This window comes from Biomphalaria glabrata, chromosome 4 (assembly GCF_947242115.1).
Source record: "Biomphalaria glabrata chromosome 4, xgBioGlab47.1, whole genome shotgun sequence".
Taxonomy (NCBI): Eukaryota; Metazoa; Mollusca; class Gastropoda; family Planorbidae; genus Biomphalaria; species Biomphalaria glabrata.
This window is the reverse complement of record NC_074714.1, coordinates 22,551,174-22,677,344: the sequence shown is the minus strand read 5'-3', so window position 1 is coordinate 22,677,344 and position 126,171 is coordinate 22,551,174. Positions and strand designations below refer to the sequence as shown.

At 34.2% G+C, this 126,171-nt stretch overlaps 5 protein-coding genes and 1 long non-coding RNA gene across 11 annotated transcripts; all 6 read right to left on the bottom strand.

Annotated features, from left to right (window-relative positions):
• Positions 1–20,755: 20,755 nt before the first annotated feature.
• Positions 20,756–28,959, bottom strand: LOC106052412 (uncharacterized). Of its 3 annotated transcripts, XR_008777563.1 has the most exons (5): positions 28,269–28,959; positions 28,071–28,178; positions 26,901–27,011; positions 23,089–23,258; positions 20,756–21,835 (listed from the first exon to the last, which is right to left on the bottom strand). XR_008777563.1 is itself a non-coding variant. In XM_056026827.1 (4 exons), exons 1-4 carry the CDS (start codon positions 28,309–28,311, stop codon positions 21,801–21,803), a joined length of 297 nt encoding a protein of 98 aa, XP_055882802.1. In that variant the 5' UTR covers positions 28,312–28,937; the 3' UTR covers positions 20,760–21,800. The 3 variants fall into 3 exon arrangements, 2 of the variants coding, with proteins under 2 accessions (XP_055882802.1, XP_055882801.1); XM_056026827.1 differs by lacking the exon at positions 23,089–23,258 and having other exon boundaries at positions 20,760–21,835; positions 28,269–28,937; XM_056026826.1 differs by lacking the exons at positions 20,756–21,835; positions 23,089–23,258 and adding an exon at positions 23,698–23,883 and having other exon boundaries at positions 28,269–28,938.
• A 14,795-nt stretch (positions 28,960–43,754) lies between these two features.
• LOC106052408 (uro-adherence factor A-like) lies at positions 43,755–49,301 on the bottom strand. The gene is made up of 2 exons (XM_056026825.1): positions 49,240–49,301; positions 43,755–48,313 (listed from the first exon to the last, which is right to left on the bottom strand). The coding sequence occupies exon 2, from the start codon at positions 47,875–47,877 to the stop codon at positions 44,344–44,346; it is 3,534 nt and encodes a 1,177-aa protein (XP_055882800.1). The 5' UTR covers positions 47,878–48,313; positions 49,240–49,301; the 3' UTR covers positions 43,755–44,343.
• A 7,084-nt stretch (positions 49,302–56,385) lies between these two features.
• LOC129925629 (uncharacterized) lies at positions 56,386–62,533 on the bottom strand. Its single transcript, XR_008777316.1, has 3 exons — positions 62,280–62,533; positions 58,963–59,022; positions 56,386–58,663 (listed from the first exon to the last, which is right to left on the bottom strand). It is a non-coding gene; the product is annotated as an uncharacterized LOC129925629 (long non-coding RNA).
• Positions 62,534–69,052: 6,519 nt separating this feature from the next.
• Positions 69,053–81,985, bottom strand: LOC106052414 (death-associated inhibitor of apoptosis 2-like). Of its 3 annotated transcripts, XM_056027455.1 has the most exons (8): positions 81,659–81,975; positions 76,465–77,862; positions 75,906–76,081; positions 75,531–75,579; positions 72,389–72,496; positions 71,901–72,014; positions 71,301–71,537; positions 69,053–70,596 (listed from the first exon to the last, which is right to left on the bottom strand). In XM_056027455.1, the coding sequence occupies exons 2-7, from the start codon at positions 77,381–77,383 to the stop codon at positions 71,338–71,340; spliced, it is 1,566 nt and encodes a 521-aa protein (XP_055883430.1). In that variant the 5' UTR covers positions 77,384–77,862; positions 81,659–81,975; the 3' UTR covers positions 69,053–70,596; positions 71,301–71,337. The 3 variants fall into 3 exon arrangements, with proteins under 3 accessions (XP_055883430.1, XP_055883428.1, XP_055883431.1); XM_056027453.1 differs by having other exon boundaries at positions 69,053–71,537; XM_056027456.1 differs by lacking the exons at positions 75,531–75,579; positions 75,906–76,081 and having other exon boundaries at positions 69,053–71,537; positions 81,659–81,985.
• An 865-nt stretch (positions 81,986–82,850) lies between these two features.
• Positions 82,851–88,124, bottom strand: LOC129925926 (E3 ubiquitin-protein ligase RNF34-like). The gene is made up of 3 exons (XM_056027517.1): positions 88,034–88,124; positions 87,075–87,803; positions 82,851–86,033 (listed from the first exon to the last, which is right to left on the bottom strand). Exons 1-3 carry the CDS (start codon positions 88,122–88,124, stop codon positions 85,837–85,839), a joined length of 1,017 nt encoding a protein of 338 aa, XP_055883492.1. The 3' UTR covers positions 82,851–85,836.
• An 8,150-nt stretch (positions 88,125–96,274) lies between these two features.
• On the bottom strand, positions 96,275–107,813 carry LOC106052413 (uncharacterized). Of its 2 annotated transcripts, XM_013207785.2 has the most exons (5): positions 107,656–107,807; positions 101,993–102,021; positions 99,683–101,450; positions 99,001–99,081; positions 96,275–97,970 (listed from the first exon to the last, which is right to left on the bottom strand). In XM_013207785.2, exons 3-5 carry the CDS (start codon positions 101,346–101,348, stop codon positions 97,894–97,896), a joined length of 1,824 nt encoding a protein of 607 aa, XP_013063239.2. In that variant the 5' UTR covers positions 101,349–101,450; positions 101,993–102,021; positions 107,656–107,807; the 3' UTR covers positions 96,275–97,893. The 2 variants fall into 2 exon arrangements, with proteins under 2 accessions (XP_013063239.2, XP_055883185.1); XM_056027210.1 differs by lacking the exon at positions 101,993–102,021 and having other exon boundaries at positions 107,656–107,813.
• Positions 107,814–126,171: the final 18,358 nt, after the last annotated feature.

Sequence of the window (126,171 nt, the reverse complement as noted above, 5' to 3'; positions counted from 1 at the left end):
TACAAAGTTTTCAATGGTTATGGTTTTGTCGCAGCAAAAAAAAAAACACCCAGTGTCACGTGGTTTTAACTCTTCTTGTGCATATTGATTTGATCGATAAAATGAAGTTTCTCCGGGGCGAACAGAAATGTGCAAAAGGGGTTGTGGGTGGGTAAGAGATACTAAAACTAACGTAACTTTTTAAATTGTATGACATAATATAACATATTTCTATTTCAAAGGAAAATTAATTGGCTACAAAAGTTAAATGAATATATCAATTATTAAAGTTTTTTTTTTTAAATAAACTGAGCAGGGGAAAAAAAAAGAAATATATAAAAAAATTCATAACAAAATAGATATGCTGATAGATTTAATCTTTTCATTCTACATTCAATCCAGATTTAGAGAAACCAAATCATAAAACTAAACACATTTGCTATAAAGACTGGTCTCGGTTTAAAACCGAAATATAGAACCATCACCCTCAATACGTAGAATAAACAAAAAGGAGAGAAATAAAAAAGTAAAACATTTTAAATGTTATTTCAATAAATATTACATACCAAGCTACTTGCTAAGAGTTAAAGATAGTGTTTTTGTTTGTTTCACAGAGGGGGAGCAGATATCCATGTTCAAGAAATGTAATTGTTTTTACATATTTTGTAATTTCTTAAATATTTCAAATAACTATACAAAAAAATTCTTTCCCTTTTTTTTAAGGAATGGGCCTTTGGAAAATTAACTCAAAGCATAATAATAAATGATGGGGTCTCGGTGGCTGAGTGGTTAGACGCTTGGCTTTCGAACCTGGGGTCCTGGGTTCGAATCTCGGTGAAGTCTGGGATTTTGAATTTCAGGATTTTATGGCACCTCAGAGTACTAATAAGGAAAGTAAAGGCCTCTTGGTCACATGACAACCTGCCCATTAAAAGATTATCTTAACATAGATCGCAAGGTCTGAAAGTGGGAGCTATGATAAATAATGATAATTTCATTGTTTCAACCCATCTACAACTCTCTATAATATATAGCCATTTACCTTTGTGAATGTTTGGAGATAATCTATGTACCTTCTAGTGCGATGTTATCATTGATAAAACACTAAGGATGTAACGATAGAGAGAAAACCAAAATATGTTGGACATATCTTACAATGTGACATCAATGAGTTTGGGTTAAATACATTTTCAGTTTGGATTTTAGAACCTCATAGGCCGCATGTAAAACATTGATTTATTTACAACATATATTGTCAAATTATTGTTTAAACAATTACTCACATATTTATACATGCAAAAAATATTTAAAAAAAAAATTAGATTTATTGAATTTTTTCTCTATCGAATTGTTGAAAACATTATATCAAAAAAAAAAAAAAAGATCTATTTGAATGTCAATAAGTTGGAAAACAATGCTAAAAAATATTTTAATGGGTACTCAAATTGGTCATACTGTTTTCCACTTATTATTATTTTTTAGATAAATAGGAAATTGGAGGATGCACTTTTTTTTCATGTTTTTATTTGTATTATATTTTTTATTTGAGTGCATGGACATTATAAAATAATGATCTTGTGATCAATGAAAAGCGTCCCCTCCCCTTATGGAAACAAACGTGCTGAGAAAGAACCAGCGTGAAGGTCATATAGGGGCCTCCAATAGCGGGTCATCAGGTTTAAAAATAGCTCTATTCCCTAGTCTCTGATCTTCCCGTTGAACATAACATGTCAAAGGACAAATTCAAACCTGTCAACTCTGACCTTTAACTGAACTTTGTTGTCTAGATATAAAGTATAAGCAAAAGGTCGCAAATTGCATCTACCCCCCCCCCCCTTCAGGTAAAAATCCTGCGGGCGCCACTGACTTAAAGAGTTAAAAACATGTGACACTGTTTTGTGGTGCGACAAAACATTAAACATTTGAAGATAAAAGTAGCTTTTAAAAGACAATACCTCCATTATATATATATATATGACACGATTAAAAGGAAATAGATATTTGTTTCGGGAATAAGGGGAAAGTTTTTTTACTTAGCGATGATGACGAAGAACGCTCTAAGAGACGCTAAAAACAAGACGCTTTTTATCATTGTAGGAATAATAGTAGATGACATTCGACGGTTCCCTTCTTAAGTATTTAAAGTGTTTGTTGTTCAACACTAGCGTCGACTAACTCTATTGATTGTTTCGGCTTTTCGCCGGTGTTACTGAATTACTGTACAGTATTACCTCCGCGGAAGAGTCGTAACAATATAAATAATTTTTGATTCCAACTGGGTATCGAACTGATGATTTTGAAACCGTCAGCTGCGAGACCGTAGGACGATACCAATTCGGCCAGCGGGCAATACATACTGGAGCAATTACTTATTGGTATTTTCATTATATGGACATTTAGATCTAACACTAGCCCTAGACATCTGTATAGAACGCTTCTTTTAGATATAGAATCTAAAATCTGGTAGTAATCTATGGTATTAATTTTATACTAGATTGAAGTAAAAAAAATATACGTAGAGCCTAGATAGTCTTTCAATAAACTTGAAGCAATTTTAAATGTACTTAGTTATCGGTACCATAGACTTATATATTATATCTAGACTGGAAACCGGAAATAAATTCTTATCCGCGACTGATCGATTCACAGACCTATATATATATATATATATATGGATTTTTATGTACGTAAACGTTTTTAAGCGTTAAGGGGAGTCACCTCAAATAAATCTTAGAAAAGTAATGATCTTTAGTTTTCAAAGTTTAGAAATAATGCAAAATCATTTCTCGGATATTCACGCAAATATATGAAACAAAGCCATTTCCTGTTTGTTTCCATTGAGATAATGTTTCAAAAATCCTACATCGAAATAATTCATGTTGATTGTAATCTTCTTATGTACATTTAAATAGATTGATTACCTAGATCTTTCCAGATTATGTATCTAAAAATTGCAAAAAAAAAATAATTATGAGACGAGAGTACTCTTATTTTTTTGATGATCAATTACTAGACCTAGATCGAAAAATTAAATTATATGTTACATAGGTTAGGATTGAAAAAAGAGACTACTTCTTTTAACTACTTTATAAAACAACGCCTTGATCCAACTTTCTAAAACATTTCACGACATTTTTTGTAGTGTTAAAAAGTCATTAAAAGTGCATTACATTCGTAAATTCCCGAGCACGAAAGTCCTTTCAAGAACGCGATTGTCCTTTTAAAAACCAATGTTGCCTCTAGATGTATTGTCTAGTACTCAAGCCAAATTTACATTTGTTTATTTTTTACTTTGAAAAATTATAACGGTCAGATCAGTTATCCCCAGGTGGCCAATGAGATAGTAATTCTTTTTTCAGCGATATACGTTAAATTTCTAGGAATATCGTTAGAGCCGTTTTCGAAATAGAGGTATAAAAAAAGATCTAAAAATTGCGTTAATAACTTTCATTGCTTTTCATTTCATTATCAACACCCGTTCCTCTCCACACCCCACCGTGGGAGCTTACAGCGTTCCTCATCCTCCTCCACTGGCTAATGTGGACAAATATACAATTTTGCTAATTTAAGAGGGGCGCCACCGTTAAAAGTTTGAGAAACTATGTGTCACGGTCATTTAGATGTTAATGAAGAGGGATCTTGAATAAGCTTTGCCTCTTTGGTGGATGGTGCTGAGATCTCACAACCGTGATGCCGAGGATTCTCTACTTGAAGTTGTCAGCTGATAAGATGATCTAAATATTTACTAGTAGATTGAATGAATAAGATCCTTTCAATGCAAATACAGAAAACTTTAATAATCAACTTGAAATAGCAAATGTACAGTATTTACATGAATAAACTGTATTAGAACAAAACATTCAAATATCGCTACTGGATTCTAAATGAAACATGCGACTACACTTATTGAGACTCAGGAATTAATACAGTATGAGATCTGCTAAACGACTGAGGATTAATTAGTTTTTGTGTTCAACCCATAGCGTCACCCCTCCCACATCCGGTGGCGTTTCCAATCAAACTTTAGCTTATCGACACGTTGAGAAGCACGTCTTTTGTTTGAGTGACGCGTGTCACAACGTCACTGGGAAAACCAGCGACCTTTAACCCCGACCTAAGTCCATTTGAAATAATTAAATACATTATTAATAAAAAAAATATTGACAATGATACGTGACACTATGATATAGTAGTAGTCTTGACTAAACTTCATTCAATCATTAAACTAATACATGGATCAATGGATTCAGGATTTTCTGATAGGGAGAGAAGAAAGTTTAAATATAAATGGCTCTAAATGAACAGCGATAACAGTAAACTCAGGTGTACCTCAAGGAACAGTCTTGGGTCCACTACTATTTTTAATTTACATAAATGATTTAACAAATTGCATTACTTCAGGAAAAAAGTCAGATTATTTGCATATGACTTCTTAATATATAGATCTAGAACAATACAAAGCACAACAATGTTAGCAGGTCAGGAGGCTAGGCTTTGGCTCCAGGTCAGGTCTGCTAACAAGAATTTTTATCACAAGTGGGCCCAATCTGTACACCTCAGTCTGAGACCGAGTGGCTAGAGCCTCCTAAGTAACCAGACAGCACAACTAAACTAATCTAATAAGAATAAAGCAATCAGCTTAATTTATACAACAAACATATACTTTATTAGAAAATAAACAAAATAAAATCAATAGTAACCTAAACCACAATAAACCACCAAAATACCCTACCAGACCTAAGCTATTGTAAACCTAACTTCATCGAATCTAAACCTAACAACAAATCATAAACAGCAGGTCAAAAACAGCAGCAGTAACACTTACTGCAGCAACAGTAACAGTACTGCGGCAGCATTTAAAGCAGCAGTTTTATTGCGATAGCAGGAATTATGGTCTGCAAAGTATACAAATACCATAAACATAAGGACAAATATAAAAGCATGATTTAATAGATCTTACACTAGGTCTAGTAAAAGTCTAAGCCACACACACATGTTGGGCTAGCACACAAACCAAAAAAAAATATTTTTTTTGCATCTAGTTTTACAAGCAGCCATTATGGCAAGGCAGGTTGGGTGCAGCCATCTTTTAAATACAAAATTTGGAAAGCAAACTGCCGACTACTTTGCTAGATATCCAACATAAAGATCAAGTGTATAACTAAATTGAAATATGAAATATATTTACACAATGTTTATTACAGAAGATTAATAAAAGGATTAAAATTTAACAATAAGAAAAGCAAAGGCTTGGGGAACTTCCGGTTTCATGACATTAGACAACGGCTAATTAATTAGCCGGTGATGCGACGGCACTAATCCGTCTACGTCTAAACTATAAAAACGAACATAGAAGCAATCATAATAATTACATAAAGGTAAAATACAAATACAAATTTTCAAACAACTTACAGGCAATCCACGCAGAGATTTACAACACACAAAAACTTTAAGTCACTGCCTGGTCACACGGCTACAGCTGACCACCCACAGACCAGTGGTACGCACAGGAAAAAATGCCAGGAACTGCAGCATCCATTCTATTTATAGAGCCCGGTCATGACCGAAATAAACTAACCTAGAGATAGGCGATAGAAATAGATAAAAAAAAATAGCTCAGGGAGCGCCAGCTCACAAGAAAATACAGAAATTTTACAAAGAGAATTAGATGAATTACAGAAATGGTAATCAAATTGGAACATGTCTTTCCACCCTGAAAAATGTCAGTTATTAAGAGTAACGAAAACGCTAACGCAAATTAATTCCACTTATCTTATTCATGGTAAACCAGTAACATAGTCTAAAAACACAAAATACCTAGGTGTTATAATGAATGAAAAACTGTCATGGAATCCCCATATTGATGAAACTATCAAAAAATGGTTATGGTTTATTAAAAGTTTTTTTCACAAAATCAAAAATAAGAACATAAAACGAAAATATTATTTAACCTTGGTTAGGTCAATAATAGATTATACATCTTCTTTGTCCTCTCAACTGAAGGACACATTTAGAAATTTGAACAGACAAAAAAATAGAGCAGTGAGATTAATGACAAACGAATATTCACATTTGACTAGAGAAACAACTTTAGTAAAAACACTAAATTTAGAAACTTCTCATCATAAAAGACTAAAAGTCAAGTAGCAATTATACATAAAACACAGAACCAAAATCTTCAAATAGCAAAACAAAACCCAATAAAATACTCAGAAAGATAAAAAGATAAAGGCATTTTCTTTGTTCTCTATACAACTACACATTTGTACAAGTGCTCCTTCTCCCCTAGAGCATTGAATGGCAGAAGTTAAGTTATTGATTAACAAGCATGATTAGATTGATCTAAGAACTCGCGTAGGATGTAATCATTTTCTTCTTTGAAATAGCTTCTGTATTTATAAGATAAGAAGATAGTTTGCAAATTAGCTTCATCTGTTCTAGATTCATTTGGTCTTCTAACGATAGTTTGCAAACTAGCTTCATCTGTTCTAGATTCATTTGGTCTTCTAACGATAGTTTGCAAACTAGCTTCATCTGTTCTAGATTCATTTGGTCTTCTAACGATAGTTTGCAAACTAGCTTCATCTGTTCTAGATTCATTTGGTCTTCTAACGATAGTTTGCAAACTAGCTTCATCTGTTCTAGATTCATTTGGTCTTCTAACGATAGTTTGCAAACTAGCTTCATCTGTTCTAGATTCATTTGGTCTACTAGAGATAATCGCTTCATCTGTTCTAGATTCATTTGGTCTTCTACAGATAGTTTGCAAATTAGCTCTTTCTGATAAAAGCCCAATTGACCCTGTAGTGAAAGTTTGTAATTTAGATTTGACTATTTTAGTGTCATTTAATCTTCTTGTAAAGATTTGTGTATTAGATTTATCATGGGCGTAGCCAGGGGGGGTTCTTGGGGTTCAAACCCCCCCCGAAATGAAATACCCCCCCCCCCCCCGCAGGGGGGACGGAATTAAGTGACTGATTTTTGCTTTCATTTTGTTTATTTTAGGTGAGATTTTAATACTAAATCATCACTTACCACAGCACAGCCGAGGCAGTTTTGAGTTGAAAACCCTCTACCAGGGGGTTTTGAGTTTAAATCCCCCTACCAGGGGGTTTTGAGATTTAAAAAACCCCTATCAAGGGGTTTTGAGATACAAATCCCTCTACCAGGGGGCTTTGAGTTTAAAACCCCCTACAGGGGGTTTTGAATTTTAAACCCCCTACCAGAGGTTTTGCAGTTAAATCCCCCTCTTCTATAAAACAAAAAAAAATGCAAACAACAATCCCCAAATTCCAACAACACAGTTGAGGAAGATTTTGATTTTAAAACCCCATCCAAAATTTACGATAAACTCCATCTTCAATATAAAAAAGCAAATTACACACTCAAAATTCTATGAGCGTAGCCAAAGGGGTTATGAGTTTACCCCCCCCCCTTCCTTTCCAGTTGGGGTTTGAAGCTAAAAAGTATCTCTTCAATATAAAAAAAAGCAAATTACACACTATAAAATCTATGAGCGTAGCCAAAGAGGTTTTGAGTTTAAATCCCCCTCCTCCAGATGGCTTTTTCTTTAAAGTTTAAAACCCCTCCAGATGGTTTTGAGTTTAAAATTCCCCTACAGAGCGTTTAGAGTTGAAAACTTCTCTCTTTAATATTAGGCCTACTTTAAAACAAACTACGGTCACCAAATTCTATGATCGTAGCTAAATGGGGTTTTGAATTAAAAACAAAACAAAAAAAAACCCCCAGAGATTTTTTAGTTTAAAACCCCTCAACAGATGATTTGACGAAAAAACTTTCCTTTTCGATATAAAATCTAAAGCGAAGTACAGGCATGTAATTCCAAGAGCGTAGTCAAGAAAGGTTACAAATTTCTACCAGTGGCTTGGGCTCCATTAATTAAGTGTGAATAGTCTTCTGCCGAAATTGAAAATCATTAAATGTGTCTCAACAAAGATGGCTAAGACAGATTTTAGGAGTCAGTCATAGAGATCGGGTCTAAATCAAAGAAATCATATGCCAAACTGGGAGTGGAATCCTTAGTAAGGTTGTGACAGAGCGTCGCATGAGGTTTTGCGGGACACGTTTTCCGACAAAATGAATTACGCAAAATAAGAGTTGCGGAAACAGCTTGCCGGAAAATGCGCCGAACGGCGCGAGAGGGTCTAAGTCAGTAAGAATAGCACATTAGGTTTTTGAAATAAAACTTTTAATAGCAAGATAATGCACTGTAGATACCTCAGAATATGCATTTTGTTGGCTTTCAATACCAGAAATAGTGCTCGGCGGCGGGGCTTCGCTCTGCGAACTCCCCCAGACCTCCTTGCTAGCAAGGGCGGGGAGTCTACAATATACAATAAACGTATTCCGAAAGGGTCAGAATGTAATAAAGATTAATTATGTACACACACACACACATATATATATAAATAATTTGTTTCCGCTGGGGGGGGGGGAGGTCGGGGGGGGGAATCCCCCCCAAAACCGTCCCCGAAAAAAAATCCTGGCTACGCCCATGAGATTTATCCATTCTAGATTCTTTTGATTTTCTACTGATAGGCTGCCAATTAGATCCATATCTACTACACGTATTTGTTCTTGTAGTGATAAGGGGCACATTAAGTTCAACTGTTCTGAACCTATTTATTTTAGTATAAGCTTGATCTGTAAAGGAGCTAGTTAATTTTCTAGTAGCATGATGCAAATTTGCTCCATTTGTAATTGTGTTATTTGTTTTTGAAGTAATTTGTGGAAGAATAGCTTCATCTGTTTTAGACTTTCTTCTTGCTGTGATTGGTGCCAATGCTAATTCTCCTGAACTATACCGCAGAGATATATAGTGGATATAGTTAATTTTTATACAAGAACTACATCGCATATTAACTGGGACTCTTTGAGATCTTTTCATGGTATGGGAATTCTGTAGCCACATTGATTGTCCTGTTGAGTTATTGGACAAAACATTCTCCGTTACACTTCTCTTATTTGTGGTAGCGACTCTTAGTTTTCTTAAAGCATTTTTTCTAAGGACATTTCTGCTTTTCAAAATTCTTTGTTTTGTATGCTTTAATGTTGTAAAGTTGTTTTGTCCACTATGGAGTGCTTCAGTCAGAACTGATAAAGATTGAGCTGGTGCTGTCCACTCTATATTATTACAGTCTATTCCAGTGACCAAAGGACAGTTAGGAGAAAGTGAAGAATGCATATGTTCAACTTGGTCATCGACCTTCCAATTGTCTTTACAAACTTTACAAAAGTAACAAATTACTTTGTCGTTTTTGCCATTTCCTATGTACACAAACCCGCTAGCAGCCAGTAAAGTCGCTGACTTCGAAGATTCCAGAGGGCAATGTACGAATGTTTGCAATCTATACATTTCATGATTTAAAACACTTGGAGAACTATAGTGAAATCTTTTGATTGTACGTTGTAAATGAAGCATTTTTCACTTATTTCTTTGGTTGCTGTTCTGATTTCTTAGATTTCTGTATTTTGCAACAACTTGAAATTCCTGGTCTTTAGTGTACACAAAATGAATTTTCATACAATGATGACTTGATTTTTACAGCTTATGATGGTTTTTAATTATATTTGGGGTCAAGTTGTTGGTACGACTCCTCTCAACTCAAATGAGTACCTGTTATTGGTAAGGGAAAGTGGAGGCGGTTGGTCGTTGTATTGGTTACATGAAACACTCGCTCACCGTTGAACTTTAATAATACATGTTCCCTAAATTCGAACTAAGTATCATTGAAATCAGAAGAGCTGAAATCGAATCTGTTGTAAGTTACTTGAAAATTATCGCGAGAAGACAAGCATCTAGGAAATGAAAGATGAAAAGACGACATAAGACCTAAAGACTAAATCCTATCATGAAACGGTTCTTGTACACCTTGAGTTGTCTACACCAGCTAACAGTAAAGTGAAACAATCGAACATTTGTTTTGTATCTAGCAAGTCGCAAAAATTAGAAGTCATATTTCTATAGGAAATAATTCGCTGTACATCTTTTATATTAAAATTCAATGATTATTCATCAAAAATATAAATTTTAAATGCAATTATTTGGTCTTAATCAATGAATCATATTGTTTTTAAAAGATGCAAACCTATTATCACTGTCCTACTGTGTACTGATAATCGGAATGACAGAATCAACCTACACTTGAGGAGAGTTTTTTTTTTAAAGTTTAGGACATTACACTATCAGCGTAGATAATTTATTTTTATTATTATTATATTACATACATACATACATACATACATACATATATATATATATATATATATATATTGTTACGTATCTCCTACTATCCAGGCTCTCTTCAAACTGCACCACACGACACAACGAACTTAAAGAACCTCACAACTCGGGGCTCCAAAGTATCAGTCAGTTTAATTTCAAATGCATCGCAATTAGCAACACTGTCTTTACAAAAACCTAGTCTTGTTCCGCCTGACTTCACACATCGTGCTGGTTCTTGCCTCGTACTGGTCACATTGCGAGGTAACGTGAAGTGAAGTCTTGAGTCATAACACACTGGCTCTTTGATAGGGTCTCTACTGGCCTTCTTGAACCGGATGGAATGTTGCTTGACCACTCGCTTGATTACATTCGCCGTGACTTACGTGCGTGATATTTACAACACAGGTCTTTGCCGAACTGGCATGTACTGTCACTGATCACGATTTACCACTCGACTAGCGCTGGACTGGGGCGATTTGCGTAGGCTAAAAACACACACAGCCTACGACCATCTGTGTCACCACCAGGTTTATAACAATATATATATATATATATATAAAAGGTGGAATGATATTTAAAACTATTCTTTAAACATGTTATCACACCCTTAATCAATCTATAATAAAGTGTGCGCAGTTATGCTACAAATAAAGGAGAATAAAGGAGCTATTAGTAGTTTATAAAATGGAAGGAGGTGGGGTGAAAAATACTTTAGCGTGTCTTTGACATTCCGCTCCCTGCCATTAACAAAATGTATATTGTAAAAGCACTGGCATATATAAATGCTAGGGGCAATCACCACCAACCCTACCACTCTTAGGACTGTTCCTGGGGTATGGTACAAAGTGTGTGAATGATCTAGCTAATGTACATTACTTCTTGACATTTCTCTTTATGGCCTTACCATACCCGAAACCAAGAAGTAAAGGAAAGTTCACTATTTTACTTCTGCAAGTGAGACTAGAGTTATCCCACGTTACTTTAGCGGCGAACAAAAAAGAGGGGTGTGGGGGAACATTTAGTATTCACCCGTCACTAAATAGCAGGGCCGGACTTATTCATTGTGGGTCCCTATGTGAAACGGATTTCGCGGGGCCATGTTTGGGTAGGGATACGGATATAAGTAAAAATTAAGAGTTTGTATTATAAAAAAAAATTCTTCTTTGCATTTTATTCATTTTTTACTACGTACAGAATAACTTTACGAGCCTTGTGTGTAGCGAAGTCATACAGTTTTTCATAAAAAAATATGTTCCCTACATAGATCACGCTCAATAGCAATATTTACCAAAAGTTTGAATCTATCTTTGAGAATTGTTGACTTCAAGTAAATCTTCATTAGTTTCAGGCGCGAGAAGCCTCTTTCACCAGATTCCACAATTATTGCATAATGACGTGTTTTTTTTTATCGCGCATAGGATTGGCGTTTTCCATATTAAATGACACCCCAAAAAGACAATTTTTTGTCTATACATTTTAGGAGATTTTTATGAGTTTTCAAAAGATTTTAATAATTTGCGGAGATTTCCAGGACTTTTTCATGTATTTTGCATTTCAGGAGATTTTGAGAAGCTCCTGGTAAATCAGGAGGCTGCTGGAAATCTGTTATAAGTTATAAAATGGTTTACTTTAATAATTTACACCTAGAATTAGCGCGGGTCCTATGAAATTGCGGGAATTACTGCGGTCGCATAGGCTGCAGTGACCTAAAGCGGGCCCTGCAAAATAGCAGCGTATGCTACAGAAGAAACTTCTGAAGCGTGAATACCCAACCACTTAGCCTTAAAACATTTTATATGTGAATTCAAAATATCAAGGTCTTCCTTGATTCCCACAGTTTCAATAAAACTTGTCAGATACATGAAGAACTGAAGTTTGGCCAAAGCGAAAAGCTCGAAAAAACTTTTATTGTCAGATGATCACGGCCTGTGGTACACAACCTTTTTATCACTGGGAGCTAAGTCAATGTCCTGGCCACGGCCTGTGGTACACAACCTTTTTATGACTGGGAGCTAAGTCAATGTCCTGGCCACGGCCTGTGGTACACAACCTTTTTATGACTGGGAGCTAAGTCAATGTCCTGGCCACGGCCTGTGGTACACAACCTTTTTATGACTGGGAGCTAAGTCAATGTCCTGGCCACGGCCTGTGGTACACAACCTTTTTATGACTGGGAGCTAAGTCAATGTCCTGGCCACGGCCTGTGGTACACAACCTTTTTATGACTGGGAGCTAAGTCAATGTCCTGGCCACGGCCTGTGGTACACAACCTTTTTATGACTGGGAGCTAAGTCAATGTCCTGGCCACGGCCTGTGGTACACAACCTTTTTATGACTGGGAGCTAAGTCAATGTCCTGGCCACGGCCTGTGGTACACAACCTTTTTATGACTGGGAGCTAAGTCAATGTCCTGGCCACGGCCTGTGGTACACAACCTTTTTATGACTGGGAGCTAAGTCAATGTCCTGGCCACGGCCTGTGGTACACAACCTTTTTATGACTGGGAGCTAAGTCAATGTCCTGGCCACGGCCTGTGGTACACAACCTTTTTATGACTGGGAGCTAAGTCAATGTCCTGGCCACGGCCTGTGGTACACAACCTTTTTATGACTGGGAGCTAAGTCAATGTCCTGGCCACGGCCTGTGGTACACAACCTTTTTATGACTGGGAGCTAAGTCAATGTCCTGGCCACGGCCTGTGGTACACAACCTTTTTATGACTGGGAGCTAAGTCAATGTCCTGGCCACGGCCTGTGGTACACAACCTTTTTATGACTGGGAGCTAAGTCAATGTCCTGGCCACGGCCTGTGGTACACAACCTTTTTATGACTGGGAGCTAAGTCAATGTCCTGGCCACGGCCTGTGGTACACAACCTTTTTATGACTGGGAGCTAAGTCAATGTCCTGGCCACGGCCTGTGGTACACAACCTTTTTATGACTGGGAGCTAAGTCAATGTCCTGGCCACGGCCTGTGGTACACAACCTTTTTATGACTGGGAGCTAAGTCAATGTCCTGGCCACGGCCTGTGGTACACAACCTTTTTATGACTGGGAGCTAAGTCAATGTCCTGGCCACGGCCTGTGGTACACAACCTTTTTATGACTGGGAGCTAAGTCAATGTCCTGGCCACGGCCTGTGGTACACAACCTTTTTATGACTGGGAGCTAAGTCAATGTCCTGGCCACGGCCTGTGGTACACAACCTTTTTATGACTGGGAGCTAAGTCAATGTCCTGGCCACGGTACCATACAAATAGTTGAGGCCAATACAGCGTTCTGTGGCTTCATCATTCTCTGGGTCGGAGAACACTGCCTTAACATCACAGAATTACAGCGTTCTGTGGCTTCATCATTCTCTGGGTCGGAGAACACTGCCTTAACATCACAGAATTACAGCGTTCTGTGGCTTCATCATTCTCTGGGTCGGAGAACACTGCCTTAACATCACAGAATTACAGCGTTCTGTGGCTTCATCATTCTCTGGGTCGGAGAACACTGCCTTAACATCACAGAATTACAGCGTCTTAACGACCGAGTTTGTTTTGTTGACTTACAAACGTTACAAACAGTTTCTGTATCTCAGACTTGAAGTTTGTTTTGTTGACTTACAAACTTTACAAACAGTTTCTGTATCTCAGACTGAGTTTGTTTTGTTGACTTACAAACTTTACAAACAGTTTCTGTATCTCAGACTTGAAGTTGCAGGGGAAGACGCTGAATGAAACCATCCTGAATATTTCTGGAAGTTTCGTCTTGCAGTGTATTTGAATCTTGAGCCCCAGCTATGCGACTGTGTTAATAAAATAAAACTAGTTGAGTCAACTCGACCAGAAAGCTCAGTATCAACAATTTTTACCAGAAAAAGTTAACTATGACCCGAAGTAGCCTTATAAAGCCAAACTAGATCTAAATAAGAACAAGATGACAATCGATCTATTTTAAAAGATGACTTGCCAATAAAAAAAAAATCAATTGATCTTGTAATAGGTAATTTGTGTGTGTGTGTGTGTATGCTGTAATCTCATGCTTCAATATTCTATGTAGTCGACGAACCCAATTGGCAGACATAGGAGGTAATGAGGTAATCAATGGGCTGGAACATGGTCCAAAAGAAAAACACGTCACAATGTCAGGTCGGCAAGATCGTCATCTACCAATCAGACAAACAAGCAAATGATTACACCTCTCAATATACCCCTAGGGCCGGATTATAGTAGGTAGGGGCCCTGGGCTGGAATTTGTTGTAGAAGTCTCTTGATTAATGAATGCACTTTATATGATTAGTAAATGTATCTTAAAGCATGCCATATATTTTGTAAATAAAGAAACAGAATATTACTTTCATTTTCTTCTTTAGTTTGTTTGTTTAGTATTTCTTCCATGTAATGATTTGGACTTTGTGGAAGATTTTCTTATGAATGAGAAACTGAGGCCGAAACATTCAGGATCTATATCATATTGTAGTAAAAACATCAATTAAACTTTGAAACTTTGCATTTTTAACTTCAATGATATTGTCATATACAAATATTCGAACGATTAAAAGTAATTTTATATAAGCTGCTTTTACGTTCCCTTTTAACAAAAAAAAATCCATTTCTATTTCAATCGATGACAATTCCAACGGATTTTCTATTTCATACAAAGCAGATTTTTTTTCGTAACATTTTTTTTAACTTGATCATCGTTAAATATAATCCAAATATTAAGGTCAAAGTTCGGTCTGAATGTCTCGTAAAAACTACTGCATTCTTCTATAATCTTTGGAGCGGGGATGACACTAATGAAGGTTAAATTGTTTTTGTAAGGTTTGCTAGGACATTATCAATTATACTTATAGATATAGTCTGTCTAGTGTCTCGTGTGTCTCGTGTGTCTAGTGTCTCGTTTGTCTAGTGTCTCGTATGTCTCGTTTGTCTAGAGTCTCGTGTGTCTAGTGTTTCGTATGTCTACTGTGTCTCGTGTGTCTACTGTGACTAGTGTGTCTAGTGTCTCGTTTGTCTAGATCTAAATACAGAATTGGATATTTTCACCTATGACGAATAGCTATAAATAATTGCTAGCTATTTGGTGTGCCCAATGAACAGAAAATATAATTTATACGACATAAGATAGATGTTTTGCTTCTTTCAGAACTGTAAAATCAAATTTCAATTTCAAGCTATTTCGTTAGTAGCAAAAACTAATAAAAGCAGTTATTTACTTGGCTACACTAATTAGAGCAGTTATTTACTTGGCTACACTAATTAAGCAGTTACTTGTCTACACTAATTAAAGCAGTTATTTACTTGGCTACACTAATTAAAGCAGTTACTTGGCTACACTAATTAAAGCAGTTATTTACTTGGCTACACTAATTAAAGCAGTTATTTACTTGGTTACACTAATTAAAGCAGTTATTTACTTGGCTACACTAATTAAAGCAGTTATTTACTTGGCTACACTAATTAAAGCAGTTATTTACTTGGCTACACTAATTAAAGCAGTTATTTACTTGGCTACACTAATTAAAGCAGTTATTTACTTGGCTACACTAATTAAAGCAGTTATTTACTTGGCTACACTAATTAAGCAGTTACTTGTCTACACTAATTAAAGCAGTTATTTACTTGGCTACACTAATTAAAGCAGTTATTTACTTGGCTATACTAATTAAAGCAGTTATTTACTTGGCTACACTAATTAAAGCAGTTATTTACTTGGCTACACTAATTAAAGCAGTTATTTACTTGGCTACACTAATTAAAGCAGTTACTTGGCTACACTAATTAAAGCAGTTATTTACTTGGCTACACTAATTAAAGCAGTTATTTACTTGGCTACACTAATTAAAGCAGTTATTTACTTGGCTATACTAATTAAAGCAGTTATTTACTTGGCTACACTAATTAAAGCAGTTATTTACTTGGCTACACTAATTAAAGCAGTTATTTACTTGGCTACACTAATTAAAGCAGTTATTTACTTGGCTACACTAATTAAAGAAGTTATTTACTTGGCTACACTAATTAAAGCAGTTATTTACTTGGCTACACTAATTAAAGCAGTTATTTACTTGGCTACACTAATTAAAGCAGTTATTTACTTGGCTACACTGATCTCTAAATATAGCGTCCTAGACATAGTTTAGAATTTACATTTTATCTTGACAATCTCAATAGAGAGTACACAGTGCGCACTAAGAGTACACAACGCTAAATGACAATAGCGTTATAAAATATTGGCGTAATTATAGGTATACCCGTTCACTTCAGGAAGCATGCATTCCTTATGTCACTATCTTTAAGGATATAAAATACGTGGATTCAAACATATAGAAAGAATCACATAGCCCAGATCCAATATTTAGCCCAATTCTGTATTAATATTTCCCATTAAAATAAATAGTATGAACTGAGAGATGCATTATCAATATATATTTTCTTCGTTTAATGTTGATAAACAATCAACGACGACCTGTCCCCATAGAGGGGATTTAAATAAAAATCGCATTGTGAAGGCTGCTAGACTCATGCTTGAGGGCGAAAATTAAACTCATATCGAAAAAAAAAAGTTAAATTTGTCTGTAACGCATGTATCCAGAGTACCTTATTGTACAGCAGCGAACCTTGGAGCACATATGGGAAGCAAAAGATCAAATTGGACATGTTCCATTTGCAAATAATATATTGATTTTTTAAAAATCTTTGTTAGCGACCGACTCTTTTAAGAAGAAAAAGTACAATAAGTTTTTTGTCGTCTGTCCGTCGGTCTGTCATAAATGGATAAAAAAAAAAAGGAAAACTATTGAAAAGCTGATTTCTCCACAAGGCAAAAAAAAAAAAAAAATAAAAAAAAAAAATAATAAGTCAGAAATCTCATATCAATAATCAATTATTCAGTTTGTTTTCAAGTTAAAAAACAAAACCAAATGACTCAGAAATGGCTCGTCTGACTGAAATTATATTTAATTTTATTACCAAAAGGTCCAGAAGTCTTCTTTTTGATAATAGGTTGTATAGTTTGTTTTCAAGTGGAAAAAAATACTTAAAAAAAAACAAAGCTTATATTAAGCGTACTTATAACAATTAGTTTGGATCAGTCATGTACTTAAATGTGTAATCAGAGGCGTAGCTAGAGTGGTGGGAGGAAGGGGGGAGAATTTGAAAACACCCCGGCCCCCCACTTGAGGGGGGCTCTAAATGAGTGTTTTTTACACTCAATATTAAATATTAAGCGAAATTCAGGGGCCCCCAAAGAGGTTAATCCTCCGGGCCCCCAAATGATGGCGAATTCCTAGATACGCCACTGTTTGTAATAGATCTAGACTAAAAATTAAAAAAAAACATTTATAAAAATAAATTTGTAGAAAATAGTTCACTTTTCCTTGAGCTCTGTTAAAATGTAGTCAGATTTTTTAAAATTATATTATCAATATGGTCTCTTATAGAAGAAAGAGAGCTTTGGTCCCAGGGTGGAGTGTCATTGTGTTATTGTGTTGTTTCGTAAATTCAAGAGTTATTTTTTTCAAGTTGGTGTTTCTTTCTTTAGTGCCAGTTTTGTGGATTTTTAGTTTTGAGTGGGTTCCTGTTTAAGGTTTTCATTTTAGTGAATTAGAAAAGAATTTTTATTTCTCTTCTTTCATCCAGAGAGACCAGCGCAGCGGTTTCATCCACAGCTCTTGTGGGTGTTGTTTTGATTGCTCCTGTCCTTATCCTTAGACCAATATGTTTTGAACATTATCTATTTTTCTTTGGTTGGTTTGGGCTGCTGAGCCATACGCTGTGACACCAAGTCTTATGTATCTAGTATAGGTCTTTTTAAGAATGTTGTGATTAGCTCTCCCAGTCTGTACCAGCAATTTATTTCATAAGAGATTATCTCTGGATGCCTTTACTCTGTTTCTTCTATTTATATTTTCAGGTTCATCTCGGGTCTGAGGTGACTCCAATATATGTAGTACTGTCATTTGTTTTCTTTTTTATCTAATGTTTTTTTTATTGTTTGTTTTGATAGTGAGAAGATGATATATGTTGTATTTTTTGTGTTGATGGACATGCCCAATTCTTTGATCCATTTATTGAATTTATCAAAAGCATGTAGAGTTTTGAAAAACAAAGTTCCTCTACTAGATAACACTTTTTTCATAATCAAATGGGGGAAGGAAGATGGACAAAATATTGATATATCATGTCAAAAAATGAGTTCTTTACTTGAAGCCTAAATTTCGCAAGTATGGAAGTAAAGCAAAGTTGGTAGACCGTAGATGTAATAATGCCAATGAAGTGGCTTTGATTCTCTTACTGGCTAATTTGTTCCTTTTTTTTTCAATGATAAATTCTTCTTCTTCTTCGGTTCCAGCCAGCTTTTGGCTGCAGAGCTGTCAGCTCTTTTGCAGACTGTGCCAAGGAAAAATAGTGTGCTGTTTTCTTCAGTTGTAGCACTGCCGTATTGTTGGTTATGTTGGGCTGTAGTGGTAGTAGGGTCTGCTTAAGGTAGATTAGGAGAGGGCATTCAACCTTCAACGACAAATAAAATGTGAATGTTTAGTTAACTAAATTATTTCAACATAAAGTGAGAAATTTTTTTTTTTTACAAAGCATATATCAACTCACTCTGACTTTCTGACTGTCTGTCTGTCTTTCTGTCTGTCTGTCTGTCCTCTACAATTGTTGTACACGTTAATTTTCCACACCCAAGCTCAGAATGTCTCGGATTTAGTTGAAATTTCGCACCATTATTCCTTGAACCTGACAAAATAAGTCTTCATCCCACTTTCGGTTAGATAACTGATGCATATCGTTGGGTTAGATAACTGATGCATATCGTTGGGTTAGATAACTGATGCATATCGTTGGGTTAGATAACTGATGCATATCGTTGGGTTAGATAACTGATGCATATCGTTGGGTTAGATAACTGATGCATATCGTTGGGTTAGATAACTGATGCATATCGTTGGGTTAGATAACTGATGCATATCGTTGGGTTAGATAACTGATGCACATCGTTGATTAGATAACTGATGCATATCGTTGGGTTAGATAACTGATGCATATCGTTGGGTTAGATAACTGATGCATATCGTTGGGTTAGATAACTGATGCATATCGTTGGGTTAGATAACTGATGCATATCGTTGGGTTAGATAACTGATGCATATCGTTGGGTTAGATAACTGATGCATATCGTTGGGTTAGATAACTGATGCATATCGTTGGGTTAGATAACTGATGCATATCGTTGGGTTAGATAACTGATGCATATCGTTGGTTTAGATAACTGATGCATATCGTTGGGTTAGATAACTGATGCATATCGTTGGGTTAGATAACTGATGCATATCGTTGGGTTAGATAACTGATGCATATCGTTGGGTTAGATAACTGATGCATTTCGTTGGGTTAGATAACTGATGCATATCGTTGGGTTAGATAACTGATGCATATCGTTGGGTTAGATAACTGATGCATATCGTTGGGTTAGATAACTGATGCATATCGTTGGGTTAGATAACTGATGCATTTCGTTGGGTTAGATAACTGATGCATATCGTTGTATAGATAACTGATGCATATCGTTGGGTTAGATAACTGATGCATATCGTTGGGTTAGATAACTGATGCATATCGTTGGGTTAGATAACTGATGCATTTTGTTGGGTTAGATAACTGATGCATATCGTTGGGTTAGATAACTGATGCATATCGTTGGGTTAGATAACTGATGCATATCGTTGGGACAAGAATGACTAGCTCATTGGCCACACTTGGGAAACTTTAGTTTGATCGTTTTTAATTTTCTAACTATAAAAAGAAAGAAATCTAAATTTGTGTTGAGAACTAGAAAATATTTATCTTAAAAGGACTAAACGTCTTCAGGTTCTTCCACATGTAAGCTTTTTATTTGGCGAGAGTTTAATAAATTAATGTTCAGGAACTTTTGGCGTATCTTCTTCTAGGTTTAGATCTATTGGAATATTATAAAGTCTAGTAGATTTATACAGTCGCTCAAACCATGGTTTACTTCTCAGAAAGGGGAATGGGTAATGAAGCGAGGTAAACCGATGTTCCTTTTTTTAACTCTATAATTCCTTAAGTTATTGACAGCATAATGGTCGCTCTATAAGTGGTAGAGGTATTCATTGTTTTTTGTAAACAAGTATTTTATTATGTATTTCTTGTTAAGTAGTATTCAAGCTTAATTAAGTTTAGTCAATTCATAGTTTAATTATTTTTCATGTACTTAGGTAATGTAATTTCATCATTCTCTTTATTTCATAGAGAAGATACAAGTCAGAGATACAATGCAAAAAAAAAATAAAAAAAATGCAATAATTTGTATACCCTAGTAGGCAGACTCTGATATAAACACAGCGTGTGACGCTGGAGTGAAATTGTGGACTAAATGTACATTATTTTTGGTATCGTTCCAATGTTTTGTTATGTGTATTCTAACACATTTTTTGTAAGGATAACATTTTAAAAATATAATATTAATAATAAATAAATAAATAAATAATAGTTATATAATTAAAGTTATTATTATTACTTTACGTTACCATAGTAATTGAACACAGTTCGATGTTTTGAAATAGTTTTCTAAGGAAATTTTAATAATGAATTCCACATAGCGCAATATTGCCTGCATGTTTGATGTATGTTACTATTTTATTAAAAAGTTCTCTTGAAATTTTACTAATGCTCAAAGGTTATATCAGACGTCTCTGTGGTTGTTGTGACCTTGTGCGGTGAAATGTAATGGTTATTTTACCAAATCTTGTGACAATCTTCTGTCTTCTATCAGTCTTAACGATTGCATGTCAGCCATATTGACTACTAATGTAAAAACAAACGTTATGATAAAGTATCAAAAGTACAGTTTCGTATAAGAGTGCGTCATCTCAGCTTTTTATTAATAAATTTTAAAACATTTCTTGATGATTTTATGCTGTTTTAATATAATAGGACCAATGTCCGCGTTTAGCATTCTATTCAACTTCAAACCAAAACAATTTTGTGTGTGTGTTAATTGATGTTATTTTATTTTCTTTAAAATAATACAACACTATTATTTAGCACAATTTCCAAAAATGATTCATTATAATGGAGCAGCAATCTTTTAAAAATCAAAACAACATAGAAATAGGATATAAAGAAAGTAAGCTTTCAAATTCATTGACTGTAATAAACAGATAATATTTTAATATATGGATTAACAAAAGAATTAACCAATTAAGTAATCAATAGGTAATAATTAATACATTTTGTTTTGTAAAGAAAAAAGGAAGCTTATTCCTACAGCATTAGGATATATGGTAGTGATTTTGATGTTTTTCTCCTTAGATAAGTTTTGTTTTAATAAATAATTTAAAAATATTTTTAATTTTTTGTCTGTACTGTGTTTAGGTTTAAACTTTTCAGCATTATCTAGTCCATGAACGCTCTAACTATCCCCTTGACCTTTGTCCTACAAACCGGACAATCTATCATGGCAATGGCACATTCAGAACAAGACACTAAATGTCCACAAGGCAGAAACACTACGGCTACTTCTTGATCCAAGCAAATCTTGCAGACTGTCTGCTGGCCAAGTTAGTTGTTTCTTTCTTTGAGCTCACCAAGATGATCTGTCAGAATGAACATGGAAGATTTTCATCAATTTCCTTTTTTTAACAAAATTCAGTATACTATTTTTGTTGTTAAATACATTTTGATTTGAATAGAAACAAACCTCCACTTACAACCTCCACTTACAACCTCCACTTACAACCTCCACTTACAACCTCCACTTACAACCTCCACTTACAACCTCCACTTACAACCTCCACACTTACGAGTAGGAAATAAAAATGGGCTGTTTACACTTCCTTTATTCAGCTTGCAAATTCTTGATGGGAGGAAACAGGAATCAAAAACTTGCCTGGACCCGTTTCTCGAAAACGGCTTTAACGATTTTCCTACAAATTTTACCGTTTACGTAAATCTTTAGAAAAGTAATTAAAAGCTAATAGGCCACTCAGGAAAAACTCTTGTTTGATTTTATTTTTTTTAAAGTATAATAGTCTAATAGTTGAATTTGAACTAGAGGTCCTAATGATCTTTATATTCAATATAAATAGGCCTACGTCAGTGGGTATTTCCGCATGTAATCTTTAAAGAGTCTAAAAAAAAATTACTTTTTGCGTTCTCCTGTATCTCTAGATCTATACGACTATCATTAGAATTGTATATACTTTGGACCCAGATTTTTTTCCTGGGGGGGGGGGGGACGAAATGGGGCGGCGTAAAAAAAATCCTTTTTTTTTACATCTATCATTCATTAGTTATTTAGAGCATGAAGCTGTGAGTCTCAGAGTCACGAGATTTGAAGTAAGAAGAGTGGCCAGGAGGAAAGAGCGCCGAACGAACAAAAAGCTGAGAGAAGAAGCAGGCCTATCTGCAACTGACCAACCCCACCCATGTCACGTATGCGGCTGGCTTGTTAAAGCGAGGATTGGACTTAACAGTTATCTTCGAGTCCATAGAAAATGAGAAATGTGCTCAAATACATATATATAAGTTGTATAAAGAAGGCAATGTCTTAAAACATATTTTTTAGTTTTACGCTGATACAGAATTCGCAAAATATTTGGATTTAAAAAATGCGAAATTCAACTACACTACAATTGTAAGAGACTTCTTAATAAATTGTATCCGAAAATGATTAAAGCTATATCATGGGATAGAAAGTGAAATTCATTTTGGAAAACAATTAATAAAATGTATTCTATTCACTTGTGCCACATTTTTAAGCATCTAAGGTATGTGTGCTGAAAAAAATTATAACCTAGAATTATTTTTTTTACTATTTTTTTTACGATAGTAAATTTAGAGAATTTACCATGACACACAGCACAGGTTTCATTTACATTCAGCAACCCTTGCTAGTAACGTTAGCATTGACGGTATCCTCTTTTTAGAATACCTCCTCTATTCAGATCGCTTATTCGGAGTGAGCAAAAATTGAAACCTGGTTGCTCACGTTTCTTGAAAACAACTCTAACGATTGTCCTAGAAATTAGATAATTGATGTATATTGTTAGGAAAAGAATGACTAGCTCGGCTCCATTTAAAAACAATTAGTTTGACCGTTTTAATTTTAAAAGTATAAAAAGAAGTTTACATTTTTGCTTTAGGACTTGAAACTATTTAACTTGAAACTATTTAGCTGGAAACTATTTAACTTGAAACTATTTAACTTGAAACTATTTAGCTTGAAACTATTTAACTTGAAACTATTTAACTTGAAACTATTTAGCTTGAAACTATTTAACTTGAAACTATTTAACTTGAAACTATTTAACTTGAAACTATTTAACTTGAAACTATTTAACTTGAAACTATTTAGCTTGAAACTATTTAACTTGAAACTATTTAACTTGAAACTATTTAGCTTGAAACTATTTAACTTGAAACTATTTAACTTGAAACTATTTAACTTGAGACTATTTAACTTGAAACTATTTAACTTGAAACTATTTAACTTGAAACTATTTAACTTGAAACTATTTAACTTGAAACTATTTAACTTGAAACGGTTACCTCTTCGTGTATTTCCGCATGTAGGCCCTAGTCGTTGAAGAGTTTATTAAATAAATGTTACGAGAAGTTTTCGCAGCATCTTGTAAGTCTAGATCTTAAAAATATTATATAGATTATTAATATTAATATAGAATATTATGAAGTCTAGTAGATTGATACATTGTCTTAACCAGGATTTTATATCGGGAGTGGAAGGGGAGGGGGGTAATAGGACGAGGAAAAATGTTGCTATTATTTAAAATCTAAAATTTATTAGTTTTTTTTAAGAGCCAAAAAAAAAAAAATTAAAATAAAAAGGTTAAATAAGTTGTACGACGGTAGTATGTCTATACAAAAAAAATATTTTCTTGTTGATGTATGGAGAAAAACGACAATCATTATTTGTAACTTTGTAAATTTAATATAAATTGTATTTTAAAGTTACATTTGTTTTTATTTTTAGCCAGATGTTATATTGAATTGAAATGTACATTTAACAAAAGAGAAGCAAGAAAAGCAAAACTGCACTTCCTTTAAAAAGGTTTATTTGATTATAATGTTAGTTTGTATAACATAAAATGGTCTTTAAAAAAGGTACATAGCCTAATAGTAATAATTAGTCTAAGCTTTTCAAAGAAATAACATTTTGTATGCATTCAAGGAAACTTTTTATTGCTTTTATATAAATTATTAAATTCTTCAAACATTTTCATTTTCTTTATTTTCAAAGTACCCTTAATAATAACGATAATTTCATCAATACACTATTTGTGATAATGTTTCCAATTCAAATAGGAGATTGAAATGAAACTTAACAGATGAAGCAATCAAAATGCTATTGATAAATAAATAAATGAATCTTTAAGTTACTATATGACTATATGGATCGTATCATAGAAATGAGAAATGAGTCTCTGGACATTCACTGTGGTCAGAACGATGTTGTCCACAGAGCAGTTCCGCCTGTCCACTCGGTTGATGTTTCTAAAGGAGTGGCCAGTGTCAATACAGTCCTGGATCAGCGGAGTGGAAGTACTACTATGTACTGCAAGCTGCCTCATTGACTGCTGATTTTTCCTTAGGGTTGACTACCAAAGCCTTTCCCATATTTGGATACAACAGAGTTTTGAATTTATTCTTCTAGGTGTGTAGCCATCCAAGGCGGACAACCCGACCTAGCCAAAGCTTATTGGTGCCTGTTACTCGCCTTTCTCCTTTTAATAAAAACAGTTCCGCCAGACTCAATATCAGAGACATACGTGATGGCCAGAAGTTGGACTGGTTGTTAGAGGCTATTTGAAAAGCAAATCCTTAGAATAATTTTATAGATAGTGGACGTGCTTATAACCATCATCATGTCCGTTATTGACAACCCTTAGGAACCTCTGTTAGTATGCTAATGTAGATATTAAAGCAGTTAGTTTCGAATACAAATTAAACATGAACTTTACAGAATGTAAACAGCAAAATGAAAATAGCAGCAAAAGATTTTTAGATAACAGAATGGTAGCGTTAATACCGCTAGAAACTAATACCAGCGAAAGTTATACTCTGAGTATTTGCTTTAGTGTTAGAATTAGTAGGATTTGGACAGCTGGTGTATCTTTTAAGAAGTTAAAATTTAAAAGAAAAAAGTTTGCTAAAAAATTGGATGTTCATTACTGTTTACTACTTTTTAGCGGTCCCCGAAAGGGGAAAAGATGCTATAAGTTTTGTGTGGTATGTCTGTCCGTCCGACCGTCCCATTAACACCTCGTAAACTAGAAAAGATATTGAAAATCCGACAGACATTATGATATTTTAGACCTTTCAAAGTTCTGATGCAACGGTTACTTTTTTTTCTTTCTGAAAGCGAAAAATTTAATTTTTAAATGAATTATGCAGACAGTTTTTTTTTTCATAAAATGACACATATTTACTATTTATAGTAACAAACACAGGAGGCTACTTAGTAAGGGAGATGACTTTTTACCATGCTTTTAACACATTTATGCAAACGGTTTTAGATTTTTGTCAAAAATTTTTTACAAATGTATTGCTAAGTTAAGTAACTAATTACATTTACAAAAAAAAATATATATATATAAGTGAAACATAATTGAAAACAACAACTAATAAGTAGATTGTCATATTATCAGCGCAGTTATAAAATCGAAGGTAATTTAACTTAAGGAATTTCATTTCCCTTGACGTTATAAATAATTAACATAGGACACCAGTCACCAGTTAGGCCAGTGACACATCTAGCTTCACCTTCTCTTTCACCTAACCCCTGGATCTGCTGGACACAGGAGCTGTCAACCTTCTTTTTCCATTTTTCTAATTCATTTGCCTTTGATATAATTTCATTATGATATTCTTTCTGAAAATATTGAAACCTGTCTTTTTACCTGCCTGGGTGGACCACTTCAGGGGCCGATTGTGAGGTTGTGTTTCCACAGAAACTTTCTTTGTATCCTTGTTTTTTGTTGTTTTTAATCTTCATTTTACAATCTTGTCGCATTGAAACAATTATAGCTTTCTTTCTTTGATCAGGTAAAAAAAAAATCCCCCATCCAAAAATATTATTGATATAAAAATAGAAACTTATTATATTGTAATATTTATAATTGTGCGTCTTTTATCCTTCTATATAGTCATGGATAGTTCTTATTCCATCTCTTGTTTTGGTCACACAGAGTAGGATCATTTGGTAGCATGTTTTCTTTTTTACATTAGCATTTTAGCTCTAGGTCATTTTTTAATATTGTAGAAAACATTTCTACGCTAATCTTGTTTCACGCTATCATGACGATGTCAACAAACCAATTATAATTTCAATGATGGGCTGTTTGCACTTAAACTTTTATCATGACAGAATCCTTCATCTAAATACCTCTTCTTACACTTCAATTAAAAGTTATTATTTTTCTTTTCTATTTTCTGTATATGAGTTCTCTCTCTCTCCCTCTCTCTCTCTCTCTCTCTGTCTCTGTCTCTCTCTCTCTCTCTCTAGGGAAAGCAACATGCACCAATGAAAAAAGTTAAAAAGTGTTGAAGCAGAAATGGTTTCATCTAGTGTCAAGCAATATCTATTCAAGCTGAATACGCAATGCACACAAAGTTTTATAAACAAAGAAAACAATTTCAAACCTAGGTCTTTCTTAGTGACCAATGACTTTGTCTTAATACAATGTGGATTCACTGGACATTTCATTTCTTTACTCAATCTTTCAAGAAGCACATCAGAAGACAGAGGAACCGCTAAAAATAGTTACATTATTTATAGTGCATGGTATTATTGTCAATATCTATATATATTATTGAAAGTAAGGTGTATGAATGTATGTATGTATGTATGTATGTATGTATGTCATAGAAATCAAAACCGTTTGACCAAACTTGATAAAACTTGTCAGAAATGTTCCTTAGATTATAGCGGAGACCTTAATGTCTCTCCCACAACCAGCGCCCTAAAACTCGAAACTTTTTAACAAATCGGGTAAACCCAATTACTTAATTATACTTCATGTTCATGGCAAAATAAAAACATTTGAAGAAAACATTCTCAGCCTGGTATGGCAATCTGAACATTAAAAAAAATAATTTCATAGAATCCTTAAAGCTGCTACTAAAGTCATTGGCAAAAGACAAACCCCATTTGGGCAGCTGTTTGAGACAGATATCTATATAAAGCTGAAAAGATTCTAGAAATAACAAATTATGAGTGAGTCTGGTGTGGATGTACATTTTCTTTTTATTGTTATAATGTTTTGTTTGGTGTAATGCACAAATTGTAAGACAAATTTCATTACGGATAATAAAGATTATTATTATTATTATGTTAGAAATGAACGAGTAGTCATTCTCTGGCGCTGCCAGGGTCGAGTTTCGCTAAAGAGAAACAAAATTCATCGTAGTCCCTTTAACAGTTTCCACTGAGGAATTTTCTGGTGATGTGGCAGGTCTGCAGCAGTACCGCCTTCTGACAGGCAACGAAGATGTTCTTCTTATTATTATTATTATTATTATTATTATTATTATTGTTTTAGTATTATTTTTTTTGACATAGCACTAAATCCAATGTACTATATTAGCAGTAATTTCCTAGGGCCCGCGAGTCATATCTGGCTAGTTTATATATCAATAGAGAGAGAGAGAGAGAGAAAGATAGAGAGAGAGAGAGAAAGATATAGAGAGAAAGAGAGAAAGTAAAAAAAATGGCGAAATTTTGAATTTATTACTTGTGTATTACATCTTCAAGCAACATATTGAATACAATTTCAGGCTATTGCGAACATATCCTCACTACTATCAACTTACTTTCTTCTTTCAGTAATGTAGCTGTCTCGATGGCATCCTTTTCTGTATATCCCAATGTCAAGACAGCTTTTACAGCTGGGTCTCTTTTCAATGAGCTTTCAATGGTTTCTGTGCATAAAAAAATAATTGTTTACCAAATATATTAACTATTTCCAACTCTTTCTATTTGAACTATAATTTAATATCAGTCTTACTCACCAATGTAGACAGGGATCAAACATCTATCAGTGACCATCTTCATTGAAATCTTTGGTCCATTCAAGAATTTTAGGTGATTGTAAAAAAGACAAAATGAAAATGAAACGCTTACAGTTTTTTAAAAAACTAAATATTGTAAATACAATAAAATGAATCCACTCTTAGCTAATGTGTAAATAACAAATGAAATTATGGCTGTACAGTCTAAATACATTCAATAGAAATAAAACAATAAAATGGAATTCCAATCAATAGAGACACATCGAGATTTAGAGCAAATAGTCCAATAGAAGCCTAGGCTAATTGCTTTAATAATTTCATATAGTTCTTCGTAAAAAGAGTTCAATAAGTCAAGGGCTAATAACTTCCAGATGATTAAGCAAATAATTTATATTATTTAATAGACGTCTCGGTAAAATAATAATAACACAAATTATAAAACGCTGTTCACAAACATATTGTGGGCATAAAACTAGGAGTAATAAAAGCAAATACAACTCAATACGTTGTGCACAGTTAAGTTCTTCTTGAACTAGTAAAGCATGGGGTTTGTCCGAGCCAACCAAGAGCCTACATTTCATTCTTTAGTCCGTGCACTGAAATGGCCCGGAAACCGTTAATTAAATATTTAATGCGAAAAATATAAAATCTTAAAAAAAAAAAACCATAAAGGAAAGAACTCCGCAATTACAACTATATCTCTCAATAATATAGAAGTTATTTCCCTTTTACGATTTAAAACATTATTAATTAAAAATAATTGATTAATTTTTCAAATGTGTCAGGTTTTGTTTGTACAATAAATAATTGTTTCAAGTTTCTACTTGATCTGAGAATGGGTGTGGGAGAACTAGCGTGTTAATTTATCTAAGACACGAAATACTACATATTTAGCTATATCTGTAAATACTGAAGGATTAGTTTCCCTTGTTGGTAGCAGACAAAATATTAATTAACCAGTTATTAATTGACTGAATGGTTCATTTTTTTTTAAATTAATGTCTTGTCTATGTCAATAAATAATTGTACAAAGTTTCAGCTTGATACGAGAATGGGTGTGGGAGAAATAACTTGTATATACTTTCTACCAGACAGACAGAGTGATAAAAGGAATGTAATAAAAATCATCATAAACATTCATATACATCATAGTTTCTCTCATATGTTTTATGAATTGAATCCTCATTGTACGGGGCGCAACAACATACACATCTAAAAAATATTGAAAATATCGTAAGCTATCAATGGAACTTCCTATCTATTTTGTTTTACTGTTTTCTTTAATTTATTTTCTAGTTTGACGAATGTGTAAATATGAAAATATTCAATGTATTAACTAGGATATTTTTTTTATTGATTGTCCGTAACATCCAAATAAAATATTTTATTTATTGTTTATTATTATTTTGAAAAGCAAGGCTATGTTGAGGGCGTGAGACAACACATAGAACAGTACAATCTCAAATTACAATGTGGTGAGGGTGTGAGACAACACATAGAACAGTACAATCTCAAATTACAATGTGGTGAGGGCGTGAGACAATACGTAGAACAGTGCAATCTCAAATTACAATGTGGTGAGGGTGTGAGACAATACATAGAACAGTGCAATCTCAAATTACAATGTGGTGAGGGTGTGAGACAATACATAGAACAGTACAATCTCAAATTACAATGTGGTGAGGGTGTGAGACAACACGTAGAACAGTGCAATCTCAAATTACAATGTGGTGAGGGCGTGATACAATACATAAAACAGTGCAATCTCAAATTACAATGTGGTGAGGGCGTGAGACAACACATAGAACAGTAATACTACTTTATATGAGTATAAATCGTAGAACTTTTTTTAGTTGAATTCTTTACAGACGAAACGTTTACATCTCCTTATCACTGGCCTACATCAAATGTGCACCGACAAAGTAGAACAGATCAAAATAGGATCGAGTCATACGTGTCTCTAAAAATAGAATAGTCTTTTCTTTAACAATGAAAAATGAATCTACATTCTAGGTCATTCTAAGTTGTTTGTAAAGGAATGTGTAAGCATAGGATAGGAATTAAGCCTATTATTATACCGAAACGCACCAGATAGAAATAATAGATTTGTTTCTTTACACGTACAAACTGACCCACAACGTTTCAAACAATTCTTGACCTACTGTTTCACACGTTTTAAAAGTACGTACAAGTAAAACACTTTGAGATGAGTTCAAAACTCAGTTCGTCTTCAGTGAATGCGATCAAGAGAAGGAAAACATTAGAAATAATTTTATTAACACAAAAAAAGGCTTATGTCATGTGTACTTGTATCCATTAGTTTAGATCAGTCATGTAATTAAATTTGTAATACAATTAGACCAGTGATTCCCAAAGTGGTCTATATAGACCCCCAGGGGTCTACGAAGACTTCCAAGGGGTCTACAAAAGTGAAAAAATAAATTGGGGGTCTATGAGATGTCCATGGGGTCTACGATGATGGTTTTCATTTCATTTCATTTGAGACTTTAATTTTCACTCCCATTAATGTAATTATTTCCTACACTAATATATAATTTTTACCTTTAATCCTTTAAATATTTTTACTGCTATACAAACGAAAAATTGTTGCATTTAATTTCAATACTTATTTAAATATATATTAATTGTGTCTAGATGTAAGTTATGTTTAACAAAAAGAAATGTAGATTGTACATCGTTGATTTTTTAAAATTGGGATTCATTCCTTCCTTTTCAAACAAGCGGTTGCTTAAGTGCCTTTTTGTGACGATATGAAACTAATTACACTGGAGGATAATTTGATAAGAAGATAAAAGTTTGAAAAAGATGAAGTTCAGAATAGATCCACAAAATCTCTTTTTAACATCATAAAGAGAAGATGATGGTTTGTGAGAGTTTAAATTTAAGTTTTATCAATAACAATGACATCTGTATAACTTGAATTTAACTTCAAATGTCACTTTAAATTACTTTTTCACTCTTAGACTCACTACAGTTAGAAATTCGTTTTTAAAAATGTTGATGAATTTGCAAAAATGCAATACAAGTAAGCAGGGGTCTACGGAAAATCAGAAACCATGGCAAGAAGTCTACGAGAAAAAATGTTTGGGAACCACTGATCTAGACTAACAATAAAAAAGTATTTATAAAAATTAAAAAAAAAAAAAAAAAGAAACGACATTATTTTGAATTTGTGAACTAAATCCTCTCAGACTTCTCAAGCCAACGTGGATAAGCACTGTACTCTTTCGTAGAGGTTATAAACATGGAAGATTGTATAGTTGTCTAGTGTTTCTATTTCATGTTTGTGTTCAGTAAGCCTGAGACAGCAGCCTAATATAAAGTTAACTAATACAGCTTATACCACTACTTCAGCCAAGTACTATTTTATTCCCTTGTTTGAAATAACAAACAAAGTAGTTTATTACCAATAGCTAATTAATTAATTTGTTATTTTTTTTAAATTGATTCTTGTGTTTTCAGGTAAAAGAAATAATTGTGTAAAACTTCAGCTTGATCCGAGGTTGGGTGTTGGATAAACAACGTGTACAAACGTTTAGACAGACAGAGTGAGCTGATATATAAGCTTTGTCATAAGTACATAAGTTGTCACTAACAGAAGTGGAGAAACCAGTTAAACCCAATAGTCTAGCCCTAGCCAATCAACCATGGAGAAGTGGACTACTTTTTGAGAAAAAAAATATATTTACATGGCTCTAAAGTAAATACAAGGTACATGAACATTTTGGCGACGTTTCAACACTACGTCAACATGAACGAGAACAATGATTTCGCCTTATTTGGAAATATGTGTCGGCTCTGTATCGTTGGTGAAAGAGGGTATTGGGAGGAGTGTGTGGGACTGGGTGGGTCACGTGACTGTATACCTTTGGATGGCATTATGTTGGACTGACGAATCAAATAGATATTATTTTTGGAGTATCTGGTTAGACGAGTGGTTGAGAGACGCAGGGTCTAAGATTCATGTCCTGATCAAGACTATATATTTTTTTGTACTTTTTACTTTTCTTCTCTCATTTAAAATGTTCTATTTACTGCTGTCTGCATATATGCAACATGTAGGCATCATTGTATTGTTTCAGCACTAAGAACCATGTATTCTGGTCACACATTTAAACATTCACAGTCATGTACATTTTAAAAAGTGTCAGAAACAAGCTGAATATAAATAACTAGTCGACCGGCAACGTAGCATACGCCGCTATTTTGCAGGGCCGGCCTTAGGCCACTGCAACCTTTGCGACCGCATTGTACCCGCACTTTCATAGGACCCGCATGTTCACAGGACCCGCGCTCATTCAAGGTGTATAAATTATTAAATTAAACCATTTTATAACTTAAAACATATTTCCCGTGCCCTCCTGTCGATTTACCAGGAGCTCATGGAAATCTCCCAAAATTACAAAATATACGAAAAAGTCCAATATACGGAAATATGTAGACGAAAATTGTCATTTTGGGGTGTCATTCAATATGGAAAACGCCAATCCCACTCGCGGAATTATGCATCAGCCGTAATTGTGTAATCTGGTGAAAGAAGCTTCTCGCGCATCAAACTAATGAAGAATTACTTGAGGTCAACCATTCTCAAAGATAGATTGAAACATTTGGTAATTCTCGCTATTGAGCGGGATCTGTGTAGGAAACAGAATTATTATGATATACTGTATGACTTTGGAACGTAGTAAAAAATGAATACAATGCATAGACGAATTTATTTTCTAATACAAACTCTTAAATTTCACTTATTTTCCGCTTCCCTACCTAAACTTGGCCCCGCGAAATCCGTTTCGCACAGGGCCCCACAATAGTTAAGTCCGGCACTGCTATTTACATATATATATATATATATATATATATATATATATATATATATATATATATATATATATATATATATATATACATAGAAGATTAATCTCTTTCCATGACTTCTTGGTCACAATGGTTAAGTCCGGCCCTGCTATTTAATGTTTGTAAAATGTTTGTTTGTAAAATGTTTTACAATGCTTCGGATGTTCCTTTAGAGTTGAAGATAGTTTACTTCCTAGTCCAAACCTTCCGCAGGACAAAGGGGGATGGGGCGGGCAGGGTTTGATAAATTAAATGAATGTTCAGCGCCCAGGCAGCCATCGTAGTGTGAACAATACTCTTGTGTTCTCGTGGGGTGACTATCAGCAGAAATAAGAGAGTGATCTTTCCTTTACTTCTTACTACTCGACAAAATCTTGAGGGAAGAAGAGAATTATATATATAGATATTTATGTTCAGAGAGGGGAGAGCACCATTCAGTCTCAGCCATATCACTCAATAATGCAAGTTTTATTCCCCTTTTTCTTCAACAATATTAATTGATTATCACTGATTGATTAACTAATTGTTTAATCCTATACTCTTGTATGCATATATATATATATATATATATATATATATATATATATATATATATATATATATATATATTGTGATAGGAATATTATTATAATTTAAATTCAACAATTCCATTAAGGCTTTAAATTGAAGATAAGGTTAAACCTCGTCTTCTCAAGATGTCCACCGTACCAGTGTGAACCTGCATTATAACGTTCTAATCTATTATAATAGAATGCTTTCTGATTGACAATGCAGGGATAAGTGGTCCGCGATCCGCGTACAACCGAATCCCGCTCTATGGTTTTACCCTCTGACACCCTCTGCCACTGAGCAAGTGCCTAAGCAGGGACAATGAGTCATGGGCCACTAGTGATTTAAGTTCGAGCCCCCTGAAGATGCTATTCCAATGCTGCTATAGATCCGGGGGGCCAGCATTTCTTCTAGTCGCATCATTTGTATCTCAAAATAAAAGGACCGATTGATAAATGTAAATATGGCAGTTTCATTGATGTCATATGTAAATTATGAGTGAGTCTTTTGTGAATGCACATTTTGTTTTTTATAGTTATAATGTTTTGTTTGGTCTAATGCACAAATTCTAGGGCAAATCTGCTTACGGACAATAACATTATTATTATTTTTATTAAAATATATGCAATAATTTTGGTAAGTCTGAGTAACCCCCCCCACACACACACAAAAGATTAGAAAATAATAAACTTAGAATACAAATGTCCCTTTAAAATGTAAGTACATGTAATATTATAAAGACATTGATTTGGATCAATAAGAATGATACGATTTTGCTGAGATGACAGATCATCCTAATTTTGTTCCGTTTTTTCATTTAAATCTGAGATGCGGTTACACTTCGAAAGTTCCTATTTTTTTTTTAGTTTTAATGTCTACAAACGCTGAAATGAAAACCTAACTTAAATATGAAGTTAGAAAAGGCAAAATGTATTTCAGATCTTTTTATTTTAATACCGGATACACATTTTTACCCTTCAAAAAATGGCAGCGATCATTATTACGATTGGGTTGAGACACACGTAGTGAGCAGACTGCGGTCTTGGGCTCGCTTGTTAGAATCGGTCAAAGGCCGAGCTAACCACTGCCGATTACTTCCTTCAGATTCTGTAATGTAGCCACCACAAACCATGGAAGGACTGTCATAACAGTCACATGTCTCTGATAACGGCGCCCTTGTGGAACGGTGTGGTGGACATGCTGGACTGGATTGTCAGATCTCTCTCTTAGTTTCTCCCCGGATTAGATTTAATAACACAGTGAAAAGCTCATCCAAGGTAACCCGAGAAGGGCCATACCTGTTGTTCGCCTTTCCACATCTGTAATCAAAATAGTGTTATAGTACCAGGGCTGGATTTAAGTAACCATGTGGCAGAATTTTTATGAGGCCCATACCCTTTTTGGACATATTTCATAAAATTGCACGTATGCTACTTATATCTAACACCATGCCGTATTTGACAAGAAAGAAATATGATATTTTTTAATTTGATCCCAATTTCCTTCTCTAAAAAAATAAAAATAATACAAAATTAATAAATACCAAAAAAAAAATATTATAAAAGAAATATGAATATTTTAGTTCCCAAAGAATATGTTTGTGTTTGTGTTTGGTAAGGCCATTGGTGGACGCACTGCCGTAAATCCGGAGCAGTATTACTAGATTACGACTATTACGAGTACGTTACCATCAGACACGTCCTAACTACGACAGTGTTGCCAACTGTAAGATTAAAGTATTGTCTGTAAAAATACAAATAGCAGACTATATCTGCTAAGTACGCAAGTTTTGCAAAACAATTAACTTTTTTGGAAATTTTCATCATAAACTAAACGATGTCAGACACAAAATTAAATTTTGCTGTTTCCAACTAAAGAAAACAGAATTTAGCTAAAGGTTAAACTATATTTCAACCAGTTGCAGATCGTATGTAATCTCCTTTATTACTGTTAGCTAGCTTCCCGTTTGTAAATAAGTTGGATGTCCTAGACTTAACAGTCAACTTTAATGCTTGCTCTATATTATTATAATTTTATTTTTACAAACTGAAGAGCTTATTACTTCATTTATTACAACACCAGAGACACACACACAACGCCAAATATCGGGCCTAAACTTTTTTGGCCATTTATGCAAATCGCCAATAGAATCCTATTTATAAAATGTGTAAACTAAGATCAGATTAACGTGAGTAACTTTAATAAAAAAAACTATTTAATAGTCTAAATGAATTGCATGTACTTCAGCTAAAACCACGTAAACTAGATCTGCTTTAATTCGTATGCGTTACTTTACAACATATTCAAATCCCTAACGAATCTTATGGTAAATCTGATCTTTGATAGTGAAACACTATAGTCAGAGGTTGATAGGCCTTGCGTAGCACAGCGACACCGTTTTATATGACTAGCGAAAAGAAGGTTTGACATAACTGTTTAAAGAAATAAAGTGTAAAAGCAGTGGATCTCCAAGTCGCGATCATGTGAGAAGCCTTTTACATTTTTTATTTAATCGTTCACCTCTGCAGCAGTAAATCATACATGATTAACTTACAAAAAAAAACAAACAACTAAAACATATGAAAAATAATTACTTTATCAATGGTAAGCCAGTCACACAGACTAAAAAAAAATAAAAAATAAATTATATATATAGCCCTACTTTCATGCTTACAGCATGCTCAGAGCGCTTTGGTGCAATCTTATTTGTGGGCCAGTGGGGGAGGGGGTTATCTGGGAGGAGGTTTTTCTATGCTGCCTTTCGGCGCTCAGTAAACACAACTCTGCTCGAGTCGAGTGTCGAACCTCGAGTCGAGTGTCGAACCTCGAGCCCCCTTCATAGGTAGCCAAGCCAAGTTCAAGCGTACTTAGCTTCTCGACCACGATTTCAACAAAAATATCTAGGTGTAAATTAAAACAAAAATCAATCAAAACATTCAATTTTTTTTTTTTAAATTACGAATCCAACAAGAAATACAACTAAAATGCTATTTAACTTTAATTAGAATATCCATCATCTGTTGGGGATACCTCAAAACCTGAACAAATACAAAATAGAGCGGTGAGATTTATAACAAACAAATCTTCCAATTTGATTAGAGTAAAACTATTAGTAAAATCACTAAACTTCCTGACAAAGGAATACATGTAAAGTACATAAAACACTAAACCATTACAAATAGAAAAACAAAACCTAATGAAATACTCAGATATAGAAGCACATTTCTTATTACATATTCGTACAAGTGCTCCTTCTTCCTTGGTGCCTTTATAGAATAGAATGGGTTGCCTGAACATCAGCCAGAAAAACCAAAGAATTAGCAGAGTTTAAGTCATTGATTGACATGCATGACTAGATTGACAAGAAATGCGTACTACATAATTATCGTCTTTTTTTTTAAAGGAGCGTTTGTAACATAACAGATACGATTAATTTTGACAGATTTTAGTAATGGAAATAATATCTGTAAATACTAAAATCTGTTCCTCCAATAGGTCTTTCATACAGCGAAGAGTTCGCATTGGTTAGAGATTTATACATCCCATAACGATACAATAATTAGGTCGTGTTTTAATTATAAAATATAAAATTGGAAAACCTAGTTAATACATTATTAGTATTTCAAAATACAAAACAAGCGTGCATACATAAAAAAGCGATGAAAATTATTATTATTTTTTAAATCTAATATTTAGCTCCCATGTAGGAACTATCGAGGCTGTGTTACTTTAAAAAGGTCCTTGGAGGGATTGTGAAAAATGTTTTTTGAAGGTTGACACCGTTTATTGGATCCATTCTATTATAGTATTGCTTTTACATAGCACAATGACACGCAGCTATACACACACATATCTGGTAAAGCTGTATGGTTTTCGTAACTGCCCCGTTTATTTTCCACACCTGCCCCCCTGCTTATAACATGCTCAGAGCGCTATGGTCCAAATCTCATTTATGGTCCAGTTGGGGGGGGGGCTCTGGGAGAAGGTTTTTAGGCGCTCAGTAAAAACAACTCTGCTCGAGTCGGGTGTCGAACCTTGAGCCCCCTTCAGAGGTGGCCAAACCAAGCCAGGTTCAAGCGAACTCTCGACCACGCATCTCACGCATAATTTGCATTTACTATTATGATAACTACATTTAAACTAATTATTTACATGCATTTAAGTATAATAAAAAAACCATTTAATATTGTATACATACATTTCAAAGTACATGTTACATAGCACTGCAAATTAAAGACATCAAAGTTCTCTTGATATACCTCCTTCGTTAAACGAAGTCATTATTACTTCAGTTTTCTCTTGAATTGTGTGTCTGCACAAAGGACATCTCACCAGTCTGTCAGCACAAATGTAGCAAGAAATAAGATGACCACAGGGCAAAAATATTATTTTAAGCCTTTGTTGGTAACAAATCTTGCAAGTGACTTTCTTCAACAATTCTGCATTTTTCTCTTTCTCTGCTGTATGTAATAGAAATGTTAATGCATTATGTTTTCGATTGTTGAAACGTTTAAAGATAACAAAAACAAATAAATTCAGGTACTTATGGTACTGGGGTACTAATATTAGTTTCCCAAGTGTTTTTGTTGTTAACCCAGCACACATAACTGGAGAGGCATACCAGTGCATTATTAATTTCATCTATAATAAACATCATGCCGACTTCAGACTTTGTTGGTGAATGACAGATGGCTACTTTATGAACGCATAATAAATGACAGAGCGAACAATGCTACACACGTGGAGTAGCTACGCAAGTCAGTAATAGTCCTTTCAAATTAATGAATCCTCTGTCACGCAACGCGCAAATAAAATTCGTGACAGAATAAATGCAAACACGCAATCTTTTCGCAATATTTTCTCTTCGCGAAACATTAATTTTTTTAAAATAATTTCTAAGCGTATTTATTTAAAGTAAAATTGCATGTTCCATTGCAGACTTTCTGATATGTAGGGCAACTGATGTTCAGTTCTGGGTTCTATCAGTTCTATGACCAACGGTTAACGGGAAGGCCATGTTTCTAGCTAGCTTAACGGCTAACGGCTTTTATTTCCTACAACTTTGCCAAGAAATAGAGTAGATCTATGGACTCAGTATGGAGGTCTTAAAATTGCGACATTCTCAAGAAATTCAACTCGGTATACGTCGGTACGTCGCCAAACGATATAGTGCTAGGCCACCACGCTTCCATCGGCCAGCACGTTACTACAGTAGCTATATCATGTGATTTATCGAAACCGTAATATATTAATTAATTTTGATGCCATATATTCTAGAGTGGTGACCCGACCAAATAGCACAAAATTTCTCGACAAAATAGCGCAAGACAAAGTAGCGCAGACTTATATGATGTGTAAAAGTACAGGATTATTAGTAATTTAATGCCCTGGGCAGCATTTTTGTTGATGTCTCTATCTTTTTAAATATTAATAGATCTGAAAGTAGGCAATATTTGCAGAGAACGCGAGTACTTTAAATTTTACATCAATCCCCTTTTTTTACCAGTGTTTAAAATGCATCATTTGCTAAAAATAGGATTTTGAAATGTGGTGACCCGTTGAAGCAGTGATGGAATTTCTACGTGACATTTCCTACAATTGAACTTTGTGAAAGTCTGTGTGTGTGTGTATATATAAATCTGACAAGTATCTTTGACTGTTTTCAAAGTACACTTTTTGGAATGTAAATAAATGATATATTTTGAAATTATTCATTTAATGTATTATTTTTTTTGCTGACTGTTTGTATATTTATATTTTAAGATATCTAACGTGTTTCCACCAAAATAACTGAAAAATAATGAGAACATTAAAACAAAAAAATCTATTGGCTCTATTCATATTTTACGATATCTAAAGTATTTCTTTCAAAATGACTGAAATGTATTTTTTCTGCGCTATTTTGTCGGCGCTATTTTGTCCGCACTATTTTGTCGGGGTACCTTCTAGACTAGCAGTACCCACCGCTTACACACGTTGATTTTTTCCAGACTAAACACACTATACTATTCTTTTTTTTTTTTTTAATAAACGGGCCACATTTTAAAGATCAACCCAACATACTTTTTTAGCGGCCCCCGTAAGGGGAAAAAGCCGCTATTAGGTTTGTGCAAAATGTCCGTCTGTCCGTCTGTCCGTCTGTCCGTCCGTCTGTCCGTCTGTCCGTCTGTCACACTCAGATCTCGAAAACTAGAAGAGATATGAAAAATATTATTTCATCATTAAATCCGGCTTGAAAAGTTTAGGTGCAACGGCTACTTTTGGTTTTCTAAAAGCAAACCGTTTAATTTATAAAATTAATTATGCAAGCGATTTTTTCATAAAAATACACCAATTCTAAAACAATTACGTAAATGTAAGGGAGGCAATGTTACAATATGCTAACAAAGATGGACAATTTTTGTGTATTTTCAGTATCACTAAGTCAAATATATTTTTAAAATGTACAGGAAATGTTTACAACAAATACAAATAATAGTTAAAGACGTTTTTTCTGGTCAACTAGCTGCTAAAATTAAAAGAAAACATTTCTGTTTGTTTATAAAGGCTAATAATGCACTTTGTATGTAAATATCACGCACATTTTTTTAAATGGACTTTTTATGCAGCGATTTTCGTGCAGTAGCGTAACGTCGCAACATGATCAGGTGCTAAACCAATTCCTTAAACTTTTTTTAAAAATCAGATTTTATTTATTTTTTGTTTAGTGCCCCCATCCGAATAAAAGAAGCTTATTTTTGTGCGTTTTGTCTGTTGGTCGGTCTGTCCGTCACGATTAGATTTAAAAAACTAGAACTCTAAAAGCTATTGAAAATCTGATTTACCCTTTAATGTTCCTCCCATAACATCTCAATAGTTTTAAGTATCTAAAATTGATTGTTCCGGATATTTTTGTGCAAAACTAATCAACGCCAACAAATGTTTGTTTGCTCTTCTAACTTATATTACATTCAATTTCCATGCATAAACGTTGCAAAAACACATTATCAATAATATGTTGTTCCGTTTTTTATGTAAATAGCATATTAATGCTAAATCATATCTCTATACTGACTTATATTTCATTAAGTGTAAAAATGTTCCGGATATTGTTTTATAAAACATGAATTATGCCTAATGATTGTTTGAAATCGCATAAGGCTTTTAAAAAAAGTAATTTACTAGAATTGATTACTGAAAATTACTTTTTAGACATTTAATTTTCTTGTAAAACATAACATAGAAGTTTTGTAATCGATAAAGAAAGTTCCGGATTTTGTTTCTTACAAATCGTCGCCAGAAATTTCCGAATTTATTTAAAAATCTACTAACGCCAAATAATTGTTTGAACTCCCTCTTCTAATTAATAAACAAATAATCTTCTCATTTACGAAATAATGTTTTTACGGATTTTTATGAAAAATATTTAACTCACTACTCTCTTACAGTATATTTATTTTCTACCTAAAACATTAAAAAATCTAATTATCGTTAATATTATGTTCCGATTTTTAAGGAAAACAGAATCCAAACACCAAAGTAAGGTATGAAAATCTCTCCACGTGGCTGTAGTACATCTAATTTTTATACGAGACCATCCAAAAAATTTAATTAACGGTATTACATTTATCTGAAATTCTCTTTTTCTTTTACTATTTATACAAACATCCGGAACAATCTATTATATAAACTTTTCAATTGTGTTCATACCTAAAAATTATTGCGATGTTTTGAAACGTAAAATAAAGGTTAATCAATTTTTAATAACTTTTAGTTGTTTTTTTTTATATCAAGATAACGGACAGACCGACTGACAGACAAAACGCAAAAACAATGTGGCTTTGATCCTTTTTAAATAATATCTATTAGAACTCAGTGCACCAATGTCTATGAACCCTCGTTAAATATCTCGTGTAAATAAAGACATTTTTTTTTATGGTACCGGTACTAGCCTATTGTGAGGTAACGGAATTTTTTTTCTTTGACGTCATATGAATGGACTCTTTAAATGTAATGTTAAAAGAACGCACTCGGTGCACCAATGTCTATTAACCCTCGAAAAAATTGCTTGTATTAATGAAAAAATATTTTAGTCTAACTAAGCCGTGAGACGTAGTGTTTTTTTTTCCTTTGACGTCACATGGAATGAATTCTTTAAATGAAATGCTAAAAGAACGCACTCGGTGCACCAATGTCTATGAACACTCGAGAAATGGCTCGTGTTGATAAAGGTGATTTTTAGTCTAGCTAGGCCTTGTGACGTAGTGTTTTTTTTTCCTTTGACGTCATATGGAATAAATTCTTTAAATGAAATGCTTAAAGAACGCACTCGGTGCACCAAAGTCTATGAACACTCGATAAATGGCTCTTATAGATGAAGGCGATTTTTAGTCTAGCTAGGCCGTGTGACGTAGTGTTTTTTTTTTCCTCTGACGTTATATGGAATTAATTCTTCAAATGAAATGAAAAAAGAACTCGGTATAGTAATGTTTATTAAGCCTCGTTATGTGACTCGCGTTTAAAAAAGGAATGATATCTTGATTTAGATCTAATCTAGATTTTTTAAACTAGATCTAGATTTTTATTATAGTATATCTAGATCTGGATTTATATTCTAATTAAAATTATTTTAGAGTCTAGATCTAGAATTTCTAGATCTAGTTTAGACTAAAATAGACTAGATTAAGATGTAGAATTTCAATTTCTAAACTTAAAATGTAAAAAAAAAGTGTAGATTTTCATTTCCAAATGTTTTGATCAATATTGTAATGTTTTAATATACTAAAACTAATCTACTATTTTTTTATTAAATTTAAATTTAAATTTACGGCAAATGAATCTTTGAAAGGTTATTACTTTTGACCATCGGATGGCTGCCTGGTCGTGCGGTTTGCGCGCTGGACTGTCGTTCAGATTTATGGATGGCCCAGGTTTCAAACCCTGCCCGCTCCCATCCCCCGTCGTCCTGCGGGAGGTTTATACTAGGAAGTAATTATCTTCAACTCTGAAGGAACATCCGAAACGTGTAAAACATTTTACATCAAAATTAAATCACCTCTTGAATATTATTTGCGAATATGCAGATCCGACAGGGATCCGACTTCGACGGGGGCCGCCTCTGAGTTTGTGTAACACAAACTCTCTTTGTAATCTTGTAGTCCTTGGATTATTGTCTCTGTTACAATGAAATGAAAAGGTCTCGTTCTCTTTCTCTTTCCTTCTCTCTCTCTCTCTCGCTCTCTGTCTCTCTCTCTCTTTCATTTTCTGAAACCCCTATTTTTTTTTATCCTGCGCATAGACTTTTAACTTACCCTCTCCCCCCCCCTCCCGACACATACACACTTGATCTGGAAACATGAGAACCACTGCGCTGTTGATCTCTGATATAGGATTATCGATCTGAACTCTGACGAGAACGAAGACGACAACTTTAATAGTTTGTTTGACCCTTTTGAATGTAGCAAAATAACAATAGATCTAAATTTATCTTGTGGAAGAAATTAGAGTATTTTTTTCCTTTAGTCAGTGTCTAAAGGAAAAATTGATGGTGTTTTTTTTTCTATTTTAATGTTAACTTATTTCTAGTTCTCTCTCTATATATATATACAGTGTTTTTGTGTAAAAAAAATGCCAGTACTCTGTGATTAGTACTCAGCCTAACTTTTAACTATTAATAAATTAATAATATACGTTAAAATAAAAGAAAAGTAATAATTTTTTCCCCACATTCAAAAAGGTGCCGGTACGCCGTACCGGTGCGTACCGTCACAAAAAAGCCATGTATCTGTGGGAATGTATCTGTGTGTAAACCAATGTGTTTGTGGGTATGTTTGTGTCCAAATTCATGTTCATATGTGTCTGTATAATGTGTATGTGTCTGAGTGTATGCGCCCTCGTCAGGAGTGACGACTACTATTTTGATCGTCTATTGAGCCGCCCTGACAGCAAGTTTGATTTGCTTTTAGATAAAGATACATGAAATAGTTAAATGGTGCTATTACCTTCAATATTTTCACTTTCATCTATAGACGATGTAACTGTTTCAATTGGTTCATTTTCACTTTCATCTATAGACGATGTGTTTCAATTGGTCCATTTTCACTTGCATCTATACACGATGTAAGTGTTTCAATTGTTTCATTTTCACTTTCATCTATAGACGATGTAAGTGTTTCAATTGGTTCATTTTCACTTGCATCTATAGACGATGTAACTGTTTCAATTGTTTCATTTTCACTTGCATCTATAAACAATGTGTTTCAATTGGTTCATTTTCACTTGCATCTATAGACGATGTAACTGTTTCAATTGTTTCATTTTCACTTGCATCTATAAACAATGTAAGTGTTTCAATTGGTTCATTTTCACTTTCATCTATAGACAATGTAAGTGTTTCAATTGGTTCATTTTCACTTTCATCTATAGACGATGTAAGTGTTTCAATTGGTTCATTTTCACTTTCATCTATAGACGATGTAAGTGTTTCAATTGGTTCATTTTCACTTTCATCTATAGACAATGTAAGTGTTTCAATTGGTTCATTTTCACTTTCATCTATAGACAATGTAAGTGTTTCAATTGGTTCATTTTCACTTTCATCTATAGACGATGTAAGTGTTTCAATTGATTCATTTTCACTTGCATCTATAGACGATGTAACTGCTTCAATTGTTTAATTTTCGCTTGCATCTATAGACGATGTAAGTGTTTCAATTGGTTTATTTTCACTTTCATCTATAAACAATGTAAGTGTTTCAATTGGTTCATTTTCACTTGCATCTATAGACGATGTAACTGTTTCAATTGGTTCATTTACACTTTCATCTATAGACGATGTAAGTGTTTCAATTGGTTCATTTTCACTTGCATCTATAGACGATATAACTGTTTCAATTGGTTTATTTTCACTTTCATCTATAGACGATGTAACTGTTTCAATTGGTTCATTTTCACTTTCATCTAAAGACAATGTAAGTGTTTCAATTGGTTCATTTTCACTTTCATCTATAGACGATATAACTGTTTCAATTGTTTCATTTTCACTTGCATCTATAGACGATGTAAGTGTTTCAATTGGTTTATTTTCACTTTCATCTATAAACAATGTAAGTGTTTCAATTGGTTCATTTTCACTTGCATCTATAGACGATGTAACTGTTTCAATTGGTTCATTTTCACTTTCATCTATAGACGATGTAAGTGTTTCAATTGGTTCATTTTCACTTGCATCTATAGACGATATAACTGTTTCAATTGGTTTATTTTCACTTTCATCTATAGATGATGTAAGTGATTCAATTGGTTCATTTTCACTTTCATCTATAGACGATGTAAGTGTTTCAATTGGTTTATTTTCACTTTCATCTATAAACAATGTAAGTGTTTCAATTGGTTCATTTTCACTTGCATCTATAGACGATGTAAGTGTTTCAATTGGTTCATTTTCACTTGCATCTATAGACAATGTAAGTGTTTCAATTGGTTCATTTTCACTTTCATCTATAGACAATGTAAGTGTTTCAATTGGTTCATTTTCACTTTCATCTATAGACGATGTAAGTGTTTCAATTGGTTCATTTTCACTTGCATCTATAGACGATGTAACTGTTTCAATTGTTTCATTTTCACTTGCATCTATAGACGATGTAAGTGTTTCAATTGGTTTATTTTCACTTTCATCTATAAACAATGTAAGTGTTTCAATTGGTTCATTTACACTTTTATCTATAGACGATGTAAGTGTTTCAATTGGTTTATTTTCACTTTCATCTATAAACAATGTAAGTGTTTCAATTGGTTCATTTTCACTTGCATCTATAGACGATGTAACTGTTTCAATTGGTTCATTTTCACTTTCATCTATAGACGATGTAAGTGTTTCAATTGGTTCATTTTCACTTGCATCTATAGACGATATAACTGTTTCAATTGGTTTATTTTCACTTTCATCTATAGATGATGTAAGTGATTCAATTGGTTCATTTTCACTTTCATCTATAGATGATGTAAGTGATTCAATTGGTTCATTTTCACTTTCATCTATAGACGATGTAAGTGTTTCAATTGGTTTATTTTCACTTTCATCTATAAACAATGTAAGTGTTTCAATTGGTTCATTTTCACTTGCATCTATAGACGATGTAAGTGTTTCAATTGGTTCATTTTCACTTTCATCTATAGACAATGTAAGTGTTTCAATTGGTTCATTTTCACTTTCATCTATAGACAATGTAAGTGTTTCAATTGGTTCATTTTCACTTTCATCTATAGACGATGTAAGTGTTTCAATTGGTTCATTTTCACTTGCATCTATAGACGATGTAACTGTTTCAATTGTTTCATTTTCACTTGCATCTATAGACGATGTAAGTGTTTCAATTGGTTTATTTTCACTTTCATCTATAAACAATGTAAGTGTTTCAATTGGTTCATTTTCACTTGCATCTATAGACGATGTAACTGTTTCAATTGGTTCATTTACGCTTTCATCTATAGACAATGTAAGTGTTTCAATTGGTTCATTTTCACTTTCATCTATAGACGATGTAACTGTTTCAATTGTTTCATTTTCACTTGCATCTATAGACGATGTAAGTGTTTCAATTGGTTTATTTTCACTTTCATCTATAAACAATGTAAGTGTTTCAATTGGTTTATTTTCACTTTCATCTATAGATGATGTAACTGTTTCAATTGGTTCATTTTCACTTTCATCTATAAACGATGTAAGTGTTTCAATTGGTTCATTTTCACTTTCATCTATAGATGACGTAAACGTAGCATTCGATTCATTTATATTGACGTCTGTAGACACTAATTCATTTACATTTACGTCTGTAGACACTGATTCATTTACATTGACGTCTGTAGACACTGATTCATTTACATTGACGTCTGTAGACACTGATTCATTTACATTGACGTCTGTAGACACGGATTCGTTTACATTGACGTCTGTAGACACTGATTCATTTACATTGACGTCTGTAGACACTGATTCATTTACATTGACGTCTGTAGACACTGATCCATTTACATTGACGTCTGTGGACAATGATTTATTTACATTGACGTCTGTAGACACTGATTCATTTACATTGACGTCTGTAGACACTGATTCGTTAACATTGACGTCTGTAGACACTGATTCGTTTACATTGACGTCTGTAGACACTGATTCGTTTACATTGACGTCTGTAGACACTGATTCATTTACATTGACGTCTGTAGACACTGATTCATTTACATTGACGTCTGTAGACACTGATTCATTTACATTGACGCCTGTAGAAACTGATTTATTTACATTGATGTCTGTGGACATTGATTCGTTTACTTTGACGTCTGTAGACACTGATTCGTTTACATTGACGTCTGTAGACACTGATTCATTTACATTGGCATCTGTAGATACTGATTCATTTACATTGACGTCTGTAGACACTGTCGATGTAGCATTAGGCTTAGATTTTTTGTTATTGAGAGTATATGTTAGATTATAACAAATGTCACACATTCCATTATCAGTAGAAGTGAGCAGTGCAGTTGCAGTATTAAATACTATGTTAGTAGTTGGGGTTTCAATTTGAACTGATGTCTGTTCATCTATCTCTTTATCTGTCCCAACAAATGCTTTGATTGTGTTCGACAAAGTGAGACTCGCTGACGACGTTTGCGATGCACATTTATGGCAAGAAGAATGAACGTCTGTTTTCATTGATGTGTCTTCGACAACTTTTCTTGTTCTTTCTTTGAAATTATGTTTTAACATACAGTATTGGTCGAGGTATGTCTTCCCGTTTGTATTAAGTAAGTCATTTTCATTCATTTTGATTTCAGAGTATTTTTTGCAGCACTTTTCAAAGTACATACTCGTATTTGTTGATTCGATCGATGATACTGAAAGACAGCCTTTTGGGTTATCTTCTCTTGACGTTTTCTCACAGAATGACAAGACAATAGCTTTATTATCAGATTTTTCACCGGTGACCATAGGACAATTTGGTGACGTGGATGAATGGACTTCTGTAATGTCTTCATCACTCTGCCAATTCACCTTACTTTGCTTACAGAAGTAGCATTGTACTTTATCATTTGTCACACCTCCTATTAAATAAAATCCATTATTTGCTAGTAAATAAGCCGACTTGACGTCTGAGCTAGGATATCTCGCAAAAGTCTGTAGTCTATTGATTTCACTTTCCATTTTTTTTTAAAGTAGGTCTTTTCCAATAGAATGAACTTTTTATATAACTAGTACTGAAAACATCATTATTCTCACCAGTAATATAAGATATTTCTTAACGTCCATTTGTACGTTATCCGTATGGGATGCCAACGTCACCAATTGATTAATAGATCGCTTAGATGGATTCATTTGCATCATACCTTTTACACGATCTTCATTAGAGTGTTCCATGCGAAAGGCAACAAAAGACTGTATACATTTTAGTGGGTCATTGTGTTTAACCCTTTGTATGAGCACTTTCAGAAAAATCATATTTCTTTGTGATTTAGTTTGAAATTTGTTGCACATTTTTTAATTGTCTAAATAAGGTTAACGTCAATCCCTCACAGTAAAAATAATAAAATTTTTACAAAGACTAATAGCTTTGACACTGTAGAGATTTTAATTACGTTTTCTGAAAAAAACAAACAAACAAAAAAAAAACGAATAGAGTTCTGATATTTTTTGCATTAATTAAATATAAAATACTTCATTCACATGCATATTATGATAAATAGTAAACACAACATTACAAACAACGCATATCTTAAAAACACACTAAAAAGTGGCATATAAAAAAAGTATATTGGGTGATTAGTTTAAGTTAAAGGGATTTTTTGGGGAATGAGTAGAAATCGCTTGTAAAAATCTCAACTAAATCCAAGACAAATACAGAACGAGTTCGTATACACGTTGTTAAAGGGTTAAATTTGAATTGACATTCTACAGTTTAGTTTGTTGACATCAAGACGTAGATGGAAGTAGTAAGCAAGAATATTTTTTGTAATGTATAATGTTAAAGATTGGCGCTCTAATTATCACTACTAATGTACCAAGGTAGTTCTTTTGCTGTGTAATTACTATTTCTTAACAATAATATTATCTTTAAAAAAAAATCGAATCAAAACACTAAAAATCTATTTCGTGAGGCCTAAAGGAAGAAAAACTAATATTTCATTGCTAACTGATACTGATTTATTACGTAATGCCTGATTATTGAATTGTAAAGCTTGCCTGTATCCACTGACTAATAAATCCCTGGAACACACGGAGTCTCAGAACACTCAAGGTCAAAGCGGGATGTCCTATTAGTAATTCGTTATTTATTCACAATCTGCCACAATCTGCCACTGGTCAATCTAGTTCTCAAAGGCTGTTTACTGCCTCGTTGACCACTAGGAAACTGCTACTTTCGACTACCATCAACTTGGCACCGCTATCAGTAACTCTTCAAAACATCACTAACAGCTTACTAAATTAGATAATAAATGAAATGCGATTCTAAGTAACAAAAAGTATAAAATCACTTCAAACTATCACACAAAAGAGTTACTGTCTTACCCTTTGTTTACATATATCTCTACAGCGTTGGTAGGTTTGGTAGTTACACTCAAAATGTCGAGTCTTTGTGGTTTTATCTAGCCTCTAGACTCTAGGGTAAATATGCAAAAAAAAAATGATTACATTTTTATAATGTTAATTATCATCCAAATATGACCTATCTATCTATCTATCTATCTATCTATCTATCTATCTATCTATCTATCTATCTATCTATCTATCTATCTATCTATCTATCTATCTATCTATCTATCTATCTATCTATCTATCTTTTTTATCTATCTATCTATCTATCTATCTATCTATCTATCTATCTATCTATCTATCTATCTATCTATCTATCTATCTATCTATCTATCTATCTATCTATCTATCTATCTATCTTTCTGTCTGTCTGTCTGTCTGTCTGTCTGTCTTTCTATCTATCTATCTATCTATCTATCTATCTATCTATCTATCTATCTATCTATCTATCTATCTATCTATCTATCTATCTATCTATCTATCTATCTATCTATCTATCTTTCTGTCTGTCTATCTATATATTTATCTGTCTGTCTATCTATCTATCTATTTATCTACCTATCTATCTATCTATCTATCTATCTATCTTTCTGTCTGTCTCTCTATCTATCTATCTATCTATCTATCTATCTATCTATCTATCTATCTATCTATCTATCTATCTATCTATCTATCTATCTATCTATCTATCTATCTATCCATCTATCTAAGTATATGTCTTAAGGATTATAAGACTACTATTAGATAGCTAGACATTTGATTGTAAGTAACATACGTAACGTAGGCGAGGCAGTATAAGATACAATTTAGTAGTATTTAAGGGAATTTGACTAAAAACCCAAGCTCAAGCTGTATTATGTTTGTTAAGTGCTCGGATGTAACATAGAAACATTCTCACAGGTATCCGCCCTCTCCTTCACTACTTTACAAAGAGATTGGACCATGGGTTTATAGCTGAATAATGTGCTCTACAAATACATTTGTCTTCTTTTCCTGGTATCTGTCTCATTGTTTTGTTTAATCTAACATTCTTGAGTTATTTAGAGAAAAACAGTCGCTCTAAAAGTTGTATAAAGGAGGTATTGTTTTTTTTTAAAGTATTTTTTAATGTTTTTAGTGTAAACAAAATTTGAGCTGAAATGATAAGAAAAGTTCTATCTATCTATCTATCTATCTATCTATCTATCTATCTATCTATCTATCTATCTATCTATCTATCTATCTATCTATCTATCTATCTATCTATCTATCTATCTATCTATCTATCTATCTATCTATCTATCTATCATTTATCTATCTATCTATCTATCTATCTATCTATCTATCTATCTATCTATCTATCTATCTATCTATCTATCTATCTATCTATCTATCTATCTTAATATATATATATATCACCTCTTATTTATTTATTTTTTTATTATTTTTTATTCATTTATCTTTACCTTTATATTATCTCTATCATATTTATCATTATATAAAATATGTGTGCAGTGAATAACAAAGTTGGAAACAAATAAAAAAACAACAGAGTACTATGTTTTACAAAAGCCTACTATTGGACACGGACACACTCAGTGTCTCAATGAAAATCAATCTTCCAAGATAAAATTATCTAATAGAAACCAACAAGTTAATTTTCACAGGCTAGAAACTCTAATAGTCGAAAAAGTCTGACGCTAAACTTACGGAGGTATTTATACAAAGGAAATATTACACATTTTCATTACGTAATCAATACTATAATAAGTAATCAAAAGAAAGTGATCAATACTATATCAAAAATGATAATCCATAAGCTAATGGGAAATTCAAACAACTGCATTATGTAACGATTGATTTTACAATTCAAGAACAGTCAATAAATAAAGAAATAGCTATTAATTATACTATATAAATAATAGGAATGCACCGGATAGTCTCTCCGGCTCCGGCTTCTGCGGAATATATTTAGCTTTATTTAGACTGTCAAGTATATTATGAGGATATATCAAAACTGCACGATATAAAAGTAGTTCGTTATTTTTTAAACTAATAACTAAAACGAAGTTCGTATCAAAATTCTTTTTTAAAAACAATATTTGAATTAGTATTTCATTCAATGACTTAGTTGATAAATGGAAAATATATTTTATCAAGATCCATTGACACTTTTTTCATTGTGACCATAAATACAAATGTTTTGTACCAATTCGCGAATCTATGAATAAAGCTTGAGTCATTAATGAAGAAGTCTGTGACCTACCTCCCCTCAAGATTTTCATTTAAAAGTGGTGTATTGTTTTGAAAAATCTGCTTGCAAATATAATTTAAAAAATTAGATGGTTCACTTTCGGGAAAAAAAAGTAGCGTTGCACCAGAACTTTGAAAGATCTAAAATATCATGATGTCCGATTTTTATTTTCTCTTCTAGTTTCTGAGGTCTAAACGGGTCGGACGGACGGACGGACAAACCACACAAAACTAATAGGGTCTTTTCCCCTTTCGGGGCCGCTAAAAATAAAATTAAACTTATAAAGAAATTCATAAGTAATCTTAAAACTCAGAACATATGGACTGTAATACAAAATAAGGACTCAGAATTAAGTGAAAAGGTTAAAAAATATGTTTTCCCAATTGTCACGTTTCAAAATAGATTTTAAAAAAATTCTTTAGCAGGAGCTGACGTTAGCGTTGACGTTAAAGCTGACTATATTATTGTGCTTTTATGAGATTAGTAAAATAAATGAGAAAAGCCGCTAATAGTTATATGAAGTATATACCTAGTGTCAGCTGTCGTGATTACCTCGGAGCTACCATCTCAAATGAGGGAACCAAACCTGAACTACTAGCCAGAATAGCACAGTCCACAGCAGCACTCGTAAAAACTTAAAACATTCTTCGACACTTAAAAAATCAGACTGATGCAGACTAATACAGTCTCTAGTGACGACTATATTCTTATACGCTTTTGAACCTTGAGCGCTGACTACAGAACTAGAGAGGAAGATCGTAGCAATAGAATTGAGATGTTACAGAAAGATCGTAGGTATCACATACAAAGACCGAATCAGAAATGAAGAGATTAAAAGCAGGGTGAACACAGCTATTGGCAATTGCTTCGACAGACTAAGGGATTGGTGAAGGTGAAAGAATAGTACATTTCGGTAGTAGTTTTGATATTCTTGTTGAAAATGTCAAACGCATTCTGTCTGCGTTGAGGACGGAAACTGTCCTTAAATTTATGTGAAAACACAAAATCTCTATGATTTTGTTTATAAATACTGTAGTTGAAAGTACTAAGTCCAAAAATTATTTGTTTTAAAACTCTCTTCTATAATTTCAGGGTTTTTTAGGGGAAAAGACGCTATTAGTTTTGTGTGAAACGTACGTCCGTCCCGTTTAGATCTCGTAAGCTAGAAAAGCAATTGTTTTTTTTTAAATCACCACTTTTACAACTATTCACTATTAATAGTAACACGCACTAGAGGCTCTTTAATAGGGGAGATGACTATTTAGCATATTTTAACACATTTATGCAAAAGGTTTTAAATTTTTTGTCAAAAATTATTATTGTTTTACAAATGTATTATTAAATTAAAAAAGTTCTATTATACAAACTACTACAAATACACAAAAACAAAAATATTTTTTTAAAGTGAAATCTATTTTGTATGCATATTAGTTGGACATAATTTAAAACAACAATTAAAAAGTAGTTGCTCATATTATCTCGTGAACTGTAGTGTACACTGCCACAGGCAGACACGCAACAAAAGAATTTTTTTTTATGGAAATGTTTTTTTCTTGAGGAATAAGAGATGGACTTTACAAACCATTTAGAAATGAGATCAATTAGATTTTCATTATAGGTCATTAGTTAGGCCAGGTTCACATCTAACTTCACATTCACTTTTACCTATCCTTTGGTCTGCTGGACGGCTGGGGCACCACACAAGTTCTGTCACGAAGCAGGACGTTTTGGCGCCGCCGTTTTGGCGCTAGGGACATTTTGGCGCAAAATACATTTATGTAAGTTTATTGTATTGTATCAATTACATTGATTCTTTTGTCTGTGTCAATATACTTTTTTTTCGTTTAGAAGGCGGCTAGTCTCCCCGGATATATTGTTCATATATAAGGTCACGGTCTTTCTGGACAGCTGGTATTCCATCAATGAATGTGTCACCCAAATCACCCCTACCAAATTTTCAAAATATTTTTTCAAAGTATCTTAGTGTGGTGAATTTTTTTCTATCTATTGTGACCCCTAGAGTTTGTTTGCATTTGTGGATTCACGTTACAGTTTTTACTGACCACATTCCGTGTCTTGATCTTTACTATGTGTGGAGTTATTGTCATCATTCTGAGTAATAAAGCTTTAGATGTTAACATGTTTTTTTTTATTATATTAAAGTGTGACACTTAGTTAGTTCTTATGGTATACCAATTTCAAATAAAAAATATGTTTTTTGGAAAGACATCGAAAAATGTCCCCCAGTGCGATCAGCAGAACTCACATATAAATAAAGGGGAGGGGATAGCATGTCATTACCATTCAGGAATCTGACTTATTATAGACCCATAATCATGAAATAAGCAAAACCTTTATATTTCAATTAAAAAAAAAACAAAAAAAACAATACATTCGACTGTGTTAGAATTCATAATATACATACAATATTATGGTAGAGTGAAATAAACATTTTTATAAAAGCTACGTGCTATAAAATTTATCGTCAAATTTCATGTCGCGCCAAAACGTCCCATGAGCCAAAACGGCTCGCGCCAAAACGTCTCGCGCCAAAACGTCACGTACCGTTCTATCAACCTTCTTTCTCCATTCTTCTCTGTCATTTGTCTTTCATAAAATTTAATTCTGATGTTCTTACTGAAAATATTGAAACCTGCCTTTTTACCTGCCTGGTTGGACAATTTCGGAGGCCGATTTTGAGTTTGTGTTTCCTCACAAACTGTCTTTGTAAGCTTGTTTTTGATACATTGGGAAAGGAACGATGCTTTTTACAGACCAATTCTGATAAAAAATAATCTATTCATGCAGGGAAATCATGTCAGTGTTTTTTACGTTGGCTGTTCAACTACTTTTAGGAAGTGGTTGGAACTAAGTGGAACGTGCCCTCAGCTTGATGATCATTTTTTTTTCTGCACTGAGATTCAATTATGTTTTTTTAAGATGTTTGACTTGACGATCACCAGTGACTAATAGGTGCAAGTATGAGCTTTAAAGCTTCAAAGTTTATACAGATTTGCTTTCTATCTGAATTTAACATGAATTAAGGTCAAGAACGTTAAGATTTTCTTAAACAGGGGCGGACTGGGTGTCTAAATAGGATCGGGCATTACCTCAACTTGATTGCATATGAACGTATGTACTCAAACATATTAAATTTCTACATGTGAATAGACTTAAGGGGTGAAGGAAATATCCATTTGTAAAAAAAAAATAAAATAAATAAAAACTACAGTGCAATCACACATGGTGAAATAAGACTAAAGCTGAACACTTCGTGTGTTACGCACTCTGAAGTGTCGTTACGATTATACCTGGTTTGACCTCTGCCCTACCGTCCTGTGTGATATTTTAGCTATTTTGAAGCTACATCCAAAACTTGTCAAACAATAATAAAGCAAAAATTTAAAAAAGGAAGTAATATGAAACGACTAATGTCTCCACATTCAAATGATAACAAAGGTCCCTGATCACTAAACTACTCTCTAGCAGATTGTTTATGTCCCTAACAATTTCTTGGGAACGTCTTGATCACGTCTTAAGCATGTTTTAGTCTGTTCTTTACATGCAAATATGTGCAGAGATCTTATTTCACAAGTTACTTACGAATATTACAGCGAAAGCCCTAACTCAAAAGCCTAGCTCATAATTTCCAAATACCCTCCCCTTTAAGAATTGTACCCTCCATTCATTAATACCCAATGGGACATTTATTGCAAGACAGCACTCTTTGCTAGCATCTCCAAATTTAGTAATTTTATTGCATCTCTTGCCAGAGGATTCCAGATTTGTGTTTTTCGTTTTATATCTCTCTTCTTTACCTTTTACTTTCAATTTCTATTGGGTTACAAGTTAAAGTGTTGAAATAATAATTGTGATCTCAGGGTCCCGTACGCAAACATCACATGGAATATGTTCACACTAGTTCGACTTCTATAAAACTATAAGACATATAGGTCTTATGTTGTTTGTCAATCTCTTAGTGTGTAAACAGAATTGGCACACACAGAAGCACGATGTTCCGGTATAGGTGAATCTATTCATATGTGGCCAGTATTACTCAGATGGGTCTTTTAAGATCTTTTATAAAAGGTAAGGCGAAGCCTATCACTTTTGCAGGACTTACTAACATTTAATGTTGCTATTCGGCAGCCCCACCAGCCGATTTAGGCACATGTCCATCTGGCATTTTCCCGGTTGCTTATATGAGGTGTAATTGTATAAACTAGTTTGGATCAGTCATGTAAGTACATTTTTAATAGATCTAAACCAACAGCAATAGATCTACCGAATGTTTTTCTTAGCGCTAATTTATGCTTTTAATTTTCTCAATATTCAATGATCCTATCACTTATCTAGACCTGTTGATCAATTGAGCGGGATGGGGAAGGGGATATCTGGGTGAATTTTACCGTAATCGCTTTAAAAATATATAAAAAGGAGGAACAACCTGAATTTAAACTCGTGGCTCATGCCTCCTAAAGCCAACATACTAACACTCTTCTGGTGAAGTGCTTATAAAAAAGAAGATTGTATAGTTATATATTTTAATAACATTTTTAAACTTACTTTAGAGCGGCGACCAATAAAGAGGATTAATTCAACTTCAGTTAAATAATTTTTTGTCCTTTATTCAAGATACGAAACAAAATAATTAATTAGCAATAGTTATCGGTTATTTTCTTAAATTGATTATTGTGTTGTCAGGTAGAGGAAATAATTGTGCAAAATTTCAGCTTAAACTGAGATTAATTGTGGGAGAAATAACGTGTACAAACTTTTTACCAGACAGACAGGTAGAGCGAGTTTTACATAAGCATTGTAAAAAGAAAGAAAGAAAAATAGATTGATAGATTGAAAGATAGATAAAAAAAATGTTGATACACAAAAACTCAGAAAAAAATTATTTATTAAATTGAATGCAAGATTTATATTCAGATACCAAATAGCAACTATTACCTACACTAAAAAGTAATCAGTCTATGCAGTACAACATTATGCAGATGATTATATTTAAAAGCGCAATAAATGATCGCATTAGAATATGTTTAGTAAATAAATCGAAGCGTAATGTAAAACAAATTCAAATAATAAATCATAATATATATCTTTTTAGTTACATAACAATATCAATATTATCAATAATAATTTTATTAATACTTTAGAAAATCGCCATGTTTAACCCGGAAGAGAATGTTTATTTTACCCGGAAGAGAATGTTTGTTTAACCCAGAAGAGAATGATTGTTTAACCAGGAAAAGAATGTTTGTTTTTCCAGGAAGAGAATGTTGCATTAACCCGGAAAAGAATAATTGTTGCGGTCATTGATATTTAGTCTCCGATTAAAAACAATTATTTTTTCGGATTTATTAATATAATAATAAGAACATCCTCCATCAGTTATGTAAGACGAGTTGTAATCATATCTAGGTATATTTTAGATTGGTCTAGAATGCACAAATGATTGAACCAGCCAAGCTAATGAGCTACCATCACAACCTTGAATAAATGTATTTTATCTAAGAGTAGATGCAGAAATACATTTACACTTTCAAATTAATAAACTTTAAAAATCAAACTATTGTGCAGCTATACATTATAGTATATGTGAAATTTCTTTCGCAAAAAAAAATAATTAAAAAAAATATACATTTTAAACTAATTAGATAAAGGGGGTTTAAAAAGTGTACTTATTTCATACTTTGCGATCTAAGGTCACATACGAGTAAAGTTCAACTGTTTCTATGGATGACGGTTAACGAGAATGTTAAGGTTCCAGCACAACGATCAACCGCCTTTGTGTTTAATAATTACTTTATTTCAAAATGAACTGGATTCTTTTATTCATTTTAAATTTATTATATATTCATGGAAATTAAAATTTGAAACATTACTCTAGTCCGCCTAACAAGCACAATGTTCAGGTGGAGATAAGTAATTAGTGAATAACCTTAAGAAATATAAATTTTGGTTTTGTACAAATTACTGTAAACATAGATTTAATACATTTTCACAATTATTTTTCATATTAGAAATTTAACACATTCATTTATTCACAGTAATTTACTCTTAATATAAATTTTGACTTTTAATTTGACTCTACAACGCAAAATGAAGCTACTAAAACTATTATATGGTTTACAATATGAATAGATTGTTACAATATAAGTATTCTATTGTACACTGAAAATGGCAAAAGGAATCATGCTCTTTATGGATTCGCCTTCATTTTATGAGACCATCCATTACAAATCACTTGTCATGAGCTGGTAATACAATTTTTCGAGGTTTAGGTGCTTTCAAATTGATTCCCATACTGGAATAATAAGCAAGTGCTATATCAGTAGCGTTTATGTCTGATTCTTGAACTGGCCTGGCTGGCCATGCTATATTCTCACATGGATGCCCAGTGACCATGGGGCAGTCTGGTGACATGAAGTAATGAACATCCTGAATGTCAGCACCCTGCGGCCAGTTTATCAGAACTTTTTTACAAAAGAAACAGATCACTGCGTTATTATTTCCGTCACCAGCATACAGAAAGCCATCGCTCGCTAGCAGAGATGCTGATTGGAGAAAGTCACTGGGGTAATTTAAAAATGTCCTCAATCTGTGGATCTCACAATTCATTGCTCTGTGTGTTTTCCAAGTGAATTGAAGAATCACTAGACATAGAACGGACGTAGAATATCTACCCCAGAGTATTGTCTTGATGATCCCTGGATTGAACACTGCTCGTCGCCTTGCCCCTGGCGTCCCAGGAGGAGGTTTGGGCTAGAATCTAAACACACTCTTACTTATCTTGTTCTTCTTCAGTTGGAGAATGTCTACAACCAATGTGCAATATGAATCAGCCTGATAGTTATTAATTCTAGTCACAAATACCTCTATACTCAAGAATTTTTTAGCAAAGGCATCTTTGCAGAGTTAGTATTCATCATAAAGCTAAAACAACAATCTCCATTTTTTTTGGAAGATTCTGAAATATTATCCTGTGTGAATTTCAATAGATCTTGACCACTTTCAACAATGAAACTTTCCAAATTAAAATATCCTTTCTTCATGTTAATTTTGTATTTTGTTTTTAAATTAGATAAAAACAGGAGATATTATTTTTTATGTAATATAAATACCGGAAACACAAAACCTCTCCTTGAATAGTCTGTGACTCTGTGGGGAAACAAAATATGCTAAGACTTATTGAATGCACGTACAATGAACTTATTAAGTAGGTCTGGAGTTAACATTAAAATACGTCTACTACAAACTTGTTTCATTATGCAGTTTTTTCCTTAAAGATACTAACTATTTTTTTGGGTCTAGAATATACTTTAAAAGTCAAACAGGTGTATTATAATGTGAATTCATATCTCTAGTTTATCAATAATGTTTTTTTTATTTCTTTTTAGTCTCTAGTCCTCAAATATGTATCTATAGAAACATTACAATTCTACTATGTCTCTACTTACTTAGATCTTTATATGCTGATGTATTCAAAATAGGGTAATTGAATACTTTGCCGTTGGTTCCTACAATGTAAATATGTATCATTAAACTATATAAAAAGTATACAATTGTGTTAATTTAATATTTTGAAACTTCATAAAAACAACAAGTATATAAATATTGTGTATTTGGGAAAAAAATATCTCTGATTTTGTAATGTAGGCCTACTTTTAGACATTTTATGAGTAGAGTTAAGAATGTTTCGGGAAATGTTTTACATATTTCGGGCATTTATTCATATTGGAAGATGATTCTAAATCCTAGCCCAAACCTCCCATAGGAAGACGGGGAATGGCAAAGGACAGATTTCGAACCAGAGAACATGGAGACAGCTTGACGACAGTCCGGAGCGCATACCACATAACCAGACATTTATTATTTTTTTTTACAAACTTAACAAAAAAGTATTAAAAAATGAGATTAACCAAGAAATAGATAGATAGAGAGAGAGAGAGAGAGAGAGAAAGAAAGAGAGAGATAGAAATAAATTACAAGAGAGCGGTGGAAAATATTATAAAGAAAACGGGCGGTGATATAAAATTTAAAATGTGTGTGTGTGAGAGAGAGAGAATGTATAGAGTCAGAGAGATAAAAAGAAAAAAGAGAGAGACACAGAGAGCGAGAGAGAAAGACAGAGATAGAGAAAGAGAAGGAAATACTTAAGAAGCAATGAATATTTAGTATTATATTTCACAATCAGTATCAGTATTAGTATTCTCCTATTAACTGGGCGTCGAACCAAGCCTATTGTATAGTCTCTGTGATAATATTTTTTTTTCTTTTTTTTTAAAACTGCAAAGCAAAATAAAATTACAGCAAAGTTTTCTCAATAACTTTCATACATAATTTATTTAACTACTTATATACATACCTGAGAGAAATATTAAAGGTATTGCTAAGTTTTTAAACGTCTTACCTTCACAAAAAGGTTAACTTAAGAATTAAAAGCGAAGTAATTATTAAAAATAAATAATATAAAATGAAAACCCGAAAGGTACTTGGGAATTTTTCACAGGTGTTAAATTACAAATTACATAAGCCCTCAATTTAAATTATTGCTCAACGTTATATTTGAATTATTACAAAAACTTAATGAAAACTTGTTTCTAAAACTTGACACTTTTCCACCACAGCATGCTTGATACAGAGACACAGATCACAAGAGAAAAGAGAAAAGGTAAAAGAGAGAATGATATAGCGAGGGAAAGAGAAAAGGTAATAGAATTAATGATATAGCGAGGGAAAGAGAAAAGGTAATAGAGAGAATGATATAGCGAGGGAAAGAAAAAAGGTAATAGAGAGAATGATATAGCGAGGGAAAGAGAAGAGGTAATAGAGAGAATGATATAGCGAAGGAAAGAGAAAAGGCAATAGAGAGAATGATATAGCGAGGGAAAGAGAAAAGGTAATAGAGAGAATGATATAGCGAGGGAAAGAGAAAAGGTAATAGAGAGAATGATATAGCGAGGGAAAGAGAAAAGGTAGTAGAGAGAATGATATAGCGAGGGAAAGAGAAAAGGTAATAGAGAGAAATATATAGCGAGGGAAAGAGAAAAGGTAATAGAGAGAATTATATAGCGAGGGAAAGAAAATAGAGAGAACGATATAGCGAGGGAAAGAGAAAAGGTAATAGCGAGAATGATATAGCGAGGGAAAGAGAAAAAATAATAGAGAGAATGATATAGCGAAATAAAGAGAAAAGAAAATAGAGAGAATGATATAGCGAGGGAAAGAGAAAAGGTAATAGAGAGAATGATATAGCGAGGGAAAGAGAAAAGGTAATAGAGAGAATGATATAGCGAGGGAAAGAGAAAAGGAAATAGAGAGAATGATATAGCGAAGGAAAGAGAAAAGGAAATAGAGAGAATGATATAACGAGGGAAAGAAAAAAGGTAATAGAGAGAATGATATAGCGAGGGAAAGAGAAAAGGTAATAGAGAGAATGATATAGCGAGGGAAAGAGAAAAGGTAATAGAGAGAATGATATAGCGAAGGAAAAAGGTAATAGAGAGAATGATATAGCGAGGGAAAGAGAAGAGGCAATAGAGAGAATGATATAGCGAGGGAAAGAGAAAAGGCAATAGAGAGAATGATATAGCTAGGGAAAGAGAAAAGGTAATAGAGAGAATGATATAACGAGGGAAAGAGAAAAGGTAATAGAGAGAATGATATAGCGAGGGAAAGAGAAAAGGTAGTAGAGAGAATGATAAGCGAGGGAAAGAGAAAAGGTAATAGAGAGAATGATATATATAGGGAAAGAGAAAAGGTAATAGAGAGAATGATATAGCGAGGGAAAGAGAAAAGGTAATAGAGAGAATGATATAGCGAGGGAAAGAGAAAAGGTAATAGAGAGAAATATATAGCGAGGGAAAGAGAAAAGGTAATAGAGAGAATGATATAGCGAGGGAAAGAAAATAGAGAGAACGATATAGCGAGGGAAAGAGAAAAGGTAATAGCGAGAATGATATAGCGAGGGAAAGAGAAAAGGTAATAGAGAGAATGATATAGCGAAATAAAGAGAAAAGGAAATAGAGAGAATGATATAGCGAGGGAAAGAGAAAAGGTAATAGAGAGAATGATATAGAGAGGGAAAGAAAAAAGAAAATAGAGAGAACGATATAGCGAGGGAAAGAGAAAAGGTAATAGAGAGAATGATATAGCTAGGGAAAGAGAAACGGTAATAGAGAGAATGATATTACGAGGGAAAGAGAAAAGATAATAGAGAGAACGATATAGCGAGGGAAAGAGAAAAGGTAAAAGAGAGAATTATATAGCGAGGGAAAGAGAAAAGAAAATAGAGAGAAATTTATAGCGAGGGAAAGAGAAAATGTAATAGAGAGAATGATATAGCGAGGGAAAGAGAAAAGGTAATAGAGAGAATGATATAGCGATTGAAAGAAAAAAGATAATAGACAGAATGATATAGCGAGGGAAAGAGAAAAGAAAATAGAGAGAATGATATAGCGAAGGAAAGAGAAAAGAAAATAGAGAGAATGATATAGCGAGGGAAAGAGAAACGAAAATAGAGAGAATGATATAGCGAAGGAAAGAGAAAACGGAAGAGAAACACTTGTAGAAAGGGAAAGGAAGAAAATAAGACCAGACACAGAGAGACAGGCGAAGACAAAAGAGACAGCGAGAGTAAAGAGAGAGATAGAAAGTAAGAGATAAATAGAAAGAACATTAAGCCATTAACAGTTATTACATTAGAAGTAACCATAAAATAAAATCATTACTTGATAACACAAGAATAAGTAGATAAAACAATTTTGGAACGAACCTTGAATAGTCAATTGATACCATTAAAATCACTACACGAATAACATATATTAAAAAGAATAGGCCTAACAATAAAGAAATATTTCAAACATCTCCACCAGGAAATATTTATGGTAATGACGTTTTTTTTAGCTAACAGAACGTACCAGAACGACATGCCTAAGAAAAAAAATCAATAGACAATACATTTGAATTGATCGATTGGGACGAAGCTATCTCGTGATTACTAGACTATGACAATACACTCAGGACTACTAATGGCTCCTTTCTATCTTACGAGGACATTACCCAATGATATAGTTAGGTAGGATTAGGCAAAATACAAAAATAAAAAATAAACGTTTTTAGAAAACAAAGCTTATATTAAGTGTATCAATTAGTTTGGATCAGTCATGTAATTACATTTGTAATATGCCTTATCGACAATCTATAAAGGGGACTTTTTCAGCGTATAGAAATTCATTCAAATACTATTTTAGTCAAGGATTAATTTAGCTTATACCACCACCTCAGTCAAGAACTTTTTAATTCCCTTGTTTGAGTTGACAAACAAATAATTTAGTAGTTTATTAACTAATACTTAACATTTTTTTATTCATTCTTGTGTTGTCTAGTTTGCCACTCTAGACATATTTACAATAATCATACTCAGAAATCATTTAAAAATTTAAGCAGCAATGACACAACGTGTCAACTAAACCTTTTCATTCCTGAAGGGCGTAGTGGCTGAGTGGTACAGAATTTGGCTTTCAAAACGTAAGGTATTGGGCACGACTATCAGTGAAGGCTAGGATTTGTATTTCGAGAATCATAGGACGCACCTGAGTCTACCCAACACTAATGGGTACCTGGCATTAGTTTGATGAATGTACATGACACACTCGTTAATGATTATCTTCGACCATAGATCTCGCTTTAATTGTGTGACAAGTGCGTAATTATTATCATGGATCGCCTACCGTTGATTGATGTTCTCTTTACAACGCTAATCTTAATCCTAGAACGTTTTCCTTCTAAACACATTTAATTAATCATGACCAATTCATTGATTTGTTAGTTTTCATTGATCCATGTGTTGTCATCGATAATGCAGAGTTTCGACTTAATCTGAGAATGTGAAGCGGTTAAAATAGCGTGTCAAAATGTTTAACTTACAACCAGACAGACAGACAGACAGTGAGGTTGAGCGTTTCATCAAGAATATATGAAGGATTAAAACTGAATGTTTGATAAAATTAACAGAGTTAATGTCAAATTTTAGGCTAATGTCTGACGAAGGATGACGCGATCTTAAAATTTAAATATGTTAAAAATATAGGAAATTTGTTGACCCTATACATTATAAACATTGAATTCATTGAAAACATTGAAAAAAGAAAAAAGGGCAACATTAAGCCAGTGAGCGTTAAAAGGTCTACAAAGAAAAAAAGTATTCTCAATATAAAATCTTAGTATTTATGAGAAAAAAAATAAAGAAAAATGAAAAGTAACAATATTTTTTTTATTTGTGTTTTAGATATTGAATTTGATTTAGTTGTATATCTTAACTGTTTACTAAAGAAAATTATGTGGGAAACTACAATAGATTGGGAGGGGAGAATCGGGGAATTATTACCATGAAAAATCTATTTAAATACTAATCTTAAATACATGTAAATACATTAAAACATATAACTGAGTTTATCTTCAATTATTTTTGAAATAGATAAAAACTGTTGTGAATGACAAATCTAATAAGTGCGTATCCAAGTGGGAGGGGGTGGGTTAAAATATTATAATTTTAATTATTCATGTTTTATTTTATTATTTCGTTTGAATTCAAAACTATGAAAATAATACAACACAGTTTTCCCACTAAACATGTGACAAATAATAAACGAACATATAAAAAATCGAACTGTCCTAACCAATAAATCCTATATATGTCATTCTTCTGTGGTGAAAACCTGCGCGTGTTTGACCTCCCTGCGAGACTTCTTCGCTATTTGCATATTTATTATTTTACCCCTGAAAAGAATTCATGTTTACTTCAAAGTTTTCAACAATTGCCGCACTTCCTTTTTTTTGTGTATAACCTTTAAGTTTTCTAGGTTTCATGTTAAACAATTGGAATCTCAGATTGAGAATCAGATCGACAAAATTTATGAAGTTTAAAATATCAATAACTTGAGTAAGCAGTGTATTGAAGATCTTCCTACGTAAAGGACAAACTAGAGAGAGAGAGAGAGAGAGAGAGAGAGAGAGAGAGGGCGAGAGAGAGAGAGTAAGCTAGTTTTTGGTGTATCCTTGTAAAATAAATAATAAGTTGTAATTTTTTTATGTACACGTTCGTATTTTTTTAACTTGTTAACACATTTTCTAAGCTTTTCAGTTTGTCATAAAACTAATTTCCAAAAAGAAAGCATTAGACTTTCACTCTCTGACTTGCAACTATTTACAAACTAAAAAGCTACTAACTAGTGGGAATATAGAACAAAGGATGACAAGATCAACTGCCACTCGTTGAGATGTTGTAAACATTTATGTATAATTCTTTTTTTTTATTTAGTTGGCAATAGCGATGTTTAAATTAGCGTCCTTGACATTGTTTTGTTGCCTTAAAATTCTCCAATAGTATTTAGAGTATTTACTATTTGTTTTACATACATTGTAAACGTGCATCTTTTCCACTATCTTATCTTATCTTATATAATACAGACGTTACTTCAAAAAAGAAGATGATTACCTCCTACGCGTCATGCATTTAGTCATGCATATTAACCAATGACTTAAATTCTGCCAAGTCACTGATTTTCCTGGCTAGCTCTGGCAACCCATTCCATGCTCTAATAGCACTAGGGAAGAAGGAGTGTTTGTACAAATTTGTCCTAGCATATGGGGCCAGGAATGTGCCTTTATCTTTGTGTCTTTCAGAGTATTTTATTAAATTTTGTTTTTGTATTTGAAGATTATGGTTCAGTGTTTTATGTATAATTGCTACTTTACTTTTGAGCCTTCTGTCATGAAGGCTTTCTAAATTTAGTGATTTTACTAAAGGTGTTACTCTAGTCAAATGTGAATATTCGTTTGTTATGAATCTCACTGCTCTATTTTGTGTCTGTTCCAGTTTCTTAATGTTTTCTTGAGTTGAGGGGTCCCAAACGGAGGATGCATATTCTATTATTGGCCTAACCAAGGTTAAATAACATTTTAGTTTTATGTTGTTATTTGATTTATAGAAATTTCTTTTAATAAATCCTAATGCTTTGTTTGATTTTTTTGTAGTTTCATCAATATGTGGATTCCATGACAGTTTTTCATTTATTATAACACCTAGGTATTTTGCGTTTTTAGTCTGTGTTACTGGTTTGCCATGAATAAGATAAGTGGAATTAATTTGTTTTAGTTTTTTTGTTACTCTTAACAACTGACATTTTTCTGGGTGGAAAGACATGCTCCAATTTGATGTCCATTTCTGTAATTCATCTAATTCTCTTTGTAAAATATCTGTGTCTTGTGTTGTTTTTATTGTTCTATATATTATGCAATCGTCTGGAAATAATCTGACTTTTGTTCCTGAACTAATGCAATTTGGTAAATCATTTATGTAAATTAAAAATAGTAGTGGACCCAAGACTGTTCCTTGTGGTACACCTGAGTTTACTGTTATCGGTGTTGATTTAGAGCCATTTATTATTACAGTTTGTTCTCTCCCTATCAGAAAATCTTTAATCTACTGATGCAGTGGACCATTAATGCCGAAATATTTTAATTTTTTAAGCAAACTATGGTGGTGAACTTTGTCAAAAGCCTTAGAAAAATCTAGTAAGATAGCATCTATTTGTTCACTATTATCTAAACCTTTTGAAAAATCATCAATTAGTCCTATTAGTTGTGTTTCACATGATCTATATTTCCTAAAGCCATGTTGGTATGGTGTGAGGACATTATGTTTGTCTAAGTGGTTTATGATGTGCTATATATTATGTGTTCTAGGATTTTACATGTGATGCTGGTAAGCGATACTGGTCTGTAGTTTCCTGGCTCAGATTTTTCTCCTTTTTTAAATAAGGGGGGGTGACATTATCTTCTTTCCAGTCCTTTGGTACTCTGCCCAGGTTAAGTGAAGCCTGAAAGAGTATTTTGAACACTGGGGCTAGCTCATTGCTTAGTTCTTTGAGTAATCTAGCTGGAATACCATCAGGTCCAGATGCTTTATTTGGTTTGGTGTTGGCTAATAGTTTTTGAATTCCATTTTCTTGTACTACTATATCTTCTATGTTGTCTACTTGGTTCAAATTCAGTAATATATCTTTGTATCCTGGGGCTGAGAATGCTGATGCAAAGTATTTGTTTAGGATGTTTGCTTTAGCTTCATTATCAAGGTTTCGCCCCGAACCCCACTAATAAATAATGAGCTGTAGATGTCAGGTGAATGCGTTTCAGCAGTGCAAAAATGCAAGAAAACGCTTTTGGCTTCGGGGCGACAGCTGTAGATGTCATGAGAATGCGTTTCAGCCGTGTAAAATGCAAGAAAACGCTTTTGGCGTCGGGGCTTCGCCCCGAACCCCTCTTGGGAAAGCTTACAGAGCTTTCTCAGACCCCCAAGCTTGCAAGAGAAAGGCCTCAACATGACTGTTTTTTTTTGTTTTTTTTTTCGTTGAAGATTGCGAAACAATCTTATTTTATTTTCATATATATATATATATATATATATATATATATATATATATATATATATGTGTGTGTATATATATATATATATATATATATGCTGTATGCACGGTTATGCATAGGGTTAGGGTTTACTAGGCGTTAGGGTTAGGGTTTGGAAGAAAATCGCCCCCCCACTCTAAAGTTCTGGATCCCCCAGTGGTGTGGAAACACAAACACAAAATCGATCCCCGAAGTGGTCCACCCAGGCAGGCTTCAATATTTTCAGAAAGAACATCCGAATGAAATTATATCAAAGACAAATGAGAGATAAGAATGGAGAAAGAAGGTTGACAGATCTTGTGTAGTGCCCCAACGGTCCAGCAGATCAAAGTATTGGTGAAAGTGAATGCAGAGTTAGATGTGAACCTGGTCTAACTAGTTCCCCTTTAAGACCTTGTGGTCTATAGGGCAGATGATGTAAAGTTCATCTGTTTTTGTGGCCTAAGGTTAACGAGGGTGTCATGTAGCCAGCACAACGACCAACCGCCTTTACTTTTCCCTAACTAATGTCAGGTACCCATTTGAGCTGGGTGGACTCAGAGGCGCCCAAAGAGTCCGAAGTTCAAAATCCCAGTTTTCGCCAGGTTTCGAACCCGGGAACCCCGGTTCGGAAGCCAAGCGCTTAACCGCTCAGCTACAGCGCCTCCTATAACCTAACTGAAGTCTTATAATTGGTGTAATTGTTTTGAAAAGTCACTATCTCTTATTCGAATCCTAAAAAAATTTGCAGAAAATAAATTAATGTGTAAGAAAATGGAGTTTAGAAGATTACTATTCTTTTAAAAATGGGCCTGACTTATAATGCGTACTGAATAGCTTTTTCTCTTTAAAAAACTGCTTGCATAAGTGATTTAAAAAATTAGATTTTTCGCGTTCAGTTAAAAAAAGTAGCCGTTGGATCAGAACTTTGAATGGTCTAAAATATTGTGATGTCGGATTTTCGATATCTTTTCTAGTTTACGCGAATTAAACGGGACGGACGGACAGACGGACAGACATTTCACACAAAACTATTAGCGTCTTGACCCCTTTCAGGGACTGCTAAAAATATAACACGAAAAGTTTTTTTTCATTTCAAATTCTCCTTTATGAATGTGATTTTGTCTATAATTTTCTTTGCGTAATTCAATATATCAAGAACTTTTTTTCAACTTAGCTGGCACAATCATGTTCTTACTTAACAGTTTAGCTTTTTTTTTTTAAACATAAGACGGGAGCACAAAATGTTCATGTATGTTGAATACCAAGAAATTTGTGTCGAGAATAGACATTTCAGCTGAAGTTATTTCAGAATGCAAATACACATTAAAGTAGAGGGTTGGAATATTTATAAGCGTGTTCAAAATAGCCTTTTTTTTGTACAATACCTCTATTCAGTTCAGAACTACATGGCCGTTTTCGTGTTAGGAGTTTGCAAGCTAATAAGATTAATTATTGAAATAGGGAAAAAATAGCAACATATTTATTTGAGACCATGGTGCACAGTTTGTCATAAAAACAGTAATTAAACGTAAATGAGTAAAATATGTTTAAAAGAAGAACTATAATAAGTCAATACGTTTTAAAGAATATGAAAAAGCTAAACATGAAATTTTATTTCATCATACATGTCAATGTTTTGGTTTCGAGTTAAAACTTTAAATGTTTACTTTATGCGCAATGTTTTTTTGGGTGCTACGTCATAATTGTTTACGACATCAGCTGACACTTTTTTTGTTGTTGCTTGTCGTCATTTCAAGGTTATTGAAATTAGACGTGTTTTTTGGACTGAAAAAGATTCTAGGCTTTTAAAGTAAAAGATAGCCTAAGCCAGAGCTGGATTTAAGGGAGGAAGGACCCCCCCCCCATTTTAAAATATCCAAATTTCGACAGGTCAGAAACTTTAGTTTTTACATTTAACATTATTAAATTATTAATTTATATATATGTTTTTTTTTATGTAAGTATAAAATATTTTAATTGACTTTATGTTCGACTGTGTGTGAATTTTTTGGTCTGTCAGACTGGACCTAGAACAAGATTCAATTTAAATATTATACACGAAAATTGTAAATTAGGTCACACAACAGAAATACATCATAAATTGATATCTTGAAAACAATTCAAATATAATATCGATGATTAAATGATACATAATTATACACACATTAATGTATAATAAAATTGTATTATATTTATTTTACAAATGAAATAAAAAGATATTTATAAAGTAATTAAAATATTAAATGACACACAGAAAGCTACAAATATATAATATTTTTATTTTATTTTGGATTTAATATGTGGAGGATCCGGGACAGAATTTTTGTGAAGACACGTATAGGCCTACTTTTTTGGAAACTTATAATAAAAATCCGCTTATAAAAAATACTAATACCTAAAAGCATAGCATATTGTAAAGAAAGAAAGTACTGTAAATGAAATTTAATTTTCAATCGTTATAAAAAAAATATCTATGTAATATTCAGATTTTAGTAAGAAAAAAAAAAGTCTTATTTTAGGGTTTGAGCAATGTAGTAAATCCGGAGTAGATCTAAATTACAAACACACTATAAGCGGACAATTTTGAACTACACAGTGTTGCCAACTGAAAGATTTAAGGCATTGTTGGTCAAAACATTTAAGTTGCTGAAGTCTAGACAAACATGAAAAAAGAATACATTTTACGTTTCAAAAAAAAAAAAAAGAAAGACAAGGGCAGGTCCTAACAATTGTGGGGCTCTATGCGAAAGGTATTGTGCGGGACCCAGTCTGGGTAGGGATAAGGATCATTACTGAAAATTAAGATTAGAAAATAAATTCGTCTTTGTATTTTATTCATTCTTTAGAAAGTCACGATCAAATAAAAAAACAATCGCTTTTGATTTTTTTATAAGAAATCGAGATAGATTTAGATCTATGTTTATGTGCCAGCTTTTATGAAAGTAAATAAAGTAAAGGAAATTACGGTTTTGGTTAAAAGTTGCCTTGTTAATATATTTTTATTAAATGAAGGCTGACAATGCCTTTTTAAATCGCGCATAGAATTGGCGTTTTTCATATCGATTAACACCATAAAACGACTACTTTGTCTATTTTTCAGGAAATTTTCATGAATTTGGTTTAATTTAATAGCTTACACCTAGAATTAACGCGGGGCCCACTGTGGCTGCAGCTAATGCCGGCCCTGATAAAATGTTTCAGATGTTTAACAGATTTAGGATAAAAATAGGGCTTTATTTCGAGTCTGTAGATTTATGAGGAATACAGTATTTCCCGTGATCTTCTGTGACAAACACTGATCGAGCATTCTGGATGCCATACAGTAAAATGAATAGACAATTAACCTTATCATGAATATAAATTCACCCCAACAAAATAGAAAAAAAATCTGACTGATGATTTTACAAAAGAAAACTATATATATATATATATATATATATATATATATATTTATATATATATATATATATATATATATATATATATATATATATATATATATATATATATATATATATATATATATATATATACTTAAGCAATATATTATAACGTAACATTGTTATTTTACAACTCAAAACATTTATGAGCCATCCACAGTAGAGGTTTTCACATTTCTGTCATCCATTCAACAAGTCACACTAAAGATATAGATATATAATAATAGGGACTCAATTCCTAGACATTCAATACATAAACACTTTTCAATGCCTACCATTGAAATAGATAGTGTAAAATGGAATGTTTATTATAAAAGATTTTGTTTCTTATAAGTTATCATCACATCCTCTCGTGCCGAAACGGCTGCGTCAAAACATCCCGAAACCATTTCAACAAATATTTTTATGCCGCAATGGCCATCCCATATTATAGTCTGAAAATACGGTTATTTAAAATCTTGATTTGTTTTAATCTATGCTCTGCATTGTGAAAACTATTTGCATTGTGGCTTTGCCTTTAAAACGTTATTGTGTAAATTTTACGCTTTTTTTTTCTCCGGAAGAACATTTAATTTATAATACAGGGACCTTTCAAAGTAGATCCTATAGAAGTAATGTACCAGTGAGCTACTGAAATCATTTTATCCACCTGTTCTTGTTTATTGGACTTTAACTGAAACAGAACATTTATTTTTAATTTTTAGCAGATGGCTTGATATTTTTAATTCTAGTAAAATGTTCAGGTCGACGAAGAACTATTGAAATGAATGTATGCAACCATTCACAACTGGCGATAATGCAGCAACAAATGTATTCCTTTGTTTCTAACCGCCTATTTGTATTTAATTTGATTTCATTAAACTGACATCACGGTCTTTAAATATAAATCTTTAACATTAACTAACAATATGTATCCCACAGTTTTCGGTGATTAAAAAAACTTTACGAGATAAAAGCTCGTACTGTTCCTTTTATATTCATTCTGCACACTGGACAATCCTTCATAGCTGTTGCACACTCCGTGCAAGAGACCAGGTGACCACAGGGGAGAAAGATCACTGTTACTTCCTGATCCAAGCAAATCTTGCAGACGATCTGTTGGCGCAATTCATTGTTTTTCTCCTTAAGATGAAGAAGCTTTTCTAGTAAAATAATAACAAAAAAATATCTAACATACAATGTAAATGATATGAAATTAGAAGGTAACTCTATATGAATTTGAAATATAGAAACTGGCTCTAAAAGTGTATATTCATTCATTTCAAAGGTTTTAGATATATTCTTTGTGTTACCAAATTTGTAACTTAGAAACGACACTAAAAGTGAAAAACACACTCTTTGCAAAGGTCTTACACATATTAATCATAAGAGCCTCTGATGCATTTATTTCTGTAACAATAGATTCTCTAGTTTCCGAAGACTAGATAATATTTAACATTTGTTAAAATTATTTTACCTGTTTAATATACAACAGAACGAGAAGTATACATCTATTTGATACCTACCTAAAAGCGTTGACGCTGTAGAGTCTGTCCGCAGGAATTCATCAATTGAATTAATTGGCTCTTTTATATCTGAGCTCAGTTTGTCGAGAATAACATCCGCAGACAAAGGGATGGCTGAAGGATTTAAAATAGATTGCATTCAATATGGTTTTACAGAGCTCTTCTGTTTTGTATACATACATACATACATACATACATACATACATAGATACATACATACATAGATACATACATACATACATACATACATACATACATACATACATACATACATACATACATACATACATACATACATACATACATACATACATACATACATACTTACATACAGACATCATACATACATACATACATACAGACATCATACATACATACATACATACATACATACATACAGACATCATACATACATCATACATACATACATACGTGCATAGAGAGGTATATTTGTATACGGAAAGATGGCTCAAAATGTCAGCACTTACTCGCTTCTTTAAGTGATAATGCCACTTCTAGGACATCATTCTGTGGGTATCCCAAGGCTGTGACTGCTGTCACTGCAGGGTCTCTTTTTAACGTGTCTCTGTTACTTCCTAATGTTGAAACGTAGGTAGACTATTAATACATATCTATCTAAAAAAAAAGGAACATAACAACCTCTCTAAATGACTTACAGCGCATAAACTAAAACCTTATAAAGAAATAGTCATACCAACAATTAAGATCACTTATTACTAAATATGTATTGTAAGCCTAAATAGTGCTCCATCATAAGAATTTAAATATTCACAATACGTTTTAAATACTTTGTTTGTTATTGTTTTCTTCTTTTATTCTTCTTCTTACTCGTTAATATCAGTCTACATTTTATAAGTAATAAAATGCCCTGAATGAAGAGGAAACGACATATACAAACGTGAGGGCGATATAAGTCAACCTAGAGTACAAATGAGGAAAATCAAAAGAGGAAGATTGATCGAGATTTGGAGATAAATTAAGCCATGACAAGGATAACAATGACAATGTCTTCGATTCCAATATTAAGGATGAGTGCAGAGTTTCACATGACAAAGATATTACATTCGAAAATCACTGTTGTAGAAAAATACTTTAAGAGTAACAGTTGATCTTCGTATGAACTTTAGTTAGTTTCCCCTTTGCATTTTAAAATGTTTTAATTACTTCTTGCATATTTATGTTATTTTTGCAACCAAAAGGAAGAGTTTAGTGTGACAGGTGGGGAAATGTGACGTGTGTTTGGCACGTTTTATGTCTAGGGGATGATTATTTTTAATGCTATCACACCCCACTTATCAGCATATGAATCGGGAGCAGACACGCAACGAGACAAAGCAATGAAAGATAGATACAAAAGTTAAAATAAAGGATATTTATTTACATAAATATACATATAATAATAAAAAGGGGGAGGGTTTGCATTTATCTCTAGTATATTCTATGTTAAATCATCACTCTTGCACATAATAAGAGAGTATGTCACTTTGTCCTCTGACTTAGCTGGTATTCCTGTTGATGTCGCAGCTGGCTGTGTCCTGGCTTGAGGTTCTGCAGCTGGAGGTGGCGCTCTAGCGGATAGAGGGACGCCGGCGATATAGTTCTTGTGGAGTCTCAATCCCCAAAATCTAATATCTGTAGTGGGCACAGTAGGGCGGGTGGCCGGCTACCGTGGGCACAAGGTTACTGCGGGCAGAGCTGATCTGCCGTGGGCAGCGTAGTTGACAGGATATGTCCAGTGAGTTGCCGAGGGTTGGCGTAGCTATGACGTCTCGCACAGATCTGACTCTATAGGGACGTCGCGCCTAATAGCTTGACAGGTGGGCTGTCGAATAGGCGGGCAATGCCGATAGCGCCAAGTAGTAGAGTTGAGTAGTGTCGTGTAGACACTGAACCGCAACAGCAAATAAATAGGCAGGTCTCAGTAGGACAGTGCAGTGCTGGATAGCACTCAGCACATAAATAGGCAGACACCTGAGGGAGGCTGCGGATAAACAAAGACAAGTTAGGACAAGTCTCTCATGCATCTTATCGATGCCCTCGACTGAGGTGCATTCGTCAGATTGGTAAAATTGCTTTAGAGCATAATTGGGAGAAGATGACAAATGGGGTTTGGAATAATAGATGGCTGATAGTAGCAATATAAAATGTACATAAAAGGGAAAGTAATAATATAAAAATGTACATAGCAGGGGAAATAATAATCTCAAATAAAAACCACAGGTGGATAGTGAAAGAAAAGGGGGGGGGGTGAGTTGGGCGGTGGTCAGTGACCGAGACGCTTTGTTTGCATATGACCGTGGGTCGAGAACAATGGAGCGTGCTTGAATGTCCCTTCAAGCGGCGCAACTCTCCTTAGAGTAAAATGAGTAAAGGGGAGATAATTCCTATATCTTCTCTAAACGCAGTATCAGTGCGCTAGTAAAATTATCACGGTTGTCAGCCGAGATAAAGAAAATAAAATAAGATGTACAAGTATATACATGGTTGCATCAACTATCAATCGAGCAACATAGCATTAATAGATTAATGCAATACATAAATAAATACATAGGACATGTTTATGTTTTCTACTTACGCCAGTGAGAAATACACAGTGCACTAATTAAATATAAATGAACTAAGCAAAATACACATGATAATATCCAATGGAAATATACACAGAGTAATTAAGATGGAACTTGTGATTAAGTTCGGCTTACCACCAGGTATTCCTCTAGGAGAGAGAATAAGTGATATAGTCCAGACTCGATAGATCAGCTCGAATGAAAAATGAAAGAGAGTCTGATTTGAGTTGGTTTACTTTATATATGCCTGGGAAATGGGGGCGGACACAGGAAACGTCCTAGGCTAAGAATTAGCTTACACGTGGGTGAAGTCCGACAAGCGTCACACCTTGGAGTACCACGCGGCGTATTGACCCGTGTAATCTCTTAGATCAAAGAGAGACGTGGGGGGAAGAGTGACCTGCATTCCACCCAAGGGGGGGGGTCAATCGCGGCGGACATCCGCGGATAAGACTAAAGAGAACGTGTCTATCTTTTCCCCGGTTAAGGGCAGATAAATGAAAGGACTGGCATAATTTTCTCCAAGGTGGTGTCAACCGCGACCGTCCTTCAGACATCCGGCGGGCAAGATAAAAGAGATTGTGTGTTTACCTTTCCCCGATCAAGGGCAGATGAATGAAAGGACGCGCTTTAGCTATCTCCAATGTGGTCAACTAAGTCTAGCCTGGAGCGGAAAAGGTGGTGAGGGTGGAGAATTCAGGGGTAGGATGGGGAAATAATTAAAATAAAATAAATAAATAATGAAAAATAATAATTAATGCTGTGATAATTTAGAGTGACTCTGACAGCGAGTTTTTGACTTGTCACATTTAGAAGTTTGACACTGCAGAGCTTCCTGTATAAATGATTATCACATACCTTTTTAATACATTTCTTATTAAAAATGTATCGATTCTTTACACCTAATATTTACCAAAAATGACGAGCTTTTTATACTTTTATAATTATTATATAATTATATATAATTAGATATATTAAATTAAAATAATACTCATATGCATATTTAGAAACTCTATTTATTTTTTTACACATGTTTTCCACTCACCAGGTGGAACAAAAGATGGAAGTTTGTCCGTTATCACGGCCACGGTAATCTGGTGGAGAACACGAGAAATGGTTGTACGCCTTTTAGTGAAGAACGCGGGACACGACAATAGAACAAGCCAATTGTATGTGTACATTAAAATATATGTATAGTGTGACCTAATAGTATTTTAAAATATCTTATCATGTCTGTACAGATAGCATAAATAAATCACATATTTATACAAATTAAAAAATATATTTACACATTTTTAAGTCATATTCTATTACATAACAAGATAACACAAAAACGTTTGAATATTTGAAATATATGATATTTACAAACGCTTATTATACTTAATGATACATTATAATACTTTATGATACCATATGATACCTTTTCAAATTCTTTGTTTAAATCCTGAACTAGATCTACAAAAGAATTGCCCACTTTTTGTTTTAAGAAAGCGCATTTCGGGAACCATCTGGTGTGCTCCACCCAAATATCATCTTCATCTTCCCAGTTACGTAGACCGCCTCCGCAATGAAAGCATCTCGTGCAGTCTCCGTAACCTTTATATGTATAATAAAAAAAATAGTTTTAAACAGAACTCTTTCTAATTTGTTTGACATAATGAAAGACAAAAATAGCCTACAAAACAGCATTTGAAAAAAAATGGAAAATACAGAAATGAAACTAGATCTAAATGCTTTTATAAGTGTCTAATATAGCTCCCGTTTCTTAAGCGGCACTATATAGAAGCCTTGTCTTATGAAGAAGAATAGCACAGACTAACACACATACATACATGACCTTCAAAGTTATAAGCGATAAGTTGCATTGTTGGATATTTAGTTTATTAGATTCAAGTCTAAGAATTCATTTCTCAATAAATGATTGGGATAACATCAAAACATTATTCTATGTCAAAATAAAATAATAAAAAGAGCGTTACCTGCGTAATAGAATCCCGCTTCAGATAGTTCGTGTGCGGTGAGGTGATGATCCCTTGGCCAGGAAGAAAACGTTTCCAGACGTTTTGATTTTAAGGCATATTCAGGACGTTTAGGTCTGTCCGTGACGATGCCCAGCTCTGAATATGTTGGACCATGGCCTGAAGTTGGTGTCTGTGGATTGGATGGTTCCGAACTGATAGAAGTGTCAGTAGAATTCAGTGAAGCGGATATAGAAGAATGGCTGTCACTTGGAGCTGTAGAAACTGAAGTTACAGGAATTCCATTATTTGCTGTTTGGTCTGCATGACTGCTACTGTTGGCAGCATACGTCGTTGACGTTGAAGCTGCTAAAAAACTATTGCTAGAAGCAGCGTTCAGTAAACGTGGTGCTTCAAAGCTATCATTGCCGAGCGCAGTGGTCGCCGAGCCTGAAAGCGTATGACTTCGGGGAGAAGGTGTCAGAGTTCTTGAGCTCTCAGGGTTGAGAATTCTGGGATCTAGTGTTACTGATGTTAAGGATGCAAGACGGCTATTATGAGAATCATTTTCTTTTGAAAAACCAACTGCTCCATTACTAGTTGTGCTAATTGGTGCCGATATAGCACCTTGAGCCTGTAATGACCATGGGGCATTATCGCAATATACACCAGTGACCAACGGGCAGAATGGGGATTCTAGAAAATGAATGTACCTTACGTCGAAATCAATCTGCAAATTTTCTTTCTTCATGTGGCAGAACTGACACTGAACAGTATCACTGGTACCATTTCCAATGTACACAAACCCATTAGCAGCCAACTCAATGGCTGACTTGTTGGCCGTCACAGGGTATGCAACAAACGTACTAAGCCTAGATAGTTCTATCCGTTTCTTCAAATCTAAACAGTTTTTTGATAGCAATGACTTGCACGTTTGCATGCTATATTTTGGGTTTGGAGGCTATTAATTTTAAAACTATTTTACAACAAGATAAATAACAATTTAAAAAATGTTTTTCTTTTGAGTACACAAGTGAAAAAAACTATATTTTTGTCAATAGTGTTAACGCTTAAATCTAGTCAAGAACAGATGCGATTTTCTGTGAGTTCTTCTTCTCTGAAGTGAGTTAAGATTCATTCTAATTATAATTCTATCATCTTGAGGACCCTTGCAAGGCGACGTGCTGACACTGTCGATACTAAGATACAAATTTAACAACATTATAACACTAGCGGAACTCTGCTGCATCTCTTACTTTGGAATGAACAAGAATTGAATAAAGCCACACACAAATGTTTTTATTTTTCACTTTATAACTTCTTTCTTTTTGATGCGATTCAAAAAGCACAGATAGAATTCTGTAAAATCAAAATCTTTTTAAAAAATCTAAGTAGCTTGAATGGAAAGCTTTTTGTTGCCTGAAATATGAACAATTTACAATCTTTATTTCAAGTGAAGTAATAATTGTTATTAAGTAAGTTATTATTCTAATTAAGTAAGTCTAAGTAATAATTGTTTAGCAATAACAATCAATCAGTCTATCAATCAATCAAACATTTAATCAAAGTCAAAATAACAAAATCTATCTATCTATCTATCTATCTATCTATCTATCTATCTATCTATCTATCTATCTATCTATCTATCTATCTATCTATCTATCTATCTATCTATCTATCTATCTATCTATCTATCTATCTATCTATCTATCTGTCTTATCTAACTATCTATCTATAAGTTTATCTATCTATCTATCTATCTATCTACATATCTTATATTTATTCGTTATTGATGTATTTCTTATATACTAGCTCATATTAATGCTTCGCTACGCTATGCCCACATTATTACAAACCACCACATATAAGCAGGTCTCGCTACCCCTATCTCCCCCGCTGTCGGTTCCATTGTTTGTGCGCTGAAGTTTTGCAAAATCAATATATCTGAAATTATCATCCACATTTAATAAACGTTAGCACTTAATGGCTACTCATGGCCTAAAGCTGAGAATCAAAAAATCGGTGTCACCAAACAACGAAGATATTAAAAAAAAAGAAGCTTAGCAAAGAATTAGGCAACTCTGCAACAATCGCTCCTTAGTCTTGTATGTGGCCAGATTAGGTTAGACTCACAGGCATCTTTAAGTACATTGAGAATGATATTATGCTCATCCTTGACTACGAAGGAAGATATTGTCATGAGCATATGGAATTGCTTCTTTGCTAGATATGTTTCTTTTGTGCACCATAATAGTTTGGATGCTGTTTCTAAGGACGCGCTATGTTGGCGTCATTGCATCTTTTTGTTTGGGTAGCACATGTGAGCTTTCTGCTTGTTGTTTTTCCCCAGTATTGGGTAAGTTAAGTTATTTTAATTTCTTCGTTATTTTGTAGCTATTAGGTCGTTGTCGTTATAATCATGTGAATGGCGGTCACAAGGAATGAATATTTTTCTGTTTAGGGACTCAGACTTGGGACTCTGCTGAAAGCTAGCCTGATCTGCAGTTACATGGACCCTACTGGGCCATTATCCATGGCATTGGGTTGTGGATATCACGAGCCCTGAGTGGACCGTTTGCTCTGTGACGAAGGTGTACTTACCTTTTAATAATGTAAATTTACTCATATCGTATACGCCTTGACTTAATATTACTCACTATGAATAACCATCAATTATGTCATTTTTTATCACTGCTTCATCAAACCTTTGTTTTGTTTTGTCTTATACACTCTGAATGTCAACTAGTGCGTGTTTCGGATGTTCCTTCTGAGTTAGAGTTGACCTACGTTTAAGTCCAAACCTCCAGCAGGAATACGAACGACAGTCCATCGCGCGCACCACACTACTAGGCAGCCATCCGATATATATACATTTATAATATTGAATTAAATGACTAATTACATTTTCTCTAGTCATTTAGTAGTCTTCTATGTATTTAAATAATGTGTGACAAGGGAGTTGATTGATAGCTAAGTCTCGTTCATGGCCTCAAAGAAGTAGTCTTTCCTTTTGGTTTTCTAAGTCATATAGGCTGCAATAAAGTGGGACAAAGTCTACTAGATAAAATGCTGGATTTCCTATTGAATTTAGTTTTGATAATATGAATAATGTGAATAAAAATATACGCATAAATATGAAACGCATTCTTTTTTTTTTTTGTAGAAAAAAAATGTTTTAGTCCAAAATAATTTTCTCTTGATGAAATGATATCGATACACATACACAAACACACACACACAACATTTTAGTCCAGTGCCAAAATAACCCATAATAATAATAATAATAATAATAGTAGCCTATATTGCCCTATAACAGTCGAACCAGAGATAAATGTTACATTTCTAAGTAAAATCCTTTGGGTTATTCTGGATACGTGCGATCATATGAATGTATATATCATATTGTATGTGTTGATTTTGTGAGTCAATATTGAACTCGTAATAAGGATTATATTTGGTAATTAATTAGCTTATCCTACAGTAGGAAACACATTTAAAAAAAAACACCAAAGTTTGAGATAAATCTCTACTAATATATGTTGTTAGACAGTTTGTATTTTTAGTTTACGTAGAGACGCACCATAGTGGACGGATTTTTAACATGACTAGTGACGCTTGGGATTAGTTGGGTTGGAGGCTTCTTAGAGACAGAAAATCAGTTGGTGATAGGATTCTATAGGGTTAGGACGTATTTTATTGACAGAGACATCGACTGTGGCTTTTTGTGGATTAAACCTAATTCAAACTGTTCAACATAGTTTCCGACTCGTCTCTTCACTGTTACAACAGGTGGTGTTTGTTTACTTGTGAGTTCATCGCATTGTAATACACCCGCACCAGAAACCCAGACATCTTCAGAGGAATTTGTTTATAATCTGACAGGCATCAACAATTAACTACAAGACTGACAGGCATCAACAATTAACTACAAGACTGACAGGCATCAACAATTAAATACAAGACAGACAGGCATCAACATTTAACTACAAGACATACATCAACAATTAACTATAAGAGAGACAGGCATCAACAATTAACTACAAGACAGACAGGCATCAATAATTAACAACAAGAGAGACAGGCATCAACAATTAACTACAAGACAGACAGGCATCAACAATTAACTATAAGACAGACAGGCATCAACAATTAACTACAAGACAGACAGGCATCAATAATTAACAACAAGAGAGACAGGCATCAACAATTAACTACAAGACAGACATGCATCAACAATTAACTACAAGACAGACTGGTATCAACAATTAACTATAAGACAGACAGGCATCAACAATTAACTACAAGACAGACAGGCATCAATAATTAACAACAAGAGAGACAGGCATCAACAATGAACTACAAGACAGACAGGCATCAACAATTAACTACAAGACAGACAGGCATCAATAATTAACAACAAGACAGACAGGCATCAACAATGAACTACAAGACATACATCAACAATTAACTATAAGAGAGACAGGCATCAACAATTAACTACAAGACAGACTGGTATCAACAATTAACTATAAGACAGACAGGCATCAATAATTAACAACAAGAGAGACAGGCATCAACAATTAACTACAAGACAGACAGGCATCAACAATGAACTACAAGACAGACAGGCATCAACAATTAACTACAAGACAGACAGGCATCAATAATTAACAACAAGACAGACAGGCATCAACAATGAACTACAAGACAGACAGGCTTACATCACAATGTACATATACATGTTAATAGACATAATTTTCAAACTTTATCATTCCAAAATAAACAATCAAACAAACAAAACTCTGATAATAAACAAAGTCTAGTATTAGACACTTAGTTCAGTTTAGAAACCACTGTAGTAGACATATTTTGAACGCGACATTTTAGTGACGACATTGGCATTGGGTTAGAGATGATTGATTTAGACTTTTAAGACAGTTACTGCTGGGCTCTTAAAGGGTTAACATCATTTTAGTTCCTGACTTGACTGTGAACCATTCTGTATTAAAGTTTGTTTATCTATTTCATCACGAGTGAACTGGGAATTAACCCTTTGTATTCTGTTTGTATCGAGGTACAGTAAAAATACATCAAGTGCAACTCACAATAGAAAATCATAACCTCCCTTTCTTAATACAGGGAAGGTTAAAAAAACATAATATGCTCTCTTGTAATTAATCTAAATAATTATTCTATATAAATATCTAAAGAGTACCTTTATTTGGGTCAATCTCTTGATACCACAACCAAGTTCACCGCTTACCGCTAGCCGTGTGTCAAACTGTCATGGTTTTTGCTATGTTTTACTATTAATACTAACACGCTGTCTACAGGGAAAAGGAGTTCCCAATGCTTATGGTGTATGCTGACGACATTTTAAAATATGGTGTCCAAAAATAAGCACGCAAGTCACTGTTTTCTTTAAGGCTATATTGCGTAACAGCATTTTAATATCTGAGATAATTATAAGAAACACGTAACGGCTGTTATTACCACGCATTATTTCACTTCAGCAGATGATGTCATAACAATACTTTAAGAATATAATGTAATAATGAAATATATTGATCTATGAGAAACTAAACAAAAAATTACATTTTCATACTAATTTTTAGCACTCCCCGAAACAGCCGATATTAGTTTTGTGTGGCCTGTTTGTCCCTCCGTCTGTCCGTTAGATCTCAGAAACTAGAAAAAAAAATTGAAAACCGTAAATCGAGATATTTTAAACCTTTCAAAGTTCTGATGCAACGGCTACTTTTGTTTTTCGAAAGTGAACCTTTTAATTTTTTAAATTAACTATGCAAGCAAATTTTTAAATACAAAATATACCACTTTTAAATGAAAAAAATTCAGAGTAGGTAAAGTTTTATTACAAAAAAGTCACACACTTCTTTATTGATATCTCAATCTTCATTCATAGATTCGGATATCGGTACAAAAAATTTAAGGTGACAATGAACAAAAATATCAATGGTTCATAATAAAATATATTTTCAATGCATTAACTAGCTCATTGAATGGAATACTGATTTAAGGGGAGGAGGACCACCTGAGGCTATTTTTTTTATTTTTTAACCAAATGCATTCATATTTGGTATACATATATATGGAGTTAATCTAATGTTAAAAATGTAAAAAAAAATCTTTTAAAAATGTTTGGTTGCCATGGAAACGCCGCCATATTGGATTTTTTAAGGTAACTTTAAGCCGTATCTACTCCTAAAGTATTTGTTAAAACTGAATGAAATAACTTGAATTCAATACTAAAACAATATATCTAGAAAGTTATAGACTTAGAAATTTAATAAATTTTTTTACTTTTTAAATATTTTTATTCGAACTTATGATATGTTTTCTTCTATAAAAAATGACAATTTTGGAGACAAAATGTTGAAAATTAACAAAATAAAGACAAAAATTGAAAAACTGGCTCTATATAATGGAACAACATTATGTTGTTAACATATATTCCAAATTTCATAAGAATCCATCAATAAATAAAAAATTAGATACAAATTAAAGAAGGTGACCGAAGCAAAAATGTGATTATCGAGAAAAACACCTAAAAAGAAACAAGTCTTTTTAAAATGATTTAAACAGTATTCTCCATAGGTAGGGCCAATTTTTTCAATTAATTTTATTTCCCTGCAAGCTTAAGCTGCTCTCCTTAAGTGACATCTGTGTTAAATAGCTTTATTTCTCTTTTATACTGAGTTTGACAGGTTTTTTTTTAGGTCCCATTTTTTGCAAGTGGATGACTATGAATAGTAATGGAAACATGCAATCATTTTTTAAGTCATACAAAAATCCAAAACCAAATTTCCAATAGATCCAAGGACTGAAAATATTGTATTGAAAAAAGAATTTTGATACGAACTTTGCTTTAGATGTAAATTAAAAAATAAACGAACTATTTTATAATGCTCAGACTTGACAATCCTCATTATACCCTTGACAGCTTTGTAAGTCAGAATAAACAGAGCACAGATCTAGATCTATATTTTGATATAAATTTATTATTGTAGAACAAAATTTACATCTATAAATTATGAAGGCAATACACTTAACTTAGTTTCTGACAGTTTAGGAGTGCAGAATTATTTATTATGTATACGGTGGTATCACAAGCAGCAGATTGGACGCTTACAGCATAATGTACACTATTAATAATCCTGATAACAGCAGTCTAGTATTTTACGATTTAGTTATAGACCTATAGACGGATGGACGGAGGGATAGACATACTACATCTTCAAATTCAAAAACAAAATCTAATAAAATACTCAGAAAGACACAAAGATAAAGGTACATTCCTCTTTCCATATAAGCTAGGAAAACATTTGTACAAAAGCTCTATCTCTCCTAGGTCTATTATAGCATGGAATGGGTTGCCTGAGCTAGCCAGTGACTAAGCAGAATTTAGGTCATTAGTTAATATGCATGACGCGTAGGAAGTAATAGTCTTCTTTTTTGAAGTAACGTCTGTATTATATAATACAAACGTTACTTCAAAAAAGAAGATGATTACGTCCTACGCGTCATCTAGGGTTTGTAGGACTAGAGCTGTATTTCGATCCAGATAGTACTTAATATCAAGAATCTAGATCTAGAACTCTACTTCTACACAACCTACATCTAGAACTCTACTTGTACACAGCCTAGATCTAGAACTCTACTTCTACACAGCCTAGATCTAGAACTCTACTTCTACACAGCCTAGATCTAGAACTCTACTTCTACACAACCTAGATCTAGAACTCTACTTCTACACAACCAGATCTAGAACTCTACTTCTATACAACCTACATCTAGAACTCTACTTCTACACAACCTAGATCTAGAACTCTACTTCTACACAACCTAGATCTAGATCTTTACTTCTATTTATGGTCTAGATTCACGATTTTGATCTAGACATTTAGTTGAAATTAAAATAAAATAAAATCTAAATTACATCTAGATTCTAGATCAAGACATTGTCGGTGGCAGTCACAAATTACATTGCGCTCGTATCTCTCCATAATGCTTATGTAATCTATGGATCGACACAAAATTTCTTAATCAAGTATGTTTTTTTTTAAAATAAATATTAAAACAATTATATAATGGATTCCAGTTCAATAAACATGCCCAGACTGTGTAGATTAAGCTGGACAGAATTTCTCGTAACCAATTCTGTAGCCACAGTTTGACAAAAATCTGTCTTGCAGCTATTTAATGGTGATAATAAAAGAATAACCGCAAGTTTTTGTAATTAGTATCTGAATAGAATACGTACTAATGAAGTTAACACATTGTTTGGTTTACTTGTGATACTAAATACTTATCATTTGATCGTAAAAGAGATTACCTGCGTTTTTACTCAATATTAAAATTTACGGATGGTTCTAGGAAATTTTATTGTGGGCACCATCGGATAGGTTGTATTTCAAATAAATTGTACAATTTCTTTAAAAAAATGAAACAATGTAATTGTCTTGTAAATAAAAATTCTTACTTAAAGTTTCTAAAATTTTTAATAAATATAGTTGATCTATCATTACGACCTATTTCGTGTGAATTAGAATACTTCTTATAAAGAGTATTGTAGTATAGTCCCTGTACATAGAAAGTCTGGAGAATATCATAGATGAATAGCATGGTGACAGCTTTAACAATAGGCATTTAAAAAATGTGCTCTCGGAGCTTATCACATAGTTTCACCATACCCATCAAAGCATGAAGTATACCTGAGCTAAAAACCTGCGGTCTCTGAATTTGTTTATCAGTCATTTTCGAAAAAAAAAATTACGTTCCTCATATGTGTCAATAAAATCAGCCCCACAGATCAGCGTACCACTCCCTCAGCGTGGTAGACCACTTGACGATCTGGGAAGCACTGTATCCCACGACACATAACACTCGTGAGTAGTCGGGGTAAGGAAAGGGAAGTAAACAGATGCCCAGAGCTGCAAACAGAATTGCACCATGGAACAGCCAGTCCTGAGTAGGACCAGGAAGCTTTATCTCATAAAGAACAGAGGTTACTTCAAAAAAGAAGATAATTATGTCCTACTCATCATGTGTCAATCTAGTCATGCTTTTTAATCAATGACTTAAACTCTGCCAATGCGTTGATTTTCCTGGCTGATTCAGGCAACCCGTTTCATTCTCTAATAGCACTAGGGGGAAAAAGCATTTGGAAAAAAGAACAAATAATGTAAAAGATTTTAAATTGTATTTAGATATCTTGATAAAATACAAATACACCAATGCAGTATGAACCTAAATTCATTACAACATAAATATTGTCTACATAAGATAAAATGCGGTTTGGCTGTCCGTGAATTCAAGTTTCACTGACTCCCCTTCCCCAACCGTTCACACCTTCAGTTAACAGCTTCAATGTGTTTATATGAAGGAAGTCATTATCACGTGCTTTTTGTCCAGAATAGTTGTCCTGCAGAAGGGACAATTGGCCAGCCTTGCAGCACATCCGTGGCACGAAACAAGATGCCCACAAGGAATGAAAAGTATTTCAAATCTTTGTTGGTAACAAATCTTGCAAGATAATTTTTCCAGGAGTTCAGCATTTTCTGTTTCATCTTCTGTCAGTATTGAAAAAAAAAAGAGAGGATTACACATCTAATGTTACAATTATCTAAAGAAAATGGGTCATAAAACATTTAGTTTTAAGTATTGTATACAATTACAGTCACCAACTGACGGTTCGAATCCTTCTGAAGACTGGGATTTTAAATTTCGGGATCTTTAGGGCGCCCCTTACATTGGTTAGGAAAAGTAAAGGCTGTTAGTCATTGAGCTGGTCACATGACACCTTCGTTAGCTATTGGCCACAGAAACGGATGACCTTTGACATCACGCTTCCAGAAAGGGGAACTTTTTTTTCTACAATGATGTACAGAATTGCATTCTCTGAATTTTAAACACTTAGAATTTCTGGAACAATTTTCAATATTCATCATTATAATAACCCCCCAGATCAGGGCTGGCCCTAACTATTTTGGGTCCCTAGGCGAAAAGGATTGTGCGGGGCCCAGTATGCTTAGGTTTATGGATAATAAGTTAGATAAAAAAATTGATATTAGAAAATAAATTCGTCAGTGCATTTAATTCATTGTTTACTAAATACATAATCGCAATCGAATTCACTTTAGTTTGCGAAGTCATACAGTATATCATCAGAATCATGTTTCCTACATAGATTACACTCAGTACCAAGAGATTTCAATAATTTCAGGAGATTTAAAGGAGCAAATGGAAAATCAGTTAAACGCGGGAAAGGAAAGGGAGGAAAGGCTCCGCAAACCCCTCACATCTACCACGTGATTTCTCACTGGGATCAAACGAGTAATGATGTCCATCACAGTGGCGGTATATTGTAGGAAGACGTAGGAACCAATCTTGGTCTCGGCCTCCGACATCACTGGAATAGAGGAACCCAGATGCTGCTCAAGGAGTCTCGAAATGAAGAATGTGATTAAAAGACCATCTAGTTGAGGACCCCCCCCCCCGACCCTCCACCCCGCGTACAAAGGGATCATTGACGCGTGTTGCAAAGAGGTCGTGGGCAGTAGTTTGGCCGCTGCAATACTAATAACATTAGATTAAATGAAAGGTAACTTTACCTTCAAAACTCAAAAGTGAGCTAGTGATCTCATCAGTAAATGTTGTCGGTGCAACGCCACTCTGTGAAGAGATGACATTAGTAGATAATGTCGGTGTGGCGCCACTTTGTGTAGTGACGCCATCAGTAGATAATGTCGGTGTTGCGCCATTTTGTGAACTGACGCCATCATTAGATAATGTCGGTGTAGCGCCACTTTGTGTAGTGACGTCATCAGTAGATATTGTCGTTGTAGAGCCACTTTGTGTAGTGACGTCATCAGTAGATAATGTCGTTGTAGCGCCACTTTGTGTAGTGACGTCATCAGTAGATAATGTCGGTGTTGAGCCTTTTTGTGAACTGACGCCATCAGTAGATAATGTTGGTGTAGCGCCACTTTGGGAACTGACGCCATCAGTAGATAATGTCGTTGTGGCGCCACTTTGGGAACTGACACCATCAGTAGATATTTCTTGTGTAGTGCCACCTTGGGAACTGACGTCATCAGTAGATAATGTCGGTGTGGCACCACTTTGTGAGGTGATGCCATCAGTAGATATCGTCGGTGTGGCGCCACTGTGTGAGGTGACGCCATCAGTAGATATCGTCTGTGTGGCGCCACTTTGTGAGGTGACGCCATCAGTAAATAATGTCGGTGTGGCGCCACTTTGTGAGGTGACGCCATCAGTAGATATCGTCGGTGTGGCTCCACTTTGTGAGGTGACGCCATCAGTAGATATCGTCGGTGTGGCTCAACTTTGTGAGGTGACGCCATCAGTAGACATTTCTGGTTTCACATTCGTACGCACCATCGTAGTCAATATCATGATCCCAATACTGTCTAAACGTTAATGTTTGCTGCAATGGATGCCAACGTTTCAAATTGATTGATATATCTCTTTAATGAGCTCATTTGCATCATTCCTATGGTTCGCTCATCATCAGAGTGTTCAAAAGTAAAGGTCACACGAGAGTGTATACCTTTCATTGGGTCGTCGTGTTTAGACCTTAGTATAAGTAATTTCAGAGGAATTATATGTCTCTGCAATCTATATTCAAACCAGTTGCACATTCTTGGACAAATATTTGAATACCGCCAATGTTATAGAAAAGAAATAAACACTTGTACAAAGTTTCTCTCCAATAATCTTTTAGAAGTAATTATTTCAGTCTACTGACAAAAGAAAACAAATAAAACTATTGAAGTTCTGGGTGTAATAGAACAATGGAATGCTAACTTCTAATCTATACTTTTATTACAAATAAAAAATTTCTTCTTCAAGAATCTGATCATATGTTATTATAAAAGCCATTACTTTGCTCTTAATAACTTAAGCATGATAGATAATAAAAAAAGAACAACCTCTTTTCCTCACACTAAAAAAACAATCATTATCTCGTCTTTGTATAAATCTACTCGTAGTATAAAAAAAAATTGTTAATGTAGATTTTTTTTTTCTTTGTAGATTCCTAATTTAAAAGTATTTTATTATAGACTGTTTCTCTGTTTCTATGCCTGGTACTGTATGACCAAACTAGACTCTTGTAAACCATATCTCTAACTAGATCCAATATTTTAAACTAGACTTTACCTCCTCCTATCCTTTAGTCTACTGGATCATTGGGACACCACACAAGATCTGTCAACCATCTTTCTCCATTCCTCTCTATCCCTTTTCCCTTGGATAGAGTTTCTTTCACTCACAGGCCTGTCCATTCTTTAAATGTTATCATCAAGTCATCGTGGGGGCTAATTAATGTATTAATTTGTTTCTAATCTCTTCATTCGTGATGCGGTCATTGTAAGCGATACCTAGGATCTTTCTGAATCTCAGTTCCATTGCTAGGATCTTCTTCTCGAGATCTGCACTCAGAGTCCTAGATTCGCATGCATATAAGAATTCAGCCGTGACCAGGTAGCGCATCAGTCTGATTTTAATGTCTTTGTCTTTCCAGATTGTTTGAGTTTTACCAGTGCTGCCGTAGACTGTGCTATTCTGGCCAGTGGTTCAAGTTTGGTTCCTTAATCTGAGACATTAGCTTTTTGCCACGAATGTTTCCAAGTCTGTATATATTTAATCAAACACATTATTTATATACTCTTGGCAAATTGCTACATGGGCGTAACAATGATTTTTTTTCTGTGGGAATGGGATAGGGGGAATTCTGGTGGGAAAATATGTTCTTTTTTTTTTCTTTCATTCATTAGATTTTATGAGCACAGTAGTTGCTATGACAAAAGGTGGGCAGCTTCTTTAAGAAGGAATTGTATTTAAAAAAAAATATATTACTTTTTTTTTTACCATCAGTTTTCTAAAGGTTTCGGTAATATTTTTAGTATAAGCAAACACAATTGCTCCCATTAAAAGCCCCTATTTTCAACTGAAAAATAACACAATAATTATTTTCCTCTATTTAATTATGCAAATATTTTGAAACGTTTGAATCGTTATTAATCTCAGTGGACTTTGATACAACTACTGGAATGAATTAACTGGTCGGCAAACACGTGAATTAATCTCTAACAAAAAAGAAAAGTCATCGCTAAATACTCAGAATGGGCGAAGTGTTCCGTTAAGGAAAAAGCTTGGGAAACATTCTTCTAAGCGATGACGAATGTTATGAGACCTGAAAGGTTTTTTTTTTTGTTGTATAGAATTACGAAGCAATTTTTTTTCGTTTAAAAGGAAAATGAATATTTTTATGTGCTCGGGGGGAGGGGTGACATGCGACGGTGAAAAATGCACTTTTGCAAAAGCAGTCAACTTTTTCTTAAACATAAAAAATGATACAGGTAGATAACCAAATTAGCTTTAAGCTTAAAATACAGAACCGTACGCGCTTACAAAGGGGAAGGGGACGCCGTAGGGTGAGCTAAAGGCACTCACACAGACCAAGCTGAGTAGGGTCTAGTTTGGCGTCATTTATTACACTGGCATAATGTAAAAACATTCAAAAGTCTTTAAAGCCAAACAAAAAAAAAAGTTTCGGTAATGTTAACATCTGTCACTAATTCTAATAGTCCTACATTTTAATATGTGTTATAGCAGTTGAATAAATACAATAAATTACGATATTTTTTTTTTACATAGCAATAACCGCAACGATTGTATCGGACCTAGTAACGCCACTAAAGTTCCGCTCAAATATATTTATCATATACTCTTAGGCGAGCAATTCTTGTATGTATGTATGTATGTATATATTTATATATATATAAATTTTATTTCAAAAACGGCTCTAACGATTTTCTTTAAAATTTCAAGTTATGTGCATATTAGTGAGAAAAAAATTCTCAACTCATTGGCCACATCGGGAAAACTCGAGGTCGACCGTTATATCGGTTTGAAAATGCCTCATTATCGAAAAATTAATTTTGGCTAGAATGTTTTATGAATGAAAATTTTCCATGACGTAAACGGGAAAAACGCTGCTTACGTCACTAGGCTTATCGCAGTACACTAAAATATTTCTTTGCAAACAAGAACGAGTTTTAAAGAACCATTAGACCTAATTAAACATTTGTGCACCATCATACTGTAGATTGATTTATTATAGAACTATGAAAGAAAAGTAATGAAATTAAATGTGCCGATGTATGATTAGTTATTTTGTGTTTTAAGTGCTTAATAAGTTGTTTACTCTTTAATTGTGTAGAGTGGTGTAGATAACTTTTACATTGTTGTTTATTTTGCTGGTGACCTCCAGCTGTCTCGTTCTGTGCTATCTTCTATGTCAGCTAAGGCAAGTTGGCGCCTTAACTGGTCTTTTAAGCGTTACGGTGTTACGTCGACCACTTTTTAGCTCACCTAAAAAGACTGCCTTTGGCATACATTCGTCTGAGATTCGTCTCCCATACAGGATACTGCTCTGTCCTGCGTAACTGTCGGACTTAAAGAATTCCATCTATACAAAGGACGCGGATACACATTTGAGACCAAACTAAAATCTGCTGCCGAGGACAGACGCAGACGCTAAAAGAAAATCTTAATCGATCACCGCGGACAATGGTTATGCTTGCCCTGTCTGGCAAAATATGTAGGTCACAGCTGGGGCTGCGTACCCACGGGAAACACTACAATCCTCATTGATTTTCGGACTCGAAGATAAGCCTTATTATTATTTTGCTGGTGAGTTATTACCATGTGTTCATGCTTCGGTGTCTACTGTCCTGTACCAAAACAAAGGAAATGGTCATAACACAGCTTCTCTGCGCCTTACTTGCTCACACTAAACATGATATCCATCTAGCGGTCAACGAGTTTGCGTACGCTGCAGCCTCTTTTGATTTAATTATAAACCTCGGTAAAAAGCTTGGAGTTAGGGCGTGTTGACGGAAGGCCTAGGAGAGATCTGAATGGAGAGATCTGTAAAAGCAGGCCATATCCCTCCACGGGCTGTAGCACCACTGGGATGGATGGATGGATGACAAAAGCCGGTATGAACTTCTTATAGTCCGACAGTCAGGCTGGGCAGGGTACGTATCCCGTATGGGGGACGAACATATTTTTCGGCGTAACAGAGGTGCCCCACGGAAACGTTTCTTTTGAAAACTAATGCAATGATTTAAGTCTATTAAGAAAAAATTTGCCATTTTACTTTGTCACAAAGTGCCTGTTTTACCCTATAACGTAGAGATTTGCGTCACTCGATGTTTCGTACTAAAGCCATAATGAATATATACTAATTCCATAATTAAATGTCTGAACGTTACCATCTGAGAAGTAACACTGCAAAGACTTTCTTCCAAGCCAATAATAGTAGGCCTACAATAGTTTTACGCAAAAGATGGATTGTAAAACTATAAGACGGATGTGAGATGTGGTTGGTCTAGACTATAGGAGGACTTAAGAGACTTTATATTTAATCGCCATGTGGAATTACATTTAGAACTAACAGAACAACTCTTCAGATTAGTAGTCTTTATCTGATCGTTCATTTTCGTAATTACAACAATAGCCCAATAGTTTTACGCGAAAGAAGCAATGTAAAACGTTAAGACGTAAGCTGTGGTTTTCTATAGGCCTACTGTTGGGGGGACTTTCTATTCAAATCGCCATGTACAATTACCTTGAGAACTGACAGAACGAAAAAGCAACTCTTTGGATTGAGTCTTTACTCGATCGTTCATTTTCGTAATTTCAACAATATTCCCAAAATTACTTCGGGTATATATCCTTCCTTCACAAATTATTCATCCGAGCGAGGCTCGGTCACCTGATATTATATTTATCAAGCAACTAATCTACCTCGTATTTTAGCTACATTAACAGTGTCACCACCTCAAAGTTGGTTCCATAGAGTAGATACCCCATTTTAATGTTGTGAGTGTTATTGACAACTGGTTTTTCTATAAGGTATTCACTTTTAACCTTGAGTTAAGCAGTTACTTGACAGCAGTTAGTTGGAGACAGTCAGTAAGAGCAGTTGGTAAGAAACAGTCAGTAAGGACAGTCAGTTAGAAACTGTAAGAAGCTATTATAAAGTAAATGGAGATGTGTACCAGTAGTTCTATAAGGATTCAATAAGTTATTTCTATAAAGGATTATTAGTGAATATTCGTGGATTGTATCATACTCAAAATGTGTTGTTATTATCATTATTATATATAGGCCTATTAAACATAATTGTCTTAGCTACGGAAGAAGTTATTTCCTCATTTACGAGAGATGTATGAACGGATGAAGTATTTATCCTGACAACGCCTACAACATAACTTTATAATATGAACCCAATGTCACCACGCCTTACATCCAAAACACCAACCCAGTGACATTATGATGTATTAAGACACACCGGTGATACAGAGTTACACAAAAATACTTACTATATTTTTGTACACAACAAATGGAATTAATAAACTATTTATTATGCCGATGCACACCCAAAAGATGTTGGGCGTCATTAGTAAAAGTTTGAGAAACACTGGTATAATGTAAAATATGCAGTAAAAAATGAGTACAGCTTATCAGAGCTGCGTGGACTCAGACCCATAAATTAAAAATTCCAGTTTTCACCAGTATTCGAGCCCGGGACCCGGGGTTCGGAAGCCGAGCGCGGCTCAACCACCGCTCCTCCGTTGTGTGCGCTGAAAACATTGTGTCCACTGTACGCGAGCAATCAGACACAGAAGACGCGGGAGTGTGTTTGATGAATCTAGTAGAATTCAGCCAAGAAACTGGTAGTTCCATTTGGTGTGATTTGAAAAGAATGAAGGCGTGTGTACACAAAACTTACCTCAACGTCCTGACTTCACGCTAACCTTTTGGACAACCCGTACATCCAAATAGAAAAATCCAATGAGAAAATGTTCTCTAGGCTCTATTTCTTTCAAGAAAAAAAAACAACAACTCTTGCGAACAAGAAAAATACGATTTGATTTTGGAGAAACTTTTAAACAGTTCCATTACATAGTACTAATTTTACAATTAACGGAAAAGTCATAAATCAATAAATAGAAAGATTAGTTATTGATAATTAATGAAATGATTTTTTTTCTGTTTACAATAATGTAAAATAGGGAATTCAGAATCGGCTTCAGAGAGTTCTACAGAAGCATTGCCTACATGTAGCTCCTAAAAAAGAATGACTCTTTTATTACGAGCTGAGACTAGAGCTTACATAATGTTGACACACCAAAGCTGACTCTTACGATGACGCTAATGTTGAACATAATTGAATCCTTCTGACTTTAGTCACTAAATAGATTTAGTGTCAATATTTGGATTATTCACCGTGGGATAATTTCGAAATCAACAATAAGGCATTTTTTTTTACTGCACTTTATCCTTTTGGGTAACGATATTTCTCTTAGCTATGTCATCGGTACAACATTAATTTATAAAGCATCTAGATCTTATCTGACAATCATGGAAGACAACAATAAGAGAAAATATGACCTATGGACAAAACAAAGGCTTATTTTTTTAAAAATTAGGAGCTTTGGCCAACGTGGCGATAACGAGGGTGTAGCAGAAAGAATAAAGATTAGAAACTTAGGGAGTTGTCTGCGGCCTTTAGTATCGAGTTTAATGTGTAACTTATAGCAGGCATGCGAATGACTTACTGAGTCTCACGCAACTTTAATTGATAGTAGACTTTTGACGGTTAAAGCACAGGCGGGTGGTCTATAGATTTTGATTGTCCTATACATAAGCCCTTTAGGGATCAATGCATGTTTTATTAAGGGCTAACAATACCTCCTGTAGAAAGGGTTATCAGGGTTAGACACATTAAAAATAAAAAAAAAACGTGATTGAACTGATATTGGTTTTAGTTGTTTTCCGACTTGGTCTAAATTAGCGACATTTCTTTTATCCTTAAAATTAAGACCATGACACTAATTAGACCATTTTGTCTTCTAGACAGTCAACATACTATCAACTAGAACAACGTTAAAATACTTTAAAAAAAAAAGAAGCTTATACGAAGTGTAATTGTATCAATTGGTTTGGATCGGTCATCTTATTCAATTTGTAATAGACCAACAACAATACATTTATACGATTAGAAATATTTGCACCAATGGTTTTTATTTAACGCTATCACTACGTAATAATCTTATCACTTATCTAGATCAGTATGGAAAACTGGGGGAGGGGTGAAGAAAGCAAGGAATATCTGGAGGAATTTCACCGTAATCACTTTTAAAAGAATTTATTTAAAAAAATTGGGAACGACCTGAATCCGAAATCATGGCTCAAGCTTCCTCAAGCTTATACACTCTGCTAGTGGAGTTCTTATTAAAATAGAAGATTTTAAGATAATAGTTCGAAATCATTCAAACCAATATTTCGTACTTGTCTCTCTCACTACAGGTTGTCAGATACATCAGATACTACATCCGGAGTACAAGTAAATTTTGAAATGATTGAAGACAATAAAGTATTCATGCTGTGTAATAATGACATTGTACGAGGCTGTTTTGCTACTCTGTGTAGAAGAATGTGTAAACTGTGATCACCATTTTTTTTTGCACTTTGGTAAAACGTTCAATTATTTGTTATTATTAATATTATTATTATTTTTTGCAAATGTAAATATGTGGTTTTAATGTGTATCTATGTGGCTAACAGGTCTACATATAGGGCTACCATTTGGCTATCAGGTCTACATGTAGGGCTACCATTTGGCTATCAGGTCTACATATAGGGCTACCATTTGGCTATCAGGTCTACATGTAGGGCTACCATTTGGCTAACAGGTCTACATATAGGGCTACCATTTGGCTATCAGGTCTACATATAGGGCTACCATTTGGCTATCAGGTCTACATATAGGGCTACCATTTGGCTATCAGGTCTACATATAGGGCTACCATTTGGCTATCAGGTCTACATATAGGGCTACCATTTGGCAATCATTTATAGTCGTGTGGCTGCCAGGTGTTACTATGTGACCAACAGGTGTCTCTAAGTAGCCTGAAGAAATAAACATACGACTTATCAGCACTAGTACGGCCTGGGAGGCTTTAAACATTTGTAGACTAGTTTGATGTTTGTAGCTGACATGAGAAGAAAAAAAAACTGATCCAGAAATGTGTGTTAATTACCTTGGCCTTTATTTAAAAGCATTACATATCAAATACATATTTGATTTTTTTATTCTCAATGCTTGATTGATTCAAAAATAACTTTTATGCAGCAAGTATCTATTCTGAGTGACAAAATAAGATTTTTTATAAGCAAGCTATTGTTTTCTTGATATTTAAAATTCTCATGTTAATCTCATGCTTGTATTATAAGAGACGATAGATGCAATTTAAATTAGGGTCTTTGTTTGTCTTCGGAATATTGTTGACCCTAAATAAACGATAGGCCTGCCTTGTAGGAAGTATTATAAATAGGAATGTGGCCGGGCTTAGGGTGAGGACGTGTAATCATGTGGTCCTGGGAGGTGATGCGAGACCAAATTACTATACTTGTTTGAACAATCTTTTTTTTTTCTAGAGAGCTGGATGGCGAAAATAGATGTTAGTTTGGTTCCTGGTCTCTGCTACGCAATGGCGCCTGGTCGAGGTCAGTGGTTCGAGTCCTCGTCTGGGTCTGTTTATGTTTCGTCATCTTTCCACCACCTTCTTCTCTGAATCACCTTTTAGTGCAGTTATTATTAGATGTCACATATCATGTTGTTGATCCATTGTTTGTGCCATCATAAAAAGCCCCCAAATTACATTTATAAACAAAAAAAATAAGCAAGAAAAAAAACAACTAATAAGCAAACTAAAAAAAACCCCAATAATTCTTAGTTTTATTTAGAAACACAAAGGCCCCTATGTCTTATAGTGTTAAAAACCTTTCCAAACATCCCGATGTAAGATCACAAGTAGGAAACAATGTTCTCAGCCTGCTAAGCAGCTTTGTTACATGCACACATTCAAACAAACACATTCAAACAAACACATTCAAACAAACACATTTGTCAACTTTGTAGGAAGCTAATCAGAACAAACAAAAGCTTAAAGCATCTTACAGCAATGAAATTCATTAATATTCTACAAGCTTTTATATACATGTAAGGTCAACAAGTTAAAAACACTTTCCATATTTAAATATTAACAGCTAGTAGTCCAGCGAGTCATCATGTCAACAACTGTCCTATCTATAGACCGCCAAGGTCAGACAGTCCACACACCTGTATGTTGTCGTCAATACTGAGATAATGACTAAATCACGTTAGCCCTTCTCTTTGCTTACAATTCTTGTCAAAGAAGAACATTAAGCTAATTCAAACAATAAATGTAGAAAATATACTTTGTGCTTACATTGGTGCAAAATATGACACACAGTGTTTAAAAAAATATTTAGATTTATGTGGACATATTCGAAAATAATTTTTTTGTAAAATCTGTTTTTTTGTTCATCTATGGCGTAAAATCTATAATAGCTTTTTGTTACATCTGATGCGCAGAATAAAAGTTTCGAAGCTTTTCGTTTGTTTGTCAATTTTTTAAAATTGAGTTGTCTACATTTCATTTTAATGTCAGCGTCCTTGACATTGTTTAGTTCAGTGTGTTCCAAACTTTTTTCCTAACATTTCCTACAGTCTGCGTATTTAGCGCACACTTGGCTAATTCTTTTAGGGAGATTATTTGACGTGGTGGGCTAATAGCTAATTATTCCAGATGTTCGTGGGACACCCATTTAGGTCTAGTGAACACAGTTTGGGAAACACTAGTTTAGTTTATTTTGAAAATTTCCAAGAAAGTCTCTTTGTATGTCTCTTTGTTCCAAATGTTTGTTATAAATCTAACCAGTATGGAATAAACATTTGTAGTATGTTATTTAATTTTGAGAGCTTGATTAATGAGACATGATTGATATCGTTACATAGTTCAAATATTCTTGAACTATTCGATAGAAATTGTAATACGTTAACACTGAGTAGAGAATTACCGTTATATATATTTGTTGTTTGTTTTGGTGCTGAGACGATGAGCCCTTTGTGTACAAACCCACACAAATATCAGCAACTTGAAAAAACATCCACACATTTTTGTCAGTTGAAAACTTTGTTGACTATATTATAAGTGTTTGTTTTCATTTTGATCTCTTCCCCTCCCTTCTATATTCTTTTACAGATTTATTTTTGTAATGTAATTTGGCAGTCAGATATCATTTATGACATAAATTAGTTATTTGTTTACTTTATGTTTTTGTTTCTGAAACATTTGCATAAACTAGAACAGCCAAACATTAGGCGGAAATAATTTTACTTCAAGAGAAGTCAGAGTGTGAGATATATATGTCATTTATCATATGTCATTTATCATAAATATGATTTACATTAAGTTGTTAAGTCAGTGTCACGTTCTACAATCTAGACCAATCAGAAATCTGTGTCTATGCCTGCTGCAATAGATCTGACTGTAACCTATCCTTAAGTTGCTGGACATTCTCTTTTATTATACGGATCGCATCTGTGAACAAAGTCAAAGTAGAAATAGCTTTGTTTTTCTTCAACACATTCTCAACATAATGTTATAATAAAACAACAGCATTAATAATTACAAACATCTTTTTTAAAATAGGGTATCCTATTATAAGTATTATTATTGTATTTGAAAACATTTTTAGTCTGTGAATACAAATATGCGAGCGTGTATTATGCACACATGGCGTACACATTAAAAAAAAAGAAGAATACTTTCATCGCATCTAATTTGAATATTAAGGCAAAGTTCAACTGGGGAATTAAAAATTGCTTTTGCGTTTTAAGATTTCTATCAATATAGATACTATGAGAACTGAAAGACCAGAGCCGTAAACCGACACAATACAAAGTCTTACCATTAAATGCACCGGGAAATTATTTCTAACATACAATTATTTTTTATCAAAATTTTTATTTCATTATATATATATATATATGTTTACACAGCATGGGCTGTTTATTACAAAGCCTATAATAACCCACTAAATATGTCTGGTAAAATGTTTTGAGATGTTTTTTTCTCCCATTTCCCAATTTCGGTTCTAGTTAAAATTTTGCACATATATTCATTAAAATGACAAGACATGAATCAATAAAAGAACAATTGGTGTTAATTTAATGTTGGTGATTAATTATTTTGTTTGATTTCGAAATAAGGGGAATAAATGCTAGTTAATGAGAGATGGGGATATGTAAATATGGATTTAGTCCCCTTATTACGTTTTCAGGTTTGACACATTTTTTCCCTTTTCCCATTTTCGGATCAAGTTGAAATTTTGCATGAATATTCATAGCCAATAGTTATATACGAATCAATAACAAAATCAACAAATTAATTACTCATACAGTACTAATTAATCATTTTGTTTTATTTAGCAGAAAGGGAGATTAACCCCCTAATTTTCGGATAAATTGCAGTACTTAGCGGTTTCATCCCTTAAATAGGCTTTGTTTTTAAAAAGGTTTTTTTTTCTATTGCTTGTTGCTCTATTTGAGTTGATTTTAGTTTTACCAACCTGAACGAGTTACTCTGCCTTTAAGCTCAGCCTTAGTCATTCGCAGCTTTCTCAGATTCACATCAGATGGATTTGCTTTTCCTTAAAAAAGTATATAGTTATTCTTTATTACTTAGTATCAGACAGAGATTATATTGTAATTAAACAAGTATGATTACAAAAGGTACACAGAAATAATTAAATTTAATAATGACACTGTTTAAATATGATTTACTTTTGTACAGACAAAGCCATATTTTAATATAGAACTCAGAAACCTAGAAATGATTAAAGATTGTATGTAGAACCTTTTTTTTTTTGTTTTCTTGTCTGTTTGGTTAAGTGATAAAAGAATTCCAGGGCCGAAATTATGTGTGTTTGGGGGGGGGGGAGAATATGAAATAACACAATAAAGAATGGAATCAAAGAAAAAAGAAATAAATAGATTTCACATTATTAGTCCTTTTTTGTGTGTTTAATAAAGAAAGTCATTTTAACTCTATCGTTCAAGTCAGCAACAATGTGAAACACCAGAAGTTATACATTACACAATAATCTTCTTAACGACAAAACAAGATATATCAATAAATTCTATCTAGATTCTAGATGAAGATTAAACATTTATTTTACTACCAAATAGCATCATTAGTTCTGAAAAGACACTCCATGATTTTTATTTCCACAGAGTTAAATATTCTCTTACCTTCAGACGATTGTATCTTTGATGTATCACTTTGAACATTAATTGAAGTCATGTCGTTCATATTGTTTACATGTTCACCATGTGCTAGTTTAATGACACTCCTAAAGTTTGTAGGGCATGAAATATACAGCCCTTTAGACCCTTGCAGATTAAACTCTTCTATTTCGATCTTTTGTTTGTCATTGCATTCAAATATAATTTCCTTGAGGTTTTGTGCTGATTTTATTGTAAAAGTTATTTCATTTTGGTTGTTAGCTACCTTTGTTAAATTTGTAGAAATGACAGATCTATTGAGAACCAATGTGTCTTTGTTTCGCACCGATGCTGTCTCCTGACTAGTCCCAGGACTATATTCGTGTAGATGTGTTGGTGTGTCAACAGTCAGTGCTTCTGTCTTATGTGTTGCATCGCTTATACCTATTGCTGAGCTTACAGCTTCACAGGTTGTTGAGTCTTTTAACACCAAACCGTTGAATATAGTTTCATTTGGAGAGTCCGATAACCTGCCCAGTGGATCAGTTGCAGTATTTGTAGATGCACTGCCCAAATTATTGACTGCCGTATGAGTTGAACTGAATGACAGTATGTCTTGGCCTAACGTTTGTGTTAGATCAAAATCGTGTGATGCCGTATCAAGTATGTCAGTGTTATTAACTGGAACCATTAACATGTCTTCATTTGTATATGTTGGAACTGAATTGGGAAGTATCGGAATGTCCCCTCTTAACGTTTGTATCTGATCATTACAAAGAAGCATGACTTCCTCACTGTCATCACTTCGTAGAGTAATGAAAGTGTTTAAATTTGCTAATTTTGTCATTAATAAAACGTCTGTTTCTGAATCATGCTGAACAAATGCCTGGGCTTGAGCACCGTTTTCAGCTACAGTGAGATCAGATGTTATGCTTAAAGTTGTGTCCATTTCGTTTGTTTCTAATGTCGTCAAATGATCGTAACGCAAGTGTGTCTCGTTCTCAATGTTATGTGTCTGACAACCGGAACTAGTTTTGTTTTCTGGTGCGATGGGACAGGAGGGTGTAGCAGACATTAGGCTTGTATTATTTGTTAAATATTCGACTGTCACGTCTGCAATCACGCCTGGAAAAGATGGCGTATAAATAGATGTTGTTATTTCAAGAGTATTAATCCTGTCCTCATTGATATCACGTACATTCTCCTCACTTCGAAATTCTTGTAACTGAACTCTGCTAGCAAGTGATGTTTCTGTATCCAACCTTGTTTCATAATCATTTCTAAAGTGTATACCCTCAATTCTTTGAGCGACATCCCCGTTGAGGCTAATGTTACTGACAACTTCACCAGTGACCATTGGACACTGAGGACAGAGACATCTGTGTATTATCTGGACGTCGTCCTCTGTACTCCACTCAGCATATCTGCTTCCACAAAAGACACAGACAGCTTCATGACCATGGCCTTGGTAAATAAAGCCGTTGCTAGCCAATTTAATGGCAGAAAATCCATCTTGAGGATACCCATTAAATGTTTGTAGTCTATTAATTTCTCTTAAAAATATTGATCTTAAAATATCTATATTTTGAACATTCCTATAATAGAATGGACTTTCTGGAACAGCATAAACCTCCAAGTTTCTCTGACTAATAGATCGTACAAAGTCCTCAGAGATTTTATGATTTTTATTCATTTTAAGCGTGTTCTATCCTATGCATTTGATGCTCTAAAAATCAATTTTCGTTGTACTGCATGCTGATCTTTTGTTTTCTTTTTCTTGCTCCCATTTTAAGACCTAGAAATATAGAATTTAGAATTTAAGGTGCGTTCAACTCGTGATTCAGTCGCTTTAACCTTAACGTAACCGAGACGATATTACAAACCTATAAATAGTAGTAACGATTATTAATATATTACCACAGAGACTAACTTTAAAACTTCCACTAAGCCTGCTCTAAATCCTAACTCTAACTTTAATCCTTACCCTAATCCTAACTGTAACTAGAATTCTAACTGTAATCCTAATTCTAACACTAAACTTCACCCTAAATCCTTAACTAAAAATAAACTAATGATTGCTTTGCCAACATCGACAAATTTGTTGGGTTTTTTTTTTATGTCGGTCCAAAACCAATCTCTCATTACAAAATGCTCTTCTTTATATTTTTACCCTGTAACCATCATTATCTTACTTTATGGAAATTATCTAACTCGACCGCACCCAGAGTTCGCAGTCAGCACTACCAGCCTTTAATTTAAATTCATTCGGTGTTTATACACACAAAAAACAACAACACTACATTTCTTTGGTGTTCATGTCATTTTAACTTAACTTACAACAACGACTTTCGGCCCTCATTCTCTCCCTGAAAAGAAAAACTGAAAACTATTAACAACGATCACAATACAAAGTTTACCAATATTCTATTATGTATTTAGATGTGTCTTAATCACGTTTGTTCACAATAGTTCGTGCGTCTTGCGGTGTAATATGTTTTTTTAAAATCCAACATTTATTTGTTTAAAATCAATTTTTTTTATATATATTATACATAACACAGACCTATATTTATATATTATATTTAGACTAGAAAATAGAATTAAATTCATATTCGCAATTGATCAAATCATATACCACTGGCGGATCCAGGGGGGAGGGCGGTAAGGGCGATCGCCCCCCCCCCACTCAGCCGACCCCCCCCCCCCCCGAAGGGGGGGAGCGGACGAACTTTAGTATAGAATTCACACAATTTGTATACGAATTTATTACTTATGTTAAAAATATATACTAATTATTTATATTTGAACCTATTTTTAGATTATTTCGCCCCCCCTCTAGTATGTTGGCCGATTTGGTGGGGTCGGGAGGGGGCGATGGTATCAATCCCGCACCCCCTAAACTTTCGAGTGGGGGGGGCGGTCCAATTTATTTGTAGAAATCACAGCTTGCTAACAAAATCAATTAAATATCTATATTTGTAAAATTTGCTATTGATATTTTAACCAATTTTTATATTATGTCGTTCCATGTTTGCCGATTGGTGTGTGTGTGTGTGGGGGGGGGCGAATACCTCTACTGCTCTTCCCATCTAAACCCTTTGAGGGGGGGGGGCGGTCCGTTTTTATGGAGAAATCATAGTTTGTGAACAAAATTAGTTTAATATCTTTATAATATAAACTACGTATTGATATGTGACCCATTGTTTATTATGTCGTACCACACTCTAAATATCTATATTTGTAAAATTTGCTATTGATATTTTAACCAATTTTTATATTATGTCGTTCCATGTTTGCCGATTGGTGTGTGTGTGTGGGGGGGGGCGAATACCTCTACTGCTCTTCCCATCTAAACCCTTTGAGGGGGGGGGGCGGTCCGTTTTTATGGAGAAATCATAGTTTGTGAACAAAATTAGTTGAATAAATATATAAATTTTATATTATGTCGCTCCCTTTCTGGTATTTTGGCCGATCCGCTTTGATGAGGGGGGGGGGGCGATTACATGTACTGCCCTCCCCACTCTAGCCCTCTGAGTGCTGGGGGGGGGGCGGTCCTATTTTTGTGGAGAATCATAGTTTGTGAACAAAATTAGTTTAATATCTTTATAATATAAACTACGTATTGATATGTGACCCATTGTTTATTATGTCGTACCACACTCTAATCTCAAATTGTATCATTAGTAAATTTAAATGAAAAAGGGTTGCACCAGGTGGGAAGAGCGATATATGCAATCGCATTTCCACCATCGGACAAATCAATACTTTTTCTTTTTGTATTATAGTTAAGAAATTACAAAATTTAAAAAATCTGTCACTAATATAATTTATATATCCTATAAATTAAATTCTTATATCGAGTCGCCCCACCCCCATTCTTTAATGCCAAATGCAATCTTTAGCAGAAATTATTAAAGGAGCGAGGATTAATCATTTTCACTCTACCGCCCCTTCCCTTTCCAGACAAAGTTTATGTAATTTCACATGAATTTATCATAATTATTTTAAGAGAGACTTTGCATTGGAAAAGGTAGAATTCAAACGAAATTTTTTAGTATAAGAGTCATGATTGAGATGAGTTCTAAACCCACGTAATCTATCCCTTGTTGCCTTTTCCCAACCTTTACTGAATCTGATATTTTTCTAGTTAAATAAATTTGGGACTATAACTCACAATTTATTCTTGAATTTTCTTGAAGACTATTTATCGAATAATTTTTTTTTCGGCAGCGATCTTCAAAGCCAAAATCTAAATATGTGGGGTATCCTATCTTTTCAAGGAACAAATCGGTTTTATTTGCAATATATTATGGGCCTATAAATTCATATTAGAATATTTTTCAAGTACAACATTATTCGAAAGGTCCTTTTTTAATAGTATGAATAATGAGCTTTAGGTCAGGAGAATGCGTTTCTGCAGTGAAGAATGCAAGAAAACGCGTTTGGAGTCAGGGCTTTGCCCCGAACTCCATTGATTAATAATGAGCTTTAGAACTCCATTGATGAATAATGAGCTGTAGATGTCAGGAAAATACGTTTCTGCAGTGAAAAAAGCAAGAAAACGCCTTTGGCGTCGGGGCTTTGCCCCGAACTCCAATTATGAATAATGAGCTTTACTTGTCAGGAGAATGCGTTTCTGCAGTGAAGAATGCAAGAAAACGCTTTTGGAGTCGAGGCTTCGCCCCGAACTCCATTGATGAATAATGAGCTGTAGATGTCAGGAAAATACGTTTCTGCAGTGAAAAAAGCAAGAAAACGCCTTTGGCGTCGGGGCTTTGCCCCGAACTCCATTGATGAGTAATGAGCTGTAGATGTCAGAAGAATACGTTTCTGCAGTGAAAAAAAAGCAAGAAAACGCTTTTGGAGTCGGGGCTTCGCCCCGAACCCCACAAGAGATCCTTATAGCGCTGCCCCAGTTGTTTTGTTTTTCGCCGAAGGTTGAGAAATGTTATATATATATATATCTATAAATATAAATATATATATATATATATATGTGTGTGTGTGTGTGTGTGTTTGTGTGTGTGCGTGCGTGAGTGCGTGCTGTACACACGTTTATGCATAGGGTTAGGGTTTACTGGGCATTAGGGTTAGGGTTTGGAAAAAAATCGCCCCCCCCCCACTCCAAAGTTCTGGATCCGCTAGTGTCATATACCTATTTAAAGAGATTGTTATGTATTAATCACAGAGCTATATATTCACGCAAATGATTGAAATGCAGCCATTTCCTCTTAGTTTCCATTAAGATAACCGTACAAAATCCAAGTTCGAAACAATTCACTTCGATTGATTTTAGTCTTCTTGTGTACATTTAAATTGATTGATTTTTATCTATCTAAAAATTGCAAAAAAAAAAAAAATAAAATAAATAAAAAAATATGAGACGAGAGTGCTCTTATTTTCGATGTTTAATTACTAGATCTAGATCTAAACATTAAATTACATGTTACATAGGTTAGGGTTGAAAAAACAACAACTTTACTTCTTAGAGATCTAATTGCGCTACAAAACAACACCTTGTTTCAACTTTTTAAAAAGTTTTTTACGACATTTTTTGTTGTGATAAATTATCTCAATGTCCAGTCGGACCAGTCTAGATATAATATATATATATATATAGCTATGTGATACATAAGCTCTTAAAGTATTAAAGAACCAAAAAAGATATTCAATATTTAAAATAACATTTTGTGTTGTTAGGATTAAAATTTGCAGTGTTACTCATATAGTGACTATCATGGGCGTAGCCAGGATTTTTTTTCGGGGAGGGTTTTGGGGGGGGGGATCCCCCCGACCTTCCCCCCCCCCGGCGAAAAAAAATTATATATATATATATATATGTGTGTGTGTGTGTGTGTGTACATAATTAATCTTTATCACATTCTGACCCTTTCGGAAGACGTTTATTGTTTATTGTAGACTCTCCGCCCTTGCTAGCAAGGGGGTCTGGGGGAGTTCGCAGCGCTCCCCCAGCGCGGGGCGAAGCCCCGCCGCCGAGCACTATTTCTGGTATTGAAAGCCAACAAAATGCATATTCTGAGGTATCTACAGTGCATTATCTTGCTATTAAAAAGTTTTATTTCAAAAACCTAACGTGCTATTCTTACTGACTTAGACCCTCTCGCGCCGTTCGGCGCATTTTCCGGCAAGCTGTTTCCGCAACTCTTATTTTGCGTAATTCATTTTGTCGGAAAACATGTCCCGCAAAACCTCACGCGACGCTCTGTCACAACCTTACTAAGGATTCGACTCCCGATTCGGCATATGATTTCTTTGATTTAGACCCGATCTCTATGACTGACTCCTAAAATCTGTCTTAGCCATCTTTGTTGAGACACATTTAATGATTTTCAATTTCGGCAGAAGACTACTCACACTTAATTAATGGAGCCCAAGCCACTGGTAGAAATTTGTAACCTTTCTTGACTACTCTCTTGGAATTACATGCCTGTATTTCGCTTTAGATTTTATATCGACAAGGAAAGTTTTTTCGTCAAATCATCTGTTGAGGGGTTTTAAACTAAGAAATCTCTGGAGTTTTTTTTTTGTTTTGTTTTTAATTCAAAACCCCATTTAGCTACGATCATAGAATTTGGTGACTGTAGTTTGCTTTAAAATAATATTGAAGAGAGAGGTTTTCAACTCTAAACGCTCTGTAGGGGAATTTTAAACTCAAAACCATCTAGAGGGGTTTTAAACTTTAAAGAAAAAGCCATCTGGAGGAGGGGGATTTAAACTCAAAACCCCCTTTTGCTACGCTCATAGATTTTATAGTGTGTAATTTCCTTTTTTTTATATTGAAGATGGGATTATCGTAAATTTTGGATGGGGTTTTAAAATCAAAATCTTCCTCAACTGTGCTGTTGGAATTTGGGGATTGTTTGCATTTTTTTTTTGTTTTGTTTTATAGAAGAGAGGGATTTAACTGCAAAAACCTCTGGTAGGGGGTTTAAAATTCAAAACCCCCTGTAGGGGGTTTTAAACTCAAAGCCCCCTGGTAGAGGGATTTGTATCTCAAAACCCCCTGATAGGGTTTTTTAAAATCTCAAAACCCCCTTGTCAGGGTGATTTAAACTAAAAACCCCCTGGTAGAGGGTTTTAAACTCAAAACTGCCTCGGCTGTGCTGTGGTAAGTGATGACTTAGTATTAAAATCTCACCTAAAATAAACAAAATGAAAGCAAAAATCAGTCACTTAATTCCGTCCCCCCCCCCTGCGGGGGGGGGATTTCATTTCGGGGGGGGGGGGGGTTACGCCCATGGTGACTATACCCCCTTTGTTGCTCAGTCTCTGCTAACTATTTGTAGGCCTATTATATGCACAGATTTTGACTATTTAAATAACAATATGAATTTGGAATTTCATGCAATTAAAAAAAAACATTTTTACGAGTTTTAATCATTTCAACAAGAAAAACATTTAAAGCTACTCCTTTTCCTTCTTCAAAATAGCAATATCTCCTTTATACAACTTATAGAGCGATTAGTTTTCTCTTTATAACTTTTGAATGATAGATTTAAAAAAAAAAACATTTTCACCCCGCCGCATCGCCACACTTGAGAAAAAATCCGTGTTAGTGAATGTAATTATATAATATTCTAACGATAGACCTTTAGATCTAGACTTAGAAGGTGTTGCGCTAAATTTTCCAGATTTATTAATGTCTTGAATGACTAGGGGTCCTATTGTAGAAATAACCGAAGACGTCTAGTCTGTTCAAGATAATTATTGTCTCTAGCCAAATTTAAATTAATTCTTTTACAATTTGAAAAAAATGCAGCGGTAAATAACAGTTTTTTTTTCCAGTGTCACCAAAAAAACTAGTAAATTCTGTTCCAAAAGATACATTTGATACACATTAACTGTCAATTCTCTATAAAAATAGTTAGAACCGTTTTCGAGAATCGCGTCCACTCACCCAGATCTTTTGTATCCATGAAGTTACAACTTGAAAAGAGGTATTTTAAAAATATATATTAAATATAAAAAAACATACTTACATTAATGTATCATTTCCAATCCTTCATTAACCATGTTGAATTGAAATATCATAAATTGAAATATAAATATTTGTTGTATGATAATATAATTAGATGCCATTTATCTATCTCATTGGACATTAGCAGACATGGGTATTACCGTTAAAACTAAAACAAATTAAAATACCTTCTAATTTTAAGAATTCGTCATTCTAAGATTTCCCAAAATCTGAGTTTGATCTATTCTTGCACCATAACACTTTATTCAACCTATGACAATGTTATCATTGATCATTGCGTCACGCCTGAAAGACTTACATGTAGTGACAGGTTCAGTCTAGTGCGTTTTTTTGTGAGCATTATGTCAATAATCTGAAGAATTTTAATAACTCCAAGGAACTAGACCATAGAACAGTAAGATATGTCAATGTATGTATAATGTTATGATATACATTGTTTATAATAGAAACACCAGTTAACCGATTAAGGAAGTTCTCAGTAATTTATTTGGTGCCAAAGGATCAGCTATAACCTACATATTTTGTCGCATAACAACTTCTTATCAACTCGGTGGCGATTTGACATTATAAAATAATACGAGGTCTTCAGCTTTCACCGTGTGGTTATTAAATGAAATGATAGTGCAAAGTCTCAACTTCATCCAACAATTAGTGTAAGTAAATAAACGTATTGAAAATTTGTGCCAGACAGAGTTGATACAAGCTTTGTAAAAATTGCACAAATGCAAAGACCAATACCGGTCTTCTAATTAAACAGTCACATTGTTGAATAGTCTTGGACTAGTTGAAGGACATGTGCGGGATGTGTGTTAGACTGGAATAACCCATTTGGCTACCTCTCAAGTAGGCTCGAGTTTGAATCTCAATTTGATCTAAGTAGTGTTTGCTGGGCTCCTAAAGGCAGAACGGAAAACTTCTCCCAGACTTCAACCCACTAGCGGATCCAGGAAGGGGGGGGCGGTAGGGGCGATGCCTCCCCCCACTCGGCTGACACCCCTGTCGTACTTTAACATAACAAAAACACTGTTACATCTAAAGCTTTATTACACTGTTTGGTCAGTACACTGTCTAACAAATGTAAACAAACACTAGTGGGGACAATCGAATAAACAAACTCACGACAACCCCCTCTCCCCCCGAAGAGGGGGACGGACGAATTTTAGTCAAGAAATCACACATTTAGCATACGAATTTATTATTTATGTTAATAATATATACTAATTATTTATATTTAAACCTAATTTTTAGATTATTTCGCCCCCCCCTCTAGTATGTTGGCCGATTTGGTGGGATGGGGAGGTGGAGATGGCATCAATACCGCTCCCCCACCATAAACTTAAGAGTGGGGGGGGGTCCAATTTATTTCTAGAAATCACAACTTGTTAACGGAATCAATTAAATATAATTAAAACTTGTTATTGATATTTTAACCAATCTTTTTATTATGGCGTTCCCCTGTAAGTTGGGTAGCGGGGGGGGGGGGATACATCTACTGTATCAGGTGGAAGGGGCGATACATGCATTCCCCATACGCCCATCGGACTAACCAATACTTTTTTCTGTTTGTATTTTATTTGAAAAATTTGAAAGTTGAAAACAAATTGTCACTTATATAATTTATATATGCTAGAAATTAAAGTCTTTTATCGAGTCGCCCCACCCCCTATTCTCTATTCTTTAATGCCAAATGCAATCATTAGCAGAAAATATAAAAAGGAGCGAGTATTAACGTTTTCACTCTACCGCCCTCTCCCCTTTCCAGATGAAAACTTGACATTTTAAAACAGAAAAGTCGAATATGGCGACAGAGTTGATGTCATTGCACACGGATTTATCTCAGTTATTTTAGGAAAGATTTTATTTTGGAAAATTTAGAATTCATACAAAATTTTTCATTATAAGAGTAACAATTGAGATGAGTTCTGAACCCAAATAATATTTTCCTAGTAATCTTTTTCAAACCTTTACTCAAACTGATATTTTTCTGTTGTATAAATAACATTAAGACTATAACCGTGACCTCTGTCACCCATATCGAAGGTGCCGCTATAACTCACAATATAAGCTTGAATTCTAAAAATGCAAAATAATTAGAGTAGAATCTAATTGGTGTCCACTTAATTTCTCCTTCCACTTCCAATTTTTTTGTTTACAGCTTAGAATTATAGTTCCGTAACAAAACAAAGTTACAAACATGGCTATTGAACAAAATGTATCACTTACAAATTAGCATTTTTAAAAATTTTTTTTTTCGAATAAATTTTTTTCGACGGCGATCCTCAAAGTATTAATCGAAATATGTTATTATAATAAGGTCCTTTAATATCAAATTAGAATATTTTTTCAAGTAAAACATTATTCAAAAAGTCCTTTTTAATAGGATGAATAGCTGTAGATGAGAGGAGAATGCGTTTTTGCAATGAAAAATGCAAGAAAACTTTTTTGGCATCTCTGCTTCGCTCCGGACCCCACTGGAGGAGATCACTGTCAAGAGCGGGGGTGTGTAAGATGTGAGATTGTGTGTGTGTTTTGTTTATTTTGTTGGTTGGTGTGTGAATTGTTTTATCACGAGATTTTCAAAGGGGGGGGGGACAATTAGGTTTCTAGCGGTCAGTCTAGCAGTTGGAGAGCTGACCTGGTCTGAGTAGGGTGCTTGTGTTTTGTTTACCAGTTTTATGCCTAGCGTAAGGAGATATTATAACTTATATTTCTATTCATTGCTATGTATGAGAACTGACTATTTGTAGGTAATATTATGTATGGCATTGATAGCCTTTTGTTCAATGAATCTAGTCTAAGCGCCCTGTAGTATGTCAGTTGGGCACATTTTAGTATGTCAGTTATTGATGATTACGTATTCAATATTATATGTGTACTTGCTGTTGACTGTAAATAAATTCTAATTTTATACTCCATAGTTGAGTGATATTTTGTAATATTTACGCATGTTTGCATGTGAGAATCATACCCTAGATCATCGAGCCATATGTATGTAGTAAGGAACTCAGCACCCCGAGTTCCCTTACAATCACAGCGCTGCCCCATCCTCCTAGCTGTTAAGAGAAAGGCTACAACAGAGATGTTTTTTTGGCTTTTTAAAAATTATTTTTCGATTTTTTTTTTCTGCGGCGAACCTCAAAGCCTAAATCTAAATATGTTGGGTATCTTATCTTTTCAAGAAATAATCGGTTGTATTTGAAATGTAGTAAGGGCCTGTAAATTCATATGTGAATATTTTTCAAGTAAAAAGGTCCTTTTTTAATATGATGAATAATAAGTTGTAGATGTCAGGAGAATGTTTTCTGCAGTGAAGAATGCTAAAAAAACGCTTTTGGTGTCGTGGCTTTGCCATTGAAAAACACTAAATGTGGCTCATCAAAGATGGCTAAGACAGATTTTAGGAATCAGTTATAGAGATCAGGCCTCAATCAAAGAAATCCTGGGAGTCGACCTCTTAGTAAGTTTGTGACAGTTTTGAATTACAAAGCAACAAAGTAAGTCCTGAGATTTTTTAGTTTAAAACCCCCAACAGATAATTTTGACGATAAAACTTTCCTTTTCGATCTAAAATCTAAAGCAAACTACAGTCACCTAATTCCAAGAGCGTATTCAAGAGAGGTTACACATTTCTGCCAGTGGCGGGGCTCCATTAATAAAGTGCCATGAATAGTCATTTGCCAAAATTGAAAAACATTAAATGTGGCTCAACAAAGATGGCTAAGACAGATTTTAGGAATCAGTTATAGAGATCAGGCCTCAATCAAAGAAATCCTGGGAGTCGACCTCTTATTAAGTTTGTGACAGAGCGTCGCATGAGGTTTGCGGGACATGTTCTTCGACAAAATGAATTACGCATAATAAGAGTTGCAATGATATCCTAGTACAACTTGGCACCACACATTCATGGAGGTCCTCATGGCAGTTGGGAAGAGGCTTCAGACATTACCAGTGACAGATTTGTGTGAAAACAGCTTGACGGCAAATGCGCTGAACGGTGCGGGAGGGTCTAAGTCAGTAAGAATAGCACACTAGGTTTTTGAAATAAGACTTTTGCAATAGCAGGAAAATGCACTGTAGATATCTCAGAATATGCATTTTGTTGGCATTCAGTACCAGAAATAGTGCTCTTGGCGGCGGGGCTCCGCCCCGCGCTGGGCGGGAGCTCCTAGCGCTCCCCCAGACCCCCTTGCTAGCAATGGCTGGGAGTCTACAATATGTGAGAAAAAATCCCCCCCCCCCAGAAAAAAAATCCTGGCTACACCCATGGGACACAACATCATGTACAATAACTTAGTTTAAATATATACGAGTAAACAATGTACATATTTTTTGTTACATAGAAAATAAAAACTCATATTCCTTTTGATGTATGGCTTATTGTGGAACAAAAATGCGTATTATTTTTTTTTAAATATAATGTTAAGCAAAGAAAAAAAATACAACTTTAAAAAATATTATTATTATACTTTGTTTTGCGAATTTGAGTTTTACAAAGTAAGTGAGCAACATTTAATAAATAAAATATTTTCATCAACATACCTACACGTTAATAACATTGCCATTTTATTCCGCTACAGTCAAATATTTTAAAACAGTAAAACTTGTTACATTGAAACAATTCATGATTAACACGTTAATATATTTTTAACCATAACAAAACAAAAATGTTCAACTCCTAGTTACAAGCAGGTAATATTTATAGTATTTTGTTTAAAATTTCCTTCTTTATAAGGCTGAAGACTTTAAGTAAGAGTGATTATTTTGCTCTTATTAACTAATGAATGTAGATTTTAGAAAAAAAAACTTCACCGTTTCCAATACCCCTCCCCCTTATAAAAATCCTGGTTGATCTACTCAGAATATATACACTTCATATGATAAGCCCCATAGATCCAAACTTAGAAGGCGGCATGCAAAATGTTCCTCAACGTCGATTTATTATTTCACTCTTTAATAAATACATTCGGGAATACCCGCTGACGTATGTGAATTCAAGGTATAGATCTTCTAGTCTCTCCAGACCAAATTTAATTTTAAAGATTAAGTTTGGAAAATCTTAACGGTCAAATCAGAGATTTCCTCGAGTGGCCAATTAGTTAGTACTTAAGGGTTTCTTATAGAAAATACATCAACTTTTAAATTACATTATAGAGCCGTTAGAGTCGTTCAAGATGCGTGTCCGCCAAACCCACCCGTAACACATTGAGGTCTTTTCAAGCTGAATAGCTATAGTAATAAAATGATTGACAAGGTTTTAAGGAATAGGGCTTAACAAGCATATTTATAAATCTATTAGTTTTCTGTCTTTATTTGAAATTATTTACCTCGGGGCTAGTTGAGACCTTCACCCACAGTTGTCCACGCTGGATAATGTGAATTAAGTGGTCAGAAATAAAATTAGCTGTCAACTTGTGGGAGAGAACCAATCAAAACCCCATAATCCAAAATATTAAAAACCGAAAATAGATCTGCTTTGGAAAAACCTTTCGAAAGCCAAAAAACCAATGGTGCAAATCTAGCACTTAACTGGAATTCCTAGGAACAGATGTAACTGGACAGATCCAAACAAACCTGGAGGAGGTCTGTCTTCAGCGATAATGACGATACTGGGAAGACATGGGAGCGGATGATGAAAGCTGCTCAGAACAGAGCTCGGTTGTGAGATGTGGTTGTGGCCCAATACACCCCTTGGATATATAAAATTAAGTCAATGCAAAGCAAGTCAGTAAGTCCTAGCCGTAATGAAACTGATTTATAATAAACAAGTTTACAAAGACAGTTTGTGTTGAAACACAAACTCAAAATCGGCCCCCGAAGTGTCCACCCAGGCAGGTAAAAAGGCAGGTTTCAAAATTTTCAGAAAGAAAATCAGAATGAAATTCTATCAAAGACAAATGACAGAGAAGAATGGAGAAAAAAAGGTTGACAGATCTTGTGTGGTGCCCCAGCGGTCCAACAGACCAAAGGATAGGTGAAAGGGAATGTTAGATGTGAACCTGGCCTAACTGATGTCTTATAATGAATATCTAATTGATGTAATTGTTTTGTAAATGGATCAATCTCTTATTCAAATCTTCAAGAAAAAAAAAATATTTCCGTAAAAATTTTTCCATTTGGTTTAGTGATCTATAGCCACAGCGCGGCACTGTAGTTCACGCGATAATCTGAAAAACTACTTATTAATTGTTGTTTTAAATTGTGTCTAAATTATAGGCATACTAAATAGATTTTTTCTCTTAATTTTTTTTTCGTAAATGTAGTAGCTAGTATGACTGAACTTAAAGTAGCCGTTGCATTAGAACTTTAAATGATCTAAAATATTATGATGCCCGATTTTCATTTTCTCTTCTAGTTTCTGAGATCTAAACGGTACGGACGGAGGGACAGACAAGCCACACAAAACTAATAGCGTCCCTTCCCCTTTCGGGGGCCGCTACAAAACATTAACTTTCTAAAAAAATATTGAATAAAAATAGAGTTCTGTAGAATACATTTTAACAAGCAGTTTTGAGTGTCAAGTCTGGGACACTTACCACTGTTCAATGTTCAATGTTTCCTAATGTATTCTGAGTATAAATAGAATAATTATTCTATGTAGTGATGTATTCATGCTCATATTTCATTATTTGCTCAAGTAATTCAGGTCTTAATTTATTCACTAGAGATTGCCCTTCTTTATTTTTAATATTTGTATCAGTGCCAGCTGCTATACGTTCAACTAACACCTCGACATAGGAAAGTGGATCACTGGCCGCTAACATTATTGGCGTGTTTCCATCATCATTATGGGCGTTGACGTCTGCCCCAGATTTTAACAAATCTTTTACAATTAAAAGTCTGTCTTTGTTTCCTGCAAGGTGAAGGTATGTACTTCCGTTTAGACATCGTTCATTATGATCAGCCCCATACTGTAAAAGAAGGCGGACATTTTGGTGCAACGTTTTGGTCACCGAATAAAAAAGAGCGCTGTTTCCATTTGCTATCCCTACAATTTGGATCAGCCCCAGCTTCTAGTAAATACATTAATAAGGTTTCCATATTTTGTTTCCTAGACGCTAAAAACAAAATTGTTCTTCCTTGACGGTCTTTGTCTTCTATGTTTGCATCATGGTTTATTAAAACGTTAAGTAGATATTTGAACTTATTGATATCCGCAACTATTTCCTCCATTGGCAGACTTTCTTCAGTGAGACGGGCAGTTCTTCGAACGACATGGTCATACATATTTAAGAGAGTATTTCTGTCTTTCTCACCTGCTCTTTGAGCAGTAATAGTTCTGCATTATCCCCATCACAGCCTAACATTAATGGAGTTCAATTTCCAGACATACCATTCACGTCTGCTCCCATGCTAATAAGTCTAATAAATCCAGTCTTGACCCGGAATGTCTAAAAAACTATCGCCCGGTTTCAAATCTTCCCTTCCTGTCAAAGCTTCTGGAGCGCATCGTGTTAGTGCAAATTCTTTCTCATCTTGAACAGTACTGTCTCTTGGAAGAATTTCAATCTGCATATAGGAAGTGCCGTAGCACAGAGACAGCAGTGGTCAGGGTACTAAACGACTTACTTCACAATTCCGACAAAGGCCACATATCAATTCTTTCTATGCTGGACTTGTCCGCAGCCTTTGATACGCTAGACCATGAAATTATGATGGCCAGATTCTCTGAAACTTTTGGTTTAGCAGGAGTCGTCCTAAAGTGGCTTGGATCCTACCTGACGGAACGCACTCAAAGTGTCGTTGTTAGCGGGACGGAATCAACAAGCTTACTTTTGAAGTACGGAGTACCCCAAGGATCAGTTCTAGGCCCAGTACTGTTCACTATGTACACATATCCACTCAGCGGTGTCATACGGCCAACCGGCATCTTATACCATTTCTTTGCCGATGACTCACAGTTATACGATTCATCAGTACCCTCAGAGGTGTCGCATCTGGCAGAGAAAATCAGTAGTACCGTTGCAAGGGTGAGCGATTGGATGGTTGAAAATAAACTCAAGATGAACGAAGACAAGACAGAAATAATTAAGATTGGCACTAGGAACAATGTCTCAAAAGTTGAAAGCACAGATTCTCTCTTTATCACGAACTGCCATGTTCCTTTTGTCCATATAGTGCGGAATCTTGGAGTTTTCTTCGACTCAACACTATCTTTCGACCCACACATAAATCAGCTCTGCAAAGGTCTTTATCTGCAGCTGCGCAGATTAGGCCAGATCCGACCATATTTAACAACGGAGTCAACAAAAACGCTAGCTGTGGCATTCATACTCTCCCGCCTTGACTACTGCAACGCCGTGCTAGCAGGTATACCTGATGACAAAATAGCCAAGCTGCAACGTATACAGAACAACGCCGCTCGAATAGTCCTTAAAAAAACTAGACAAGATTCTGCTACTACGCTCTTGCGCACGCTCCATTGGCTTCCCGTGAAAGCGAGAATCGATTACAAGGTCGCCACACTTTGTCATCAGTGTATATATAACAATGAGATGCCCTTGTACCTTAGCGAACTGATTACTCCATATGTCCCCCAGAGAACCCTGCGCTCAATGGACTCAACGCTTTTAGTAGTGCCACGTTTCTCCCTCAAAAGCTACGGTCTGCGTGCTTTTTCAGTTCACGGACCAAAGGTTTGGAACTCACTCCCCATTGATCTCAGACAGACAACATGCTATACCACTTTTAAGAAGAACATTAAGACCTACTTGTTTAAAACTTTTTTAGATTAACTGTTATCCTAGAAATTGTGTTTATGTTTGTAATGTTGTTACAGCGCCTTGAGCCTACATTTTGTTTGTTAACAGCGCTTTATAAATAAAATTATTATTATTATTACTAAATCTCTATTTCCCTGTTGTACGGCAGTGTGGAAAACTCCATTCTCAGTATCTTCAATTACGGACAATGTTTCTGAAGGAAACTTATCTGAAAAAAATATTCAAAACTATTTAATTGACCATCTATTACAGCAAACTTAATGCATTCTTTGATGTCAATAGAGTCTTTCAGATTTCCAGCGATGGAGATTATCAACTCAATAAAATCAATTGCACTTATTGCAATTGCATATCGTAATGGCAGACATGGAGGGCCGTATTTCACTAGCATATCTGGTTGATATTTTAATAAAACATTGAATAAGTCACATCTACATAAAGAAAAGCTAGAACTTATTGCGTCAGAATATATGCCTTTAATTTTACTTTCAGGTAGTGTGTTGACATGACGACAAAACAGGTTTAGTAGATGAATGTTTCCAAAGAACAATGCTTGACTTAGAGGAAAGAAGTTGTAATCGTATGGGTTAAACAAATGTTTATTGTCTAACAATAATCCAATTAGTTCAATATGCTTCTCAGTAATGCATTCATTGTTCTTAGTATAACAATCTAATCATTTCAAGAGAAAATAACCGAGCATAATCTGTTCAAAATATCCACATTTTAATAATAGTCTAATATTTTCCATATCACTGTCAAATACTGCAGTCAGCAAGGCAGATATTTGTTCTAATTTCTCTAGTCTTTGAAAAGAGAGGCTACACCAAGTTCCTCTGCATGCAATTCTGCCTCGTAAACACATTGTTCAAATTTGTCTTGTGTGCCATCATTAGTACATTTGTGCTTTGCTTTCTCAAGTACAAGGCCAATGATGTTTGGATCCATTCGTTCCAAAGCCTTCGCCAAAAACGTTGAGCCCTCAACGTTTTTAAGGTAAATGTCTGTTTCCTTCTGTTCAAAAATCAAGGTGCTCATATTACTTGCGTTAGATACGTCACAGCAAGGATCAAAGCTGTATCACCATCTCTGTTAAAACAATTTACATCCGCATTTTTTTGTAACAACAAACGAGCCATGTCAGTATAACCATGTCGGGCGCAAATAAGCAATGGAGTATTCCCATCTTCATCGGCAGAGTTGATATCAACTTTGAAAGACAAAAGGTTCGTGAGGAGATATTTGTTGCCGTGCTACAGGCTGTGAGCAAAGCTTGGTTGAGACTTTCTTTACTGATTGCTGAGGGGCGATTACTTAACTCAGAAATAAATTTGGCACTTTTAGCGATTTTGTTGCACTCCAAGGCTTCTTGTAACAGAATTGATAATGGGGTGTCTTGCACACTTTCTCTTATCTCTGGTTGCAATAAGGCATTCATTATAATATTTTGTTTAAAGTGAAATCTTCTAATTTTTGCATTTACTGACGAAACAAGAAGATATAATTATATTAATGCTTAATTAGAAAGCTTATTATATAATTAAATATTGACAGTATAAACCTGAAACAAAAAAGAACATAATTATTAGTTAATTATAAATATCTTGTTAATCGAATACAGAACTAGAAATATCTTAACACACAAAATTGTAAAAAACGTAAGGAATAAGAAAGGTTTTGAGCTTAGGGTAACAATAGAACATAACTACTGGCACAGCATCCATAGGAACAAACTTAGAAGCACATTTCACGCATTGCTGATTGTAATCTGAAAACTGATACAGTGTATATTTATATTGTTTCACTACTGTCCTAACTGCGTATCTAAAATGTACTTCATCATCAGGGCTGAAGTAACCATTGCCAATTTCTTTCGTGTGTCTACTATTTACTATCATCCTACAAATGGTTTTGGTGCAATGAAAAAAGATGAAAATTTAAGTGTGTTAATGTTAAAATTCCATTCCGTTGAAACATCCATGTCGATAAATAAATGTCCAACTATGTAATGCTTTGTTTCCTAACAATATTTCTACTAGTGTCTATATCGCATAATAACTTTTTTCTTGTCTCTCTCTTTGAACAAATTGTGCTGCAATTGTCTCATCTTGAAGGGGGTTAACTCCACTGACTGTCTTAAATAAAAGTTTATTTTTTAGTTTTTGAGGTAGAGGAAGTCTATTCACACCATGCTCCTTTTCCATGTTCACCCTAAGAACTGAACGCACAGTTATCAGACACAGGGTTTGTAATGAAAACGGACAAGAAAAGAGGCAATCTGAGTAAGTTAAACTTTCTTGGTAATCATTTGATTCCAGAAATAAACGAGTACTTTTATATCTGCCTATATGATTCTGATCTAAATGGGTTAAAAATCCGATCTCAGAAAGATATTGAATCAAAATTACTTTATTTTTTAAAAGAGCATAACAAAAGAGAGACCAGGGTGGGCAAACGAAATCTGTTGCTGTACCTAAATCATTTGCATACCAACATTCAAAAGGCCATAAGCCAGCACAAATGAGACTTTTCAAAAGATCAATGTGATTGTCATTCGTAAATTGAAATATAAAATCGTAGGAAATGTTAGTAACAGAAGCGTGCAGTCGATATTGGATACATAAAAGTACGTCTTCCTTTGTGTAACCATGTCATCTGTAAGGAGAATTGTACATTGCTTCCAAGCTACTGAATATGTTTCGCCATGAACTATAGGCGACGTTTGCTTTGACCCCGCATTCACAAAACAGCACAATTAAAGTTGGCAAGAATCTTTGAACAGCATAGAATAAAGCAGTATTGTGAATGTTATTAGCAATGTTTACATCTGACCCAGCTTCTATTAAACAGCAGATGGTTTCGAAATCTAATGATTTACTTTGGACCGCTAGCAATAATGGCGTGTCGCCTTGTTTGTTTTGCAAATTGACATTGGCGCCATACTTCAACAAAACTTTCATCACCTCAAGTCCATGGGTTTCAGCGGCTAAATGTAAACACGTTTTTTCCCCTGAACATTTCACGTTGACGTCTGCATTGAATTGTAAGAGAAGCTGCACATTGGAAAAACAGTTTATCGAAACTGCTAAATGTAGTGCAGTTTTCTTTGAAGTATCTACAATGTTGAGATTCGCCCCTGCCTTAAGTAGACACTCTAATAAGGGCACCTGGTAATCACATTCAGCCGTTATCATTGTGACTGTTTTACCTGTGTCGTTTTGACCATTTATGTCAGCTCCGTGTTGTAAGTATCAAGTAACCAAGTCTCTGAAATTTTGTATTTTCTCAGAGCTAATAATTGTTTCATTGACTGTACAGTAAAAGTTTTATGATAGATGCAACAAAGCTTTTGTAATATTATCGTTGGAAATCTCTGCTCCATGTTCTAAAAGAATTTCAGCCACATCAACATTGACACAGCACATCAGTGGAGTTCTTCCGTGGAGTTGACCGTTAACATTTGCACCCAGTTGTAAAAGCTTGAGTACAATGTTCCTGCTACCACTCATTGCTGCAAGACTCAAGATATTGCTATATTCGTTTTGAATGATAGAAATGGCTTCATCGAAAAATCTCTCAAGGATGAAATCTAGACACTGAGATTGTCCATTCTTCACTGCGCTATTCAAAAAGTCATGTACACTTAATTTAACTTTATTTTGTTGATCAATATGTTTCATTAACACGTTACTAAAATCGAATGCCCCCTTCTCAAAGCATGTCTGCAACCAAAAATCTAGATCATCAACAGAATGTAGTGCGTTAGGCCTGTGATTCAAAACTAGGGTTAACAAGTCTTCATTTAAATTATTAACAATATCATAGAGCAAGTTTAAATAGATATCATCGATGTTTTTAGGGCATATTTTGTTCACTTCTTGACAAACAAAATCAATCAGCTCTTTGTTCCCAAGTTCTAAAAGTGAAGGAAATTGCAAATCATCGGAATATTGAGGCTCTAAATATTGAAACAATTCTTTCAATATTTCAAAATCTTGTACATTGACGCCATTTCCCCTTGTTTTATAGATATTAAGAGTTTTGGTTATCATATACTGGATATTATCTGTTTGTACAAAGCCAGAATGCAACATTATTCTAGCACATTCCAAGTTACTGTCTTGAGCAGCTAGAAAAAAAGATGGTTTACCATTCATACGTTGCTTCACATACTGAAATATATTAAGATCTTCCAACGTTTGAGCGAAACTTTCTGCTTCCGTTAAAAACATTTCAAATTTTAGCATTGTCTTATTTTTGGTGGCATGAAGACTCGCGCTATTCAAAGCAACCTCAATGAGATTCGGGTCTATGGTTTCAATCGCTTTCATCAAAAAAGTTTTTCCTTCAACATTCTTGATATAAATATCAATACTGTCCTCCCTGAACAGCAATGATATCCTAGTACAACTTGACGCCACTCATTCACTGAGGTCCTCATGGCATGTGGGAAGAGGCTTCAGACATTACCAGTGACAGATTTTTATGGAAAAAAATCCCCCCAAACCCCCCCCCCCCGAAAAAAAAATCCTGGCTACGCCCATGGCCTCAAATATTTATAATGCTTACTTAAGAGAATTGATGAAGCCAAAAACAAACAAATAATGTCCTATACTTTTGAACGAGCGATTCTTGTATGTATGTATGTATGTATTTAGGTATATATGTCAAAATATTAAAACTTTTAGTCTTTGTCTTAGACTTTTCTAGACTATGTTAGAATGATAACGTTCTTGTCACTTGGCGATGATCTTATGATCATAATGCCTCTTGTGTACTTCACATTCCATAATAGCGACAATAGAACATTTGGCTGGATCAGTGACATCTAGTTTTATAAAATTAATTTTGTTTATAGACAATTTCTTTACGAGTTATTCAGCCACTGGAAATATTTTATATCACTCAAAGTTTCCTCTTTCCGACTTTTTAGCTATGAAAGCTTTGGCATCCTCTACAATAACTAATGACAAACATTTTAAATATTTGTTTTGCAGGCAGATAATCTAATTATTCATTGAACTTGTTTCTAATATAAAAAAGCTTTATCATGCTAAAAGAGAGATTAAGCGCATCCAATGTTTCTTCTATGATAACCTCCGCCAAAAAAATCAAATCCAAATGTAGAATACATCTAGATCTGTAAGCAGCTTCATTAACAGTTGATTGTTTTTTAATGTGCATATTTTAGATACCATAATTGATACGAGATTGCTTCGTTTGGGTAGATTAATTTTAGATCTAGATCTAGTTACAGATATCTAGACAAATCTAGAGCCTTGAGTTTTTGAGGTACCTCTTCTACTAGAGTTTAATCTAAACCTACAGCCCTACATTTATTGCTACATCTAGCCCGTAGTCTCAGGTCATATCTAGAGCTAAAATGTAGACTAGAATTAGATTTCGATCTAGCCCGTAGTCTCTGGTCATATCTAGAGCTAAAATGTAGACTAGAATTAGATTTCGATCTAGAATCTAGATTTATATCTAAATCTAGAAAAATCTAGATCTATATTTAGATTACACAATTAGATCTAGATCTAGATCTCATTCGAAATCTAGATTCACGTATTTATATTATAGTTGCCTGACATATCTCTGGTTCTAGATCCAGTCTAGATGAATTAGAACTAATCAATCAATTAATTCCCAATTAGTTTGAAGACTTCATATAAGCTGACACATTTAAAGGAACTCAACTTTATTTAGATCAATAAGATCTAGACCTAGTAAATATTTAAATCTTCAATATATAAATCTTCGAGGTCAGTTTGCACGAAAAAAAAAGGGAAACTAGATCTATTTCTTGGTAGATCTAATAGAAATAGTCCATTTCCAGACATTGACGCACTGATCTATATATATGATTAGAAGAACTAGATTCTACTTTTTTTTTTATTAATTTTTCTTCTGCTTTAAATGGGGAAATGTATATTTTAGATGATAAACCGTACTCGCGTATTTTCGAGTCCATTTCGATTTGTATATGAAAGGGACTTCAAGTCAATTAGATCAAACAAATATCAAAAATTTAAATGAGAAAATATTGTAAACATAACTTTTTTTTTTTAAAACAGGTTGATTATAAAGTTCAATTTCAAGACGAGTATATTAAATGCGGATATAAGCTCTTTTTTATTTTTCAATTGTGAAATATCTCTATCTATCTATCTATCTATCTATCTATCTATCTATCTATCTATCTATCTATCTATCTATCTATCTATCTATCTATCTATCTATCTATCTATCTATCTATCTATCATCTATCTATCTATCTATCTATCTATCTATCTATCTATCTATCTATCTATCTATCTATCTATCTATCTATCTATCTATATATCTATCTTTCTATCTTTCTATCTATCTATCTATCTGGGGATGGCTGCCTGGTCGTGCAGTTTGCTCGCTGTACTGTCGTTCAGATTTATCGATTGTCCAGGGTTCAAACATTGTATGAGGTTTGGACTAGGAAGTAATTATCTTTAACTCTGAAGGAACATCCTAAACATGTAAAACGGTGACCGGTCATTTCATCCCCGGTCACTTCATCACCAGTCATTTCATCCCCTAGTCATTTCATCCCCGGTCACTTCATCCCCTAGTCACTTCATCACCGGTCATTTCTTCCCCCGGTCATTTCATCCCACGGTAATTTCATCCCCAATTAAATATTATTCTTTTTTCATTGTTTAATTGTGCTGTTAAATATGATTATGTAGAATGCTTTTTGATATTTTTTGACATGCCACTAATGTGTTTATAGTGTTTACCCTTCCTCTTTGAATTCTTGATGAGAAATCTTATAATATATTGTAAATCTGGGTGTGTACTTAGCGCTACCATTGGATATGGGTGATGTAATATTATAATATCCTGCGCATGACGTAATGATGGAAGGTGTCACATACTTGTTTTGAAAACCATTGTGACACAAAGTGAGCATGTATTCATCTAACTATCATGTGAGACATGATGCATGTATTTTGTGATGGCTAGAATTGCCTACAAGCTGTTCTCTTATTGTTTTATGCAATAAAGATATGTCTTCTGCTAGAACAGCGTCTGTTTCTAGAACTATATGTGTGTGGTCTAATCACTCAGTGATCAATGTAGGACTACGCGACAATAAGGTTGATGAGGATAAAGAACATTCTAACAAGGCCAGAAAAGGCCCTAATATACACAAGTAGATATTCGTGTTATCAGCACATATTAAAGACCTTACAGAAGGTTTGGTGGAAGTAGTGAAAATCATTTGAGAGATAGAATTGCGATTAGAATAATTATGACCGTGCCAGTGGCGTAACTAAAGGGGGAATGGGGGGGGAGAATTATAAAATCCCCCCAGGCCACCACCTGGGGGGGGGCCCAAATGGGTGTCCGAAATTTATTTGTAAATACATAAATTAATATAATTGATTGACAAATAGTGTCAACGGGTGTCTTTTTTTTCAAAATTTATGGATTAAATTTATCACAAAGACTAAACCTCGATCTAGGTCTCTCAGTACGTTGACTTTGTTAACATTTTAAAAATATTTTTTTCCCACAGAGATCAAAGTTTTTTTTTAAAGTAAGTTTTACATTTTAAACTTTGTTGCCACGACTAAAACTGCATGATATACAGCAAATTCCAGGTATCTTGTTACCCTTTCTAATAATAGATCTAAATGGCGAGTATATAATGGCTACACTAATTAAACTTGAAGCAAAATTTACAGGATCGAGTATAACAGATCCAAAAAGTATTCTTAATAATGCTAGAATAGTTCATTATTCGGGTTTGGGGTCTATAATTTCAGAATTAAACTTCACACTCGAGTTATTACCCCTCTATTCATCTTTCCTCAATCCAATGGAAACTCTCTTTCGCACAAAACATTAACAATAAACAAAGACGTAATATCATACAAATATTAGCACATCCTTTCTTTTGAAGTTATTATCACATCCTTCCTTTTAAAGTTCTTAAGGCTGATATCTCCTAGGAACTTTAACAATTCGTCCAGTTCTGTTTTTTTTTATGACAACTGCTTTCTGCCATGTTTGTCCTAGACGAAATCTCCGACAGAATAATCTTTAGGTAGTCTTGCTTTTGCATCGTATTTCACTTAACTTTTCGTCTGTCGTTCGTTGAGTAATGTCTCTGCATTTTCAGCTACCGATGGTTTCAATAGTTTGGGATCAGTTGGAATGATTCCCTGAGTCTTCTACTCGTCAGCAGTTGTGATGGTGAATACGGCAGTCCGCTTATCGGAGTATTTCTATACTCGAGCATAACGAGATATGGATCTTTCCCACTTTTGTATGCTTTGAATACTTTTGCTTTCGCGCAAAACATAAACAACCAACAATGACGTAATATCATATAATATTAGTACAGAATCTTCTTCATGCAGTGGAAAATTAAGAATTTTTTGCCTATCAGGAATTCTGGTCAAAGCTCCTGCGCCCAATTAATATAGTTCAGAAGAAACTACAAAAGTCTAGACTGCATATACGGGAAGCTGCTGAAGAAATTAGTACCCTTTCATGCTTTCTGCAAAATGATGAGAAACTGGCAAAAACCAAATCCATCGAAAAAGCAAAAGAATTTAGTGAATAATATGAATTCCCTGGAATCAAAACAACCAGAAAAGGCTTGATGGGAAGTTGAGTTCTTATGTAGAACTGTCAATAGAACTGCGACAGAAGTGCTGGGCAGATTTCATATGGAGATGAAGAGCAGATTCCAAAGGCTGGAATTAAATGGATACCTTTGGGTTTCTTCTTGAACCAAGACACCTGTTAGATGAAAACACGCTTGTGACAAACTGTGCTACTTTTCCTGTTTGTATGATGAATTAAATGGCAAATCGCTTTTTTAAATATTGTCATTGATGCACGAGCACTTTTCATCAACACACCAGTAATACAATCACCAATAGACATATTGAGGAAACAGGCTTCATGTGGTAATTACGTGTGCTCAAACCTTGCAACCTCTTCCGAATACCGCTAACTCAGGCCACTTCCATTACGTCATGTGAGAGATCATTCTCAAAGCTTAAGCTCATCAAAAACTATTTCAGGATCACAATGACGCAAGAAAGGTTTATCATGTCTTTAATGTCAGTGAAGTCACTAATACTAAAAAGTATCGATGAAGATGATGTTATAGATTTCTTTGCTGCACAGATTGCACGGCCTGAAGCGATATCAATTGAGATTTGTCATTTGTGCATTATTTAACTAATGACATGTCTGAGAAAAATACTGAATGTCTAATGGCAAGACAAAATACCAGATACTGAAGTCCTTCGAAGAGCGTGTCTGCAAAGCATCCACATAATCCTGATGCAGTCCCAGCTGCGATGGGCAGGACACGTCTGCAGATTGGAAGACCACAGCATCCCTAAACGACTCTTGTATGGCCAACTAAGCGAAGGAAAGCGCTTGCAAGGTGGTCAAAGAAAGCGCTTCAGGGACAACCTCCAAGCTTCTCTGAAGGCGTTCAGCATAGACTCAGGCATCTGGGAGACAGAGGCCCATGACAGAGCATCATGGTGTCGCGCTGTGAAAAATGGCGCACAGGTTGCTGAAGAAAAGAGAACAACGCTGGCAGAAGAAAAACGCCAGAGAAGAAAAGCAAGGCCAATGACACTAGCTCCAGCTGGAATAACCTGCCCAGTGTGCCGCCGAACATTCCGGGCTCACAAAGGCATAAAACCCCAGTGCAAAGCCCTCAGCCCCCTGGATGACAAAGTGGTCATCATCGAACCACGATGGACGAACTATATGTATTATTCATT

Coding starts and splice junctions, on each gene's coding strand:
- LOC106052412 (XM_056026826.1), bottom strand. CDS start 28,311: ATGAAGATGGTCACTGATAGATGTTTGATCCCTGTCTACATTG. Junction 28,179..28,268: donor TTTGATCCCTGTCTACATTG/GTGAGTAAGACT, acceptor TTTTATGCACAG/AAACCATTGAAAGCTCATTG. Junction 27,012..28,070: donor TACATTACTGAAAGAAGAAA/GTAAGTTGATAG, acceptor AACTATTTTTAG/CGGTTCCTCTGTCTTCTGAT.
- LOC106052408 (XM_056026825.1), bottom strand. CDS start 47,877: ATGGAAAGTGAAATCAATAGACTACAGACTTTTGCGAGATATCCTAGC.
- LOC106052414 (XM_056027453.1), bottom strand. CDS start 77,383: ATGCAAACGTGCAAGTCATTGCTATCAAAAAACTGTTTAGATTTGAAG. Junction 75,580..75,905: donor TAAACAAAGAATTTGAAAAG/GTATCATATGGT, acceptor GTTCTCCACCAG/ATTACCGTGGCCGTGATAAC. Junction 71,538..71,900: donor TACAGCGTCAACGCTTTTAG/GTAGGTATCAAA, acceptor TTATTTTACTAG/AAAAGCTTCTTCATCTTAAG.
- LOC129925926 (XM_056027517.1), bottom strand. CDS start 88,124: ATGTGCAACTGGTTTGAATATAGATTGCAGAGACATATAATTCCTCTG. Junction 87,804..88,033: donor ACACGACGACCCAATGAAAG/GTATACACTCTC, acceptor CACAAAGTTGAG/CCACACCGACGATATCTACT. Junction 86,034..87,074: donor CTCACTTTTGAGTTTTGAAG/GTAAAGTTACCT, acceptor CAATACTGACAG/AAGATGAAACAGAAAATGCT.
- LOC106052413 (XM_056027210.1), bottom strand. CDS start 101,348: ATGAATAAAAATCATAAAATCTCTGAGGACTTTGTACGATCTATTAGT. Junction 99,082..99,682: donor AAAGATACAATCGTCTGAAG/GTAAGAGAATAT, acceptor TACTTTTTTAAG/GAAAAGCAAATCCATCTGAT. Junction 97,971..99,000: donor AGGCAGAGTAACTCGTTCAG/GTTGGTAAAACT, acceptor CTTTGTTCACAG/ATGCGATCCGTATAATAAAA.